Source organism: Salmo salar, chromosome 03 (assembly GCF_965601325.2).
Source record: "Salmo salar chromosome 03, fSalSal1, whole genome shotgun sequence".
Classification (NCBI taxonomy): domain Eukaryota; kingdom Metazoa; phylum Chordata; class Actinopteri; order Salmoniformes; family Salmonidae; genus Salmo; species Salmo salar.
Genome location: NC_138293.1, coordinates 66,667,963 through 66,794,953, shown reverse-complemented (window position 1 = coordinate 66,794,953; position 126,991 = coordinate 66,667,963). Strand labels below are relative to the sequence as shown.

Here is a 126,991-nt window from a genome sequence, read left to right as displayed (position 1 = left end):
CATCCCTAGGTGGGTGTTGAACAATGTACTGCAGTTGACCTCCAGTGGATCCCCGTGTCTCACCACCGCCACAGGAGGCTCCAGAGTCAGGTGGTTGATGTCAGGTAGACATGCTTCATCTGCAGCTGGTGATAAAGTCAGAGTGGGTGGTGCCTTTAGTCTTTGTTTGGATTTCACAATGACCTTTCCTGGAAACTGCAGTACGGGTGAACTCTGAGCCACATTACATGAAATGGCTGATCATTGGTTGCCCAAACATTTAAATTTCTCATGAAAATATTACATTAGGTTGTTGATGATCTCATCCCTTCTGAAACATGCTGAAAGGGGAATCACCTTGCCCAAAATATTCAGACGCATTTCCTATTGTGGAAGTACAGTATATCATGGAACAACAATTGCTTAATAGTGCACTGTAAAGCACATAGTCCATCCCTATGTGTTACAAACGTGACAATGGTGCTTCTGTCAAATATGGAGTTTATATAGGTGTAATCGGCCTGTGTGTAGCTGGTGTGGAGGAGTCAGGTGCAGGACAGCAGATATGAGTAAGAAACGTAATTTACTCAAGGAATCAATAAATACAACACAATAAACTAGCCCACAATAACGGACTGTATACATACAAACAATTACTCACAAACAAACATGGGGAACAGAGGGTTAAATAATGAACAAGTAATTGGGGGATTGAAACCAGGTGTGTAAAACAAAGACAAAACAAATGGAAAATGAAAAGTGGGTCGGCGATGGCTAAAAGGCCGGTGACGTCGACCGCCAAACGCCGCCCGAACAAGGAGAGGGACCGACTTCGGCGGAAGTCGTGACAATAGGTTAGCACATACTAGCCAAACTACCATACTAACAACCAAGCACCACACCCACCATCAGCAGTCATATATGTTGCCCTCAGTGTTACACCACATGGAAATTCACACCCACCCCACCCATTTAGACACTGACATATCACTCAATAACATCAACAGTGTCTGTGTTGTACCTGAGTGAGTGTGTGTTTCTTGTGATTTCATGTCATTATATAATTGTATCCTTTAATTAGGGTCCTGAGGTGTTTCTATCCATGTGACCTGATCAGGAAAAACTCAGGGCCGTGTCTACTGATGACTGTTACCTTATTGCATTATTGCAACATATCAATCTAACTTTTTTATTGCTCATTGAATACTTGAATTTCTTGACTTTAATTGCTCTCAAATATTAGTCTTCAAATTGGCCATTGTGGGGTTAAAACTAATTTCCTTTGTCAACAATCAACTTCCGTTAAAATGTTGTTAGCAGGAGGAAAGCACATGTTTAAGTACCACCCTGGGAGACAGCAAACAGTTACTATATCACCAGAGTAGATAATAACTATATGATAAACTACAGTCAACAAAAACATCATAATCCACACAGCGATCACAACAATAGACATTAATAGATAAGTATGGAACAAATTAACCACTCACCTCCATGTAACAGTATGAGCATGAGGAGGCCCAACATCCTCTGGAGTGAGATCATGGTAGTTCTCTGGTACCCCATGCTGAGCAAGGTGAGGGTGATGGGGGATGTTGTAAGACAGGATGCCCTGACTGATGGTCCACCCGTTGGTCCAGGCTCGGTCCTAACGCTATGCTAGTGCCAGTTAATGTATCTCAGGCAGAGAGCTTACTGTGTGAAGCAAGTGTTTCAAAGAGGTAATTCAAACCCTACCCTGATGCTGTGCAAAGAGGAAGTTGTTAAACTGAAACATGACATCAAACCAGTGATGGAAAAAGTACCCAATTGTCATACTTGAGTCAAAGTAAATATACCTTAATAGAAAATGACTCAAGTAAAAGTGAAAGTCACCCAGTAAAATCCTACTTGAGTGTAAGTAAAAAAGTATTTGGTTTTAAACAAACATAAGTATCAAAAGTAAATGCAATAGCTCAAATATACTTAAGTATCAAAAGTAAAAGTATAATAATTTCAAATTCCTTATATTAAGCAAACCTTTTTCCTTATATTAAGCACATTATTTTATTTACCGATAGCCAGTGTCACGTCCTGACCAGTAAAGGGGTTATTTGTTGTTGCAGTTTGGTCAGGACGTGGCAGGGGGTGTTTGTTTTATGTGGTTCGGGGTTTGTTGGGATATGTTCTTATGTAAGAGGGGTGTTTGTTTTATGTGTTTTGGGGTTTTTGGGTATTGTTCTGGTTTTGTATTTCTATGATTTTCAAGGTTGTGTATATCTTTGTTGGCCTGTTATGGCTCTCAATCAGGAACAGCTGTACATCGTTGTTGCTGATTGGGAGTCATACTTAGGTAGCCCTTTTCACCTGTGGTTTGTGGGAAGCTGTTTTTTTTTTTTTGCATAGCTGTGTGTAGCCTGCATTACTGTTCGTTTTTCCAGTGTTCAAATAAAAGTTAAAATGAGCACTCAACCCGCTGCGCCTTGGTCCACTTCATACGACGACCGTTACAGCCAGGGAAACACTCCAACACTTACACATAATTTATAAACAAAGCATTTGTGTTTAGTGAGTCTGCCAGATCAGAGGCAGTAGGGATGACAAGGGATTTTCTATTTATGTGTGTGAATTAGACCATTTTCCTGTCCTGGTAGGCATTAAAAATGTAACAAGTACTTTTGGGTGCCAGGGAAAATGTACGGAGTAAAAAGTATATTATTTTCTTCTAGAATGTAATAAAGTAAAAGTAATCAAAAATGTAAAGTAGATACCCCCAAAAATGACTTACGTAGTAAGTATTTTTTACTTGAGTACTTTACACCACTGCATCAAACCACAACGTCAGTTCTCATAAGCAAAAGAAACGGACTCCTACTTCACCTTGTGGTGTAATCTTCAAACATTGTTTTGCAATTTTTTATAAAATAAATACATTGCAGTTAGAAAACAATTCCACATGTTGTGTTGGCATGTCAGTCTAACGCTGTCTTATTAACATACCTGTTTAACATATAAGAACTTTAACATCCTTCCTTATCCATGAAGGAACCATAATATTGCCGTGATGCATGATTGACATGTGTGTATAACACAGGAGGCTGCTGAGGGGAGGACGGCTCATAATAATAGCTGGAACGGAGTGAATGGAATGGCATCAAATACATTTGAAACTATTCCACTCCAGCCATTACCACGAGCCCGTCCTCCCCAATTAAGGTGCCACCAACCTCCTGTGGTGTATATCTAATGGGAAGAGGGTTAGGTGGGTTTGATCATCATGGTGACTGTCTTGAGGGAGTAGGAGCCCCCGTGGAACTCTGCCCAGTAAACCCCATCCTGGTAGCGGCTGCGGTAGTGACCCCCTCGATACCACACGCCGTTTAAGTTGGAGTGGGCACACATGTGGTACCACCAGCCCCCCTTCTGGAAGTGGGCACAGTTCCCTAATGAGGAAATGGAGAGAGAAACTCTCATGAGAAACTATCTCATTAAACTCATTAAGCCAAACCTGGGTGTTCAAACAGGCAGCCATGAAAAGAGGCAGAAATGAAAAAAGAGAGGGTAGTAGAGGTGAGAGTGGATTCACCTGAATAAGCATCCTTATCCTTGTCCAAAGTTGTAAAGGCTTTGTTATTGTGCCAGGACATTGAGTCTCCGGCGTTGCCTTGGTATTCCCCCAGCCTCAGACGGTACCAGTCGTTCTCAGGCTCCAGGCGGAAGCTGTCGTACTCTGCAAACACCTGGCGGCCCTGCCAGTCCTCCATGGCCACCCGAAGCTTGTAGTGGGCCTGCTTGGTCAGCCAGTAGAGGTGCTCCAGACCCAGCCAGTACTCTCCATCCAGGTTCCCAAAGCCTTGCTGGGGTGGAGGGGTACAACAGATAGTTTAGGGTTATGTTCACTGTAGCAATAGTTTTCATGACTTCTGTGGTGTTAAACCGTCCTCAACTGAAGGATACTCTTGAGTCTCTGAGCTGTAATACCAGCTGTTTTTCTGGTTTTATAGCCCGCTGTGATGGTTGTCAATTACAGTAACTATACAGCTCATGTTTCATCACATATAATCAGCTGAAATAAAAGGCAAATGGAGGAGGGGAAAGGATTATGGGTCTCCAGTGCACACACTCACTGTGTGTTTTGTATTGTAATGGTAATAGCACACTGGCTGATGTCATAACAAGCTCTTGAGCGCTTCACTTTTAGTGGCTCACTGCACACTGGAGGTGAGAGCACCTTGTACTGCTCCCAGGTCCTGAAGAAGTTGACTGATCCGTCCTGTCTCCTCTGGATCACGGTCCAGCCTCCCTGGGACTTGGTCTGTTCACACCAGGCCTGCAGAAGCCGGTTGGCGCTCTGTGGACGCAGCAGGTAGATCCCATTGGTGGTCTCGCCCGAGTCCAGCACATGCTGGCAGTCCCTCCAGGGTCCTGAGGGACAGAGATGGTGTAGGTATGTGATTCACAAAGACAGTTAGGATTTCGGAACATTCCTGGGTTCAAATAGTCATAATTGTGCTCGATTGAGCATGCCTGGTGCAATGGAACTAATGGAAGTCCAGAACGTCCAAACTCCGCCCACCTGCCACTAGGCAGGCTCAACCAACTGCTGGGAATGGGAGTGAGTGAGACACGTAATGGAGAGAGGGGTCTGGAATTCTGTTTGTTTTAGAGCCAACAGGGTCACAGATACATGTTTTCTCGCTTTGCTTCAGCTTATCTCTTTACTGCCGAAGACATTCTTTCACAACACATGTTGTATGTCTTATGTCACACTGGAAACGAAAAGCATACACCGCATGAACGGACACAGAAAGGCTAAGCATCACCTCTCTCTCACACAGTCCAGACCGAGGGTAATTCATACTGTAACCGTATACTCATTCTATAGACAAGTATCTCCTTGTCACTCATCACACAAGCTCTGAGTCATGGTCCCTTTATTCGACACTGTAACTGGTGTGAAGTCCCCATGCTGCTGCTCAGCTCCACTGTGGGAGGAGCCTGTCCATACAAGGTGGTGTCACACATCTGAATGCTCTGCCTTGTAATCTCACACATTCCATTTGCACACACAACGTGCATTGTATGGGGGTATCGCCTTGTAATTCAAGGTTACATAGCAATGTCCTAAAGAGGGCTGTGATTAGGGTGTGTGTGTGTGTGTGTGTGTGTGTGTGTGTGTGTGTGTGTGTGTGTGTGTGTGTGTGAGAGAGAGAGAGAAAGAGTGTTTGTTGTGTGTACTGCTGGTAAATTAGATTTTTTTAGATTCTAATATATTTTTATTTGGAATTCATCCTATTCGCTCTTTCTAAAGAGGAGGTGCTGACAAATCTGATTATTGGTACCAAATTGTGGATTAGCTACTTTTGAGGTTTATTTCCTAAAAGAGAATTATATTTTGGCCCATTTGATTGTTATTTATAACAAATATTATTGATGAATTTGCAAATGTTATATCAAAGTCAAACTTTGTGTGTGTGTGTGTTACTCATTAACAAAGCCCCTTCTCTACTCTGATAAGAAAAGCTGGCAGTTATTAGACATTGTTTAGGCATTCCCAGAGAGATAACAAAGTCCTATCAGCGGGTCAGTGACTCCCCGAGCTTCTGCAGTGTCTTCTGGAGTGTAAATAACACTGACAAAATACTGACACTGTTTCATACACAAACTCAAGGTCCCAACAGCAAACAATTAAGCATTTGAAGGGCCGAAAGAAAACAGTTTTCTTGTTCTGATTGTTGTCAGAGGTGACAGAAAAACAATATCGAAAAACAATATCGAAACAAAGCAGGAACCAATGAGATGTGCTATGTATTGACTGAAATAGAAACAAGGCGTTATAATGTGTGATAACGCTGCCGGGGGAAGATAGATACATAGTGTTACTCTTTCACACTGTCTTACAAAGACAGACCTTCATTCCTACATAGACAGTGTTGGTTAAGCTGAAAGCGCCGTTGGCAGTTGTAAGCTCTGAGGGTGCAGTGATTTACCTGGGGTCTTTGTGACAGGGAAGCTTATGAAGGGGACGTCAGTAGGGGTGTCAGCCATGGTGGTGGGGAGCACCTTTGTCCCCTGCAGGGGTTCTCTCTCCTCCTGTGGCTGTAGTGGAGGGGCACCCTGGTCTCTCTGAACATCATTAGCCATCTCCTTGGACTCTGAGCTGTCATTCAGACGCCCACTGGACTGGATACTCAGGGGTTCAGAGGTCATCTGTCCAATACAACACAAATATATAAAGACTTTTGTACAGACCATTGTGGGTACTGTAGTATGTTATAGTACAACTTTAGCTTCATGGGTAAGGGTCAGTGCTTGAGAAAGGCCCATGATAACAATGCCTGTGGTTTGATAAATACAGAGCTCCCCCTACCTGTGGAGGTGGGGTAGTGTTCTTGGTGGCCTGGCACAGCTTCTCCAGCCGGGAGATGAGCTGACTCTGGTTGCTCATCATGGAGGCGAGGGCTCCATACTTCTTCTCCAGCTCCCTGTAACTAGTGGAGATCTGCAGCATCTGGGATGTTGGTCCACCATGACCGAGCAACAGACAACGGGACAATCAGGGATGTATCAAGGTGCTACATGCCTATCATCGATAGGTAAAGGATACTAAGACAGTAGAGAGATAGTAGGAGAAGGTATACAGTTATATGATTCTAACTTCCCCCTTATGAACACAGCTGTTCCCACAATGTTCTCTGTCTGATTACCTGTGCGGTGGCATTGAGCAGTAGGTTCTCGACCCGCCTCTGTTCAACCACCTGGTCCTTCCTGTACATAACCTCGTGCAGCAGCTGGGCGTAGAGCTGGGCGATGCGGGAGTTCATGCTGCCGCTCTCTTTCCGTAGCGCCCGTACCTCCGTAACCAGGGCCCCCTCCTGCTCCAGCTGGCCCCTCAGCTTCTCCAGCTGTTCCTGCTGACGGCTCAACTCACCCCGCAGAGCCATTACCTCTGAGCGGTTGGCGGCGCCGGTGGTGGACTCGGTGCTCACGCACAGCGCCCCCTTCAGTTTCTGCTGGGGAACAATAAAGGTGTAGGAGCAGCGGCCTGCTTTTAGCTCTGAGGAGCGGGACGGGCGCTTCTGGGACTCTTCCTTCCGCCCCCCCACCTCAGGCATGACTAGGAGGAGCCCCAGCAACAGAGACAGGCCAATAGTCAGCTGCTTCTCCATCTACCTGTTCAACTGCTCTTCTGCCCATGGAAATAAGCAGTGATAGAGATTCATTAGCAGATTCCCCCAATAAAATATGATACTCTATATCTATAACATGTAGAGATGTATTCATTCAGTAAAACTAGCTTTTGCCCATTTCAAAGAACTATAATTGTACACCAACAAGTACATTACAGTCAGACACTGGCCACAAAGATGAAATATTCCATACAGGCATTTTCAGTGGAAAGCAGAACATGTAAAAGTGCTACTGCAATATCTAAGATGCAGCTCAGACTGTCTTTTAAGCCTTGAAAGCCAATCAGATGTTCCCCTGGAAGGTGAAAGTACACTTAACCCTGTCTGCCTGGCTGGAATTTATTAGCAAGTCAACACTGGTGTGACGATGGTCAACAAAACCCAGTCAGAGTCAACTCACACTTCCATCCCATTGGTCAACACAATCCTTTCAGGGTCAACTCTGGCTACCACCATTGTCAACACCATAATCACCACAACATTGACACAAAACACTATATTGCAGGGGTCACTACTCCTCAACCTCAGTGAGACACATTATTGGTACCAACAAGTTTCTGTAAGTAAACTGGAATACCAAAGAAAAAGAATACATCACATGATTGCCAAATGGTAGTGTCAGAAGCCCTGTACCATATCGCCAAATATTAACCATTGATAATCTGTCATTATAATAGCAGCACTATTCTTATTAAATCTGAAAGGTGATCCTATCTTTGTAACTTTTAAAGTGAAGGAGCATGACTTACCTCAGTCCTGTTCGGAGGTATAGAGTCAGTTGGCAAACTCTGTCAGCTGTGTTCCTGTGTGTATCCCAGAATCCTGAGCTCCAATGGGTACAGAATGTACTTCTTTAAAGCATCCTCATCTAGAATCCAGATGACAGGACTAATGGACCTTTCCTTAGCATTGCCCCAGAATGGTCTACTGCCTCAGAATTGCCTCCCAATGAGAAAGTCCACCGATGTGGCTGTAGCATGCAGCCCGGCGACCCTTTTTCCTAGTGTGTCTGAGCCTCACAGAGACAGGCAGACCAGAGAGACTGAGCTACAGTAAGAAAGACTCAAGGGAGAAAGAGAACTACACACCAAACTGGCACACAATGTTTTTTCAGCAGCAAGACCTCCCCCTCACTTCATCCCTGTCACGGGCCCTCTATACAAAGAGAGACAAAATTACAAACGACCATAATGACACCCCCTCTCTCTCCTCCCATCCTCTCAGCTCAGCTGCCTCTGGCCCTCAGTGCAGGAGGCAGGAGCCCTCTGTCTCTGCTCGTTGCCTCCCTTCAGCCTGTGTAAGGGTCCTGTGTGTAGCTGGTGTAGAGAGTCAGGCACAGGACAGCAGATATGAGTAATCAACATACTTTACTCAAAAAGACACATTTACAAAGTAACATCACAAGCCCACAAAGACGGACCGAATTACAATAAACAATCACTCACAAACACAACATGGGGTACAGAGGGTTAAATAATAAACAAGTAATTGGTTGAGTGAAGCTAGATGTGTAAGACAAAGACAGAACAAATGGAAAATGAAAAGTGGATCGGCGGTGGCTCGAAAGTCGTTGATGTCGAACGCCGCCCGAACAAGGAGAGCGACCGACTTCGGCGGAAGTCGTGACAGTACCCCCCACTTGACGCGCGGCTCCAGCAGCTCGCCGACACCGACCTCGGGGATGACCCGGAGGACGAGGTGCAGGGCGATCCGGATGGAGACGGTGGAAATACCGCAGCAACGAAGGGTCCAGAACGTCCTCCACCGGCACCCAGCATCTCTCCTCCGGACTGTACCCCTCCCACTCCACGAGGTACTGAAGGCCCCTCGCCCGACGCCTCGAGTCCAGGATGGCTCGAACAGCATACGCCGGGGCCACCTCGATGTCCAGAGGGGCGGAGGAACCTCCGCACCTCAGCTTCCTGGAGTGGACCAGCCACCACTGGCCTGAGGAGAGACATGGGACGAGGGATTAATACGATAATCTGGGGGAAGCTGTAACCTGTAGCATACCTCGTTCAGTCTCCTCAGGACTTTAAATGGCCCCACAAACCGCGGACCAAGCTTCCGGCAGGGCAGGCGGAGGGGCAGGTTTCGGGTCGAGAGCCAGACCCGGTCCCCCGGTGCGAACACTGGGGCCTTACTGTGGTGGCAGTCGGCGCTCGCTTTCTGCCGCCTCACGGCCCGTTGTAGGTGCACATGGGCGGCCTCCCAGGTCTCCTCCGAGCGCTTTAACCATTCGTCCACTGAAGGAGCTTTGATCTGGCTCTGATGCCAAAGTGCCAGAACCGGCTGATACCCCAGTACGCACTGGAAAGGAGAGAGGTTAGTGGAGGAGTGGCTGAGTGAGTTTTGGGCCATCTCTGCACAGGGGATGAACGCCGCCCACTCCCCTGGCCGGTCCTGGCAATATGACCCAGAAACCTACCCACATACTGGTCATCAAATCAAATCAAATCACATGTATTTATATAGCCCTTCTTACATCAGCTGATATCTCAAAGTGCTGTACAGAAACCCAGCCTAAAACCCCAAACAGCAAGCAATGCAGGTGTAGAAGCACGGTGGCTAGGAAAAACTCCCTAGAAAGGCCAAAACCTAGGAAGAAACCTAGAGAGGAACCAGGCTATGAGGGGTGGCCAGTCCTCTTCTGGCTGTGCCGGGTAGAGATTATAACAGCACATGGCCTAGATGTTCAAATGTTCATAAATGACCAGCATTGTCAAATAATAATAATCATAGTAGTTGTCGAGGGTGCAACAAGTCAGTAACACGAGAGTAAGTGTCAGTTGGCTTTTTCATAGCCGATCTTTGAGAGTATCTCTACCGCTCCTGCTGTCTCTAGAGAGTTGAAAACAGCAGGTCTGGGACAGGTAGCACGTCCGGTGAATAGGTCAGGGTTCCAGCAGGTCTGGGACAACAGGTCTGGGACAGGTAGAACGTCCGGTGAACAGGTCAGGGTTCCATAGCTGCAGGCAGAACAGTTGGAACTGGAGCAGCAGCACGGCCAGGTGAACTGGGGACAGCAAGGAGTCATCAAGCCAGGTAGTCCTGAGGCATGGGCCTAGCGCTCAGGTCCTCCGAGAGAGAGAAAGAAAGAAAGAGAAAGAGAGAATTAGAGAGAGCATATTTAAATTCACACAGGACACCGGAAAAGACAAGAGAAATACTCCAGATGTGACAGACTGACCCTAGCCCCCGACACATAAACTACTGCAGCATAAATACTGGAGGCTGAGACAGGAGGGGTCAGGAGACACTGTGGCCCCATCCGATGAAACCCCCGGACAGGGCCAAACAGGTAGGATATAACCCCACCCACTTTGCCAAAGCACAGCCTCCACACCACTGGAGGGATATCTCCAACCACCAACATACCATCCCGGGACAAGGCCGAGTATAGCCCACAAAGATCTCCGCCACGGCACAGCCCAAGGGGTGGCGCCAACCCAGACAGGAAGACCACGTCAGTGACTCAACCCACTCAAGTGAAGCACCCCTCCCAGGGACGGCATGGAAGAACACCAGTAAGCCAGTGACTCAGCCCCCGTAATAGGGGTAGAGGCAGAGAATCCCAGTGGAAAGAGGGGAAACCGGCCAGGCAAAGACAGCAAGGGCGGTTCGTTGCTCCAGCCTTTCCGTTCACCTTCACACCCCTGGGCCAGACTACACTTAATCATAGGACCTACTGAAGAGATGTGTCTTCAGTAAAGACTTAAAGGTTGAGACTGAGTCTGCGTCTCTCACATGGGTAGGCAGACTATTCCATAAAAATGGAGCTCTATAGGAGAAAGCCCTGCCTCCAGCTGTTTGCTTAGAAATTCTAGGAACAATTAGGAGGACCGCGTCTTGTGACCGTAGCGTACGTGTAGGTAAGTACGGCAGGACCAAATCGGAAAGATAGGTAGGAGCATGCCCATGTAATGCTTTGTAGGTTAGCAGTAAAACCTTGAAATCAGCCCTTGCCTTAACAGGAAGCCAGTGTAGGGAGGCTAGCACTGGAGTAATATGATCACATTTTTTGGTTCTCGTCAGGATTCTAGCAGCCGTATTTAGCACTTTATTTAGTGCTTTATCCGGGTAGCCGGAAAGTAGAGCATTGCAGTAGTCCAACCTAGAAGTAACAAAGGCATGGATTAATATTTCTGCGTCATTTTTGTACAGAAAGTTTTAGATTTTTGCAACGTTACGTAGATGGAAAAAAGCTGTCCTTGAAACAGTCTTGATATGTTCTTCAAAAGAGAGATCAGGGTCCAGAGTAACGCCGAGGTCCTTCACAGTTTTATTTGAGACGACTGTACAACCATCCAGATTAATTGTCAGATTCAACAGAAGATCTCTTTGTTTCTTGGGACCTAGAACAAGCATCTCTGTTTTGTCCGAGTTTAAGAGTAGAAAGCTTGCAGCCATCCACTTCCTTATGTCTGAGACACAGGCTTCTAGCGAGGGCAATTTTGGGGCTTCACCATGTTTCATTGAAATGTACAGCTGTGTGTCATCCGCATAGCAGTGAAATTTAACATTATGTTTTCGAATGACATCCCCAAGAGGTAAAATATATAGTGAAAACAATAGTGGTCCTAAAACGGAACCTTGAGGAACACCGAACTTTACAGTTGATTTGTCAGAGGACAAACCATTCACAGAGACAAACTGATATCTTTCCCACAGATAAGACCTAAACCAGGCCAGAACTTGTCCATGTAGACCAATTTGGGTTTCCAATCTCTCCAAAAGAATGTGGTGATCGATGGTATCAAAAGCAGCACTAAGATCTAGGAGCACGAGGACAGACGCAGAACCTCGGTCTGACGTCATTAAAAGGTAATTTACCACCTTCACAAGTGCAGTCTCAGTGCTATGATGGGGTCTAAAACCAGACTGAAGCGTTTTGTGTACATTGTTTGTCTTCAGGAAGGCAGTGAGTTGCTGCGCAACAGCATTTTCTAAAATTTTTGAGAGGAATGGAAGATTCGATATAGGCCGATAGTTTTTTATAATTTCTGGGTCAAGATTTCGCTTTTTCAAGAGAGGCTTTATTACTGCCACTTTTCATGAGTTTGGTACACATCCGGTGGATAGAGAGACATTTATTATGTTCAACATAGGAGGGCCAAGCACAGAAAGCAGCCCTTTCAGTAGTTTAGTTGGAATAGGGTCCAGTATGCAGCTTGAAGGTTTAGAGGCCATGATTACTTTCATCATTGTGTCAAGAGATATAGTACTAAAGCACTTTAGTGTCTCCCTTGATCCTAGGTCCTGGCAGGGTTGTGCAGACTCAGGACAATGGAGCTTTGGAGGAATACGCAGATTTAAAGAGGAGTCCGTAATTTGCTTTCTAATGATCATGATCTTTTCCTCAAAGAAGTTCATTAATTCATCACTGCTGAAGTGAGAGCCATCCTCTCTTGGGGAATGATGCTTTTTAGTTAACTTTGCGACAGTATCAAAAATAAATTTCGGATTGTTCTTACGGCATGATGAGGTACTCATAGTGCCCTGAGGTGGTACTAAATTCCGTCTTCCACTCGTCCCCCCTCCCGGATACGCACCAGGTTGTAAGCAATCCTGAGATCCAATTTTGTGAAGAAGCGCGCCCTGTGCATTGACTCGATCACACTGGCGATGAGAGGCAGCGGGTAGCTGTACCTCACAGTGATCTGATTGATACCTCAATAGTCAATACATGGGTGCAGACCCCCATCCTTCTTCACAAAAAAGAAACTCGAGGAGGCAGGTGAAGTGGAGGGCCGAATGTACCCCTGCCCCAGGGATTCGGAGACATATGTTTCCATAGCCGCCGTCTCCTCCTGTGACAGGGGATACACGTGACTCCTGGGAAGCGCTGCGTCTACCAGGAGATTTATCGCACAATCCCCCCGTCGATGAGGTGGTAATTTAGTCGCCCTCTTCTTACAGAAGGCGAGAGCCAAATCGGTATATTCTGAGGGGATGCACACGGTGGAGACCTGGTCTGGACTTTCCACCATAGTCGCACTGATGGAAACCCCCACACACCTCCCTGAGCACTCTCGTGACCACCCCTTGAGAGCCCTCTGTTGCCACGAAATAGTGGGGTCATGATAGGCCAACCAGGGTAAGCCCAGCACCATGGGAAACACAGGAGAATCAATAAGGAAGAGACTGATTCTCTCCTTTTGACCCTCCTGCGTAACCATGTCTAGTGGAGCGGTGGCCTCCCTAATCAGCCCTGACCCTAATGGTCGACTATCTAGGGCGTGCACAGGGAAGGGCATATCCACAGGAACAAGGGGGATCCCTAAACTATGGGCAAATGAACGGTCAATAAAATTCCCAGCTGCGCCTGAATCTACTAGTGCCTTATGCTGGGAATGCGGGGAAAACTCAGGAAATGAAATAAACACATACATGTGAGCAACGGGGGCTCTGGGTGAGCCTGGTGCCGACTCACCTGGGGTGACACGATAGTGCCCTGCCTGCTGCCTCGACTCCCTGAGGAACCCCCCCAGCACCGACCAGCAGTGTGCCCTCTGCGGCCACAGATGGTGCAGGGAATGGCCCCTCCTCCGGTTGTCCTAAGTGTAGCACCTCCCAGCTCCATGGGCGTCGGAGCGGAGGTGCTGGGGGATGGAACTGACAGGCCCCGACCCGGACGTCCGCGGGCAGTCAGCAGGTTGTCCAGCCGGATGGACAGGTTCGCCAGTGTCTCGGCAGGCCAACTCCCGACGGACGTCCTCGTGCAGACTGCACCGTAAGTGATCGATCAGGGCCCTGTCATTCCATCCCGCGCTGGCGGCCAGGGTCCGGAAGTCTAAGGCGAAATCCTGCGCGCTCCTCGTCCCCTGCCTCAGGTGGAACAGACGTTCACCCTCGGCTGGTGGTCGAACACTGCCCGAAAACAGTGGGTGAACACTGCGTAATGGTCCAATGCCGCGTCTCTGATAAGGGAATTTATATGTTTAAGGTAATGACCAAAGAATTCCACCCTGAAGAGTAACTGATGGATTGTGTAACATATATAATTAATCATTAGAATGATAAACTTCAGTCCAATAAGGTTAGTTGAGACAAGTAGAAATGTGTGTGCGTGTCTTAAGAAAACACAGAGAACAATTAAACTATTCATGACCTGACCTGGTTAAACTCTGAGAAACTTATGGCAGGAAAGGGAGTCCCGTCAATGTCCCTCTAATCTCGGGGGATGGACCTGCCAGCTTTGTAGTGATAAACGAGTGGTGAGAACTATGGGGAAAGATACATCCCACCTACTGTTTGTGTGTATGTATGTGCGTGTAGTAGGTAGGGAGGGAGTGAGTTATAAAATGGCATGTCTTTGTATTATGGACTTTAGAACCTTCTCGTGAATAAACTTTACGGACCTTTTGCATAAGCTGAGTCTTTGCCTAATTATTACTAAACCCAGGGTCTTACAAACCTAGGGGATTAGTCAAAGCTTAAATAATTGTTAGTTATTATCATTGGGATTGAAAATTCTCATGACAGCTTGGTCCTTCGAAGCCAGATCTCAATATCTTTTTCTGTCGTTCCATGGAGACACCGAAACCGTGCACGGGCGGATGAAATATCCGTAGATTAAAGACCTGGCCCCATTCAGAGGGTTCTTTACAGGCCGGTGGCAAACTGGTATGCGACAGAAACGGTGACGAGATCCAACCAACATTGAAACCTCAGCTGCAAAAATAAGGTCAGTGCTTTTATTCACGGATACAGGGGATAATATCTGTATGATTGCATTAAAGGATGTAGAGGATTTTAATGTACTCTGGGTGTTAGACACTGAAATAGCCAAAGGGGTTTATGTCTGGTGACCTTTCTTTAGAATTTTGTGTGGAGAAAAATGTTTTAAAGGGAACCAAGTATTCTGTGCAAATGGAAGACAGGAATTGGACATAGATCCAAATCGAACGTAAGAGTTCTGGGAGGGGGGTCCGTAATGACCCTAGGCATCTGTGGCCACTGCTGATATAAACTAGGTAATATTGAGACCTAAGAGGAAACCTGGTCAAAATAGATATTAGGCTGCGAACGTAAGAGTTCTGGTGAACGTAAGAGTTCTGGTGAAAGTAAGAGTTCTGGTGAAAGTAAGAGTTCTGGTGAAAGTAAGAGTTCTGGTGAGGATAGTCGAGATCTACCGAAGGGGCGCAAAAGAGGTCTGATTATTCCATGAAAGGAGGTACACACACATAGAGAGAATACACATTGGGAAATAACTATAGTAATTGAGTGAGAAAATAAAAAGCACACACATAGAAAGTTTTCAACGAGGATAAGAAGATAATTACTTGCGTCTAAGATAGATATATTAACCAGTCGATAGTAATTATTCCTAAATTCTGAGAAGGAGATAGAGAGAGTGACAAAAGTTAGAAAAGAAAGAGACAACGAGAGCGAGAGTAATGAGAATCATCGCCAGAGTAACGCTTGGATCTGTAAATTAGGGCTATTTTCTGGGAATTGTCTCGGTAGTACGTGCCTGATTTTACGACCACAGACAATTTTAAATATGGTTATTTGTGGGGAGTCTTCATCAATTCAATAGCTTTGTTGGTTCAGTGGTAGAATTTTTGCCTGCCACGCGGGAGCCTCGGGTTCATTTCCCAGCCTATGCACCAATGGACTAAAATCTGTGTTTCTGATTGTAATTCAACTATTGGTATGTTTTGCCTGGAAAGATACGGTCGTTAGTGTTTGTTTAAGATATAAACTGAACATTTTAGTAACTTGTTTAGTTTAAATTGAAAGACTAATTCATTCAAAATAATAGCGAGGTCATTTCGATGTAATACGTTGTCTGTTGCCTAAATGGTCTGCTGAAATAACATATTGAGAATGGAGTCGGATTTAAATCACTGAATCAAAGAAGAGACAGTTACCTAAATCTAATGAATTCTAATAATAAGCGGATAGGTAATTGCAATAGAGTTGTGCCCACCAAAATGTGTTTTTATTTCTAAAAAAGTTGACTGATGCTTTTTATAAATTTGCCGATTTACATGTTATTTTTAAAGTCTTGGAAGGAAAAGTTAAGTTTCTGATGATTGCTGCTTGGTGAATTTGAGCAGGAAGTTTAATGTATTCTAACATTATAATCTGTTTCCATTACGTGGAACCAGGGGCGAAAATCTGATATCAACTTTGGAGGGGACAATTACAATACATTTTCTCAAGAGCAATTCCTGAGGGGGACACCAAAAGTAGTACTGTAACACATAGCCTACATTGTAATATGGTAAATGTATATTGAGGAACCAAAGAAATAAGGTGTTTGCCATACTCCTAACTACCGGTACCCAAAACTACACAACTAATCACAACAGCAATACCATTGCCTTTAACAAATCTTAGTTCAGTCACCAGTTTAAGTTGAGAGTGGGGGTATCCATGGCATTTTCCAATTATGTTCCTATTTTACAAGTCAAAAAAATTGAGAACCTTTCATAATGTTGCCAAACAAAGACTCAACAAACTTACCTGAGACTCCCTGTCTCTGCCAGTCTGTCCCTGCATATCTGTCCCCAACTCTGCTGTCTGTGTGCCATCTGTTGCCTGCTCTGCCTAATGACATCATTGTGAAACATTTCCATTAGAATTTCATTTCTTTCTTATGAACATTTGACCAACTAGTCTTTGAGATATTAGGCTACTAGGGTTCTTACTATGCGTTTTGGTGTATTGAAAAATACTCTGATGTCCGTCTTTTATTTTTCTGCCATTTTTCTACCTGGCTGACTGGCTACACACACACACACACAGTGTGTAGGTTATTTACAGTAGGAGATGGGCTTCTATCATCTTATCTTTTATCATTCTATTTGGGCTTCGATCTAAAAGGTAGCTAGCAAATGTGAAACGGATTAAAATGACAAGAGTTGACAGCTGTATGAGTTCACCATTTACACAACATATGCTGCAACCTTTTGTAATTTTAATAGTTTGTTTCATATTGGCTGGCTTCCAACAATAGCTGAATTTGCAAAGCTAGCGAGCACCAATTCAGTTTCAGTGGTGTTTGCTATAATCTTTGCTACCCGGGTTAAATAAAGGTGAAATAAAATAAATAAATAAAAGTTCCCTTGTGACAATTTAGCTTTTGCAACGAGACCATTAAATATATTTAAGACAATGGTAGAAGAGAGTGTAGTTCTGTTCAGTTTGGACTTCAGTTTATCGCTAACCTTATCACAGGGACTTTGAAGCACTAACTTACATCATCTGCATGCTGATCTTGGAATAAATTGACGATAGCGAAGATTCCATCTTTGACGATGCCACATAAATGGAATAGGTACTAGCTAGCTTAATAGTTAATAATGGAGCGCGAGCTCTGCATATTCAGCTAGTGTGTGTGCGCGATTGACTAGATTAACCTCACGTCAGTTACTTTCATTGAGTGCCTTTCAGACAGTAGATACGACCCCACTGTTACCTTGCCAACTAAGGAACTGGCAGTGGATCAAACCATTGTGAGGCAAAGGGTGGGGGGGTCGCAAATCTTTTGAAACTTAAAAACGCGCTATTAAGTGTCTATAATCAGCACAATTGCTTTCATTGCGTATTATTAATATTATTTAAATTACATACTTATGTTTCAGTGATATATTGGGGGGGACAAATCATATTTTTCCCAGGATGGGGGGGTCGTGTGTCCCCCGTCCCCCCGGGATTTCCGCCCCTGCGTGGAACAATGTCCAGTCATTACTGAGTGGAGGGGGAGCCTGGACATTTAGAATCTTGAATACAAGACACGCGTCAGTGTATTGCAAAATAAAAAAAATTCAACTCACGAGCTCATGCTTACTGAGAATGTAACAGTGATTCTAGCCATTGGGGTTCCTATCAAGCACTTTGAGAGCCTGTCTGCAGACAGACTGAATGGGTTTTAATGTTGTAAAGCAAGCTTGGGCCAAACTAGTCAGGTAGTATGTTAAGTGGGGGAGTATCATAGATTTGAAGTACAGTTTGTTACCTCTGTAGTCAAACAATTTCATATGTTTTGGAAATTAGCTAGGTTGAATTTGTTTCTTTGAGTTACCTTTTTCATTTGCTTTTTAAAAAGAGAGGTTGGAATCAAGTATGATGCCGTGGTACTTAAAATCGGATACCACCTGGAGTTCTTCCCCTGATACATAGACATCTGTCTCAGGGGCATCAGTTGTTATCTTTGTAGTGATTTCTTGTGTAGCTTGTTGTTTACTGTTTGCATGCATTTATCACTGTATCATCTGCATACATTGGAACTTCAGACTCTGTACAGATAGAAGGAAGATCATTAATGTACTAGCTGAAAAGTATTGACCTTTGGGGCATGCAAACATTGTAGCTATGACCAATTTTTTTTTTTTTAAATACAGCTTTTGGGTTTCTGAATCGGTGTAGTACAATGAATGCTGACCAACTGTTTGTGTTTTTTCTCTGGGAAAATGAGTGTTTCATTGTCTCTCTTTGGAATGTTTCCTGGGGCTATAATCCTGGAGAGAGTGAATGAGATAGAGGCCGTGAACTACCAGGTTGAAAGGGCCTGGCAATGTTTTGTTTGTTTTTAACCTAGGGTTTGCAATACCCACACATATTTTTAAAATACTATGTTTAGATTGGTGTGTTCTATTTCCTTTGGGTTTGGTGAGATTTCCATTTGCCTTAGTGCTACGATATCCTAAAGGGGCACGCACACACCTGGAATTTTAGAAGTTTTATTGTCTGAGTTTTAATTAAACAAGTGAATTCTTTTGATAAAGGAATGTTCTGGGAACCTGGGATACAACATGTAGAAAATGTTAGACAAATTAAAGAAAAAACGTCAAATCCAGTAAGAAACACTTCTTTGAAGGGGTGGTATGACTTATGACCCATGTCATGACTTTCCATTGTGGTTTGAACAGCCTCATTGGAAAGCCATTAGAATAATGAATTTAAGGTCATTTGTAATACTGATTTTAAGGTAATTTGAGTAATTGATAATTAAGATGGAGTTTAAAGTTCTTAGACATATTTGTAATTTGAACCAATGAGAAGAAAGGGCATAGTCTTTGACTAAGGGTAGGCTTCCTTAAGTCTATCTTCCTATGACCATAAGGGTACAATAATTTTTCTTTGAGGAGTGTTTCAGAGTAGTGATTTTGATCTGATTATGTTATTTGAAAGTTTGTTTTATCTTTTGACCAGTAGTAGTATTTTATACATTACCTAGCTAAGATTTATTTTCCCTTAGGTAGTCAGCTGTTGTTGTATGCAGTGTAAAAGATTTAACACAACAAGGCTGTGAAAGTGATATAATATTATTATTATATTTTGTTGTTGAATAAGGTTATAGAGTTAGCAAGAATAAGTTTAATAATGGTAGACTTATGTTAAGTATTTAGGACATATTCTAAGCCAACAGGACAGGTATATATGACATCTTTGGTGATCCAGGATCATTGAGAGTATCGAGAAACTTCATCAACTATGTAATAATCTTAGAGATTACTACCATAGACATGTTGATTTTTCTAAAATCCATGAGTGCAAACAGGGAGACAGTGAGACAGTTAGTCAATAGGTGGAAACAGAACCAATATTTGACACTGACTGTTATGAGAAATAGCGACAGACAGATTGAAGGGCAGACGGAGACCTTGATGGTTTGGGAGTAGTAGGAAGAGAGGAGGGGGGCCAGAAGGAGGAGAAGATAGAAGTGACACAGAATGGTTAGATAACAGTTACAGTGAGGGAAAAAAGTATTTGATCCCCTGCTGATTTTGTACGTTTGCCCACTGACAAAGAAATGATCAGTCTATAATTTTAATGGTAGGTTTATTTGAACAGTGAGAGACAGGATAACAACAAAAAAATCCAGAAAAACGCAAGTCAAAAATGTTATAAAATGATTTGCATTTTAATGAAGGAAATAAGTATTTGACTCCTCTGCAAAACATGACTTAGTACTTGGTGGCAAAACCCTTGTTTGCAATCACAGAGGTCAGAAGATTCTTGTAGTTGGCCACCAGGTTTGCACACATCTCAGGAGGGATTTTGTCCCACTCCTCTTTGCAGATCTTCTCCAAGTCATTAAGGTTTCGAGGCTGTCGTTTGGCAACTCAAACCTTCAGCTCCCTCCACAGATTTTCTATGGGATTAAGGTCTGGAGACTGGCTAGGCCACTCCAGGACCTTAATGTGCTTCTTCTTGAGCCACTCCTTTGTTGCCTTGGCCGTGTGTTTTGGGTCATTGTCATGCTGGAATACCCATCCACGACCCATTTTCAATGCCCTGGCTGAGGGAAGGAGGTTCTCACCCAAGATTTGACGGTACATGGCCCCGTCCATCGTCGCTTTGATGCGGTGAATTTGTCCTGTCCCCTTAGCAGAAAAACACCCCCAAAGCATAATGTTGCCACTTCCATGTTTGACGGTGGGGATGGGGTTCTTGGGGTCATAGGCAGCATTCCTCCACCTCCAAACACGGCGAGTTGAGTTGATGCCAAAGAGATCCATTTTGGTCTCATCTGACCACAACACTTTCACCCAGTTGTCCTCTGAATCATTCAGATGTTCATTGGCAAACTTCAGACGGGCATGTATATGTGCTTTCTTGAGCAGGGGGACCTTGCGGGCGCTGCAGGATTTCAGTCCTTCACGGCGGAGTGTGTTACCAATTGTTTTCTTGGTGACTATGGTCCCAGCTGCCTTGAGATCATTGACAAGATCCTCCTGTGTAGTTCTGGGCTGATTCCTCACCGTTCTCATGATCATTGCAACTCCACGAGGTGAGATCTTGTATGGAGCCCCAGGCCAAGGGAGATTGACAGTTCTTTTGTGTTTCTTCCATTTGCGAATAATCGCACCAACTGTTGTCACCATCTCACCAAGCAGCTTGGCGATGGTCTTGTAGCCCATTCCAGCCTTCTGTAGGTCTACAATCTTGTCCCTGACATCCTTGGAGAGCTCTTTGGTCTTGGCCATGGTGGAGAGTTTGGAATCTGATTGATTGATTGCTTCTGTGGACAGGTGTCTTTTATACAGGTAACAAACTGAGATTAGGAGCACTCCCTTTAAGAGTGTGCTCTAATCTCAGCTCGTTACCTGTATAAAAGACACCTGGGAGCCAGAAATCTTTCTGATTGAGAGGGGGTCAAATACTTATTTCCCTCATTAAAATGCAAATCAATTTATAACGTTTTTTCGGGATTTTTTGTTGTTATTCTGTCTCTCACTGTTCAAATAAACCTACCATTAAAACTATAGACTGATCATTTCTTTGTCAGTGGGCAAACGTACTGTGTCGATCGTCAAAATGAGTAGACCAAGGTGCAGCGTGGAAAGTGCTCATGTTCAAAATGTATTTTAACTTCTTTGGGATAGGGGGCAGTATTATCACGGCCGGATAAAAAACGTACCCGATTTAATCTGGTTACTACTCCTGCCCAGAAACTACAATATGCATATAATTAGTAGATTTGGATGGAAAACACTCTAAAGTTTCTAAAACTGTTTGAATGGTGTCTGTGAGTATAACAGAACTCATATGGCAGGCCAAAACCTGAGAAGATTCCATGCAGGAAGTGCCCTGTCTGACAATTTGTTGTCCTTCTGTTGCATCTCTATCGAAATTACAGCATCTGTGCTGTAACGTGACACTTTCTAAGGCTTCCATTGGCTCTCTAAAGCCGCCAGAAAGTGGAATGGGGTGTCTGCTGTCTCTGGGCAAAGTATAGGAGCAGAGTTTGTAAGTGGTCAGCCTGGGGACAGTGAGACTGGAGATGCGCGTTCACGAGACTTCTCCATTTTTTTCTTTCAGTCTTTGAATGAATACAACGTTGCCCGGTTGGAATGTTATCGCTATTTTACGAGAAAAATAGCATAAAAATTGATTTTAAACAGCGTTTGACATGCTTCTAAGTAATGGAATCATTTTAATTTTTTTGGCACGAAATGCGCTCGCGCGTTACCCTTCGGATAGTGACCTGAACGCATGAAACAAAACGGAGGTATTTGGATATAACTATGGATTATTTGGAACCAAAACATCAATTTGTTGTTGAAGTAGAAGTCCTGGGAGTGCATTCTGACGAAGAACAGCAAAGGTAATCCAATTTTTCTAATAGTAATTCTGAGTTTAGGTGACCCCGAAGTTGGCGGATGTCAAAATAGCTAGCCGTGATGGCCGAGCTATGTACTCAGAATATTGCAAAATGTGCTTTCGCCAAAAAGCTATTTTAAAATCGGACATAGCGATTGCATAAAGGAGTTCTGTATCTATAATTCTTAAAATAATTGTTATGCATTTTGTCAACGTTTGTATCATGAGTAATTTTGTAAATTCACCGGAAGTTTTCGGTGGGTAAGCTAGTTCTGAACATCACATGCTAATGTAAAAAGCTGTTTTTTGATATAAATATGAACTTGATTGAACAAAACATGCATGTATTGTATAACATAATGTCCTAGGAGTGTCATCTGATGAAGATCATCAAAGGTTAGTGCTGCATTTAGCTGTGGTTTGGGTTTATGTGACATATATGCTTGCTTGGAAAATGGCTGTGTGATTATTTGTATCTATGTACTCTCCTAACATAATCTAATGTTTTGCTTTCGCTGTAAAGCCTTTTGGAAATCGGACAACGTGGTTCGATTCAGGAGAAGTGTATCTATAAAATGGTGTAAAATAGTCCTATGTTTGAGAACTTTGAATTATGACATTTTGTGGTTTTAAATTTGGCGCTCTGATTTTTCACTGGCTGTTGAATAGTGTGGGACGATTTCGTCCCACCTCCCCAGAGAGGTTAACTCGGAACACAAAATAACAAACCAAGGAAAAACGAACGTCACGTTCTGCAGGCTAACTGAGCTGTACAAAAACAAGATCCCACACCGAAGGAGGGAAAAAGGGCTGCCTAAGTATGATTCCTAATCAGAGACAACGATAGACAGCTGCCTCTGATTAGGAACCATACTAGGCTCAACACATAGAAATAGAAAACATAGAATGGCATAGAATGCCCACACCACATCATACCCTGACCTAACCCAAAAAAAGAGAAAATTAACGGCAACCTAAGGTCAGGGCGTGACAGTACCCCCCCAAAGGTGCGGACTCCCGGCCGCAAACCTGAACCTATAGGGGAGGGTCCGGGTGGGCATCTACTCTTGGCGGCGGCTCTGGTTCGGGGCGTAGCCCCCACTCCGCCCGCTGATCCCTCCGCTTTCGTGTCTCCGGAGGAACCAAACCGTGGATCCTCGCCGGAGGGTCAGAACTGGAAACGCCCACTGGAGGTTCTGGACTGCCGACCGCCGCTGGATACTCTGGACTGCGGACCGCCGCTGAAGACTCTGGACTGCGGACCGCCGCTGAAGACTCTGGACTGCGGACCGCCGCTGAAGACTCTGGACTGCGGACCGCCGCTGAAGACTCTGGACTGCGGACCGCCGCTGAAGACTCTGGACTGTGGACCAGAGGGTTACGGGTAGGCAGAGTGTGCTAAAGCAGTGAGTAAAACAAACTTAGGGAGTAGGCTTCTAATGTTAACATGCATGAAACCAAGGCTTTTACGGTTACAGAAGTCAACCAATGAGAGCACCTGGGGAGTGGGAGTGGAGCTAGGCACTGCAGGACCTGGATTAACCTCCACATCACCAGAGGAACAGAGGAGAAGTAGTAAGGCTAAAGGCTATACGAACTGGCTGTCTAGCACGTTTGGAACAGAGTAAAAGGAGTAGGTTTCTGGGCACGATAGCATAGATTCAAGGCATAGTGTACAGACAAAGTTAAGGTAGGATGTGAGTACATTGGAGGTAAACCTAGGCATTGAGTAATGATGAGAGAGATATAGTCTCTAGAGACGTTTAAACCAGGTGATGTCATCGCATATGTAGGAGGTGGAACAACATGGTTGGTTAAGGCATATTGAGCACAGCTAGAGGCTCTACAGTGAAATAAGACAGTAATCACTAACCAGGACAGTAATGGACATGGCATATTGATATTAGAGAGAGGCATGCGTAGCCAAGTGAACATATGGGTTCAGTGAGTGGTTGGGCTGACTGGGGACACGGCGATTCAGACAGTGAGCAGGCCGATGCTAACAAGCTAACAGGTAGTAGGCCAGGGCTAAACAAGCTAGCAGTTAGCAGACCGGGGCTGGCAAGCTAGCAGTTAGCAGACCGGGTTAGCAAGCAAGTAGTTGGCAGACCGGGGCTAGCAGTTAGCAGACCGGGGCAGGCAAGCTAGCAGTTAGCAGACCGGGGCAAGCAAGCTAGCAGTTAACAGACCGGGGCTAGCAAGTTAGCCTTTGGGGGACGTCGCCATGGGTGTAAGTCTGTTTTTGGCTCTTCATGCGGTGACGTCGATAGACCAGTCGTGGAATTAGTGGGGTTCCAAGTAGCTCTAGGTAGCTAGTAGGCCGCGGTTAGCAGAATGGGCCTTCAGCGGACATCGCACCTGAGGGGCCTGTTGGAATCCTCGGGCAGATTATGTCGGTATTCCAGTTGTAGAGGATCGGCGGGGTTCCATGCCCCGTACTGGCAGTAGAAGGGGTTCGGATATTGTAGCCCAGGAGTGGGCTTCGGTGGTAGCACAGGAGCCCTGGCCCGGGCTAGCTTCAGGCTAATTGGTGCTTGCTCCGGGATGGAAACGCTAGCCAGGAGTAGTCACCTGGGATTGCGGTTAGCTAGTTGCGACGATCCAGATGAAAATGTTCAGAGTTTGAGGTAGGAATCCGGGGATATGGGGGGAGGGGGGGCGGGGGGGAATAATAATAGGTCCGTTATGCTCTGGTTTGAGTCACGTTGTTCGAACTGGCGAGAGCTTTCCGAGCTAAAGGTAAGCTGATGACCGCTAGCAATGGTTTGCTGACTGATAGCTGGTAGGTAGTTAGCTGGCTAGCTTCAGTTGAGGGATTCCAGATCCGAAGTAAGTAGAAATACTTTTGAAAAAAAAACTGATCCACGCCACATTGGGTGAGGCGGGTTGCAGGAGAGTATTTACAAGTTGAGGTTTAGGAAAATATTTTTAAAAGATATGCGAAGAAAAAGATGTAAAAATATATATACAAGGGACACGACAGGACAAAGACAAAGACGTCTGACTGCTACGCCACCTTGGATTCGACCCCTATGTACAGTACATACAGTTGAAGTTGGAAGTTTACACACACCTTAGCCAAATACATTTAAACTCCGTTTTTCACAATTGCTGACATTTTATCCTAGTAAAAATTCCCTGTCTTAGGTCAGTTAGATCACCACTTTATTTTAAGAATGTGAAATGTCAGAATAATAGTAGAGAGAATGATTTATTTCAGCTTTTATTTCTTTCATCACATTCCCAGTGGGTCAGAAGTTTACATACACTCAATTAGTATTTGGTAGCATTGCCTTTAAATTGTTTAACTTGGGTCAAACGTTTTGGGTAGCCTTCCACAAGTTTCTCACAATAAGTTGGGTGAATTTTTGCCCATTCCTCCTGACAGAGCTGGTGTAACTGAGTCAGGTTTGTAGGCCTCCTTGCTCGCACACACTTTTTCAGTTCTGCCCACAAATGTTCTATAGGATTGAGGTCAGGGCTTTGTGATGGCCACTCCAATACACTGACTTCATTGTCCTTAAGGCATTTTGCCACAACTTTGGAAGTATGCTTGGAGTCATTGTCCATTTAGAAGACCCCTTTGCGACCAAGCTTTAACTTACTGACTGATGTCTTGAGATGTTGCTTCACTATATCCACAGAATTTCCTCCCTCATGATGCCATCTATTTTGTGAAGTGCACCAGTCCCTCCTGCAGCAAAGCACCCGCACAACATGATGCTGCCACCCCCGTGCTTTACGATTGGGATGGTGTTCTTCGGGCTTGCAAGCCTCCCCCTTTTTCCTCCAAATATAAGGATGGTAATTATGGCCAAACAATTCTATTTTTGTTTCATCAGACCAGAGGACATTTCTCCAAAAAGTACGACATTTGTCCCCATGTGCAGTTGCAAACTGTAGTCTGGCTTTTTTATGGCGGTTTTGGAGCAGTGGCTTCTTCCTTGCTGAGCGGCTTTTCTGGTTATGTCGATATAGGACTCGTTTTACTGTGGATATAGATACTTTTGTACCTGTTTCCTCCAGGATCTTCACAAGATCCTTTTTCTGTTGTTCTGGAATTGATTTGCACCTTTCGCACCAAAGTACGTTCATCTCTAGGAGACAGAACGCGTCTCCTTCCTGAGCTGTATGACGGCTCTGTGGTCCCATGGTGTTTATACTTGCGTACTATTGTTTGTACAGATGAACGTGGTACCTTCAGGTGTTTGGAAATTGCTCCCAAGGATGAACCAGATTTGTGGAGGTCTACAAAAAAAATTCTGAGGTCTTGGCTGATTTCTTTTGATTTTCCCATGATGTCAAGCAAAGAAGCACTCAGTTTGAAGGTAGGCCTGGAAATACATCCACAGGTACACCTCCTATTGACTCAAATTATGTCAATTTGCCTATCAGAAGCTTCTAAAGCCATGACATAATTTTCTGGAATTTTCCAAGCTGTTTAAAGGCACAGTCACCTTAGTGTATGTAAACTTCTGACCCACTGGAATTGTGATACAGTGAATTATAAGTGAAATAATTGTAAACAAAAGAAAATTAACAAAAGACAAAAAAAAATGTAAAAGATAAATAACTTTTGTCATGCACAAGTATATGTCCTAACCGACTTGCCAAAACTATAGTTTGTTAACAAGAAATTTATGGAGTGGTTGAAAAATGGGTTTTAATGACTCCAACCTAAGTGTATGTAAACTTCTGACTTCAACTGTATATTCTGTAATCTAGTCAAGGCCTATCCTATTTAATTATTGCTGTACATATACTATACTATGTATTCTTCAGATATACAAAATATTCTATCCATATACTGTCCATAATGTCTATACATCCCAGTATATATACACTGCTCAAAAAAATAAAGGGAACACTAAAATAACCCATCCTAGATCTGAATGAAAGAAATCATCTTATTAAATACTTTTTTCTTTACATAGTTGAATGTGCTGACAACAAAATCACACAAAAATAATCAATGGAAATCCAATTTATCAACCCATGGAGGTCTGGATTTGGAGTCACACTCAAAATTAAAGTGGAAAACCACACTACAGGCTGATCCAACTTTGATGTAATGTCCTTAAAACAAGTCAAAATGAGGCTCAGTAGTGTGTGTGGCCTCCACGTGCCTGTATGACCTCCCTACAACGCCTGGGCATGCTCCTGATGAGGTGGTGGATGGTCTCCTGAGGGATCTCCTCCCAGACCTGGACTAAAGCATCCGCCAACTCCTGGACAGTCTGTGGTGCAACGTGGCGTTGGTGGATGGAGCGAGACATGATGTCCCAGATGTGCTCAATTGGATTCAGGTCTGGGGAACGGGCGGGCCAGTCCATAGCATCAATGCCTTCCTCTTGCAGGAACTGCTGACACACTCCAGCCACATGAGGTCTAGCATTGTCTTGCATTGGGAGGAACCCAGGGCCAACCGCACCAGCATATGGTCTCACAAGGGGTCTGAGGATCTCATCTCGGTACATAATGGCAGTCAGGCTACCTCTGGCGAGCACATGGAGGGCTGTGCGGCCCCCCAAAGAAATGCCACCCCACACCATGACTAACCCACCGCCAAACCGGTCATGCTAGAGGATGTTGCAGGCAGCAGAACGTTCTCCACAGCATCTCCAGACTCTGTCACGTCTGTCACGTGCTCAGTGTGAACCTGCTTTCATTTGTGAAGAGCACAGGGCACCAGTGGCGAATTTGCCAATCTTGGTGTTCTCTGGCAAATGCCAAACGTCCTGCACGGTGTTGGGCTGTAAGCACAACCCCCACCTGTGGACGTCGGGCCCTCATACCACCCTCATGGAGTCTGTTTCTGACCGTTTGAGCAGACACATGCACATTTGTGGCCTGCTGGAGGTCATTTTGCAGGGCTCTGGCAGTGCTCCTCCTGCTCCTCCTTGCACAAAGGCGGAGGTAGCGGTCCTGCTGCTGGGTTGTTGCCCTCCTACGGCCTCCTCCACGTCTCCTGATGTACTGGCCTGTCTCCTGGTAGCGCCTCCATGCTCTGGACACTACGCTGACAGACACAGCAAACCTTCTTGCCACAGCTCGCATTGATGTGCCATCCTGGATGAGCTGCACTACCTGAGCCACTTGTGTGGGTTGTAGACTCCGTCTCATGCTACCACTAGAGTGAAAGCACCGCCAGCATTCAAAAGTGACCAAAACATCAGCCAGGAAGCGTAGGAACTGAGAAGTGGTCTGTGGTCACCACCTGCAGAACCACTCTTTTATTGGGGGTGTCTTGCTAATTGCCTATAATTTCCACCTGTTGTCTATTCCATTTGCACAACAGCATGTGAAATTTATTGTCAATCAGTGTTGCTTCCTAAGTGGACAGTTTGATTTCACAGAAGTGTGATTGACTTGGAGTTACATTGTGTTGTTTAAGTGTTCCCTTTATTTTTTTGAGCAGTGTATATATACCGTACCAGTCAAAAGTTTTGACACACCTACTCATTGAAGGGTTTTTCTTTATTTTAACTATTTTCTACATTGTAGAATAGTAGTGAATACATCAACGCTGTGAAATAACACATATGGAATCATGTAGTAACCAGAAAAGGTGTTAAACAAATAAAAATATATTTTAGATTTTAGATTCTTCAAAGTAGCCACCCTTTGCCTTGATGACAGCTTTGCACACTCTTGGCATTCTCTCAACCAGCTTCATGAGGTAGTCACCTGGAATGCATTTCAATTAACAGGTGTGCCTTGTTAAAAGTTAGATTGTGGAATTTCTTTCCTTAATGCATTTGAGCCAATCAGTTGTGTTGTGACAAGGTAGGGGTGGTATACAGAAGATAGCCCTATTTGGTAAAAGCCCAAGTCTATATTATGGCAAGAACAGCTCAAATGAGCAAAGAGAAACGATAGTCCATCATTACTTTAAGACACGAAGGTCAGTCAATACCAATATTAAGAAGAGACTTGCTTGGGTCAAGAAACACAGTGGAAATCTGTCCTTTGGTCTGATGAGTCCAAATTGGAGATTTTTGGTTCCAACCGCCGTATCTTTGTGAGACACAGAGTAGGTGAACGGATGATCTCCGCATGTGTGGTTCGCAAGCATGGAGGAGGAGGTGTGATGGTGTGGGGGTGCTTTGATGGTGACACTGTCTGGGATTTATTTAGAATTCAAGGCACACTTAACCACCATGGCTACCGCAGCAATACCCCATCTCATCTGGTTTGCGCTTAGTGGGACTATCATTTGTTTTTCAACAGGACAATACCCAAAACACACCTCCAGGCTGTGTAAGGGCTATTTGACCAAGGAAAGTGATAAAGTGCTGCATCAGATGACCTGGCCTCCACAATCACCCGACCTCAACCCAATTGAGATGGTTTGGGATGAGTTGGACTGCAGAGTGAAGGAAAAGCAGCCAACCAGTGCTCAGCATATGTGGGAACTCCTTCAAGACTGTTGGAAAAGCATTCCTCATGAAGCTGGTTGAGAGAATGCCAAGAGTGTGAAAAGCTGCCATTAGGGCAAAGGATGGAGAATCTAAAATATTTTTTGATTTATTTAAATTTGTTTTGGCTACTACACGATTCCATATATGTTATTTCATAGTTTATGTCTTCACTATTATTCTACAATGTAGGAAATAGTAAAAATAAATAAAAAAAACGCTTTAATGTGTAGCTGTGTCCAAACTTTTGACTGGTACTGTGTATATATATATATATGTGTGTATTGTTGTGTATTGTTAGATATTACTGCACTGTTGGAGCTAAGAACACAAGCATTTCGCTACACCCACAATAACATCTGCTAAATACACTACATGACCAAAAGTATGTGAACACCTGCTCGTTGAACATATCATTCCAAAATCATGGTTATTAATATGGAGTTGGTCCCCCCCTTTGCTGCTATAACAGCCTCCACTCTTTTGGGAAGGCTTTCCACTAGAAGTTGGAACTTTGCTGTGGGGACTTGCTTCCATTCAGCCACGAGCATCAGTGAGGTTGGGCACTGATGTTGGGTGAATAGGCCTGGAAAAGACCTTCCCCAAAATGTTTCCACTAAGTTGGAAGCACAGAATCATCTAGAATGTAATTGTATGCTGTAGCGTTAAGATTTCCCCTCACTGGAACTAAGGGGCCGGGCTCGAACCATGAAAAACAGCCCCAGACCATTATTCCTCCTTAACCAAACTTTACAGATGGCACTATGCATTGGGGCAGGTAGCGTTCTCCTGGCATCCGCCAAACCTAGATTAATCCGTCGGACTGCCAGATGGTGAAGCGTGATTGATCACTCCAGAGAATGTGTTTCCACTGCTCCAGAGTCCAATGGTAGAGAGCTCCAGCCCAAGTTTTTTTGGGTATCTGTACTTTACTTTACTATTTAAATGTTGGACAACTTTTACTTCAGTACATTCCTAAAGAAAATAATGTACTTTTTTACTGCATACATTTTCTCTGACACCCAAAAAGTACTCGTTACTCCTTTCCCTTTACATTTTGAATACTTAGCAGTACAGGAAACTGGTCCAATTCACACTTACCAAGAGAAAATCCCTGGTCATCTTATCTGGCAGATTCACTAAACACAAATGCTTCGTTTGTAAATTATGTCTGAGTGTTGGAGTGTGCCCCTGGCTATCTGTAAATACAAAAAAAACAAGAAAATCATGCTGTCTCATTTGCCACTAACCACTAATTTGAAGAGGTGTCCACATACTTTTGTATATATAGTGTATGTGTATGCGACCAATAAAATTTGACTTGATTTGAGTCAACAGTAGAATTGTCATTTTTATGTTATTGAGTAGGCCTATATCTTTGTTTAATATAATTAAGCAAATTATGAATCTAACAATAGAAATCCTCATTATTTTGTAAGAAATGTAAGATCTTTTTACATGCTGCAATAAAGTTGACTAAAGTAGAAGCTCATCTTTGTTTGTAGGTATTTTCACTTGGTAATGAGTTATATGTAATATCGAAATTGCTCATAGGTAACTATAAAGTTACACATCACTTTAAATAGCTACATCCTGTGTAACAATTAGTGACAACCTTGTACTTATGCTGATATTACAGATGGTGTGGTGTATTAGTGTGTTTATTTTCTCACTTGGATGACGATTAGATTGTCAGAATGGGTAACGTACTTTGTAGGTACACAATAATTAAAAGTAAGTACACCTCAAGATACACTTAATTTTAACTGGCTAAATCCTGTGTAACACCTAGTAATTACATTACACTTATACAGATATTACATGTACTCTGTGGCGTAATAGTGTGTAATTTTTTCACTTGGATGGTGCTTCCATAAGCTTTAAAATTAGGGCCAGGTTATCAGGGTGGATGACGTACTACATAAGTACACATTAATTACATAATGTTCCCCTCAAAATCAGTTGTGGAAAAAGTACCCAATTGTTATACTTGAGAAAAAGTAACGATACCTTAACAGAAAATGACTAAAGTAAAAGTGATGTTGAACATAATAAACGGCTCTCTATCCATCGGATGTGTACCAAACTCACTAAAAGTGGCAGTAATAAAGCCTCTCTTGAAAAAGCCACATTTTGACCCAGAAAATGTAAAAAACCAGCGGCCTATATCGAATCTTCCATTCCTCTCAAAAAAAATGGAAAAAGCTGTTGCGCAGCAACTCACTGCCTTCCTAAAGACAAACAATGAATATGAAACGCTTCAGTCTGGTTTTAGACCCCATCATAGCACTGAGACTGCACTTGTGAAGGTGGTAAATGACCTTTTAATGGCATCAGACTGAGGCTCTGCATCTGTCCTCGTGCTCCTAGATCTTAGTGCTGCTTTTGATACCATCGATCACCACATACTTTTGGAGAGATTGGAAACCCAAATTGGTCTACACAGACAAGTTCTGGCCTGGTTTAGATCTTATCTGTGGGAAAGATATCAGTTTGTCTCTGTGAATGGTTTGCATCTGACAAATCAACTGTAAATTTCGGTGTTCCTCAAGGTTCCGTTTTAGGACCACTATTGTTTTCACTATATATTTTACCTCTTGGGGATATCATTCGAAAACATAATGTTAAATTTCACTGCTATGCGGATGACACACAGCTGTACATTTCAATGAAACATGGTGAAGCCCCAAAATTGCCCTCGCTAGAAGCCTGTGTTTCAGACATTAAACTCGGACAAAACAGAGATGCTTGTTCTAGGTCCCAAGAAACAAAGAGATCTTCTGTTGAATCTGACAATTCATCTTGATGGTTGTACAGTCGTCTCAAATAAAACTGTGAAGGACCTCGGCGTTACTCTGGACCCTGATCTCTCTTTTGAAGAACATATCAAGACTGTTTCAAGGACAGCTTTTTTCCATCTACGTAACATTGCAAAAATCAGAAACTTTCTGTCCAAAAATGATGCAGAAAAAGTTAGCCATGCTTTTGTTACTTCTAGGTTGGACTACTGCAATGCTCTACTTTCCGGCTACCCGGATAAAGCACTAAATCAACTTCAGTTAGTGCTAAATACGGCTGCTAGAATCCTGACTAGAACCCAAAAATTTGATCATATTACTGCAGTGCTAGCCTCTCTACACTGGCTTCCTGTTAAGGCAAGGGCTGATTTCAAGGTTTTACTGCTAACCTACAAAGCATTACATGGGCTTGCTCCTACCTAACTTTCCGATTTGGTCTTGCCGTACATACCTACACGTATGCTACGGTCACAAGACGCGGTCCTCCTAATTGTCCCTAGAATTTCTAAGCAAACAGCTGGAGGCAGGGCTTTCTACTATAGAGCTCCATTTTTATGGAATGGTCTGCCTACCCATGTGAAAGACGCAGACTCGGTCTCAACCTTTAAGTCTTTACTGAAGACTCATCTCTTCAGTAGGTCCTATGATTGAGTGTAGTCTGGCTCAGGAGTGTGAAGGTGAACTGTCTCTGCCTGGCCGGTTCCCCTCTCTCCACTGGGATTCTCTGCCTCTAACCCTATTACAGGGGCTGAGTCACTGGCTTACTGGTGTTCTTCCATGCTGTCCCTAGGAGGGGTGCATCACTTGAGTGGGTTGAGTCACTGACGTGGTCTTCCTGTCTGGGTTGGCGCCCCCCCTTGGGTTGTGCCGTGGCGGAGATCTTTGTGGGCTATACTCGGCCTTGTCTCAGAATGGTAAGATATCCCTGTTGTGGTGTGGGGGCTGTGCTTTGGCAAGGTGGGTGGGGTTATATCCTGCCTGTTTGGCCCTGTCCGGGGGTATCATCGGATGGGGCCACAGTGTCTCCTGACCCCTCCTGTCTCAGCCTCCAGTATTTATGCTGCAGAAGTTTATGTGTTGGGGGGCTAGGGTCAGTCTGTTATATCTGGAGTATTTCTCCTGTCTTATCCGGTGTCCTGTGTGAATTTAAGTATGCTCTCTCTAATTATCTCTTTCTCTCTCTCAGAGGACCTGAGCCCTAGGACCATGCCTCAGGACTACCTGGCATGATGACTCCTTGCTGTCCCCAGTCCACCTGGCCGTGCTGCTGCTCCAGTTTCAACTGTTCTGCCTGCGGCTATGGAACCCTGACCTGTTCACCGGACGTGCTACCTGTCCCAGACCTGCTGTTTTCAACTCTCTAGAGAAAGCAGGAGCAGTAGAGATACTCTCAATGATTGGCTATGAAAAGCCAACTGACATTTACTCTTGAGGTGCTGACTTGTTGCACCCTCGACAACTACTGTGATTATTATTATTTGACCATGCTGGTCATTTATGAACATTTGAACATCTTGGCCATGTTCTGTTATAATATAATAACAGAACATGGCCAAGATCTCTGGTTCCTCTCTAGGTTTCTTCCTAGGTTTTGGCCTTTCTAGGGAGTTTTTCCTAGCCACCGTGCTTCTACACCTGCATTACTTGCTGTTTGGGGTTTTAGGCTGGGTTTCTGTACAGCACGTTGAGATATCAGCTGATGTAAGAATGGCTATATGTAACGACGGTCATCAGGAATGGACCAAGGCGCAGCGGGTTGAGTGCTCATAATTAACTTTAATGAAAACACTTATGCAAACAAAACAAAACGATGGACTACGAATACAGACTTGAAGGCAAAACGACAGCAATTCAAGTGACAACCTTCCACAAATTACAAACACAAACACACCCTAATATATAGGACTCTCAATCAAAGGCAACTAGACAACACCTGCCTTCAATTGAGAGTCCACACCCCAATTAACTAAACATAGAAAACAGACTAACTAGAAAGAACATAGACTAACAGAGCAGTGACCAAAAAACCCCGGAATACATAAATCCACTACCCTCTACATAATACACACACCCCGAACCACATAAACCAAATATCCTCTGCCACGTTCTGACCAGCCTACACTAACAAAATAACCCTCATACTGGTCAGAACGTGACATTTACCCCCCCCCCAAAGGTGCAGACCCCGGATGCACCTCACACACAAAAAATAAAAAATAAATAACCCCCAAAACACTAATAAATCCCCAAAAGTACATGGGAGGGAAGGGAGGGTGGCCACCGTCACCGACGGTGCTCCTGCAACACCCCCCCCCCCCCCAACCCCAATACTCCCCCCTCAGGAGGTGGCTCAGGAGCCGGACGCAGACTCCACTCCACCCCTGGCTCACTCCCCTCATAAACTGTCTCTACAGTGATGTCCCTCTCTGTCGACCCCGGACTGTAGGGTGACTCTAGGAGCTCTGGACTGTAGGGCGACTCTAGGAGCTCTGGACATAAACCAAATACCCTCTGCTACGTCCTGACCAGCCTACACTAACAAAATAACCCTCATACTGGTCAGAACGTGACACTGTATAAATACATTTGATTTGATTTGATTTAAGTCAGCCAGTAAAATACTACTTGAGTAAAAGTCCAGAAGTATTTGGTTTTAAATATACTTAAGTATCAAAAGTAAGTGTAATTGATAAAATATACTTAAGTATCAAAAGTAAAAGTTTAAATCATTTCAAATTTCTTATATTAAGCAAACCACACAACAACATTTTCTTGTTATTTTAATTTACAGATAGCCAGGGACACACTCCAACACTCAGACATCTTTACAATTGAAGAATTTGTGTGTAGTGAGTCCGCCTGATCAGAGGGATGGCCAGGGATGTTCTCTTTACAAGTGTGTGAATTGGACCATTTTCCTGTCCTGCTAAGCATTCAAAATGTAATTAGTACATTTTGGTGTCTATGAAAATGTATGGAGTAAAAATTATATTATTTTCTTTAGGAATGTAGTGAAGTAAAAGTAAAAGTTGTAAAAAATTAAATGGTAAAGTAAAGTACAGATACCCCCAAAAACTACTTAAGTAGTACTTGAAAGTATTTTTACTTAAGTACTTTACACCACTGCTAAAGATACACTTCATTTCAACTAGCTAAATCCTGTCTAACACCTAGTCATTGCATTGTGTTATTCTGTGGTGTACTTGTGGGTTTAAATCAAATCAAAATGTATTTGTCACGTGTGCCGAATACAACAGGTGTAGTAGACCTTACAGTGAAATGCTTACTTACAGGCGCTAACCAACAGTGCAAAAAAGGTATTAGGTGAACAATAGGTAAGTAAAGAAATAAAAACAACAGTAAAAAGACAGTGAAAAAAACAGTAGCGAGGCTATATACAAAAGAGAGGCTATATACAGGCACCGGTTAGTCGGGCTGATTGAGGTAGTATGTACATGTAGATATGGTTAAAGTGACTATGCATATATGATAAACAGAGAGCAGCAGTAGCGTAAAAGAGGGGTTGGCGGGTGGTGGGTGGCGGGACACAATGCAGATAGCCCGGTTAGCCAATGTGCAGGGGCACTGGTTGGTCGGGCCAATTGATGTAGTATGTACATGAATGTATAGTTAACTTCTATGGGCTATGGGCACCTGCGGGACACAGCCAGTGAAATATCAGGCTGGAAAATTCTAAAACAACAAAATATCATAATTCAACTTTCTCAAACATAGACTATTTTACACCATTTTAAAGATACACTTCTCGTTAATCTAACCACATTGTCCGATTTCAAAAAGGCTTTACAGCGAAAACAAAACATTAGATTATGTTAGGAGAGTACATAGACAAAAATAATGACACAGCCATTTTCCAAGCAAGGACATGTGTCAATAAAACCCAAAACACAGTGAAATGAAGCACTAACCTTTGACGATCTTCATCAGATGACACTCCTAGGACATTATGTTACACAATACATGTATGTTTTGTTCGATAAAGTTCATATTTATAGTTCCATTACCGTACTTAGAAGCATGTCAAACGCTGTTTAAAATCAATATTTATGGTATTTTTAACGTAAAATTGCGATAATATTCCAACCGGACAATAGCATATTCATTCAAGAAGAAAAAGAAGGAGGGGCGCGCTCGCGGGACCGAGCATATCCAATCCCTTTGTTGCCAGGCAGACCACTCAGTAACTGAGCTCCTATACTCTGCCCAGTGACAGGAAAATGCTCAAACCACTTTCTGAAGGCTTTAGACAGCCAATGGAAGCCTTAGGAAGTGCAACGTTACCCCACAGAAACTGGAGCTTCGATAGAGAATCAAAAGAAGAACTACAATTCCCAGACTTTTCACTTCCTGCTTAGATTTTTCTCAGGTATTTGCCTGCCATATGAGTTCTGTTATACTCACAGACACCATTCAAACAGTTTTAGAAACTGCAGAGTGTTTCCTATCCAAATCTACTAATAATATGCATATTCTAGTTTCTGGGCCAGAGTAGAAACCTGTTTAAATTGGGTACGTTTTTCATCCGGCCGTGAAAATACTGCCCCCTAGCCCAGACAGGTTAAAGTGACTATGCATATATGATAAACAGAGAGTAGCAGCAGCGTAAAAGAGGGGTTGGGGGGGGGGGGGGGGGGGGCACACAATGCAAATAGTCCAGGTAGCCATTTGATTACCTGTTCAGGAGTCTTATGGCTTGGGTGTAAAAACTGTTGAGGAGCCTTTTTGTCCTAGACTTGGGACTCCGGTACCACTTGCCATGCGGTAGTAGAGAGAACAGTCTATGACTGAGGTGGCTGGGGTCTTTGACAATTTTTAGGGCCTTCCTCTGACACCGCCTGATGTAGAGGTCCTGGATGGCAGGCAGCTTAGCCCCAGTGATGTACTGGGCCGCACGCACTACCCTCTGTAGTGCCTTGCGGTCGGAGGACGAGCAATTGCCTTACCAGGCAGTGATGCAAACAGTCAGGATGCTCTTATCTTCTTACTTGGATGGCAAGGAGATTCAGGTTTTCATAATGGGTAGCGTAAACATTAATTATACATTATTTTTGTATTATAATCTGGAATGTCACCCATATGGTAGACCCCAGTCAGTGAGGTTGATTTATATATAACTGTCACACCCTGATCTGTTTCACCTGTCTTGTGCTTGTCTCCACCCTCCACCAGGTGTCTCCCATTTGTCCCCATTATCTCTGTGTATTTATACCTGCGTTTTCTGTTTGTCTGTTGCCAGTTTGTCTTGTCCCGTCAAATCCTACCCGCATATTTCCGTGCGTTAGTGTTTTGTTTTTCCTAGTCTTCCCAGTTCTGCCTGTCCTGATCCTGCCTGCAGTCCTGTACCTGCCTGACTCTGATTTGGATTACGACCCTTTGCCTGCCTTGACCTACCGATTGCCTGCCCCTTGTACTATAATAAACTCTGAGACTCGTACTATCTGCCTCCTGTGTCTGCATCTGGGTCTTAGCCTGAGCCATGATATAACATGTTTTTATAAACTCAACCAAGTTAACCCAGATGGTACACTTTGGGGGCAAGTGCAAGAAACAACATTGAGTGGAGCAGCTTCTATCTCAAAGCCATCAGACTGTTAAATAGCCATCACTTTGCTGCTTCCACCTGGTTACATAACCTTGCTCCTTAGAGGCTGCTGCCCTATATACATAGACTTGAAATCACTGGCCACTTTAATAATGGAACACTAGTCACTTTAATAATGTTTACATATTTTTAGTTTACTCATCTCATATGTATATACTGTATTCTATTCTACTGTATTTTAGTCTATGCCACTCCGACATTGCTCGTCCTAATATTTATATATTCCTTAATTCCATTCTTTTACTTTTAGGTTTGTGTGTATTGTTATGAATTGTTAGATATTACTGCACTGTTGGAGCTAGAAACAAGCATTTCGTACACCCGCAATAACATCTGCTAAACATGTGTATGTGACCAATAACATTTGATTTCATTTGGAGATTCCGAAGGGTGCGGATTGACGGGTTGGTAATTAGAGACTATTGAGCATTCAATTTATGTAATCTCGGACACCCAGCGCATCTGTCCACAAGAGATTACAACCTTGTGACAGTTATTACTGGATCGGATGCAGCTGAGAAGAAACTAAATACTAAATTGCTGAATTGAAACACTAAATTGTTGAATTTAGTGGAAACTTGCCCCTTTGTAACAAACATGGTAACAAGCATTTGTTGTTACGCCTCTGTAATTACAGAATGCAATTACCACCAGTTACATGTTATTACAGTGTAACTATGAGTTATTACAATTAACTACACTACACTGTAATTACACTGTAATAAGGACCCCTTAAAATGAAGTTTTACCTTTTGGACTTCATATTGCAAATGTTCTTTAAATTCCTCTATCAACACCAGTTCGGTTGCCAAATACACACGCTGGAAGCTGAGAACAAAAGTTTGGTTAGGCATTTGAATAAGACGAACGTTTTTCAATGTGACACACAACGCGCCGGCGCAGTGAGATCCACGTGGTTGAAGAGCAGTAACTGATTGAAATGGAGGACACAGAGAGGCATAACCGAGCTTGCTCGCTTTTTACATTTAGATAGTTAGGTTCATTAGCGACGTTTTATATTATTGACTCTATTATATTGTTTTGTTAAACTGCCATTATGGGAAAGTCAAAGGTAAGCTGTTAAGTAGTTTTTGGCTAACGTTAACTAGCTATCTAATTATTAACACGATTCAGATTATTGTAAACTGAATAAAGTGACTGGTAACTATATTGAATATTGTCTCATCAGCATGTGGATGTGTAGTTAGGTGGATGAAAATGATGTTTTTATGAGAATATCTGAACAATGATTAAAATATTTGTAACTGATTACATCCACAACTGCGTTAGCTCGTAACATAGCGAAGTATCTTGGTTATTTAAACGAACGTGTTAATTCAATTTCAGACCAAAAACCAGAAGAAGTCACGTTTGAGTGCGAACCATGTGGCGGAAGAGGTGTTCGGTGCGGTCCCTCACTCCTTCGTGTTTCACCGTGGCCAAGTCGGCAAGAATGTCGGTCAGCTAGTGGAGGACATGCGGCGCGTCATGGAGCCCTACACTGCAGAATCCCTTAAGGTCCGCTTGTTTATGTCATGAAACTCAAAACTGGTATTTATAACTGACTTGAATCAAAGTGACGTTACTGCATGCCACATTTGTTACTTACTATATTTGTTAATTTTAATAAAAGTATCATAATACTTCTGTGATCTTGCACTTTCAACCACTGCTCTGAGTTTATACATAGAAGTGCGTCTTGGCTCATAATGGATTGCATTTGAGGTCTTGCCTGCTTGTGATTGACAGGTGAGGAGGAAGAATGTGCTGAAGGACTTTGTGGCTGTAGCAGGGCCACTGGGAGTGACACACTTCATGATCTTCACCAAGACGCCCAGCAGTGTCAACATGGTAAATAAATCTGCAAACACCAGGGGTGTATTCATTACTGAAACCGTTTTACTGTTTAAGAACCAAACTGAAGCAAATTAAACAGGGAGGGACATACTTGAATTTGTCCAGTAGAAACTCTTATTTTTCTTGTCAAAAAAGTATATTTTATTTTTACCCTTAAAAGGTTTTGTTTGGAGTAAACCATTTATTTTGCAACAGAATTGGCGTAATGTTACTGTACCACGAGGGGCTTTAACAGTAGACACTGCAGCTGCTCTAAACCCTTGGTCTTTTCAAAGGCAGGCAAAGGGAATAGCTTTATGATTTATCGCTGTTGATCAATGAACTAACTATATGCTGTGTCAGCCACCTCCTTGGTTATTCCAATTGCTGATGCAGATGATGAGTTATGAGAATATCTGAATTCATGATTAAGATGTTTTATCACTGATGCATCAATATCTACAGTTGGGCTGTTTACTACATCCTAATGGAAAATTAGCAAGTGTATGAGTAATTTTTTTCTCTTTCCAGAGGCTTGCTCGGCTGCCCAAAGGCCCTATGCTCCATTTCCGGGTGACCAAAGTGAGTACACAAACCCATATGACTTACTGGAAGAAATGGGCTCAAAGGAAGACAGATTTTGACGTGACTGTTCGGTGATATATGTTCAAAGTAAACGCACTGATGAGCCCCAATACTAGAAACACTCAAATATGGGGTTTTGGGCTTCAATTGCTTTTCCTGAATATGTTCTTAATCGTTTTCAGTACTCCCTTATTAAAGATGTGGTCTCGTCACTGAAGAGGCACAGAATGCATGAACAGCAGTTCACACATCATCCACTGCTGGTCCTCAATAACTTTGGCTCGGAGGGCATGCATGTCAAACTTATGGCCACCATGTTCCAAAACATGTTCCCTTCCATCAATGTGCACAAGGTATGTCAAAGGCACCAGTTCCTGGATTTTTGCTGGTTTGAGGATTTGTGAAATATGATGATAGTATAGTCTTCTGATTATCTGTGACGATCACTCAAAAGTAAACGCTTTCTGATCTCCCACAATCCTTTTATCCTCTTATTATATTGACGAGAATCGGGTTAGTATGCATTTTAACAAGTTTGCTTCTTGTAGGTAGCCCTCAACGCCATAAAGAGATGTGTTTTGCTGAACTACGATCCAGTGTCTCAAGAAATTGAATTTCGCCATTAGTACGTATACAAGATATTTTGTGCACTCATTTTAATTCAAGGTGGCTTGGTTACTCTATAGGAAGACTGCTTGGGCTCAGAGGATGACAGATTGTGAATTGACTGTTTAGTGATGTATATTCAAAGTAAACGCACTGATGCGCCCATAATGCAGAATCCCCCCCGTAGCTGACGAAATGGTTCAGTTCACACTCGTCCTTCTCCCTGTCCCCCTCTGCAGCAGCCTGAAAGTAGTCCCTGTGGGCATGAGTAGAGGAGTGAAGAAGCTGATGCAGGAAAAGTTCCCCAACATGAGCAAGTTTGAGGACATCAGTGAGCTGCTGATGAAGTAAGAGCCCTGTCTGTTATAGTCCTTGCAGACTGCAGAGTATCTCCTGTTGTACTTGATCTATCTGTTCTATCTGCATGTGTTTGGGTTGTCGATATTGCTTTGATGAATTTGAGCTGTTTCATAATGTTATTTGGGTGATACTACCTTGTCTGCTGGCTGTGAAGTGATCTACCTACAAAGTAATTCTGATGCACCCTACTGTGTAGTGCATGGTTGTTTACATTTGGCCAGCTGTTATGTGTTCTCTTACCCTGCTAACTTACTTTCAGAGGGGCTAATCTTTCAGAAAGTGAAGCAGAGCAAGATGGAGATCACAACATAACGGAACTGCCACAGATCTACTCCGGGCGTGGTAACATGGCGTCTCAACAGAGCGCTGTGAGACTGACTGAGGTGATTACCATGGTGACTTAGTGGCTGATCTTACTGATATTACATTGTAACCAGTGTTTCAATAGATTTGTCTACGCCTGTGTTGGGAGTGACTATAAATGCTAGGTTTATAGCATCAGTTTGTCTTGTAATTTTCTGTCCATGGGATGTACATGATGAAAAGATATCTATGATTACCTGTGATATTTCACAAAAGTAAACGCTTACTGACACATCCTGACATTTATCACCATGGTGCCTTCAGCAGTTGATCCTAGTGATGTGACATTTTAAGCAGTTTCTGGTAGGGTTTAACAGCATCAGTTTGTTTTCTCTTCAGATTGGCCCACGCATCACCATGCAGCTGGTGAAGATCGAGGAGGGAATGGGAGAGGGGAACATACTCTACCATGCAGTCAGTAAGTACACCTGTCAGCTTCCTGATGATTTAGCTGTCCATGGGATGTACATGATGAAAAGATAACAATGATTACCTGTGATATTTCAACAACAAAAAAGTAAACGCTTACTGACATATCCACCGAGAATGGGTGTCTCTGTTGATTGGTCATGGTGAAATGCTGATACAGGCACTCTGAATGTCTTTTTTGAAGTTGCCAAGACTGAGGAAGAGCTTCAGGAGATCCTGATCCGAAAAGAGGCGCAGATGAAAGAAAAGCAGGAACGGAAGAAAAAACAAGAGCAGGATGTTGCTCAAAAGAAAGCGTTACGGGAGGAGAACAAGTGAGTGTTATAGCGCATTGTAACTGCTATTCATTCCACCTGAGTTGGAGTGGAACAGTGATGTTTGTTTCTGTAATGTCAGGAAAAGAAGCATGGCAGGCATCAAGAGGAAGCGCCAGGAGGAGGAAGAGCATGACCCTGAAGTGGAGGATCCTGGGAACCAGGATAACAGGCCTCCGGTTGTTGAATCTGACGACGAGGCAGAGTACTACAGACAGGCTGTAGGGGAGGAGCCAGATGAAGGTATGTACTCTTTCAGTACTGAACCAAGTCTCTATAGTTTGTGTTTTGTTGTACTATATTTTTGTACTATTTTGGCAGACAAAATCACCTTCTATATTTATTTTTCTCCCTCCCCATCTAGATATGTTCCCTGCAGCCAAGAGGAGGCAAAGACCTGAAAGGCCCTCAGGAGGACCCTTCAAGAAGAGGAAACCGTTCTCTGGCGACGACAGGAAAAACAAATATGGTTCCAAGTCACCTCATAGGTCTGGTCCAGGAGGGAAACCCAGAGACCGAATGGGGGGTGACGTGGACAGGAAAGAGGGAAAGAAATTTGGGGATGGGGGCAAATCTTTTGGAAAGATGTCACCGGGGGGCAAGAGGTTGGGAGGAAAGAAATTTGGGGATGGGGGCAAACGGTTTGGAGGGAACAAATTTGGTGACAGGGATAAAAGATTTGGAGGGAAGTTTGAGGGGGGCAGTAAATTTGGGGGAAAGAAATTTGGGGGTGATGGGGGTTCTAAGTTTAAGGGCAAACCTCGTCCTGGTGGTTTCAAGAAGGGTTCTGGGGGGGCGAAGGGGGGCTTCAAACAGAAGAAGGGGAAGAGCTGAGCTTCATACCCCTTTGAAAGCCTGGACTGATGCACGCTGAGCGCTCTACCCTGGTAAAACACCAGGTGGCAGTATGGACTCACTATTGTGGTCACTGCGGTTTCTGATCAACATGAACAGAGGAATGCATTCCTTCATGATAGGACATTGGTATAGCAACAAGTCAGCTGGAGGACTAGATGAAAATGAATTGATGTCATTTTGTACCTTGTGAACATGTTTATAAAAAATGTTTTAGCATTGGCAAATAAATTGCTGAATACAAAGTGCAGCTCAATTGTGTGTAGCCTTTTTCTCTTGGGGCTGACTCATGTAGCCTCTGCCACAAGCTTTCACCTCAAAGTGTGAGTGCAAACTGTAGCCGAGGCTGGTGCGCTTGAGACTTGAGTATGGAACGCCGTTTGGGTCTTTGCGTGTCAAAAAGATTTGCATAAAGGTCATTTGGACTCCGCCCACCTCCCAGGTACTGATGACAGACGTTCACTCAACTTCTGTTTTTCCGAGGTAAAATGAGCTGTCCAAACGGCGTTCCATAGAGTTGTCACATTTTCATTTGGTACTGTGCTACAAATAGAACAAGGGGCAGGCAGTGTTTATCACATTTCTTGAAAATGCCTACAAAGGGGTTGATTTGGGGGGGCGGAAGTTCAGAAAGGGAAGTAACTGCTTTAAATCTTTGTACATGTAACTAATCTATCATGGGAAGTTCTACTGGTCTCTGTGTGAACGTCTACACCAGGAACTGTAGCTTTATCCTTCTGTCAATGAGTAAGTACAAATCTGGCTTTATTCTGAGGTCATTGCATTATACATTTAAATATCTGTAAAGTGTAAGGACAGAAATTGAGTAAATGTGGACCGTTTATAATTGTCCACCTGTTTTTGAATACTGGTGCATACTTCTGGTGTTTGTGTTTGTTGAATAGACTGGAGAAGTAACATCAGAAACGGTCTTGTGTCTTTTCTTAGAGAGAGAGATTATATTTAAGTTGTTTTAGGCTCCATGGGGTGTTTTGGACAGACATTCTGTTGGTTTAAGATTTACACAACCTTGGTCCATGGTATTTTAGATTATTATTTGCTATCCATTGCACAACATTCGTATGGAGAACTGCAGTGTGTTTATATTTATTTTTGACCACAGATGTATATTTCTGATAAGACAACAGCTCAGAAGGTATCTTAAACCACTACTAATACTAGCAATTTATTACATGTACTGTGACAGAATGATACTGATTGATGTTATGAACCATTGTGACTGATGTATTGGCTGGCACAGAGCAAAGTTCCCCTTAGGGGATCAGGATGAACTGCATAAAAGAATGGTTCTCCACTTCAGAACAGAATATAATAAGTATCTTTATCCTTTTTCTTCCACAGAGATGAACAAATACCACTTTTGGGAGCCAGTTTGCACAGCCTTTTCCCCTCCTATTTGCTAATCTCCCACAGAAATCAATACACAAACATGATGGATGTCTTCTTGTCATGGTGACAAGTTCCAAGTGCAGTTATTGCCTTCAATGTACGGTGTTGAGTTCTGTGTGGCGTTGGCTGGTAACCTGTTTGCCCTGAGACTCTTGGTGACCAGGGAGAGGAACAACTGGCACACTGGTGTGGTGCTGTCCTGTAACCTGGCCATCAGTGACCTGCTCTATGTCCTCACCCTGCCCCTGCTCATTGTCTACTACATGCAGGAGAACTGGTTGTTTGGGATGGCGGTCTGTAAGATAGAACGCTTCCTCTTCACCTGCAACCTATATGTCAGCATCTACTTCATCATGTGTATCAGTGTGAACCGCTATGTGGCCATTGTGTACCCCTTCTTCAGCCGGAACCATGTGAACCCCGCCAAAGCCAAGGCTGCCAGTGTCGTCATCTGGATCTTTGTGACAGCCATCTCCTCTCCTGTGCTGAAGTTTGCCTCCACATGTCCAGAGGGAAGCAACAAAACCCGTTGTGTATCCTACTCCTATTGCACCAACAGTGATGCAGTTGCAGTTGCATACACTCACTTGTATTACAAAGTCTTTCTGTCTGTGGCTAGGTGTTTTATTCCCTTCCTGGTCACATTTGCATCATACTGCGCAGTGTTGAGGGGGGTGTGGAGGAATGTAAATATTACCTCCCTGGAGAAATGGAAGGTGGCCCTGATGGTGTTTGCGGTGGTTGTGCTGTATGCCATTTCCTTTGTGCCTTATCACCTCCTCCAGAGCTACTATTTCTTCCGCAAGGTTGACGAACTTGGCTCTGTCTGTGACTGGGTGTACAAGGCCTACCAGGTGTCCAAGGGACTGGCTACACTGAACATGTGCATCCATCCACTGCTCTACATGGCTGTGTTTGATAACATCAGAGTGGCCTGCTGTGGAAGGAGATCAGCAGATATGGCAATGAATAATACATTAACAAAATCATGCTCTCTCTGCTCTTTGGATGCCTGCACTTATGGTGTTTCTGATAAGCAAGTGTTACCCCGTAATGGGTCTGCGGTCAAATGCTCCCTAAAACACTTCAGCGAGCAGGCCTTTCTAATCGACCTGGCCCGGGTATCCTGGAAGGATATTGACATCATCCCGTCAGTAGAGGATGCCTTGTTATTCTTTAAAAGTGCCTTCCTCACCATCTTAAATAAGCATGCCCCATTCAAAAAATGTTGAACCAGGAACAGATATAGCCCTTGGTTCACTCCAGACCTGACTGCCCTTGACCAGCACAAAAACATCCTGTGGCGTTCTGCATTAGCATCGAATAGCCCCCGTGATATGCAACTTTTCAGGGAGGTTAGGAACAAATATACACAGGCAGTTAGAAAAGCTAAGGCTAGCTTTTTCAAACAGAAATGTGCATCCTGTAGCACAAACTCAAAAAAGTTCTGGGACACTGTAAAGTCCATGGAGAATAAGAGCACCTCCTCCCAGGTGCCCACTGCACTGAGGCTAGGAAACAATGTCACCACCGATACATCCACTATAATTGATTATTTCAACAAGCATTTTTCTACGGCTGGCCATGCCTTCCACCTGGCTACCCCTACCCCGGTCAACAGCCCTGCACCCCCCAAAGCAACTCACCCAAGCCTCCCCCATTTCTCCTTCACCCAAATCCAGATAGCTGATGTTCTGAAAGAGCTGCAAAATCTGGACCCCTACAAATCAGCCGGGCTTGACAATCTGGACCCTCTCTTTCTAAAATTATCTGCCGAAATTGTTTCAATGTCACGTCCTGGCCCGTATAAAGGTTAATTGTCATTGTAGTTTGGTCAGGACGTGGCAGAGGGTATTCGTTTTATGTGGTTCGGGGTGGTGTGTTTGTTGAAGGGGCATTTGATTGAAGTATTCCGGGGTTTTTGGGCACTGTTTGATTTTCATGTATTCTATGTTTAGTCTAGTGTGTCTGTTTCTATGTTTGGTTAATTGAGAGTCCCATATATTAGGGTGTGTTTGTGTTTGTCATTTGTGGGAGATTGTTCTGTGTTTAGCCTTGTGCCTTGCCAGACTGTTTTGTTGATCGTTCGTTCTTTTGTTATTTTGGTGTTCATTTTGAATTTATTAAACGTCAAGATGAGCATACACATACCTGCTGCGTTTTGGTCTCATCACTACGACAACTGTGACATTCAACCCCTATTACTAGCCTGTTCAACCTCTCTTTCATATCGTCTGAGATTCCCAGAGAATGGAAAGCTGCCGCAGCCATCCCCCTCTTCAAAGGGGGAAACACTCTAGACCCAAACTGCTACAGACCTATATCTATCCTTTCTAAGGTCTTCGAAAGCCAAGTTAACAACAGATAACCAACCATTTCGAATCCCACCGTACCTTCTCTGCTATGCAATCTGGTTTCAGAACTGGTCATGGGTGCACCTCAGCCACGCTCAAGGTCCTAAACGATATCATAACCGCCATCGATAAGAGACAATACTGTGCAGCTGTATTCATCAACCTGGCCAAGGCTTTCGACTCTGTCAATCACCACATTCTTATCGGCAGACTCAAAAGCCTTGGTTTCTCAAATGACTGCCTCGCCTGGTTCACCAACTAATTCCTGATAGAGTTCAGTGTTTTAAATCGGAGGGCCTGTTGTCCGGACCTCTGGCAGTCTCTATGGGGGTGCCACAGGGTTCAATTCTCGGGCTGACTCTCTTCTCTGTATACATCAATGATGTTGCTCTTGCTGCTGGTGATTCTCTGAGCCACCTCTACACAGATGACACCATTCTGTATACTTCTTGCCCTTCTTTGGACACTGTGTTAACTAACCTCCAGTCGAGCTTCAATGCCATACAACTCTCCTTCTGTGACCTCCAACTGCTCTTAAATGCAAGTAAAACTAAATGCATGGTTTTCAACCGATCGCTGCCCGCACCTGCCCGCCCGTCCAGCATCACTACTCTGGACGGTTCTGACTTAGAATATGTGGACAACTACAAATACCTAGGTTTCTGGTTAGACTGTAAACTCTCCTTCCAGACTCACATTAAGCATCTCCAATCCAAAATGAAATCTAGAATTGGCTTCCTATTTCACAACAAAGCATCCTTCACTCATGCTGCCAAACATACCCTCATAAAACTGACCATCCTACCGATCCTCGATTTCATCGATGTCATTTACAAAATAGCCTCCAACACTCTACTCAACAAACTGGATGCAGTCTATCACAGCGCAATCCGTTTTGTCACCAAAGCACCATATACTACCTACCACTGCGACCTGTACGCTCTCGTTGGCTGGACCTTGCTTCATACTCGTCGCCAAACCCACTGGCTCCAGGCCATCTACAAGTCTTTGCTAGGTAAAGCCCCGCCTTATCTCAGCTCACTGATCACCATAGCAACACCCACCCATAGCACGCGCTCCAGCAGGTATATTTCACTGGTCAGCCCCAATCCAATTCCTCCTTTGGCCGCCTTTCCTTCCAGTTCTCTGCTGCCAATGACTGGAACGAACTGCAAAAATCACTAAAGCTGGAGACTCATATCTCCCTCACTAACTTTAAGCACCAGCTGTCAGAGCAGCTCACAGATCACTGCACCTGTACATAGCCCATCTGTAAATAGCCCATCCAAATATCTCATCCCCATACTGTATTTATTTATTTATCTTGCTCCTTTGCACCCCAGTATCTCCACTTGCACATTCATCTTTTGCACATCTATCACTCCAGTATTTAATTGCTAAATTGTAATTACTTCGCCACCATGGCCTGTTTATTGCCTTACCTCCCTTATCTTACCTCATTTGCACTCTCTGCATATAGACTTTCCTACTGTATTATTGATTGTATGTCTGTTTATTCCATGTGTAACTCTGTGTTGTTGTATGTGTCTAACTGCTTTGCTTTATCTTGGCCAGGTCACAGTTGTAAATTAGAACTTGTTCTCAACTAGCCTACCTGGTTAAATAAAGGTGAAATAAAATAAATAAATAAAAAACACACAGTTGATGACTTATCTGTAAATAACTGCAGCTATATGCACTTCCTTCCAATGTTCTGATGTAAGATGTTTTTGATAGTCATGTTTCTTTTCATGAAGTCTAAACTATGCCCTCTTCTATATTCATTATTTCAGCATCAGATAATAGAAATTGAACATATTCAAAATAACTATTTGAAATGTAGCTACATTACAACATAATAACTTACAGTTTTCACATGATGAGAAATATATGAACACCAAAAGCACTGGATAAAAAGTTATTATAACCACTATTTTCTGCCCTAGGAGACAGTGGATGGAAAAGCGTGCTAGTTTGAAATTGAAAAGAGTCGCTGTAGCTATTGATAAAGAAGAACATTAAGACGATGTAGCTGCTTTAGAAGTGGGATGCACTGTTGAGCGCTACATCCTCATGGGTTCGTGCTGATTGAACAGAGATTGTGACAGCCGGTTAAATGGCGTCCCTTGAGAGGGCAAGAACAAGATGCATGTCAGGAGAAGTGCAGTATTATCATAAGGTGATGTAAACTTGGAATACGGAGGAAGAACGGAGAGAAAAAGAGAGGCAGAGGATGTCTAATATAGAGGGAGGAATAGGGTGGGCTTGAGTAGATTAAAAATGGCGGGGAAAAGGGAGATGGTTTGTTAAAGAAGAATGGTAAAAAGTAATAGCTTGTGTAAACTAGCACAAGGTAAATTGCCGCGTCAGGGTGGCTCACTTGTTATTCTTAAGACATGCCAAAATTGCACATAACCAAAACAACTAGTCACAAATTAAATACTGGGGATGGGCTCTTATCAATCAAAACATGTATTAATGCCTTTATAGATCCATATATCACCCTTTCATTTGAAAGAGTAAATAAATATTGATGCTACCAGCACTTCCACAAGTGCATCAATATTTCGTAAATAGTTTAATCCATTTTCCGTTTCATGAATTTGTTCACAGGTAAATGGTAATGCGCTAAAACGCTCTGGTGACAAACAAACTTTGCTGCCCTGTTTCCAATCGTCCACATGGCTGAGATAACCTATTGAAGTAAGTAAATACTGTTACATTTTGAAAATGTAAAAAAAAAAGATCATATGTATTATTAGCTAACTAGCTACCGTGCAGGCTACGGTGGATGTACATGATGAAAATATATCTATGATTACCTGTGATATTTCACAAAAGTAAACACTGACACATCCTGACATTTATCACCATGGTGCCTTCAGCAGTTGATCCTAGTGATGTGACATTTTAAGCAGTTTCTGGTAGGGTTTAACAGCATCAGTTTGTTTTCTCTTCAGATTGGCCCACGCATCACCATGCAGCTGGTGAAGACCGAGGAGGGAATGGGAGAGGGGAACATACTCTACCATGCAGTCAGTAAGTACACCTGTCAGCTTCCTGATGATTTAGCTGTCCATGGGATGTACATGATGAAAAGATAACAATGATTACCTGTGATATTTCAACAACAAAAAAGTAAACGCTTACTGACATATCCACCGAGAATGGGTGTCTCTGTTGATTGGTCATGGTGAAATGCTGATACAGGCACTCTGAATGTCTTTTCTGAAGTTGCCAAGACTGAGGAAGAGCTTCAGGAGATCCTGATCCGAAAAGAGGCGCAGATGAAAGAAAAGCAGGAACGGAAGAAAAAACAAGAGCAGGATGTTGCTCAAAAGAAAGCGTTACGGGAGAAGAACAAGTGAGTGTTAAAGCACATTGTAACTGCTATTCATTCCACCTGAGTTGGAGTGGAACAGTGATGTTTGTTTCTGTAATGTCAGGAAAAGAAGCATGGCAGGCATCAAGAGGAAGCGCCAGGAGGAGGAAGAGCATGACCCTGAAGTGGAGGATCCTGGGAACCAGGATAACAGGCCTCTGGTTGTTGAATCTGACGACGAGGCAGAGTACTACAGACAGGCTGTAGGGGAGAAGCCAGATGAAGGTATGTACTCTTTCAGTACTGAACCAAGTCTCTATAGTTTGTGTTTTGTTGTACTATATTTTTGTGCTATTTTGGCAGACAAAATCACCTTGTATATGTATTTTTCTCCCTCCCCATCTAGATATGTTCCCTGCAGCCAAGAGGAGGCAAAGACCTGTAAGGCCCTTAGGAGGACCCTTCAAGAAGAGGAAACCGTTCTCTGGCAACAACGGGGAAAACAAACATGGTTCCACGTCACCTCATAGGTCTGGTCCAGGAGGGAAACCCAGAGACCGAATGGGGGGTGACGGGGACAAGAAAGAGGGAAAGAAATTTGGGGATGGGGGCAAATCCTTTGGAAAGATGTCACCGGGGGGCAAGAGGTTTGGAGGAAAGACATTTGGGGATGGGGCAAACGGTTTGGAGGACAGAGGAATGTATTCCTTCATGATAGGACATTGGTATAGCAACAAGTCAGCTGGAGGACTGGATGAAAATGCAATGATGTAATTTTGTACCTTGTGAACATGTTTATAAAAATGTTATAAGCATTGGCAAATAAATTGCTGAATACAAAGTACAGCTCAATTGTGTGTAGCTTTTTTATCTTGGGGCTGACTCATGTAGCCTCTGCCACAAGCTTTCACCTCAAAGTGTGAGTGAAAACTGTAGCCGAGGCTGGTGCGCTTGAGACTTGAGTTGTGACATTTTAATTTGGTACTGTGCTACAAATAGAGCAAGGGGCATGCAGTGTTTATCACATTTCTTGAAAATGCCTACAAAGGGTTTGATTTGGGGGGGCGGAAGTTCAGAAAGGGAAGTAACTGCTTTAAATCTTTGTACATGTAACTAACCTATCATGGGAAGTTCTACTGGTCTCTGTGTGAACGTCTACACCAGGAACTGTAGCTTTATCCTTCTGTCAATGAGTAAGTACTAATCTGGCTTTATTCTGAGGTCATTGCATTATACATTTAAATATCTGTAAAGTGTAAGGACAGAAATTGAGTAAATGTGGACCGTTTATAATTGTCCACCTGTTTTTAAATACTGGTGCATACTTCTGGTGTTTGTGTTTGTTGAATAGACTGGAGAAGTAACATCAGAAACGGTCTTGTGTCTTTTCTTAGAGAGAGAGATTATATTTAAGTTGTTTTAGGCTCCATGGGGTGTTTTGGACAGACATTCTGTTGGTTTAAGATTTACACAACCTTGGTCCATGGTATTTTAGATTATTATTTGCTATCCATTGCACAACATTAGTATGGAGAACTGCAGGGTGTTTATATTTATTTTTGACCACAGATGTATATTTCTGATAAGACAACAGCTCTGAAGGTATCTTAAACCACTACTAATACTAGCAATTTATTACATGTACTGTGACAGAATGATACTGATAGATGTTATGAACCATTGTGACTGATGTATTGGCTGGCACAGAGCAAAGTTCCCCTTAGGGGATCAGGATGAACTGCATAAAATAATGGTTCTCCACTTCAGAACAGAATATAATGAATATCTTTATCCTTTTTCTTCCACAGAGATGAACAAATACCACTTCTGGGAGCCAGTTTGCACAGCCTTTTCCCCTCCTATTTGCTAATCTCCCACAGAAATCAATACACAAACATGATGGATTACAACTCTTCTTGTCATGGTGACAAGTTCCAAGTGCAGTTATTGCCTTCAATGTACGGTGTTGAGTTCTGTGTGGCGTTGGCTGGTAACCTGTTTGCCCTGAGACTCTTGGTGACCAGGGAGAGGAACAACTGGCACACTGGTGTGGTGCTGTCCTGTAACCTGGCCATCAGTGACCTGCTCTATGTCCTCACCCTGCCCCTGCTCATTGTCTACTACATGCAGGACAAGAACTGGTTGTTTGGGATGGCGGTCTGTAAGATAGAACGCTTCCTCTTCACATGCAACCTGTATGTCAGCATCTACTTCATCATGTGTATCAGTGTGAACCGCTATGTGGCCATTGTGTACCCCTTCTTCAGCCGGAACAATGTGAACCCCGCCAAAGCCAAGGCTGCCAGTGTCGTCATCTGGATCTTTGTGACAGCCATCTCCTCTCCTGTGCTGAAGTTTGCCTCCACATGTCCAGAGGGAAGCAACAAAACCCGTTGTGTATCCTACTCCTATTGCACCAACAGTGATGCAGTTGCATACACTCACTTGTATTACAAAGTCTTTCTGTCTGTGGCTGGGTGTTTTATTCCCTTCCTGGTCACATTTGCATCATACTGCGCAGTGTTGAGGGTGGTGTGGAGGAATGTAAATATTACCTCCCTGGAGAAATGGAAGGTGGCCCTGATGGTGTTTGCGGTGGTTGTGCTGTATGCCATTTCCTTTGTGCCTTATCACCTCCTCCAGAGCTACTATTTCTTCCGCAAGGTTGACGAACTTGGCTCTGTCTGTGACTGGGTGTACAAGGCCTACCAGGTGTCCAAGGGACTGGCTACACTGAACATGTGCATCCATCCACTGCTCTACATGGCTGTGTTTGATAACATCAGAGTGGCCTGCTGTGGAAGGAGATCAGCAGATATGGCAATGAATAATACATGAACAAAATCATGCTCTCTGCTCCTTGCACTTACGGTGTTTCTGATAAGCAAGTGTTACACACAGTTGATGACTTATCTGTAAATAACTGCAGCTATATGCACTTCCTTCCAATGTTCTGATGTAAGATGTTTTTGATAGTCATGTTTCTTTTCATGAAGTCTAAACTATGCCCTCTTCTATATTCATTATTTCAGCATCAGATAATAGAAATTGAACATATTCAAAATAACTATTTGAAATGTAGCTACATTACAACATAATAACTTACAGTTTTCACATGATGAGAAATATATGAACACCAAAAGCACTGGATAAAAAGTTATTATAACCACTATTTTCTGCCCTAGGAGACAGTGGATGGAAAAGCGTGCTAGTTTGAAATTGAAAAGAGTCGCTGTAGCTATTGATAAAGAAGAACATTAAGACGATGTAGCTGCTTTAGAAGTGGGATGCACTGTTGAGCGCTACATCCTCATGGGTTCGTGCTGATTGAACAGAGATTGTGACAGCCGGTTAAATGGCGTCCCTTGAGAGGGCAAGAACAAGATGCATGTCAGGAGAAGTGCAGTATTATCATAAGGTGATGTAAACTTGGAATACGGAGGAAGAACGGAGAGAAAAAGAGAGGCAGAGGATGTCTAATATAGAGGGAGGAATAGGGTGAGCTTGAGTCAGTTAAAAATGGCGGGGAAAAGGGAGATGGTTTGTTAAAGAAGAATGGTAGAAAGTGTAAGCAGAGTGAGTTGTACGCAGGATCAAAGACAGGAGGGGAAATGGAAGTGAATCAGGGCGAAGTATAGGAGGCGCAGTGGCGACCTGTCATTCAGGCAGGTAGCCCCACCTGTTTTGAGCCCTCCTGTTGAGTAATAAAAATATATATACATACAGTGAGGGAAAAAAGTATTTGATCCCTTTTTCTGGATTTTTTGTTGTTGTTATTCTGTCTCTCACTGTTCAAATAAACCTACCATTAAAATTATAGACTGATAATTTCTTTGTCAGTGGGTGTAACGATTGTCGTAGGGTTTAGACCAAGACGCAACAGGGAAGTGTATACTCATCTTCTTTTTTTAATATTGAAGAAGGAGAAACAAAATGAAACACGTATACAATTACGAAAACGACACTAACAGTTCTGTCATGTGACCAACACAAAACAGAATACAACTACCCACAATCGACAATACAAACACACCCCTAATTATAGGACCTTCAATCAGAGGCAACGATAAACAGCTGCCTCCAATTGAAGGCCCCAACACCAATTAACTAAACATAGAAATACAAATGACTAGACAGAACATAGAAATAAACTAACATAGAACAATAACCAAAACCCTGGACTAATAAATCAAATACCCCTCTCTACATGGACACATACACACAACCACCATGAACCACATAAAACAAATACCCCCTGCCACGTCCTGACCAAACTAAACACTAACAAATAACACCTTTACAGGTCAGAACGTGGCAGTGGGCAAACGTACAAAATCAGCAGGGGATCAAATACTTTTTTCCCTCACTATATATATACACGTTTTGCATGTTATTTAAACAAACATTTGTTAGTAAAGTTTATAATTGTAAATTGGGTGGTTCGAGACCTGAATGTTGATTGGCTCCCGAGTGGCGCAGCAGTCGAAGGCACTGCATCTTATTAGTGCTAGAGGCGTCAATACAGACACCCTGGTTCAAATCCAGGTTGTATCACAACCGGCCATGATTGGGTGTCCCATAGGGCGGCGTACAATTGTCCCAGCGTCGTCAGGGTTTGGCTGGTGTAGGGTGTCATTGTAAATAAGAATTTGTTCTTAACTGACTTGCCTAGTTAAATTAAAAAATATACAGTTGAAGTTGGAAGTTTACATACACCTTAGCCAAATATATTTAAACTCCGGTTTTCAGAATTCCTGACATTTAATCCAAGTAAAAATTCCCTGTCTTAGGTCAGTTAGGATCACCACTTTATTTTAAGAATGTGAAATGTCAGAAAAATAGTAGAGAGAATGATTTATTTCAGCTTTTATTTCTTTCATCACATTCCCAGTGGGTCAGAAGTTTAGGTACCCTCAATTAGTATTCGGTAGCATTGCCTTTAAATTGTTTAACTTGGGTCGAACATTTCGGGTAGCCTTCCACAAGCTTCCCATAATAAGTTGGGTGAATTTTGCCCCATTCTTCCTGACAGAGCTGGTGTAACTGAGTTAGGTTTGTAGGCCTCCTTGCTCACACACGCTTTTTCAGTTCTGCCCACAAAGTTTCAATAGGATTGAGGTCAGGGCTTTGTGATGGCCACTCCAATACCTTGACTTTGTTGTCCTTAAGCCATTTTGCCACAACTTTGGAAGTATGCTTGGGGTCATTGTCCATTTGGAAGACCCATTTGCGACCAAGCTTTAACTTCCTGACTGATGTCTTGAGATGTTGCTTCACTATATCCACATAATGTTCCTTCCTCATGGTGCCATCTATTTTGTGAAGTGCACCAGTCCCTCCTGCAGCAAAGCACCCCCACAACATGATGCTGCCACCCCCGTGCTTCACAGTTGGAATGGTGTTCTTCGGCTTGCAAGCCTCCCCCTTTTTCCTCCAAACACAACGATGGTCATTATGGCCAAACAGTTCTATTTTCGTTTCATCAGACCAGAGGACATTTCTCCAAAAAGTATGATCTTTGTCCCCATGTGCAGTTGCAAACTGTAGTCTGGCTTTTATATGGCGGTTTTGGAGCAGTGGCTTCTTCCTTGCTGAGTGGCCTTTCAGGTTATGTCGATATAGGACTTGTTTTACTGTGGATATAGATACTTTTGTACCCGTTTCCTCCAGCATCTTCACAAGATCCTTTGCTGTTGTTCTGGGATTGATTTGCACTTTTCGCACCAAAGTACGTTCATCTCTAGGAGACAGAACGCGTCTCCTCCTGAGCGATGTGACGGCTGCGTGGTCCCATGGTGCTTATACTTGCGTACTATTGTTTGTACAGATGAACATGGTACCTTCAAGCGTTTGGAAATTTCTCCCAAGGGTGAACCAGACTTGTGGAGGTCTACGATTGTTTTTCTGAGGTCTTGGCTGATTTCTTTTGATTTTCTCATGATGTCGAGCAAAGAGCCACTGAGTTTGAAGGTAGGCCTTGAAATACATCCACATGTACACCTCCAATTGACTCAAATTATGTCAATTAGCCTATCAGAAGCTTCTAAAGCCATGACATCATTTTCAGGAATTTTCTAAGCTGTTTAAAGGCACAGTTAACTTAGTGTATGTAAACTTCTGACCCACTGGAATTGTGATACAGTGAATTATAAGTGAAATAATCTGTCTGTAAACAATTGTTGGAAAAATGACTTGTGTCATGCACAAAGTAGATGTCCTAACCGACTTGCCAAAACTATAGTTTGTTAACAAGAAATTTGTGGAATGGTTGAAAAACGAGTTTTAATGACCCCAACCTAAGTATATGTAGACTTCCGACTTCCACTGTACAGTCGTGGCCAAAAGTTTTGAGAACGACACAAATATTAATTTCCACAAAGTTTGCTGCTTCAGTGTCTTTAGATATTTTTGTCAGATGTTACTATGGAATACTGAAGTATAATTACAAGCATTTCATAAGTGGCAAAGGCTTTTATTGACAATTACATGAAGTTGATGCAAAGAGTCAATATTTGCAGTGTTGACCCTTCTTTTTCAAGACCTCTGCAATCCGCCCTGGCATGCTGTCAATTAACTTCTGGGCCACATCCTTACTGATGGCAGCCCATTCTTGCATAATCAATGCTTGGAGTTTGTCAGAATTTGTGGGTTTTTGTTTGTCCACCCACCTCTTGAGGATTGACCACAAGTTCTCAATGGGATTAAGGTCTGGGGAGTTTCCTGGCCATGGACCCAAAATATCGATGTTTTGTTCCCCGAGCCACTTAGTTATCACTTTTGCCTTTGTGCAATGTGCTCCATCATGCTGGAAAAGGCATTGTACGTCACATAACTGTTCCTGGATGGTTGGGAGAGGTTGCTCTCAGAGGATGTGCTGGTACCATTCTTTATTCATGGCTGTGTTCTTAGGCAAAATTGTGAGTGAGCCCACTCCCTTGGCTGAGAAGCAACCCCACACATGAATTGTCTCAGGATGCTTTACTTTTGGCATGACACAGGACTGATGGTAGCGCTCACCTTGTCTTCTCCGGACAAGCTTTTTTCCGGATGCCCCAAACAATCAGAAAGGGGATTCATCAGAGAAAATGACTTAACCCAGTCCTCAGCAGTCCAATCCCTGTACCTTTTGCAGAATATCAGTCTGTCCCTGATGTTTTTCCTGGAGAGAAGTGGCTTCTTTGCTGCCCTTCTTGACACCAGGCCATCCTCCAAAAGTCTTTGCCTCACTGTGCGTGCAGATGCACTCACACATGCCTGCTGCCATTCCTGTGCAAGCTCTGTACTGGTGGTGCCCCGATCCCGCAGCTGAATCAACTTTAGGAGACAGTCCTGGCGTTTTCGGGACTTTCTTGGGCGCCCTGAAGCCTTCTTCACAACAATTGAACCACCCTCCTTGAAGTTCTTGATAATCTGATAAATGGTTGATTCAGGTGCAATCTTACTGGAGGCAATATCCTTGCCTGTGTCAAATGGTAGGTTACAGTAACCTAGAATGGCATAGAAATTAACAGCCTACTTGATTGCCAACATATGCAAATGTGGCCTATCATTCTCCACATTTATTGTCAGTTTCATAGTGGACTTTTTCTCTATAAGTTCCATTTTAAATGTCCACTCTAGAGCGCTGCGCGAGTGGACATTTGAAACGGAATTTATGGGGGAAAAGTCCACTATGAAACTGACAATAAATGTGGAGAATGATAGGCCACATTTGCATATGTTGGCCATCAAGTAGGCTATTAATTTCTATGCCATTCTAGGCTACTCTAGAACTGAGCATGAGTAAAACCCTTCGCTTGATACGGTTATCCATAAGAAAAGTCGACATTTGAATGCAGTTTACTTTAATCCACCTCTGGGCGAATTTATCTAAAGAGCTCTAGAACACATAAAGTCATTTTTTATATCAGTTCTAGTGCATTAATATGTTTTATGGAAAACATATTAAATAGCCTACCTACAACTGGTAAAAAGTTGTCACGATGTGCACGCATGCTGCACTGTCTCATTGACTCACCAGTATGGGATCAATATCATGCCAAACGTATTCGTGTATCATGATCTGTACAAATAAATACCAATCCACAATTGTAAATCACCAATCCACAAATGTAAATCACTTTCCACAAATGAAAATCACTATCCACAAATGAAATTCATTATCCACAAACAAAAACCTTTTGATTTGTATTTGTAAATCAATATATTGCGTTAGAATTGTGACAGATATGGAAAACCTGCAACGCCATATTTGGAAGCGCTAAGGTCACCTGACTTTTGGCAGGGATTTGACAACAAGAAAAAGACTAAAAGTTCTCACATGTAGAAAGCGATGGTTGTTACCGTATTATAATTTCTGCAGGCTTGTAAGGCAGGCATCAACATGGCCGAATGAGAGGCTGCCAAGCGATTTATAGAAATCGTTTCCTACGGGTACAAACCTTTTTTCTAATAATACAAATCGCTTTTTGGGGGGGTCATTGTCCTGTTGAAAAACTAATGATAGTCCCACTAAGCGCAAACCAGATGGGATGGAGTATCGCTGCAGAATGCTGTGGTAGCCATGCTGGTTAAGTGTGCCTTGAATTCTAAATAAATCACTGACAGTGTCACCAGCAATGCACCCCACACCATCACATCTCCTCAGTAGTGGTTTCTTGGCAGTAATTCGACCATGAAGACCTGATTCACACTGTCTCTGAATAGTTGATGTTGAGATGTGTCTGTTAGTTGAACTCTGTGAAGCATTTATTTTGGCTGCAATTTCTGAGGCTGATAACTCTAATGAATTTATCCTCTGCAGCAGAGGTAACTCTGGGTCTTCCTTCCTGTGGCGGTCCTCATGAGAGCCATTTTCATCATAGCGCGTGATGGTTTTTGCGACTACAGTTGAAGAAAGTTTAAAAGTTCTTGACAGTTTCCGGATTGACTGACCTTTATGTATTAAAGTAATGACGGACTGTTATTTCTCTTTTCTTATTTGAGCTGTTCTTGCCATAATATGGACTTGGTCTTTTACCAAATAGGGCTCTCTTCTATATACCACCTCTATTTTACGGTCAATTTGCAATCTACAAATTATTTGTAATTATGTTCTGGCCCCCCGACCTAGCTCTAAAGAAAAAATTGGCCCGCGGCTGAATCTAGTTGATAATCCCTGTTTACGGGCATGTGTAGGAGTGTGTAGGAGGGAGATTCCTTGGTGTAAGACAAAGGAATTTGTAGCATTTGGGAAAGTAGTGGTATGTGTTAATTGTAGAGGTGCCCATGGGGCTGGGGATCAGAAATGTCCGGTGCAAGAGAGGCAGGTTGAGGTTTCCAGGGTTAGAGTAGTTGTTATATGCTGAGTTAGGGAAGGAATTAGAGGAAGATGGGTCAAGGGGGAGGGATCCTGAGAGGAGTGGTGTAAGTAGTAGATCTGTACCAGTACAGAGGGATAGGCCAACAAGTGATATATGTTTCAGTAAGATTAGATTTTTAGCAATTATAGCAATGGTTATCAACTGAACTGCAGGGATGTAATGTAAATCACAGAAAATTGAGGTTGTGGTGGCAGCTGCAGAGAGGTTTTTTTGTTGTGTGAGACTTGATGTCAGAAGAGTTCAAGTGTGTTAAGTGGTGGTGTCTCATCCTTTCAGGCTGTTGGCCTGAGGTAGGACTAAATATATTTAAAAAGTGGAGCAGGGTGGTGGTTAATTTTTATATTGTTTATTATTATTATATCATTTTTTGTGAAGTGTAGGTTTAGATGGTAGGGTATTTGTTGATTAAAAACAAATTCAAGCAAAGTAAAAGGTAGTTATACTCCAGTCTAGTAACGTTAGGTGGCGGTAATTCAACATTAATTGGTTGCCAACCGCCGTTAAACCTCATCGAATAAGATTTTGTGTCTTATCGTTTAAGTTGCATTAAGTAGCCTCCATACCCGTTGGTGGCGCTCTAGCTATCCTATTTGGTAAGTTTTTCAGTTTGTGTCGTTCGTGTATCTCTCCTTGTTCTCTGGCCGCTGCGAGCACAGACAGAATGCCGTCGATTGAATACGACGAGTGAGTTCTTCAATACAAATATGATGATTATCGTATATATCATGTGTTTGAATTCTCAAATACTGTGTGTTAATCCTTCTTTCTAGTTCCAAGCCCAGTTGGGCCGATCAGGTTGAAGAGGAGGGAGACGAAGGTAAGAAGCTGGCTAACATTAGCTTACTAGCATTGACATTAACTTGCTAGCTAAACCAGGCGATTTCCACGTGTATTTTTTCTTCGTTATAGTCGTTAGTTTCTCTGTCACACTTCGTAGTCAGTAAGACCATTTTTGTGATTTGTAAGGGAGAAGGCTAGTTGGCTAGCTGGTAAGTAACCTTGGTAGCTAACTAACGTTAGTCTGTCAGGAAAACAAAGTCTACTCGTCATGCTATAGTTTGCTTGCCTTAGTGGATTGTTAGCTGCCTATCACCAACTAACAGACGATATTATTGTTAACTATCAGGACCTCATTTGTGTGTTGTCATCCCCACCATCAGGTACCCTACCCCCTCCAAAAGAAACCGTCAAAGGAAATATCAAAACCATCACGGAATACAAGATCGATGAGGATGGAAAGAAGCTCAAGGTACTTTTTGTTTTAATGTTCATCCAAATATGAGAGTGGGTTTCTTGATTCCTTCCCACAAAGTCTACTGCCTCTGATGTCTGAATCAGATGTAACTAACCAAGAAATGAACATTTTGTCATTTATGTTATAGATTATTCGCACCTTCAAGATTGAGACTAGGAAGGCCTCCAAAGCTGTTGCCAGGAGAAAGGTCAGTGTTTTCTTTGGGAATTTAGCACAATCTTAACCTTTGTTGCACAACACCTCAGTATTGAGTTTGATAGGATTGTACATTAACCCTTTACACTCGTACCTGTATATGGATGGGAAATGGCGGATTTGGAGGCAGTGGCTGTATAATAACATAGTATGCACGACGTCAGAGCTCAGGGCCGTCTCCTCACAGCTTTGTATGGGTTTTGACTGACCGCTGTTCTGAACTTGAGCACTGCGTGTGACAAGAAGTTGCTGCCATCCATCCCGCTAATTGGGTAACTTTAGAATTGTTTTGTCTGAGTGAGGGAAATGCCGTAAATTACGAGGCTCTATGTGTTTTGTAAAAGCTGAGACATTACGGATTATAGTAAATCAAATGTATTTATATAGCCCTTCGTACATCAGCTGATATCTCAAAGTGCTGTACAGAAACCCAGCCTAAAACCCCAAACAGCAAGCAATGCATTTGAAAGAAACACGGTGGCTAGGAAAAACTCCCTAGAAAGGCCAAAAACCTAGGAAGAAACCTAGAGAGGAACCAGGCTATGAGGGGTGGCCAGTCCTCTTCTAGCTGGCACAATCTAGTAAATACCACGGATGTCATACAAGCAAGCCAAACACACGTTACTCCAAATGGGCACTTCACATTTCCATATCCTAAGACTCATGTAATATACACTGTCAACATCTATGATCACTATGCTTGATATACAGTTACAAGATGACATGGTGTTAAACCCCCCAATCTAATTTTATTTATACAACAGGTGTAGACCTTACAATGAAATGCTTATTTACAAGCCCTTAACCAACAATGCAGTTTTAAGAAAAAATAAGAAAAAAAGAAATATAACAAATAATTAAGGAGCAACAATAAAACAACAGTAGCGATGCTATATACAGGGGGTTCTGGTACAGAGTCAATGTACAGGGGCACCGGTTAGTCGAGGTAATATGTAGGTAGAGGTAAAGTGACTATGCATGGATAATAAACAGAGTAGCAGCAGTGTAAAAATGGGGGGTGGGGTAGGGATAATGCAAATAGTCCAGGTAGCCATTTGATTAACTGTTCAAGAGTCTTATGGCTTTGGGGGTAGAAGCTCTTAAGCATTTTTGATCTAGACTTGGCGCTCCGGTACCGCTTGCTGTGCGGTAGCAGAGAGAACAGTCTATGACTAGGGTGGCTGGAGTCTCTGACAATTTTTAGGGCCTTCCTCTGACACGTCCATAAAATTGCCAAGGACTCCAACCACCCATATCATAGACTGTCTAGGTCAAAAAGGCTTCTTAACAGCTTTACCTGAGTTTGTTTGTTGGGTATTGTGATGATTTGCCGCTGAATACGCATCTGAATGCACTCGTGACACAAATTACGATTGGCTTCTCTGAATTGCCTTGTGAAAGCCTAACATTAAGATCATATTTTATAATTTAGCTAGTCATGTTGGCAATAGAACAAGCTTTCAAATGATGCCCACCTGACCCAGATTGTGATTTATAATGGACTGTTTTTGTATTGCATAAACACCAACAGTAATTGGGTAAAGGCAGGGATGCAGGGTGGTGTTCCAAACAAAGTAACTACAAGTGTGCTTCCTCTAGTTCCTCAACGGCACAGCTAGGAGAGCTCAAAAAAGCACCTTATAGTTGAAGAATCTTCTTTGAGTCATAAAAGTGCATTAAAATTGCTTAGGAACTGTTCACACTTTGGAGAGGTGTGGCCACTTGAAAACACCAGTTAGACCTCACTTAAACCCTCAGCATTTTTTTGTTCTTTGTTGCACCTACCCCAAATTATCCACACACATTCTTTGTTACTGAATCTATCCAGAATATTTTCAGATTTCGTTATCAACAAATGCGTCAAAAAGAACAGTACATTTAAAATGCACATAAAATCAACAGTGTAATGTTTGGATTCAGTCGTGTGTCAGGTGAACATGTCATCGCCTTTAGTCTGATAACACTTTGGAGATTATGGGGAAATTATCTTTCAGTTGCTGCCATGGTCATGCATATCCTTATTCACATTTTAATTTAGCCCTATCCATATAGACCAATTCCCACGAGTGTAAGGGGTTAAAAAATTTAAGGTATTTTGATTTGACTTAACATTGCTTTTCTCTCCCCGCCAATCAGAACTGGAAGAAGTTTGGCAACTCAGAGTATGACCCACCAGGTCCCAATGTTGCTGATACCACAGTCAGTGATGATGTCTTTATGGTGTTCATCTCTAGCAAAGAGGTGAGGAGCCACTGAGAGAAGCTGATCTAGTATTGTTCTCTTTGAGCCATCAGAGATCTCCTCTTCAGTCGAAACAATCCACCAGTTCATTTGTTTTTATATGATGTAGTTATATGATCCTAGTTCATTGTCACCTTTTAGTTCTGGTATAAATCAGTGATGATATGTAATTACCTGAATCCTTCTCTCAGGACCTGAATGCCCAAGATGTGGAAGAGGACCCCATGAACAAGCTGAAGGGACAGAAGATAGTGTCCTGTCGAATCTGTAAAGGAGACCATTGGACCACCCGCTGCCCCTACAAGGACACTCTGGGCCCCATGCAGAAGGAGCTGGCCGAGCAGCTGGGCCTGTCCACTGGAGACCCGACGAAGACTGCAGGAGGTATTGTCATAATTGCCCATAGCTTAGAAGTCATATTGTGCTGTAAATGTACAGTCATGATTGTGGTTAATGATTTTGTTAAATTGACATCACTGATGTATATATGTTTTTAAACTTTGTTTCAGACGAGCCTGAGCCTGCCGCACCAGCTGCAGGGAGCAAAACAGGGAAGTATGTGCCCCCCAGCCTGAGGGACGGCAGCACACGTAGAGGAGAGTCCATGCAACCCAATCGCCGTGGTGCATGTACGTATGATTCAACTCTTCCACTCTGTTTTCTAGAACAAGGAGCATACTAGTCTATGAAGTCATCAGACCTTAACACCGTAGTCTCGTTTGAGAAGTGTCTGGACAACACTCATGGTCCTGCTTCAGCATGGAACAGTCCAATCAGAGTTTAAGCAGAGAGATTTAAAACATTTCTCCTCTTGATTTCATTTGGGGAATTCCAACAAAGCCAGGCATTTTGGTAAGATGCCTAAATGGCTGGGGGTGGGATAACACAAACCCAGAGCTAAACTGTGTCTATCCTTCCACAGCTGATGACAACGCCACCATCCGTGTGACCAACCTGTCTGAGGACACCCGTGAGACGGATCTGCAGGAGCTCTTCAGGCCATTCGGCTCAATTTCCAGGATCTACCTGGCCAAGGACAAAAACACAGGCCAATCCAAGGTGAGAGCAGCAGAAGTTCAAATGGTTACTAGTTTAGAAGTAGTGTATACATAACCATTAACTTGCTTGTGCAGGGTAAAAAATGAGTAATTAAATTGCTGGAGCATTTACAGGTCTTTCAGAAGTTCAACTGGTTGGTTTGGTTTATTCTGAAATTGTTTGTCTTCTAATGGCCTCTTTGGTTGTCCTTCAGGGCTTTGCCTTCATCAGTTTCCACCGCAGGGAGGATGCAGCCAGAGCCATCGCAGGAGTGTCAGGATTTGGATACGATCATCTTATCCTCAATGTGGAATGGGCCAAGTGAGTATTTGACTTGTGATGAGCGATTCATGTCAGATGGAGCACTCATCAGGAACTACACTGCTCAAAAAAATAAAGGGAACACTTAAACAACACATCCTAGATCTGAATGAAAGAAATAATCTTATTAACCTCTATGGGCTAGGTGGGACGCTAGCGTGCCACCCGTGGTGCACTCCATCAACAGCAGGTGCATTTCAAGAGCGGCAAATTTGAATCCAAATAAATGTCAAAATTCAAATTTTTCAAAAATACAACTATTTTACACCATTTGAAAGATAAACATCTCCTTAATCTAACCACGTTTTACGATTTCAAAAAGGTTTTACGGCGAAAGCATAAATTTAGAGTATGTTAGGACAGTACATTTACAAGAGTTGTGTGTAATGTTTTGTCAAGTCAAAGACAGGGTCACCAAAACCATAAAACCAGCTAAAATGATGCACTAACCTTTTACAATCTCCATCAGATGACACTCCTAGGACATTATGTTAGACAATGCATGCATTTTTAGTTCTATCAAGTTCATATTTATATCCAAAAACAGCGTTTTACTATGGCATTGATGTTGAGGAAATCGTTTCCCTCCAATAACCGGCAGTCAAGTCAGCGTCACAAATTAAATAATTAAAATTAGAAAACATTGGTAAAATATTATATTGTCATTTAAAGAATTATAGATTTACATCTCTTGAACGCAATCAACTTGCCAGATTTAAAAATAACCTTACTGGGAAATCACACTTTGCAATAATCTGAGCACTGCGCCCAGAAAAATACGCGTTGCGATACAGACTAGACGTCATGTTGGGGAGATCTAAAATCGAAAATACTATGTAAATAATCCATTACCTTTGATTCTCTTCATCAGATGTCACTTCCAGGTATCACAGGTCCATAACGAATGTAGTTTTGTTCAAAAAAGCTCATCATTTATGTCCAAAAATCTCCGTCTTGTTAGCACATGATCTAAGCCAGCCGGACTTCTCGTCATGAACGAGGGGGAAAAATATATTTACGTTCGTTCAAACATGTCAAACGTTGTATAGCATAAATCATTAGGGCCTTTTTTAACCAGAACATGAATAATATTCAAGGTGGACGAATGCATACTCTTTTATAACGTATTGGAACGAGGGTACCCAACATGAACTCGCGCGCCAGGTGTCTAATGGGACATCATCGTTCCATGGCTCTTGTTCGGTCAGATCTCCCTCCAGAAGACTCAAAACACTTTGTAAAGGCTGGTGACATCTAGTGGAAGCAATAGGAAGTGCCAAAATATTCCTCAGCCCCTGTGTTTTTCAATGGGATAGGTTTAAAGTCAATACAACACATCAGGTATCCACTTCCTGTCAGAAAATGTCTCAGGGTTTTGCCTGCCAAATGAGTTCTGTTATACTCACAGACACCATTCAAACAGTTTTAGAAACTTTAGAGTGTTTTCTATCCATATATAATAAGTATATGCATATTCTAGTTACTGGGTAGGATTAGTAACCAGATTAAATTGGGTACATTTTTTTATCCAGACGTGCAAATGCTGCCCCCTAGCCCTAACAGGTTAAATACTTTTTTCTTTACATAGTTGAATGTGCTGACAACAAAATCACACAAAAATAATCAATGGAAATCCAATTTATCAACCCATGGAGGTCTGGATTTGGAGTCACACTCAAAATTAAAGTGGAAAACCACACTACAGGCTGATCCAACTTTGATGTAATGTCCTTAAAACAAGTCAAAATGAGGCTCAGTAGTGTGTGTGTGGCCTCCACGTGCCTGTATGACCTCCCTACAACGCCTGGGCATGCTCCTGATGAGGTGGCGGATGGTCTCCTGAGGGATCTCCTCCCAGACCTGGACTAAAGCATCCGCCAACTCCTGGACAGTCTGTGGTGCAACGTGGCGTTGGTGGATGGAGCGAGACATGATGTCCCAGATGTGCTCAATTGGATTCAGGTCTGGGGAACAGGCAGGCCAGTCCATAGCATCAATGCCTTCCTCTTGCAGGAACTGCTGACACACTCCAGCCACATGAGGTCTAGCATTGTCTTGCATTGGGAGGAACCCAGGGCCAACCGCACCAGCATATGGTCTCACAAGGGGTCTGAGGATCTCATCTCGGTACCTAATGGCAGTCAGGCTACCTCTGGCGAGCACATGGAGGGCTGTGCGGCCCCCCCAAAGAAATGCCACCCCACACCATGACTGACCCACCGCCAAACCGGTCATGCTGGAGGATGTTGCAGGCAGCAGAACATTCTCCACCGCGTCTCCAGACTCTGTCACGTGCTCAGTGTGAACCTGCTTTCATCTGTGAAGAGCACAGGGCGCCAGTGGCGAATTTGCCAATCTTGGTGTTCTCTGGCAAATGCCAACCGTCCTGCACAGTGTTGGGCTGTAAGCACAACCCCCACCTGTGGACGTCAGGCCCTCATACCACCCTCATGGAGTCTGTTTCTGACCGTTTGAGCAGACACATGCACATTTGTGGCCTGCTGGAGGTCATTTTGCAGTGCTCCTCCAGCTCCTCCTTGCACAAAGGCGGAGGTAGCGGTCCTGCTGGCCTCCTCCACGTCTCCTGGTAGCGCCTCCATGCTCTGGACACTACGCTGACAGACACAGCAAACCTTCTTGCCACAGCTCGCATTGATGAGCTGCACTACCTGAGCCACTTGTGTGGGTTGTAGACTCTGTCTCATGCTACCACTAGAGTGAAAGCACCGCCAGCATTCAAAAGTGACCAAAACATCAGCCAGGAAGCGGTCTGTGGTCACCACCTGCAGAACCACTCCTTTATTGGGGGTGTCTTGCTATTTGCCTATAATTTCCGTGTTGCTTCCTAAGTGGACAGTTTGATTTAGAGTTACATTGTGTTTAAGTGTTCCCTTTAGTTTTTTTGAGCAGTGTATAATAGATTCCATATGCATTGAAAGCCTAATCAGTGGCTGTTTAGAATCTAGACCCTTCACTAAATTGCATCGGATTCATTTACTGATTTTATTCAACCATCTTTTCTCCCCTCCCAGACCATCAAACAACTGAGATGGCATCTCAGGAGGAATGCCAGATTTCATTGATGTAGTGAAATGTGGCTCTGAATAAAGACTTCATACCACTTGTTTGTAGGTGAATTACTCATGTCTTCAATTTGGGGGGTGGGAGCAGATCAGGCTAGAGGTAATTGCTGCCTTCATAACATTGTAAATATGAGCGTTGGGGGGGGAACCACTTCAATGCACCTCCCAATAATCTATCCCTGAGCTCATACTTCAAGGAAACTACCTAACAGCATTGGAACTCATGGTTTCTATTAGCGTTCAAGTTGTGAATGATACGTTTGGACTGGTGGTCAAATGTTATCCCATTGACTAGAATGTTAAATCTGATCGTAGGTCACTAGTTAATTGCTTGTGTTAGTTACTGATTTTTGCTGCCGTTTTAAAAATCAGACAAATTGATGTAAGGCCAAGAAGATTCCATTAAAATGTTACAAGAAGGAACTGCCATTCAATAAGAGCTTTATTTGAAATATTACAACATATAAAAACTACATACGAGTCACGTTCCAAGCAGATATTTGCAAATAGTTAAAATCACATTTAGAAAATCATAAACATGGAATGGTACTGCAGACTGGCCAGCTCATTTAAAAAATATGAGGATCTCCTGTGGCTTGGTGGGCTTCAGGATTTCGATGATTCTCAGTGGAAAGGGGGTTGGAATAGGGCCAGGCACTAGTCCGACACCATCTTCTCCTGCTTGAGGTTCTCTTCCTGCTTCCCGTTCTCTGAGGGAGGAAAATGACATTCATAATATGGATACTGACGACATGCTTCCCATCCACATTAAAACCACTATCAGTAATTTATCAAAATGCGCAAATGAGCAGCGGTAACTACTACAGGATGCACTTTGAGCAGGCCTTACCTTTCTCATTGTCTTTTGTATCGTCATTCTCCTTGATCCGCTCTAGGACACACTTCTTGATCTCTAGTCCAATGGCTCTGGAGAGTGGTGGAGGAACAGCATTGCCAACCTGAGGGGGGGGGGGGGTGGAAACAGTGTCACTCAAAGGCATTTTCTGGGAGGGGATTGAATTCCTGATGGAGAACAGAGACCAAGTCCAGTACCTGTCTGTGTTTGTCCAGAACATTTCCGAAGAAGCGGTAGGTATCAGGGAAGCCCTGAGAGCGCGCACACTCCCTCACACTGACCACTCGGTGCTGCTCTGGATGCAGGACACGACCCTGAAACATGACAGGACATTTAGTGCCCAAAGCATCTAACGTTACAGCTCTGCAGGAAAGGGACCCCAATACACTTCTGTAGACTAGTATTTACAACCACTGTACATGTTATTACATGGCTGTGTCCTGAGGTGAAATGGTCCTAGCCATTCATCAATTCCGCTAGAACTGGTACAGTATTAGATTTTACCTGCTTGCCCATGGGCTCAGGGTTGGTAACGGTGGTGCTGAAGAAGCCGTCCCACTCCAGCCTGCCGTAGAGGCCGGCCCAATGGTTGTGGCGGTTCCCCGTGTGGGGCAAACACCAGGGGATCAGTGTGTTGAACTGCCTGTCAGCAGGGTCACAGGGCACCCCTAGAGGACAGTATAGCAATCAGAACATGTCTACAGACAGCATTACAACAACCCCTTGGATTTGCTATCCAAATTACATTGACCTGAAAAAGTGCTATAAAAATGAACAGGTTAAAGACTATTTGTCATAGTCACGAAAACTCCAGGCACCCACTGTTATAGCCAAGAAGCTAAACTGATTAGGTTGCTAGGGTTTGAAGGTTGCTATTGTATTTAAAAAGAAATCCATTAAGCATTTCATAACATTTGTATGGCCTAAATATCCATAAAAGTGAGTACCTCCTGAACAAGTACAAACGCCCCTCAGTGCTCCAGAGCTGCTGCGGCCATTCTTCTTGTCTGGGTGGGTGTAGCGGAGCTTCTTGGATGAGGTCCCGTCTCTCAGCCGGACCTCGATGTTGGGCAGGTCCCTCCAGTCAGAGCCAGGCGCCAGGGGGATGTGCCTCATACGGGCCGCTACAAGGGCACTCAAGTCCTGAGAACCAAAGAGGGACTTAGTTTGTTTCAGGGAAAGCCATCATCCACCCATCCTTGACAGTTCTCATTGCATCTATGTGGCATTGCATAATTCCATTGAGAAGCAATGATTTTTACTCCCTAGTTCTACTTCAGAGATGATCCATTCCCGTTTTGATACACCAATGTACAATCGCCACAAACTTAACCAACGTCGCAAGCATTAGAGGTACGACAAATCTGCTCTCCAAGTGTGGTGCTCTCTGCTTCTGTAAAAACCAAAACAGTTTTTCACTAAGCTGCACTGAAGTCTAATAGCTGACTAAATTATCCAAGAGACTCCAAAGACCGAGCCACACCTTTGGCTGTTCTAACAAGTTACTGCTGAGCCACCAGGTGATTGCAGCTGTACCTTGCAGATGTGGTCTTTGAGGATGGGCTGGTACTGTGTGCCTCTGATCTGCCTCTGGAACCAGGACTGGGGCTCTCCGTTGTAGGAGATCTCCAGAGCAGACGCTCCGTTGCGGATCTCTGGCAGGTCAGACATGGTGTCCCTGACTGTGATGGTCCTGTACACACCGCCATTACCTCTGAAACCGGAAGGAACAATCAGAAACTAGACAACCCTCAGTCACATCACAAGCTATACAACCACACGCTTTTACATTGACTGGTGGCTGGTTACCGTGTGACGTTGCTGAAATATTTCTTGTCGTCCACCACCACGTTGAGAGAACATGCCCGGGGAGCGAACACATGCAGGGGCTCTGGGTAGCGAGGAAGCTTCTCCCCAGGCGCGGCCGCCAGGATGATGGCCCTACGCCGCGTCTGAGCCACGCCGTACTGCCCAGCCTGGGAAGAGTGGACAGCAGAGGTCAGGCTTAAGCATATCCCATGAATTACTTTCACAACATGTAGCACCATAACTAAAACTAACATTGCAGACTATTGGATTCGTCAATCAGAAAGAAACATACCAGCTTAAGTTAACTCACCTGAAGTACTCCGAATGTGCACTGATAGCCCATGCGGACAAGACAGCGCAGAGTCAGTTTCAGGACCATGGAGCTTTTGAAGGAGACAAAGTTCCTCACGTTCTCAAGCAGGAAGAACTTGGGTCTGTAGTAGTCGCAGTAACTATAAGAGAATACACGTTAGGGGAAAGTATATAACTACACAGCAACCACAGACCGGAGCTTCTGTACTTGCACAGAGCAATATATGGAAATGGGAAAATCTGTTTAACCCTACCTGAGATAAGACACCACCAGAGAGTTTTTGAATTTGGAGTAGGTTCTGGAGTTGAAGCGGTTCATGCCGCTGAAGCCTTGACAGGGAGGGCCTCCACACAGCATCTCCACGTCTCCCTTCTGGGGCAGCCGCTGGCCCAGGGAGTTCGTCTTCTCTCCAGACATCACCAGCTTTAGCAGCACATTGCAGTCCTCTGTAAACACTGTGGTGCCCGGGTTGTTCAGTCTGAAGGCCTGAGCTGCCGGGTCCCACATCTCGATGGCCCACAGAGTCTCAGCGATACCTGACAGGTAGGAGCAACAACAAATTGCAGTCACCATGTGGCCTGACAAACACAACTTTACTCTTGTAAGAAATTCTACCTGTATATTCAAAGAAGTTCCCTCGTGGTCACCCACAACTTAGACATTTTCCAAGCTATTGAAGTGAAGAAACTACTAACCAGCTTGGTGGAAGCCTTCAGAGAGCCCACCGCAGCCAGAGAACACGTCCAGGGTACGCAGCTTGGGCACCTTGGGGTCCTGAGGCTCCTGGTCTGGAGGCTCCTGAGCAGAAGACGACTTCCCTTTGCCTTTACCTGGAGGGCAGGTGGTTTGGAGCCACAGTTACAACAGTATTCAGAGAAGCCTCATGACAGGCCTAAACCTCAAATAGGAATGAGGACATTTCAAAAGGAGAGAACTATGTGACTGCCAATAAGTACCACAGAGGAGAGTAGTTACCTTTGCCCTTCCCTTTCCCCTTGCCCTTGTTCACAGCAGAGCGGGCATGGTTGGGTGGATCCTCAAAGCTCTTGGACTTGGCATTATAAGCCTTTGGGTTAGAAGGAGACCGTTATTACCATCTTGAGCAAACTTCCTCAAACAAGCATCTAAGCTACTTAGCATGCAAGATTAATATGGGAAATTAAAGTTGCTCAATTGCTTCTCATCTAGTCCAGCCTCACCTCAAGGAAGTAGAATCGGTCAGGTCCACCTGAGGAGAAGTCCTGAACGGTCTCATTCAGGTCCTCTCCATACTCCACACGACACCGGCCCAGCACCTCTGACATGTTGACTGTCACTTCCTCGTCACTCCAGTACAGCTGGTTTATGTCTTTGTGGTAACCTGCCTTCGCCCCCTTGTGAGTGTTCTCAGGCCTGACAGAGGGTGAACATTAAGAGTACAGACATGCACATATTGGCACCAGTTCACCTCCCTTACAGTGAAGAGATGCATTTTAGGCTGAAAATCTCATTGTACAAAAGTTACTAAATTTGGCATGGATCCAAGGGGTCCTTCTTTGCAGTTCTACCATGACATTTGACTTGAGTGCTCACCTGTAGAACTTGTACAAGCGCAGTTTGACTTCAGACACGTCAGCCTTCCCGTTGCTGCGTCTGTGGCAGAAGATCTCCTTGATGCGTCCCACTCTAAAGGGCTCAGGGGCATCCAGGTTGGAGCCCTTGATGTAGTCTGAATGCTTCCTGTAGTACTCTGGGTACAACTCCTCATCCACGTCCTCCTTCCTATGAGGACGCTTCACTGGACTGGCTGCCTTCACACTGAGCACACAAGAAAATAATGTTAATGTAAAGGGGAGATAAAATATTTTAAAAAGCTGATGTTGAATTTGCTAACACTAGGATTTGCCTAGTTGTCCCCAATGGAGACCATGCCTATGTAAGGCAGTGGTATTGAAACTGTCAGCAGGGACCCCATTTTTGCACCAGAATCTCTTGGGACCCACCCCTCCAAATCAATACAATTAGATTCACATCAAATGAGCTTCAATTCATTAGATTTATCCCTTAACAGATCTTTCCCAAAAATATTTGTCTACTGTCCCATACAATAACCTGTGCTCTTAATGTGTTGTCACGACCCCACCGCAATTACCCCACGACACCGACTTTGAATACCACTGATGCAAGAGAATCAACGAGGGGCTTTGCATCGTATGAAAATCATGAATGTGGAATGTGTTCCACGATGTGCTAGCGGAGCCAAACTAAAATGCCATGGAGTTGCATTATTTTCCAGAGAATGCACAGAGTCCAGAGTTGATCATGCCTTTTATACCAAGGCTATAATTGAACACATTTGCCACTAGAAATGTTTTCAACATCCATTGAAGTAGATAGCAAGTTTACGAGATCAAGGCAACTAATGTAGTGGTGACCAAAACAGACTTGCTAGTTTAGCAAACCAAACCTAGCTTACCAATCAGAAACAAGTATTCAACAATGCCATGTATAAGCATCAGTATTCCTGGATGTTCCACTCACCTGAAGTTGTATGCGTCGGGGGGCAGGTAGCAACTGTCTCCCACCCTGAACTGCTCTCCCTTCAGGCAGGCCAGAGCATATAAGGCCTTGGAGTCGTGGTCCTCGTCCTTTATGGGTTCAAACACCCGAGGAGTCTCCTGCTCTTCCCTCTCCTCAGCCCTACTACAGCTGGCACAGAAGCTGAAATACAGGGGACACGGTAACCCAAGACCAACTTATTAATCCTCCTATCAAAATGTCAAACACTTAAGGTTCATAGACATTGCCAAGTAAAATTCAATGACTTTCAAGCACTGAATTGTAATTTGAAGACCTCAATTTGCATTGAATTGCAGTATAGAAGAAAAACAGTATTACCACTTGACAAGCCTTTCCAAAGGCACTATGCATTGGAATTCAACATTTTGCCATTTGAGATGTAGGGTATTGTATCATGTTTCTCAAACAAAACAAAAAAAAACACCCAAAATGTCCCTTTGTGTGGCAAGCCAAGTTCAAGACAACATTTGACGTCATAATAACCGTACATGGTTTTACCGCAACACCAGTCAATTGAAACTGTAGGAAAGAAATGAAAGTCTACGTCACAAACTGATCAGAAATGAAATCATTGGAGCAGAAGAGATTAAAAAACCTTGGCTACAACAAATTTCAAGATGACTTCAAGAACCACACTGAGGAAATGTCAGCTTTTCAAGGTATTCCAGTACTAGATTTTCAGAGCTCCAAATGCAAGTACTTAAAGCAGTGATAGGGCTGTCAAATGTCAATTATGACTCACTTGTACTTGCAGTCCTCTTGGGGTGTGAAGGTGGGCGGGGTCTCAAAGCGGGCACAGTCTCCTTCATACCACAGCTGGTAGAAGAAATTCTTCCCATTGTCATCGTCAATCACCTTGATGTCCTCTACCATGCCACCCTGAAAACACAGTGGTACAAAATACATCAGTGATGAGGTGCATTGAGTAGTAGCTGTATAGACAATTAGCATGACAATGACTGTAGGAGTTGGAAAGACAGCGCGCACAGATCTGGGACCAGGCTAGCGACTCCGCTTAAAGAGCGATAAAGCCAATGAATTCTTACCTCCATGAACCAGTTGTCTGAAGGGGCCTTGTACATGACGTTGACCTTGCCCTCTACGTAGCTCAGCTGCATGTCTTCACAGTCCTCAACCAGGAACAGCTCGAGAGGGTCAGAGGACTCCCCCAGCACAGTATCTGTACCGCGGCAGAACCAGTGGGCATGGAACCACTTCCCATTGTTATCCTCCCACAGGGATGTGATCCTGGAGACCCAAGACAAGACGGTCAACCCCTGACCCAGACAGAAACCAATAGAAAAAGCTAAGTCAAGATTCTTAAACTGTTATAGGACCTACCTGGCCAGGTAGAGCAGGATTGATGGGTCATCAGAGCTGACAGAAACACAGTCTCCCACCTCCAGCACCTCATTGTCCATACACACCTTCATGTAGTACTGCTTCTTCCCCTCAGTCTGAACACAGGAGGGAGAGGAGAGAACCATTATCCCAAGAGCTGTTTGCATTGCAGCAAGTCAGTGAAATTACATACATTTTTGATATTACAAGTCTGGTGTACTAAGGGCTATTTTAATCAGTTTGAGGTTAAGAACTTCCTACAACACTAAGGAGTACATACTTTGATAGAGTCTCCAACCCAGGTCAGCTTGCCATTGCTCTGCTTCTTAGTCTTGGCCTTGGACACCTTCTTTGAAGGGGCCTTTACAGGCAACAACTCTTCCTCCTCTATGTTCTCATCATCCTCAGCCTCCTTTACTGCCAGGTTGGGGCATCTGGTGGGGAAATTACATTGTTAAGGGAGCAGATCACATTAGCCAATGAGTTCAAGCCACCATACCTACAACATAAGCTCCCAATTTGAAATAAAGGGCTCTGAAGATGTTAATCAGCTGGCTAGCATAGCCCCATCCCCAGTTCCACCCCATGGCCCAGTTCACACTTAGTGGCAGTTTTTTTTATTTAAGAGAGTCTGGAGTTAATTTTAACAGAGTCTCAGAACTGTTTAGCGTTTTTCCAGAATGAGCTCATGGGAAGGAAGTGTTCTGGAACAAAATGGTATGAGTGTTCAGTTACAGCCATGGCAGGAACCATTTATCTAGGCAGCTAAGGGGGAGAGAGGCACTAAAGATCAGCTAACTTACCTCCTCTTCTGGCAAGCCTGCTTGCTGCGACCACTACCCCCGAACTTGATCATGTCCTTGCAGGCTGAACATTTGCCACAGTCTGGAACTAGGCAAACCTGGAGACAGAAGAATTAGAACATGAGTGTTTTAAACTAGGGCATTTCATACTAAAGCTGCAGCCTAAAGTTACATCTAGACTTTGTTTCTTCTATCATAGTCGCCACCTCTTTCACCCCAGCTGCCAAACTAACCCAGACGACCATCTTACCCATGCTAGAATACGGAGATGTAATTTATAGAGCGGCAGGTAAAGGTGCTTTTGAGCAGCTAGATGTTCTTTACCATTCTACCATCAGATTTGCCACCAATGCTCCTTATAGGACACATCACTGCACTCTATACTGGTCCATCTCTGTATACCAGTCATAATGCTTATTTATAAAACCTTATGCCTCACTCCCCCCTATCTGAGATATCTACTGCAGCCCTCGTCCTCAACATACAACACCCGTTCCCAATAATGTTTGTACCATGTGTTGCTGCGTTGTCTTAAGTCTCTTTATGTAGTGTTGTCTCTTGTCGTGATGTGTGTGTGTGTGTCCTATATTTTTTATCCCAGGCCCCGTCTCCGCAGGAGGTCTTTTGGTAGGCCGTCATTGTAAGTAAGAATGTTGTTCTTAATTGACTTGCCTAGTTAACTTCTTTGGGCTCAAATCACATTAACAGGATAGATTTGACAGCATCCTGTGAAATAGCAGAGCGCCAAATTCTTATTTTTCTTATATTTAACTTTCATACATTCACAAGTGCAACACACCAAATTAAACTTGAACTTCTCGTTAATCTAGCCACCGTGTCAGATTTCAAAAAGGCTTTACGGCAAAAGCCAACCACGCGATTATCTTAGGACACCGCCCAGCATTCCAACACATGAAAATCAGATTTCAACCCGCCAGGCGCAACACAAAAGTCAGAAATAACGATTTAATTCATGCCTTACCTTTGAAGAACTTCTGTTGGCACTCCAATATGTCCCATAAACATCACAAATGGTCCTTTTGTTCGATTAATTCCGTCGTTAGGTCTCCAAAACGTCCATTTATTTGGCATGTTTGATTCAGAAAAAAACTGGTTCCAAATCACCCAGCATGACTATAAAATATCTCATAAGTTACCTGTAAACTCTGTCCAAACATTTGAAACAACTTTCCTAATACAACTTTAGGTATTTAACGTAAATAATTGATAAAAATTTAAGACGGGATAAACGGTGTTCAATACCGGATAAAAACAACGTGAAGCGCGTGACCTGAAGCGCGTGACCTGGAGCGCACATCAAAACATTAGAGCACCCGGCTGGACCCTCGTTCTGAACTGCCGTACTTCTTCATTTCTCTAAAGAAAAACAAACCAATTTCTAAAGACTGGTGACATCCAGTGGAAGCGATAGGAACTGCAAGCAAGTGCCTTATCCTGTTGAGGGTAGGATAAAAAAACGTACCCGATTTAATCTGGTTATTACTACTGCCCAGAAACTAGAATATGCATATAATTATTGGCTTTGGATAGAAAACACCCTAAAGTTTCTAAAACTGTTTGAATGGTGTCTGTGAGTATAACAGAACTCATATGGCATGCAAAAACCTGAGAAGATTCTGTACAGGAAGTGCCCTCTGACCATTCCTTGGGCTTCTTGACTCTTTTTATTGAAAATTTAGGATCTTTGCTGTAACGTGACACTTCCTACGGCTCCCATAGGCTCTCAGAACCCGGGAAAAAGCTGAATGACGTCTTTGCAGCCCCTGGCTGAAAAACATTAGCGCCTTTGGTAAGTGGTCTATCAGAGGACAATGAGACTGAGGCGCGTGCACGAGGCGACCCCATGTTTTTATTTTCTCTCTCTTTGTACTAAAACACAGTTTCCCAGTCGGAATATTATCGCTTTTTTTAACGAGAAAAATTGCATAAAAATGTATTTTAAACAGCGGTTGACATGCTTCGAAGTACGGTAATGGAATATTTAGAATTTTTTTGTCACGAAACGCGTCGGGCGCGTAACCCTTCTTTACCCTTTCGGATAGTGTCTTGAACGCACGAACAAAACGCCGCTATTTGGATATAACTATGGATTATTTTGAACCAAACCAACATTTGTTATTGAAGTAGAAGTCCTGGGAGTGCATTCTGACGAAGAACAGCAAAGGTAATAACATTTTTCTTATAGTAAATCTGACTTTGGTGAGGGCTAAACTTGGTGGGTGTCAAAATAGCTAGCCCTGTGATGCCGGGCTATCTACTCAGAATATTGCAAAATGTGCTCGCCGAAAAGCTATTTTAAAATCGGACATAGCGAGTGCATAAAGGAGTTATGTATCTATAATTCTTAAAATAATTATGTTTTTTGTGAACGTTTATCGTGAGTAATTTAGTAAATTCACTGGAAGTTTGCAGGGGGTATGCTAGTTCTGCACATGCTAATGTAAAAATCTGGTTTTTGATATAAATATGAACTTGATTGAACAAAACATGCATGTATTGTATAACATAATGTCCTAGGATTGTCATCTGATGAAGATCAAAGGTTAGTGCTGCATTTAGCTGTGGTTTGGGTTTATGTGACATTATATGCTAGCTTGAAAAATGGGTGTCTGATTATTTCTGGCTGGGTACTCTGCTGACAATCTAAAGTTTTGCTTTCGTTGTAAAGCCTTTTTGAAATCGTACAGTGTGGTTAGATTAACGAGAGTCTTGTCTTTAAAATGGTGTAAAATAGTCATATGTTTGAGAAATTGAAGTAATAGCATTTCTAAGGTATTTGAATATCGCGCCACGGGATTACACTGGCTGTTGCGTAGCCCAGAGAGGTTAAATCTAGATACACATAGAAAACCCATTGAAAACACTGTCACCTCAACAACAAAAAAATTCTGGATGGTTTGTCCTCTGTGTTTCACCTGCCAAATAAGTTCTGTTATACACAGACAATTTTAACAGTTTAAGAAACTTTAGTGTTTTCTATCAAAATCTACCAATTATATGCATATCCTAGCTTCTGGGCCTGAGTAGCAGGCAGTTTACTTTAGGCACGTTTTTCATCCGGACGTCAAAATACTGCCCCCTAGCCCAAAGAAGTTAAATAAAAAATGTATTCTCGAGTGCTACATGCTTCAATTATGAACAGAAGACTGTTCCAATTAGTTGCATAAGGGTTTAGCTAGTTCGCTTGGCAGAAGGTTTGCACTTATTCAAAGTGCAATTAAATAAGGCTCCTCCAAGCCTTGGCTCAACCTCATTCAGATTGGCACTTAGTAAGTTACCTCACAGACACCACAGCGCTGGCGTTTGATTCCGCCATCCTTCTCATTCTGATCAATCTGGTCAGAGAAGAAAGTATCAAAGATCTTGTAGACCAGCTTGGTGGTAGTCGCTCTAGTGGGCCCTCCTTTGCTGTCCTTCTCAATCTTGGTGGGATGGCGGATGGCCTGTCTTCTAGCAGCTCTCCTATGAAGAGAAAGAAGCAGGTGGTTGGGTGTTGTGCCAATGCAATCAATTATTATAATAAATATTAGTACAAATGTAGTAATGCTGTGTTCAAGCTCGACAGCCAAAGCAGCCATGCTTTTAGTACGCATGCAGCAGATTTTTCTATTGACAAACAGCACAAATTGGGATGAGCTATACAGTTCACCAAATTGCTCTATGACAACATGTTGCAATGCACACCAAACAAGCCAAGGATATATTCAGACCGAAGGGCTGTAGAATACCTACCAGTACAACAGCATGCTGCATTAGGGAATGTCAAGAGGAGTGTTAAACACCAGGGATCAGAGGGAACAGACAGCAGGGAGACAAACATGACCCCCTTATTGTCCCACAACACAAATTAGCATGTGACCATACACAGCTCTGGTGGCTGGACCTTTAGCTTTACGGTTTCAACATAAAATGAACCACAGCCAAATTAGACTGAATTGCATCTTCAATCCAGCTACTGACCGACAAGTCCGCCATTTTAACTTCATACTAAGAGTTAGGATTCTCTTCCAGCCACAGCCTAGTGAAAAGCAGACAGCACTACAGGGGAAGGGGGGGGGGGGGGGGGGGGGTGTGGTGGTGTGTGTGCTTATAATGGCAAGTCTGTTGCAACATCAGACAATACCAGGTCCTATCATTACCTCTTTCCCAGGGTGACCCCAGCCAGCTTGATCAGGTCCCTCATGCAGGGGGTGACGATGATGGGCTGCTCGTCAGAGTCCCCGGCCTCGTCGTAGCTCTCCACCTGCTCCACCACGAACTGGGCGTGGCGCAGCAGCGTGTCCTCTGTGAAGCGGTTGAAGTTCAGCCCAGCAGGAGGCACTGTGGTCTTAGGGGCAAAGAGGAGAGCTGGCAAGTCAAGTCAGTGCTAAAGCTGATGTTGCCATGTGTGAAGATTTGGGCCATGTTCATTAGACAACACAAAAAACTACCTGCATTTATCCAATAAACTTGAGTTGCATAATTGAAACATTTTGCACTAATGAACACGACCCTGGTCAGTGTCTACAACAAACATTATTAGTATTTCACCTCGATCTTGTTGAGGAGGTCCTCATAGCTGACGTCAGGGTTCTTCTGCAGGAACTCCACCACCATCTTGCTCATGTAGATCTTCTCCTGCATCACGGCGAAGATGGAGGCGTACTCCTCCCTGGGATCCATCAGGATGTAGTCAGCAAAGGCTGGAGATAGAGAAGACGTCATGGGTTAGAGGTCAGAGTCACTACACACACACACACACACACACACACACACACACACACACACACACGAATATAGGCATTAGGCTAATGTTTTAACATTCAATCCACTTAAACCTAAAGGAAGCTCTTGGTGAGATTACCTGTAGTGAATCCAATTAAGGCCTTCTCTCCTCCGTCAAAACCAGTGATCCACCAGGCATTGATAGGACCAAGCTTTTTGGCAGGAACCCCACCTAAAAGAATAGCAGTACAGTAGTTAGCCAGAGGTACTCCACTCAAGTATACCTCACATAAAATGGCTTAGTAAAGATAGTTCATTTAGAATGGTTGGAGGAAAACAAGTATATAAACAGTTAGTGTGAAAAAGGTCAGGGCCATACCATCCATGCAGGGGTTGTCATCATAGATGGGCTTGACGGCACAGCTGAAGTACAACTCAACGTTCTTCTCAATGAGCCCAGAGTCAAATGGACACAGGTGGCCACGCTTGTCATAAACACTGCAACAAAGAACAGTTCACTTTTACCAAGGTGACAGCAAAAAAAACATGCACTAAAAGGCTGTATACTGTATACAATTCCGAAGGGACAGCATGAAGGGACCACTCACCAGAAGTTGGTAATCTTGTGCTGGGGTAGTTCTTCGTAGTTCTCAAAGCCATCTTCGTTTGAGTCAAACAGAGAGAGGCGCTCGTCTGTTAACATTTCTGGCTCATCCAGCTTTAAGTATACAAACATAAGCAAGAAAAGTCACATCGTTTCATTGATTGTTCTACCAGAATGACAACTAGAATAGATCCACATTGTTTTACTCTATAAAATCCTATTTAGTGCAAGTCATCATTCAACATATATCCAGTTGGCCCCAATGACATGTTAAAATGGTACCTTATCACATTTTCTGTAGTATTACACTCTTGAGTTTCTCACCGCATTATCAGGATCTCCCTGAAATAACTTGAGGTCCGAGTCATCCAGATACTGCCTGCAGTCTGGACATTTAGGGGGTGGAGTCTGAAACCAGAGATGAGCATCAGTGACACTGACATGGCAACTCTGCACCAAAATTATAACAGCTTGAGTGCAGGAATGGGCCTCACCTTAGCTGCAGCCACTGGCTTCATTTTCTCACTAGTGGCGTCCTCTGCAACTGGCCTGAGAAGAGAGGATGGAGAAAGTCAATGCAAATTGGAGGAAGGGTGTGGCCAATTGAAGGAAGGGGCTTAAAAGGTGGAAGGTCTTACTTATTGTCTGGCTCCACTTTAAAACGCTTCTCTTCCTGTGTCTACAACAGAAAGAACTGATTAGGAGGTGCATTGATTAATAAGAGTAAATCACATGGTCTGAGTGACAGGTGCCAAACAATAAGATCACCTCACCTCTTCCTTCGTGTCCCGCTCTACTTCCCCCTTCTCTTCCACTTTTCCATTTGTAACCTCTCCATTCACCTCATCAGACTTGCGCTTCTGACTGCAAGGGAGCAAGAGGAACGTTTACTCATGAGCAGAATGCATAAGACCTTGAAAGGTTAAGGGAAACAGATGAGTTCCTACTCACACTTTGGAGAACATTGATAAGATGGTCGGTTGTTTCCCGGAGACAGAGTTTCTTGTGACCCTGGAACCAGGAGATTCTGGACAAAAGTAAAGAAACATTGTTTAATTATTTAAGGATTTGGAATCAATTGCACATGCATCCATGTGCCTCAACACTTGGTCATTTCCTAAAATATACAGTTCTCTAAAATGTGTTCGGTGTTTTACAAGTTGCTTGGTCAAACAATTAGATGGACATCAGAACCAATCTTTCAGAGCATGAGACGTCACAGAAAAGTAAGGGATACTGTATAGATTAGAAATTGATGTTCCCAGCCACTCCTACTCACTCTTGGGCTCAAAGTCTGACTTGCTCTTCCGTCCTCCCTTGCCTTTGGGGGCAGAAGGAGACTTCATGGCATCAGCCTCTTTGGTGTCCATGATTCCATCTTCATCCTCTTCCTTGTGAGAGTCACCATTTGCTGCAGAGCCATTTGTTTTGCCATTCTTGCAGTTCTGCTCCACAACATCCCCGTGTGAGCCATTCTCCACACACAGCTCACGTCCCAATAGGGACTTCACCTTAGAGAGGTAGCCATCCTGAGGGGAACATGCAGGCCCTGGTCAAAAGCACTGCACTATATAGGAAATAAGGTGCTTTTTTGGACAAACCCAAAGATACTATTTCTTTGGAGTGAGTGGATTCCTTAGATTGACAGGATGCAGCCACAACTCACCATTGAGATCTCTGAACTCTTCATCTTGGCTTTCAGGCTGCTGAGCTGGTCCTGGGCATCCGCATGCAGGAAGTCCTGCACCAACTTCACCTTTTCTTTGACAAGGTCCTATGAGTTAAATAAACTGGTGTAAGACCTGCTTTGGAAGGTGCTACCCATCTAAGTTATTTGAAGTGCTTAGCCACAAGCGGTTCACTCGCTTACTGTGAGGAAGACTATTGGAGTATGAGGTCTGATACCAACAGGCTCAGAGATGGCTACAAGCCATCAGAATGTTGAACACTATGTAGCTCTCAAATATATGCACTCATATTTATCTTGCTCCTTTGCACCCCAGTATCTCTACTTGCACAGTTGTGTGTGTGTGTATATATATATAACACATTCCAGTGTTTTATTGTAATTACTTCGCCACCATGGCCTATTTATTGCCTTACCTCCCTTATCCTACCTCATTTCCACATACTGTATATATACTTTTTCTACTGCATTATTGACTGTTTGTTTATTCCATGTGTAACTCTGTTGTTGTATGTGTCGAACTGCTTTGCTTTATCTTGGCCAGGTCGTAGTTGCAAATGAGAACTTGTTCTCAACTAGCCTACCTGGTTAAATAAAGGTGAAATAAGAAGATCCACACGATTCCATGCCACACACACAAAATAATGCAATGTAAACACTTGCCCTGCAATCCCCAAAACAGGTGTAAATATAAGACTACAGATTGTGCATTCTTGTATTATACTTATGCTAAAATGTTTATTCTAGTCTGAGCCATTTACTTTCTCTTGTATTATTTCTTATTGCCAAGTGACCTGCAAGTAAGCATTTCGTTGGACGATGTCTACCATGTGTATCTTGTACATACGACTAATACAACCTCACAAAGGGATAGTCATTATCGGCTTTCTGGACATTAGTCAACGATGAAATAACATAGAAATCGTAAATAAGTCTTTAGCAACCGAAACCAAATGTCCAACTTGGTAGTTCAGGTCACTCACCTCATCTGAGATCCCATCTTCATCTTTTTCCAACACCGCCAGTCTGTAAACAAAAAACAAAGTGTTACCCACTTGCTACCATGACCGAAACATGAACATAGTAAAAACCAATATGGCACGATTCCTATCCTAGTTACTGTACCAAGCATCGAATAAAATAAGCCAGCTAGAGTAATGTTATCATGCTGTAAACAGACAATGTAGATAGTTAGCCGTTTTGAGTTGTTAACATTTCACAAATAGTCGATGATAGCTAGCAAGCTAACAATTAGAGCGATAACGCGAACGTTAACATTAGTTAGCCAACTAGGAAATAAAAACATGCATGTATCCAATATTGAAGTGAGAGGCAACAGCTGACATGAGCCAAAATGTATTATTTGGCGCCAAATCTATTCCAAATCACAACGCATCTTTGGTACAGTTAAATAGTTAGACATAGCATAGGTAAACTGTGTTGAAGATGCTAGCTAGCTATCCAGTTAGCTGAGCAGTTTCAGCGTGGCAAAATTAATTCGCAGTATTGTGCATGGAATGGTGGATCGTATGATGCGGTGAGAATAAGAATACCCCATGCAACGCGTGTGCTTATTTGACAGGACAAAGGGTGAACTGAATGCAGTGTGCTGCAAGCTAGCTAGCCGAACATGACAGCACTGCAACATTACATTTGCGCTAGCTAGCTTGTAACGTTACCTTTTCCTGACATCCACCGGCAGAGACAAGGAGGTATTGGCTGGCATTTCAAGTGTGAGCGTGATAGACTAAAATATAAAATTCGATAAGATCAACAACAACAAAAAAGACAACAAAGAATCGTTAAAACGATGTGATAAAAACCAGAGCTCTCTGAACAACAACGAGTGTAGCATCTGTTGTAGGCTAGCTATATGCAGTTCAGGCGCGCGGGCCGTCTTTTCGCGCGGAAACCCGGGCATTTTGGGCTTTACCATTACGTTGATGTATAGGTAAAATTCATGGAGAATATGGGATCACATTTCATTAATAAATGTATCGATTCAGGTTTTGAATAACTTTTACATTGATAGTTACATTAAATGATACATCCATAGCATTGGCTGTTTGTTTCATAGTATGTTTTCACCTCTCTATGGAATATTGTAAATTGTTGACACCCCCATTGATTTGCCTACTACGAAACTACGTTCACCACAATGTACATGATTTTTAGAGGGAATTCAAGGAACTATACAAATGCAATCGGATTGCTAGTGATAATGGTAGATTTTTATTTTTTTTTACTTATCAGAGATATACATAGCTGGCTTTATAAATGTATTTGTTATGGTGACCTGCTGTACAACTAACGCTTCATGTCCACGAGATGCCGCAAACTCTTTGCGTTCCGTCGGTTGTCATTCAATGTCAAAGGAGCAGTACGAACGCTACGTTAGGGATGCCGCACTAGGTGGTGGTGCGTTCTGTGTACCATGCGTTCAATATTTTCAAAACGCATATGCATCTGGTGGACATGGGGCAACTTGGCATACGCACACGTGGGGTTGGCGGGGGTGTGGTTTATTTATGGGTCATTTCCGTGGCAACAGAAATTGTATTTCAATCCCATTATTTTTTATTTTGAAATTGAATTTAAAAAATAATTTGTAACGCACAAATTTAATTCAGAAATTGAACTTGTATTTAATGATTTGAAACTGAATTGAATGCATATTGCATTCAGTTTTAAAATAAAATGTAATTGAATATTAAAATTGAATATTTATATATTCCGTTTCAATGTTGTAGATATTGCATTCACTGTCTGTGTACCAAGTTTACAAACTATAATTTCAAGATGATATAAGTTAATATATTAAACTTCTCAGATGCATTCAGATTTCAAATTCAGTTCTATAAATTCAAATTGAAAACCAGAGACAACATCCTGGTGCTTTACAGTGCCTGACTTGGTCTGAAATAGGTGCCGGTACTCAATTTGGGTATCGGTACTGTTTATATTTAGGTCCAGAAGCTCCACAATACTTTTGAGCTAATATTTTCTAAAAGTAACAGGTGCTCAAGCAGTAGAACATTTGAAATGATGGTACTCAGCTCTGGTGAGCTCCTGCCCAAGTCAAGCGCTGCTACTTTGCCAGCCAGGAAAGGTAGAGGAGAACAGATTAAAGACTGTGTTAACACACTTAGCTAAAGCCTATAGAGACCCACATTGGAAGTGTCAAAATACCCATAAAACCTAGCGGTCAAACAAGGAAACGGTTCAAATTGTTTTTCCACCCTTCATTTTTTTCATAGGGGATTTTAGAAACACTTAAAATAGGGGCTGTGTTTTGTGTAGGCTTACCCTGGCGTGACGTTTTGATAACCATTTAAATCTCTCTCAGAGAAGGTGACTTATCAATATATTTGTCTATTTACTCAGATTCGAAAAACGAATTAGCATAATAGTAGACGTCATGCAAGACTACAAATCCCTGCAAGCTCCTGCACATCATCTCTGACACCTTTGTTAACAGGTATTATATCAATTTAAAACTTGCACAAGACAGTTCACAGAATTGTCCATTTAAAGACATTTTGCCAATTTATTCATTACTACATGGTAGTTAATCTAGAGATTCTTAGCTTTGCCTCGATTAGGCAGTCTCATCCAGATCATCATGGCATTTGTAGTTCTTTATAATAGCCACATGAGCAGTTTTATTTTATTAGGCAAGTCAGTTAAGAACAAACTCTTATTTTCAATGACAGCTTAGGAACAGTGGGTTAACTGCCTTGCTCAAGGGCAGAACAACAAAATGTTACCATGTCAGCTCCAGGATTTGATCTAGCAACCTTTACGGTTACTAGTTCAACGCTCTAACCACTAGGCTACCTGCCGCCTCAGGTAGGTAGTTAATTAGCATTTCATTTTGGGGGATTAAATACAGGATCATTTATTGATAAGTCACCTTGTCCTATGGAGATTTACACGGTTATCAAAACGTCACACAAGGGTAAGTCTACACGAAACACAGCCCTTATTTTAAGTGTTTCTAAAATCCTCTATGGGGAAAATGAATGGTGTTTGACCGCTAGATTTTTATGGGTATTATGACTCATATTGTGGTACTCCATTTGGATAAATTCAGGAAGTTCATGTAAAGGACTGCAACCTGCTTGCTTATCAAGTACCGTTTAAAGTGCCAGGGCCCTCATGTAGAAAAGCTTCTAAATGAACTGTACGAAGAAAATTTTGAATGTTAGCAAGTACAAAAAAGTTGGTATTTATCAATTGCTCGTACGCTTGATTTACACACACCTGTATGTATTTTGCCTTGATAAATCAGACACGTTCTAAAACACTGCTAGTGCACGTGAAGTCTCATTTACATAAAGAACCGCCCTAAATGACCATTTATGGGTCATAAACCTTCCCTTTAAAGCTGCAAGAAATGTCACTAATTTCTGTCCGCCAACATGGAGAAATCAAAGAAAAAAAACTTTTCGGACGCTGAAATAGAACTTTTGATCACCGAAGTGGAAGCAAAACAAGACATACTTTTTAGAGCCCTCATCAACGGCTTGACAAATAAGAGAAAAAATATTGCTTGGGAGCAGGTTAGAGCTGTGGTAAATTCTGCCTCATCTGAGTGCAGAACAGTTAATGAAATTAAATATAAATGGTTTGATTTGAAAACATATGCCAAAAAAAAAGATTATCCACAAAAGGGATAGAAGTGCAACAAGAAGAGTGTGGAGTGACTCTTCACTGTCTGCTATGGACCAGCGCATTGGCAACATAATTGGAGAGACCTGTGTCTGGCATCATTTGATGGTGATACTGAGGACCCTCTCCCAGACCCTGAAGGAATACCAGACACACCAACTGATGGTAAGCCAAACTTTATTTTCGCAACCATATTCAGACATGGACCACATCTAAATATTTTTTCTTCACAATAAATATATAACAAAACATGAAATCTTCACAGATGTGGGTGATTTGCCTGACCCCCTCATCCATCCCCAGGCCTACAAGAAGGGTGTCTGCTTTGGCAGCTGCGCGGCATGTTTTGACTGACGCAGTCCTGAAACAACAAGAGATCAACACATCAATTATTGGACTCAAACAGCAGCTGGAGGATGTATGCAACAGCCTGAGAGAGAGAAATCAATCATTGAAATAACTTGTTGATTGTGTCAAGCATGTGAGACAAATTCTGGCGCAATGTAAATGTGTTTTCCTTGTCGATTTGATTTCAATATTTGGAAGAACAGATACCTAAAACCGTTTAATGATATTAACTCTTGTCTTCAGTTCCAGAGCTATGGGTGGTGGGAAAAACTCCGTCAGGCATGGGCTCATCCGGTCTGGGTGGATCATTCAGTGGAATGCCATTTTTGATTGTAATGTTGTGGAGCACACTGCAAGCCTTGACAATGTAGCAAACCTAAAAAGGAATTTGCACATTGTATTACATTCACGTAATGGCATTTGAAGATGTAATTTCATAGGCAAGCCTTGCTAGGTTGGTATTGCAGTATGCCTTCTGTCCCAGACAAGCACAGCCAACGCCATTTCAGCAGGCCTATGGTGCGCGCCACTGTTGTTCTTGTGCGTGCATGGCTTTGGTTGTACCTTGCATCTTGTTGGTTTGAGGGGTTTGTGAGGGGAGTCATCAGCCATGGTTTTTAATGGGTAGCCCCGGTCTCCTGCAGTTATGAACACAACATTCAGTTTCCCATTAGAGGTCTAACATGGCAATTAAAACACAAGTCACTTACCAATATCCTCAACAGCTCCCTTCTGGAGGTTAAGGTCGACTGACCTGTTCTGCGCAATGAATGACTCATGTGTCCCACCTGGCCATTTGGCCACTACATTCAACAAAGCCAAATGTGAATCACAGATGACCTGCACATTGACAGAATAGAAACCTTTTCTGTTGACGAAGTTGATTTCGTTCACTGATGGTGCTTTTATTGCGATGTGGGTGCAGTCAATTGCTCCAATGACATTGGGAAATCCAGCTATGGTATGGAAATCCCCTTTCAGTCTGTCCGTTGCACAGCAGTGTACGGAAACGATGTATTGTGGGGTCAATGAAATAATGCCATGAAGGACTGCAGGCAATATTCGGCTCATGGTTGGTTGTGAAATGCCAGACAGATCCGCAATCTCCCGTTGGAATGTTCCAGTGGCCAAAAATTCCAAGGTGGAGAGGACTTGGGTATGCACTGGGATGGCATTGGTGCGTTACGTCTCACTTTCTAATACTGGAGAGAGTTGGTTGCAGAGATACAATAAAATATTCCTTGGAAAACTAAATCTACTAATAAGCCAAGCGTCGCTCTCAACAAAAAATTATGCACGCTCATTGAAAACAGCTGCATAATGCAGCTTGTGCCAGATTGACTTTTCTACCACAAGGTGCTGTGGGTACGCATGGTCAGAGGTGTGCTTAAATTTACGCACATTCTCAAGTATAAGTACAAATTGATAAATCCCACACTTTGCTTAGAAATGATCGCACACATGCTTTATGAACATTTCTGTTCGCACGCAACATTGATAAATGAGGGCCCAGGATGATGTCTCTGGTTTTGAATCTGAATTTAGAAAACTGAATCTGAATGCATCTGAGAAGTTGAATAGAGTGCATTCAGAAAGTATTCAGAGCTCTAGAGTGCCTCTGTGGCGATGGGAGAAACTTCCAGAAGGACAACCATCTCTGCAGCACTCCACCAATCAGGGCTTTGTGGTAGAGTGGCCAGATGGAAGCCACTCCTCAGTAAAAGGAACATGATATGCTGCTTGGAGTTTGCCTAAAGACTCTCAGACCATGAGAAACCAGATCCTCTGGTCTGATGAAACCAATATTGAACTCTTTGGTCTGAATGCCAAGTGTCATGTTTGGAGGAAACCTGGCACCCTCTCTACGGTGAAGCATGGTGGTGGCAGCATTATGCTGTAGGGATGTTTTTCAGCAGTAGGGGCTGGGAGACTAGTCAGGCTTGAGGGAAAGATGAATGAAGCAAAGTACAGACAGATCCTTGATGAAAACCTGCTCCATAGCACTCAGGACTTCAGACTGGGGTGAAGGATAACCTTCCAACAGGACAACGACCCGAAGCACACAGCCAAGACAACGCAGGAGTGGCTTCGGGACAAGTCTCTGAATCTCCTTGAGTGACCCTGCCAGAGCCTGGACTTGAACCTGATCGAACATCTCTGAAGAAACCTGAAAATAGCTGTGCAGCGACGCTCCCCAACCAACCTGACAGAGCTTGAGAGGATCCCCAAATACAGGTGTGCCAAGAAGACTCACGACTGTAATCACTGCCAAAGGTGCTTCAATAAAGTACTGAGTAAAGGGTCTGAATACTTATGTAAATATGATATTTCAGTTTTGTATTTGCAGAAAAATCTAAACCTGTTTTTGCTTTGTCATAATGGGGTATTGTGTGTAGATTGATGAGGGGGGGAAAAAACGATTCAATCTATTTTAGAATACGGATGTAGCATCACAAAATGTGGAAAAAGTTAAGGGGTCTGAATACTTTCTGAATGATCAATGTTTCTTTAGAAAAATTATTTAAATAGGAATAGTTTCACCATATTAAAATGAGAGTCCAGTTCACATAACATAGTTGACCTTAGAATGAGGGTCATGTTTATTTTTTTTTACCTTAAAATTAATAACTAATCATATGAAATACGTAAACTCCAGAAATAACTTTGTCAAAGCATTGTAAAGGGCTTAACAACGATGGTGAAAACTTTTGGGATTATGTGGGTTAAAATATTCCTAGAAGTCACAGAGGGTGCATAGAGTGTCTTTATTGATATAGAAACGTGTTCTATATTAAAGGCAACTTCGTTTAATATAACGGACTTTTAAAATGTAATATTGGTGCACAATTTCTACTTAAAATATCAAAGGGATGCAAAAGGGACTCATTTCGTCGAACGACCAGTACACAATAGCAACATTTGTGTCTATTGTCGAAAAACAAACCTTCATAATTGCAAGTGTGTGCAGTAAAATGTAATTAAAATCATGACAGAACCATTGAGCACATAACAACCCAGCATGTCTTCATATTGATTTTGGGTTGGACAAATGGAACGAATAGATAGATATAGATCTATATTATTTGCATTATGCAACCGAAAACAAAAATTAATAATGAATGTGTAGAAATACAAAGTATCCATGAATAAAAAGAAAATAATTATATTAAAACTCACACACATCATACTCAACATATTATGAAAGAAATTAGTGTACCCGTAATATTAAAGTCTGTTTCACCACAAGGTGGCACTAGTTCATTACTGTTGATGTGCAGTGAATTTCTTGAGGCTGAGAGTGTAATCCGTCCCTCTCACCTCTACCTGGGCTCGAACCAGGGACCCTCTGCACACATCAACAACTGACACCCGTTACCCATCGCTCCACAAAAGCCGCGGCCCTTGTCTGCAAGGGGAACAACTAATTCAAGGTCTCAGAGCGAGTCACGTCACCGCTTGAAACGCTATTAGCGCACCATTTTTATTTTACCTTTATTGAACTAGGCAGGTCAGTTAATTAAGAACAAATTCTTATATATTTTTTTGGCGGCCTAGGAACAGTGGGTTATCTGCCTTGTTCAGGGGTAGAACGACAGATTTGTAACTTGTCAGCTTGGGGATTTGAACTTGCAACGATTGCTAGTCCAACTCGGTAACCACTAGGCTACCCTGACGCCCCATTTCACATTGGTTACAAGAGCATATGAGCTCCTTTGTGTGTTTTTTTGCTGTGATATATCTATAACAGGAATGTGCAGCTGACTCCAAGTGCCTGTATGTTTTAAACTCGCAAGTGTGCAGTCTTGTTTTTCCCAATGTGGATGCCTGTTTGTGGGTGTGCCTGTGTGGCGTGAGTGTGTTCATGTCTTTTTAAGCATATGCAGCTGTTTCAGTTGAGCTTTATGCACACAGCGTAAACCTTTATGCCTTTTGTGTTCTTCACCTACAGATTTCTAGACTCTGTCATATCCTGCTGCTGAACTCTGGAAATTATTGGCCACGTTCCCAGCAGCGCAGGGTCTTGGCTAGAAGGGATCCAGCTTTTGTCAAATTAACTTTTAAAGTATTTTTTAAAGCATTTTACCTAACCCTTTTCCTAACCTTAGCCTAATTCTCCTAACCTGCTATGTTAATTATATTAACCTGCTGCGTAAGTTCTAACCTGCTACGAAAAGTCAAATCGGACTTTAATTTGACAAAAGCTGGATCCCTTTTAGCCATGACCGCAGCGCAGCCTCCTGGGGCTGATTCAGCCAATGCTCCCACCCAGGAATCCTGGACGTCTGACAGCAACCAGTCCAGACTCTCTTTCAAGGCCACACTCCGTCAGCCTCTCCCGGGCCGTGGCCCAGAGTCCGCCCTCCCTCCCAAGGCTGTCTCCCATCTTTATGGAGCGCCCAGAAAAACAGCCACTCTCTCTCCTAAATAACAATTTCTCAAAACTGCCTGCCACACCCCATTTTCTTTCTCTCCCCCCTGACCTCTCCCGCCCCTTATGGTCATCCCTAACATTTCACACAACAGAACTCTTTCTCATGTTAGTCTGGAAGCAGTTAAAACCATCCTGTTAGATGTGAAGGCCAAGGTTAAATGGGAAAAGTTTAATGGCAACATTTGCATAGAGCTTTTTCATGTTGAAACAAGTATTTTTTAGACTTTGTTAGAGCATGTTTGTATTAAATATCAGTTTTCAATTACACCTCGTGCAGCCATGTGTGATTTTGAAAGATGGCAATAGGCCTGGAAAGTGAAACGTATCAGGACATGTTTTTCCACATACAATACATGCACAAATATGAACTTTTGTGTCCACACATCCACTTGGTTAAAAACACACACACAAAACGCATTGGATTCTTTTGATATTTCATTTATTTTATAAAAAGGAATGCATTTAAGAAAAACAAATGATGTACCACTATTAGTGTTTAATATGTACCGTTCTGACACATGCATAGTGCTACTGGACACACAAGACATTCCATACATGAACACAGTTCATACATACATACATACTGTACATACATACTGTACATACATACTGTACATACTTACATACATAGTTATTCATATATTTATACAAATCATACAGGGTTAGGCAACACGAATGAAGTGATAGGTATGTTTGCGTTGTCTTTTAAGAAACCCGGGAGAGAGCAGGCAGTCAGGCAATATGGAAGCTGCCATAGTGCTTTCACTATTCCTATTGGTCTGGCCTAGCCTGGAATCTACATTTATAGGCTCAGTTTATTGTGAAGTGAAACAATTGGAACAGAGCATATCAGTTTGGATTCCAGGCTAGGGCTCGCTGTCTAACTAGCAGGCTGTAAAAACCTGCATGGAAATATGAGGACCAGAAGCGTGGCCAAGTGAGAGTGAGTGTGTCTGGACAAAGGCAGATGAGGTTCTTCCTGAACAACAGGAACCGCTTTATGAAACACAGGACTTCCCTGTCGTTAGAGGATGTAGAGTTTATTTAGGTGTCTTGAGAGAATAAAGAGGGCGACCTCTCGTGAGAAGGGAATGGAGACCCCCGCTCCCCTTGAAACTGGATCTTCTCTCGTTTATGGAGGGGGATTATTGGGATTGGGGAAGATGAGACGTGTTTACTCTGGACTAATCCCATGTCTTCCTGTGTTGAACAGGACTGTGCTATTTTTCAACCATTCTACCTGGACTGGCTTGGTGGTGATATTGCTGTTATTTGTTGTGGTCTGTTTTTAAGACTTCACAGTGAGATTGACCTACCCTGTTTAATCCCACTCTCTGCACGTCACTGACAAGTCAATGATCAATAATACTGTAAAAAATAGAGCGGTCTCGCTCCAAACACTTCAGACTTACATTCAGGCCCATTCCCCTGGAGCAAGGCCCAATAATAACAGAAAGCACACTCTGCCACTGCGTTGCTACAACTTTGTTAAAACAACAATCATGTTGGTTATCGGCTGCTGGGTAGCTGTCATTGAATGAAATGTATCAGTGCCAACTCACTTCAGGAAATGTGTTTTCTGATTGGGCCTTCCTCTTAGGAAACATTAGTTACAAAAGACAACAGTAAAAGTGAGAGAGACAGATTTAAAAGTGGGCGGAGAGCGAGAGAGAGAGAGAGAGATTGTTAATGAACAAGCTGAACTTACTGGAGTACACCAATACACATTAGTTCTTACAAAGGAGTTAAATGTCATGCAATATACGTAAGCAGAGTACTTTTGTTTTTGCAGTTAATCAAAGGGATCTATGCATGTTTATATATGAAGATATAAAGCCCTGGTTTAGAGGGGTACTTGTAAGGGTTTTGGCCTGCATGGAGTGCAGTACTGAGTGAGGACAAGTCACTGCCTGGGTGCCTCACGTCTCTCTATATGAGCAAAGGACTATGAGTATTGTATGTATGGATACATATATAATTCACTCAGGGAAACTTCTGTGGTTTAACCTTTCAAGAGGGTGACAGCCATAAACAATCACACAACGCCTAAATGTCTACAAAGTGCAATATTTGAAAGCTTTCCATTATCGGGGTGCAGTAAAACACACCAAAAACTCAGCACCACGATTATGTATATGGTGTCTGTGGATTTGGCTTTCAATAAGAGAGTCTGCATACATGTAAAACAAGCGGACATGCAGAACATTAATTAATGTATCGTTATATTCAAGACTCCCTCAACAAAGATTGTGACTCCACTCTGTGAAAGTCTCTAAGAAAATGTTTAAAACATTGTTTAAAAAAAAGACAAAAAAAAGGCTCAGCTACGATTGTGAATTCATTGAATAATAGTGAATTCACTCGAGGATGATTGTGTTATCACGCTCTTGTGGTGAATCGGTTGAATGCTGATTGTGAATTCACACAGGTATGATTGTAATGAGAGTCAACGATGTTGTGACATCTCTCCAGACAAACAGACAGACGGTCGTCTGTGTGGCAGGTCTGGAGTGGGGATGGGGGGTTCACAGGTGTGCTTTCCTCTTTAAGTCTCTTCACCTGCACACAGCCCCATCACACACACTATCCCTCTCACACACCCAGTCGAAACAGACACGCACGCACACACATTCACATTCAGAAACACACACTGTGTGATTATAGCATCGAGTCAGACACAGGTGGTGCACTCTGCCTGCATGATGGGCGTGGTCTGGTGTTCGTGTTTGTTGGTGCAGTGCTCCATAGAGCTGGAGCTCTTGAGGGGCACCAGGCATCGGTCAGCGGGACGCCCGCTGGTCAGCAGTCCCCAGCAGCACAGCACGCGCAGGAACTCTTTTCTCATGTCCTTACTGCGTAGCGTGTAGATCAGCGGGTTGAGTGCCGAGTTGAGCGTGGCGATGCCGAAGAAGATGTCTGCCTTGGAGAGGACGGGGCAGTCCACCCTGCGGCAGGAGGTGTCCAGGAGGAGGACGGTGAAGGCGGGCAGCCAGCACACGATGAAGACGCCCAGCACAATGGTGACCGTCTTCAGCAAGGCGTAAGCCGGAGAGTTGGTGGCCTCCTGGTGGCTGGAGCGCACGATCAGATAGATCCGCACGTAAAGGATACCGATAGATAGCAGGATGATGCTGAAGATGGTGACCACGAACAGGATGTACTTCTTGGAATAGAGGGGCAGCAAGACCGAGCACTCAGGCAGGTTGTTGATGCAGTTCCAGCCGATGATGGGTAGGCCCCCCAGGAGGATGGAGGTGACCCAGCACGTCCCGATCAGCAGGAACATACGACACGTCCTGTTGGAGCCGTACACCCTGACCTTGGTGATGGCGATGTAGCGCTCGATGGCGATGGCCAGCAGGCTGAAGACGGAGGCGGCCAGCGCTATAAAGGCTGTGCCCTCCCGGATGAACCACTGCACCGGCACCAACTCAAAGGTCCTTGGCCCTGATAGGAAGATGTTGGCGATGTAGGCTGAGCCGGCCAGCAGGTCAGAGAAGGCTAAGTTCCCGATGAAGAAGAACATGGCGGAGTGGAACTTCTTGTTGCGGAACACGGCAATGAGCACCAGCAAGTTCTCCAGAATGATGATGCTGCAGATGATGACAAAGACGATGTTGAGGGAGCTGAGCTGGGCCTTCCCGTTGGTGCGCTCCTCCAGCTCCTCCGAGGTCATGTCCTTGGCAAACACATAGTAGGCATGGATCAGGGTCCGGTTGTAGTACTGGGAATACTTGCTCTTCATGGCAACAACGGGGTGGCAGAGCACGGTGGCTTTTCGGCAAAGAGTCATTCACACAGTGGTATGGTGGCGGTAGAGCTGGTCTGGGCCGATGGTCATTCTCTCAAGAGGAGACGTCTGGGAGAAAGGGGGAGGACGCAGGGCAGGCAGGCTGAGGGGAGGGACTGTGCCCGTCCCAGAATCACGTCTCTGTGGCCCAGGAAGCCTGGTTGGGTCACCTGCAGAGAAACAGAGAGACATGGTCAGGATTACCAACAGGGCATATAATAGTGTGCATCGTGTGATTTTAACCAATTATGAGTAGGCATTGCCTACTAATTGTCTACTAATTGGTTGATGATATCATTGGAAACACTTTTTTACTACAAAACATATAAAAAGCACAATTTTTACACGTTGATGTTGGGGTGGTGCTGGAGATAACAATGAAGTAGATTTTTCCCTTTAAATAGACATTTTAAAAGGGGGAAAACGGTTGATTCAAGTGTCAACTCATCTAGGGGAGACAAAGTAATGAGTTGGTCTGTGTTACAGTGAAATAGTTTATTAAGGTCAGACTTGCTTATGACACAAATCAGAGCAGTTGTGTGTGATGTGTGTGTGACTGATTCTTACTGCCATAGGGCCTGCTTTGGCCTGTGGACCTGGGGTGATCAGACATTTCTTAGGGTTCAAAAATAGATCCAATCCGGACAGATCTGGCATCTGCCTTTAGCCACAACTCTCCCCTGAGCATTACACAGAGAGGACTGTGTGTTACAACATGTGCTACTGCTGCAAATACACTGTGTACTGTGTCCTTTTGCTACATCTCCAGCTAAACACCCACACAGGCAGACAGTTGCTGCTTTTGTCTGTGCAACAGGATTGGAATGGCAGTAAGGAGATAGTGTATTAGTGTTGAGCTTTGAGAGACTCCAGGACAAAGTTTACGTCATCATAATAACCTATCATGAAGAGTTACACTCTTTGACCAATCTGGAACTGTAATTCCTAGGAAAATCAGTACGAGGAAAAATAGGAAACAAGACATTTTTCTTCCAGAACAGTAGCCTAGATATTTCTGCAGACAGAGATCACCTATAGGCTGTAACCTCAGAACCTAACGGTCCGTCAGGATAGAACAGACAGCAGCCAGGTCTGTCTGTCTACCGAGGATATTCCGCTCACCATTTCTAAGCACTTTGCTGTCAACACTCTGCTCCGTCACACCATCGTTGTCCAGACTGAGCAACATTTAACTCCATTGAACTCACTCTAACACCAGCATTGCAGCATAGATCGTGGATCAGCCAGACTAGGGCCAGGGGCAGGACTCAACGTGATGACCCCCAAACACTGGAGGGCATATCACAAGATGGGGACTTTCCAGACGTGTGGGAATCATATTATTAACCAATCTAAAGTGAAATGAAAAATCTATTCTCATGGTCATTGGTTAAGATAGTTGTAAAAGCCACAGTTGGGTCATAACATTTTAATTAGCAGATGTGTGTTACTGGTTTTCAGATCCACTCTACCCTTAAACATTTACATTCAACAATTAATTCAAATTGAGCCATTTGTTCATTTGAATGATACAGTTTAAAATAATAGCTTTCAATCAAATGTATGCAAATAACACACTTGTCCATAAAGAAAGCTTGCAATCAGTACCCAAAAGTCAAAACAGTGTTGAAAGCAAAAGGAGGGTCTGTTAAAACAAAAATAAAAGCTGTCCAACAGTAAAGAGGTTCTGGAAAATTGATTAGAGTCTGAGCTGGTCTCTTAAATACGTCGACGGTAACGAGATGCGTCTGGAGAACAGCTCATAGTAACCTGATCCTGATGCTTTCACTGCACGCCTCCTCTCTACAGCCTGAACTGCTGCTGCCTGCTTCATTTCCCTAATCTAAACGGTTTTACTGCTGGTTTGGGTAGCTCGCTAGGTAGTCTAACTGCCGTCCTGTCTACTGGGCTGTGACAAACCTCAGTGAGGGTGAGAGAGGGGCTGGGCTGGGGAGAGTGGAAAGAGCGGCGTGCCCATGTGGAATGGCATCTGGACACAAAGGCAGGAATCTGAGACATCTCTGTGACGCACACAAAACCCTCACGCACTCGTGCACACATACTCACAAAAACACACACTGATACCAGCACACACCAGACCCCCACATATAAGCTTCAACGTCATGTGCCTGTCCATGCACCGTACACAGGAATGGAATGTACTGAACATAGCCCTATACACTCTCACACACACACCTAAGAGTATATACTTAACACACAGAGAGCTGAGGAGAGCAGCACACCAGTCCAGCTGCACACACACACACACACACACACAGGTTGAACACACACACAGCTGCTCTTGGCTACTAATAATAACCAGAATGCTCTGCTGTTTCCTCAAGCAGGAACAAAAGAACAATAGTCTCCTTCAGAGGAGCTCTGCCTTTCAGCCTGAATAACACAGCCACACCAAGCCATGCTGGAGTCACTCCCTCCCTGGTCAGACTACTCCCAATAGGGCTGCTGCAACTGTATTAGCCGTTGGACGTGTGCTGATGTATGCCCATTTTATGCTGGGGTCAAATCCAATGTCCCCTCTGTGGAACAATAAAGTTGATTCAATTCAATTAATATATTCCTATTTCCTTATCGGAATCACAGCATCAGGTCTCCGCCCGTCCCCTGGTTTCCTGTGTCCATAAGTAGAGAGAAATCAGGGCTTGAGGCTGAGTGGCTCTGCCAGCCGCACCAGTGTAATTACATCAAGTTACATTACTACTGCAGACGATAATGATGTTGTTATTGGAGGACTCAATATAAACCAGCTCTCTAAAAACTGCTGAGATGGAACAGAGCAAGAGGAGATTATGTGATGTTTTGGAAGCAGCTTCTTCCTTCCTCTCAGCTCATCTTTCAGTTAGTTCTCTTCAGTCAGATTTCTAAGGAGAGTTTCCCGACTGTTTCCCGACTTTGCTCGTAGACGGCAGCTCAAGGTCCCCTGTCAGACTGTGCGTCACCGTGGAGACCTTGGCGTGCCACATGACATCTCTGTGATCAGGGGATTTGACAGCGTGTGAAACCTGATGGGCTGGTTTACCTGCAGTGCTGTTGTCTCGCCCTTGATCTGCCCTGCCCTGTGCCACACAGGCCCAGACGTCTCCACGGCAACTAGCTGACAGACAGGACATGAGAGCAGCAGACTTCCTGTTCCACTGCTCTGTAGTCCCGAACCTCATACGGCACGAGACAAAGCTGTGCACTGTCTTGACACCTCATACATCACACATCACTGTCATATCCCTGCTGCTATAGCCATAACAGATAAACACATGCTCAGCACCAAGACCAAAACACACCTGCCACGATTCCTTCCCTCCCTACCTACCTTCAACAACAGGATGTGATAAGAGTGACTGAGATGATCGATTACACTGAGGGGTAGGCCTAGATCCAATGAGAGAACAAGTCTGTGTACTATGTGAGGTTCATGTGGTTCCACTGGCAGGTTTTTCACTGGTGCAAGAACCTAAAGCCTCAGGCATCTGTATTTCCATGGCTGAAGGCCCTACTCTAACCCACATTAGTGTTCAATGGTCTACTGCGAGACCAGGGGTCTCGGCCATACAGTACAGGCTGGAGAATGGTGTCTCCATTGTGAGTGTGTAAAAAAAAAGATAGAGAGAGAGAGAGAGAGAGAGAGAGAGAGAGAGAGAGAGAGAGAGGGAGGGATGGATGGAAAGAGAGTGAGAGGAAATAAGAGGTAAAAGGCAGCAGCGAGAGACAGGAAGACAAGCACCAGAAATACGTTTCTCAGGTGTCATTCGGAGAGACAGGAAATCATAAAATGCTTCAGGGAGCACATTTGCATCAAGAGAGGATCCGAAGACGCATCACCAAACATGTATGCTCATGCTGCATAGCCTAGATATGGGGTCATTATCAAAGCTATGTAAACTCAGCAAAAAAAGAAACGTCCCTTTTTCGTAAACATCCAAATAACTTCACAGATCTTCAATGTAAAGGCTTTAAATTTCCCATGCTTGTTCAATCAACCATAAACAATGAATGAACATGCACCTGTGGAACGGTCATTAAGACACTAACAGTTTACAGACAGTAGGCAATTAAGGTCACAGTTATGTAAACTTAGGACACTAAAAAGAGGCCTTTCTACTGGCTCTGAAAAACACCAAACGAAAGATGCCCAGGGTCCCTGCTCATCTGCGTGAACGTGCCTTAGGCATGCTGCAAGGAGGAATGAGGACTGCAGATGTGGCCAGGGCAATAAATTGCAATGTCCGTACTGTGAAACGCCTAAGACAGCGCTACAGGGAGACAGGACGGACAGCTGATCGTCCTCGCAGTGGCAGACCACGTGTAGCAACACCTGCACAGAATCAGTACATCCGAACATCACACCTGCAGGACAGGTACAGGATGGCAACAAGTTACACCAGGAATGCACAATCCCTCCTTCAGTGCTCAGACTGTCCACAATAGGCTGAGAGAGGCTAGACTGAGGGCTTGTAGGCCTGTTGTAAGGCAGCTCCTCACCAGAAATCACCAGCAACAACGTTGCCTATGGGCACAAACCTACCGTCGCTGGACCAGACAGGACTGGCAAAAAGTGCTCTTCACTGACGAGTCGTGGTTTTGTCTCACCAGGGGTGATGATCGGATTCGCATTTATCGTCGAAGGAATGAGCGTTACACCAAGGCCTGTACTCTGGAGCGGGATCGATTTGGAGGTGGAGGGTCCGTCATGATCTGGGGCGGTGTGTCACAGCATCATCGGACTGAGCTTGTTGTCATTGCAGGCAATCTCAACGCTGTGCGTTACAGGGAAGACATCATCCTCCCTCATGTGGTATCCTTCCTGCAGGCTCATCCTGACATGACCCTCCAGTATGACAATGCCACCAGCCATACTGCTCGTTCTGTGCGTGATTTCCTGCAAGACAGGAATGTCAGTGTTCTGCCATGGCCAGCGAAGAGCCCGGATCTCAATCCCATTGAGCACATCTGGGACCTGTTGGATCGGAGGGTGAGGGCTAGGGCTAGGGCCATTCCCACCTGAAATGTCCGGGAACTTGCAGGTGCCTTGGTGGGAGAGTAGGGTAACATCCCACAGCAAGAACTGGCAAATCTGTTGCAGTCCAAGAGGAGGAGATGCACTGCAGTACTTAATGCAGCTGGTGGCCACACCAGATACTGACTGTTACATTTGATTTTGACCCCCCCCTTTGTTCAGGGACACATTATTCAATTTCTGTTAGTCACATGTCTGTGGAACTTGTTCAGTTTATGTCTCAGTTGTTGAATCTTATGTCCATACAAATATTTACACATTGTCACGTCCTGACCATAGTAAGTTGTTATTTTCTATGGTAGAGGGGTCAGGACGTGACAGGGGGTGTTTATCTGTTTTTGTATGTCTATGTTCAGTTCTAGTTTTTGTATTTCTATGTTGGTTGTTGTTTGGCATGACCTCCAATTAGAGGCAGCTGGTTGTTGTTGTCTCTAATTGGAGGCCATATTTAAGTTGATGTTTGTCCCACCTGTCCTTGTGGGTGATTATATTTTGAGTAGTGTGTTTCTTCCCTCTCTGCGTCACGGTTTGTTGTTTTCTGGTTAGTTTGTTGTTTTCTGATTAGTTTAAGTATTTATGTATTGCATCACGTTTCACTATATATTAAATATGTGGAACACAAACGCTGCATCTTGGTTGGTCCGCTCCTTATCACAGCCGTGACACACGTTAAGTTTGCTGAAAATAAACGCAGTTGACAGTGAGAGGACGTTTCTTTTTTTGCTGAGTTTAGTTTGTGACCATGTAGCCCATCTAGTGTGTCTCCAACACCAAGGTTGTTTTACATCCACAAATGATCAGAACTAAAACAACCAGATAATACTATCCGTCTTACATAATCTAAGCTGCTCAAAGTTTATCATGCAATGTGTATTTAGTACGATATTCAAATGAACCATGCTGAATATTCAGGAGTCCGAATAGTAAAGATCTTCTGAAACCTTATCCTCTGGTTTCCACGGGCTCGACTGGTGCAGAGCCTGTCAACACTGTGCAACAAAGTGGGACTTGAAAGGGAAGTGTAGTAGATGGGACTTGTGAAAATTTGTGAAAATCGGCAATCAAAATAAATGTTCTCTCTCATTAGCCCAATTGATTCTATTTCTAAGATGCGTACTTTCAGATTTTCCAAACTCACCTGCGTTGCTCGCACTTTGAAGTCCACAATGTAGGGGGGAGGTTCTAAGGGTTAAGCTTGATGGTGATGGACAGAGATCAGCCAATTATTACTGAGAGATCAGCCAATTAAAACCAGCGGTTGTTTCGTACGCTCCTACCATAGACTTCCAGTCAAGACCCGTTCTGAGGCGCTGTAAAACCAGGCGGTTGGACAGAGAGAGCCGGCTGGTGGACAAAATGATCTGGTTCCTAACCCCACACTGAGACAAAGCCCCCCCCCCCCCCCCCGCATAGTGGTCATGTGACCCACTGATAGCTCCCTGCTCTGCTCTCACAAAAGCCCCAGGTGGTGTTTTCCCTTTCCCAGCAACACCTGATAAGCCCAAATTAGCAGTGTGTCTGTGTGCCTGCTGCTCCCCTCCCAGATAGCTGTTCCATTACCCACCTGCTGTCACTGCAGCACTCACAGCTTCCCAGCTCCACTTTCTCCTGCTGCAGGGGAAACCAGTGAACCTAGACATCAGTGTTTGAGATACCTTAGACACAACATCGTCTTGTATAACTGCACTCAGTCACATGGACACATGGAGACGCACATACATATACAGTACCCTGAGTGTTCAAAACATTAGGAACACCAATATTGAGTTGCACCCCCTTTTGTCCCCAGAACTACCTCAGTTCGTCGGGTCATGGACTACAAGGTGTCGAAAGCGTTCCACAGGGATACTGACCCATGTTGACTAACTTGTTTTAACTGGGCCCTCACTGTTTCCCACGCCAATGGGTTTGGAACAGACACAGCTGTATTTGCGCTACGGACAACTGTTCACGTATTGACATTTCTCTGACATATTTTGGGTCGGATCTGGTCCACCTCGGAAACCCGAATCGGATGGGGTATTGATTTTGCAAAAAATTTTGTGGGAATTTCACAAATCCAATTCGATTTGGATCTAAATTTCCGGATCTGAGATGACCTCTACTTCACACTACCCCTCTATCACATTAAAGTTGTTGTATTAGCATCAAAGCACCAGACAGACACAATCTTACCTCTGTGGTAGGAATCTCTCTCCTCCTCCTAGCTAATCTCTCTCAGGTTTTAGAGCAGCCAGAGGGTTATGGGTTATCATTGTCCATCATAGTCCCACGCTGGGTAGGACCCATCTCTGCTGTGATCGGATGCCTTGTCGGGTTCCATTTTTGGCCTGTCTAATGGTGTTGTGAGTATACTCGTTGAGAGCTCTGCTAGCTGTCAGGAGGATTGTTCCATTCTGCACTCCCTCCCCTTAACGCCTCCTCCCCCACCCCGGTCCCTGACCACAGGTTATCACCCTTGACGCCAAGCGCCAATAGTGTCTCTGCGGATACTGACCCATGTTGACTAACTTGTTTCAACTGGGCCCTCACTGTTTCCTGCGCCAATGAGCTTGGAACAGACACAGCTGTATTTGCGCAACGGAGAAGTGTTCAGGTAGCCTATTTCATGGGATCAGCCAGTGGCGGTTCTAGCTTGTATGGCTCCCAGGGCAAACCCCCCTTCAGCAAAAAAACCAAAAAACCAATTCTCCATTAACTGTAATTTTTATTCAGACATTTAGAACAACACAAATAAATAATCATAACATTTCAAACTATATAAATATAAAAATATATACAAAAATAAGAGACTCAAATATCAAAAAGAAGTAACAAAGACAAATTGTCACGTCCTGACCAGTAAAAGGGGTTATTTGTTATTGTAGTTTGGTCAGGACGTGGCAGGGGTGTGTTTGTTTAGTGTGTTTCGGGGTTTTTGGTTTATGTTCTATGTGGGTTTTCTAGTTTGTCTATTTCTATGTTAGTTTTGGGAACGACCTCAAATTAGAAGCAGCTGGTTATCGTTGCTTCTAATTGGAGGCCATATTTAAGTGGGTTTATTTTCTCTTGTGTTTGTGGGTGGTTGTTCCATGTATAGTCTATGTACCTTACAGGACTGTTTTCCGTCGTGCTTTTGTTCAGTGTTCATTTCTTTAATAAATCAAGAAGATGATTCACATCCCCGCTGCAGTTTGGTCCGATCATTACGACGCTTATGACACAAATAGAAACAAATGTGTTGATTTGGCCATCTAGCATCAATACATTACCCATCCCCCAACACTGTCAACCAAGAGTCAAGACTAAACAAATTCACCTTGGTGGTGTGCAGACTGCTTTTATATTATTCTTAATGATTTTGCAAAAATGCAACAATGTCTGAAACTATATATCCAGAGTTATGAATGAATTGTTGTTTATTTTGTAGCATTTTGTGGTGTGACTGATTTGACTAATTGCATTAGTACAGTACAAAGTTAGAGGTGCGCTATTTGATAGATTCTCCTGCTCCCCCTACCTCAGGCTTCCAGTGGGGAGACCGGAGGTCAACCTACCCCCGCCCCATCTCGTACTTCTGAGTGGGAGACCTTCTTAGGCAGTAGCCGGCCTAGCTCACAAACTAGAATCAGGGCGCCCACTCCGACAAGGTTAATTGACCCACAGTCCGACACGGTGACATGATATCATTGACGTGACGTGCAAATGAGCGATAGAAAACCGATTGCACAAATGTCACCATTCCTAATTTTTATGTGCGGGCGCCCCATGCCTTCCTCGGCAAGATGCCGCCCCTGGCGGCTGCCCATGTTGCCTATACCTAAATCCGCCACTGGGATAAGCAATATGTTGCTATTTCACACCGAGGTTACTTAACCTCAAGAAGGAGAGTGTTGGAAAGATTTTTCAAATTTAGTGAGGAACTATGGTCATTCCCAATTCATGTACAACACTCTGTTGGCTTTCTGTGTGAGGTGACGAAAAAAAATACTTTGAGAAGCTCCGCAGCTCATAACTTGTGGTGAGTTAAAACTTCTTATGGCTTGGGGGCAGTATTTCGACGTCTGGATGAGAAGCGTGCCCAAAGTAAACTGCCTGTTACTCAGGCCCAGAAGCTAGGATATGCATATAATTGGTAGATTTGGATAGAAAACACTAACGTTTCCAAAACTGTTACAATAATGTCTGTGAGTATAACAGATATCATATTTAACAGTAGAATAGCCAGGCCTTGAGGAGTACCAATAGCCACCAGTCTAATAAATCCATTTAACTAAAAAAGCCTGGCCTCATAGAACCCCCCTTCGTGCCAATGTCATTTGGTTGTGTTAATGAAGGTGTTCGGTAACAGAATACAAAATGTAAATATTTGAAAGAACATAACATTTTCATTAGTGTATGTTCCTGTAGGCTATTTGGTAAGCTCCTTGTTTCTTTGTTAATGCAAATACTCATCCCCATGCTGCGAAATGCATCTTGCTGTGTCGCATTATTATTATTATTATAGGTGTAGTTTCAATATAGTTTAGGTTTAGTTTGGACAGGCCTGGTGGACATACAATCTATGCGCTTCTGGATCAAGCAATACATTTTCTGACTGATTATAATTTGCATTTGGCATCCGATGTTTCTTATGACGTATTTTAACATAATAATGCATTCATTTAGCAATTAATTATTTATTATGGAATATTTATACAATTGAAATATCAAATGGTCAGAATGACCGTCATGGACATTCTAGTAGTTATGGAATTCCGGCACGCTGAGTGTTAACGTTCACTGCCTGCCTGTGAAGTCAGACATTCTGCTGGCATGCGCAGTAATAAAGCTGCATTTAAAAAAAAAAAAATTCAGATCCATTTGGGTCTGATACAGACCTGACCCAAATTGGATCTGATTCTCTGACATATTTTGGGTCGGATCTGGTCCACCTCGGATCCGTATCGGATGGGGTATTGATTTTGCAAAAAATGTCAGATGGGAATTTCACAAATTCAATTTGATTTGGATGTAAATTTCCAGATCTGAGATGACCTCTACTTCACACTACCCCTCTATCACATTAAAGTTATTGTATTAGCATCAAAGCACCAGACAGACACAATCTTACCTCTGTGGTAGTAATCTCTCTCCTCCTCCTAGCTAATCTCTCTCAGGTTTTTAGAGCAGCCAGAGGCTTATGGGTTATCATTATCCATCATAGTCCCACGCAGGGTAGGACCCATCTTTGCTGTGATTGGGTGCTTTGTCGGGTTCCATTTTTGGCCTGTCGAATGGTGTTGTGAGTATACTCGTTGAGAGCTCTGCTAGCTGTCAGGAGGATTGTTCCATTTTGCACTCCCTCCCCTTAACGCCTCCTCCCCCACAGCGGTCCCTGACCACAGGTTATCACCCTTGACGCCAAGTGCCAATAGTGTCTCTGCGGTATCAACACAAATGCAGTGAGATGGAACATTAAAAAGATGTCTGTGCAGGAAGGAAGACAGATTTATATCTCAGCAGGACCATTAGACACAATGCAGTGTATAAAGTCAGGAAGCAATGGGGCTTGCAACATACATGATAACAGGCGTACAACATACAGTGCCTTTGGAAAGTATTCAGACTCCTTAACATTTTGTTACGCTACAGCCTTATTCTGAAATGGATTAAATAAAAACAATTCCTCAGCAAAAACAGAAATACCTTACTAACATAAGTATTCAGATCCTTTGCTATGAGACTCGAAACTGAGCTCAGGTGTTTGCAATTCCATTGATCATCCTTGAGATGTTAATACAACTTGATTGGAGTCCACCTGTGGTAAATTACATTGATTGGACATGATTTGGAAAGGCACACACCTGTCTATATAAGGTCCCACAGTTGACAGTGTATGTCAGAGCAAAAACCAAGCCATGAGGTCGAAGGAATTGTCCGTAGATCTCCAAGACAGGATTGTGCCGAGGCATCTGGGGAAGGGTACCAAAAAATGTATTCAGCATTGAAGGTCCCCAAGAACACAGTGGCCTCCATCATACTTAAATGGAAGAAGTTTGGAACCTTCCTGAGCAATCGGGGGAGAAAGGCCTTGGTCAGGGAGATGACCAAGAATCAAATCAAATGTATTTATAAAGCCCTTCTTACATCAGCTGATATCTCAAAGTGCTGTACAGAAACCCAGCCTAAAACCCCAAACAGCAAGCAATGCAGGTGTAGAAGCACGAAGAACCTGATTGGAGCTCTTTCAGAGTGACAGAGTTCCTCTGTGGATATGGGAGAACCTTCCAGAAGGACAACCATCTCTGCAGCACTCCACCAATCAGGCCTTTATGGTAGAGTAACCAGATGGAAGCTTCTCCTCACATGACAGCCCGCTTGGAGTTTGACAAAAGGCACCTAAAGACTCTCAGACCATGAGAAACAAGATTCTCTGGTCTGATGAAACCAAGATTAAACTATTTGGCCTGAATGCCAAGCGTCATGTCTGGTGGAAACCTGGCACTATCCCTACAGTGAAGCATGGTGGTGGCAGAATCATGCTGTGGGGATGTTTTTCAGCGGCAGGGACTGGGAGACTAGTCAGGATCAAGGAAAAGATGAATGGAGCAAAGTACAGAGAGATCCTTGATGATAACCTGCTCCAGAGCACTCAGGACCTCAGACTAGGGCGAAGATTCACCTTCCAACAGGAAAACGACTCTAAGCACACAGCCAAGACAACGCAGGAGTGGCTTCGGGACAAGTCTCTGAATGTCCTTGAGTGAACCAGCCAGAGCCCGGACATGAACCTGATCGAACATCTCTGGAGAGACCAGAAAATAGCTGTGCAGCGACGCTCCCCATCCAACCTGACAGAGCTTGAGAGGATCTGCAGAGAAGAATGGGAGAAACTCCCCAAATACTGGTGTGCCAAGCTTGTAGCATCATACCCAAAACAAATCGAGGCTGTAATCACTCCCAAAGGTGCTTCAACAGTACTGAGTAAAGGGTCTGAATACTTATATAAATGTGACTTTTCTGTTTTTTATTTTTAATAAATTAGCAAAAATGTCTAAAAACCTGTTTTTGCTTTGTCATTACGGGATATTGTATGTAGATAAAATAAAAAATGTTTTTCCTCAAATCAATTTTAGCTGTAACCTAACAACAGTTGGAAGCTACTGTACATCCTACATAGTATCTACAGCAAGTATTGCCATGACGTAGTTACTGTTGACTCATTATAGAGCTATAATAGATGCACACACAAACACACTATGGTATGGATCTATAAAACAAAGTCTACAGCCGCAGAAACTAAACACAACTCACTCAAAACCTCTTCCTGTCAGACAGACAAACATTTGACTGGATAAGACAGAGCTACGCTGAGGTCGGTTTAGTTTCAGTTAGAAAATAAAATAAATCACAGTTTAAAAAACAACATTAAATGCACTAAGCATTATGTGGGTTGAATGCTGTAACAGAGAATAAAACTAACAAAAGTCCAATGATGGTAGTGACTGCCCATTACTGCTTATCACTTACTAACCATCATTTTATTCACATTACTTTATTACAATATTTCAGTTGTTGTGTATATTACAATTTGTTTTAGGCCTATTTGATGACTACATTATTTCACTGTAAGTCATTATCTCATCTCTATAGAGCTGACAGTCATATTTTAGTTGTTCTTCAATGTAAATAAGGCACATTTTATGACTGCTGAATACCAACTAACACACTTAGATCATGTACACTACATGATCAGAATTATGTGGACACCTGCTTGTCAAACATCTCATTCCAAAATAATGGGCATTCATATGCATACGAACTATTTGCATACAAATCTGTAGATGCTCTACAGACGATCAGTAACACTTGTATATCACCCTTTCCCAGACAGCTTTTTCCAAATCAAATGAATGACAACCCCCCCAGTCTCTACTGTACCTCAGTCACAGCTCATCCAGCATTACACACAGACACCAGCTACACTCTCTTCTATAGCTACAAGTCATTACATAGTGGAAACGGGCAGGGAAGGACAAGCCCTCCACAGCACACTGACTAAACAGCCCCAGCCAGCCAGTTAGCCACACGCTGAGCGTAGCTTCACAGTCAGGCTGCAGTGGGACTGAATTCACTGGTGATAGCAGGTGGCAGCAGTGTGTCTCTGTTCTCTCTCCACATCCCTGAGCCCCAGGGCTCCATCCATGACATGAAGTGATTTCACAGCCATCACTGCAGCATTGATTGCCCTCAGTCAGTTCCCAGGGCAAGGCAGAAGCAGAGCATTCAAGTTCACAAAAGGACCAGGGGCAGAAACACTATTTGGATCTGTAGATGCTCTACAGACTATCAGCAACATTTCAACTATCTACTAACCCTAGCTTTAACCCTAACCTTAACACATATCCTAGCTAACCCTTATTCTAAACCTAACCCTAGCAAGCAGTTGCTTATCAACAGATAGTTTGTTGATAGTATGATCCTCTGTAGAGCATGTACAGATGGACCAAATAAAGTGTGACTTTAAAAACTCAGCTAGGTGAGTGGTCACAGAGCAGAAGACACGAGCAGGACTCATCCTAAACCCTAACTGCTGTCACTGCATAGATAGGGCTTTGAGTTCCATCTGCAGTCACAAACAGAAGGGGGTTTTCCCCATAGGGAAAATACATACAACATTAACAACCCAATTGTGAGGTGTAAATGAAATAACACTAACTGCTACATTAACCCAGGGTCGAAGAGAAGAGAAGAGAAGAGGAGAGGAGAGGAGAGGAGAGGAGAGAGAGAGAGAGAGAGAGAGAATCCTCCCCTGGCCTTCTTCCTGTCTGGTGTTATCTCCTCTAGATGGCTCAGTGTTGACAGGCAGGCTGATAACACCCACAACCACACAGCCATGCAGCCAGGGCTGAAACCCACACCAAGAGAAAAAAACACAAATAGCAAGACTGAATCGCCACACATTAACATGTGTGCTAGTGGACCAGACACAGATACACACAGACACCTAAAAAATGCCAAAAGAACAATACTATCACTCACACAGACACACCAGCATAATCGTATCTATATGCATACCACTTTGTGGAGCTGGCTACAGCGTGGGCTGACTGATTGTGGGGGAGTGAAACTCAGGCTCAAGAGAGAAGAGGCTCCATCGTTGAGAGACTTGCACTGTTCATATGACCGCCAGGCAGCTAAATGAAGAAAAAAAACAGAGAGGAGAGAGGAGAGAAAGAGGCGGTGGTTTTGGGGGAGGGTGAGAGGCAGAGAGGCTGTTTCTGTGTCGCTCTGTGACTTGTACTGTAGAGAGGCCGGACGGACCAGTGATATGAGATGGAAGCCTGCAACATCTCAGTTTTAAGCTTTAAGAGGAATTCCACAGGGGAACTTAGTGCACATTTGGAGAAAGATGAAAAAAAAGATTGTGGAAAAATGTCTTTGTTGCTTGTTATGTGTAAACTTACCAAACCATGTCCGAGACATACACATTCACATTCCTCTGGCTCTTCACTGGGACGTATTGTTTAGATTAGTTATAGTGAAATAGTAGTCCAGTAATGTTCATTGAATATTTACATGCGTTAACACTGCATATCTATAGTAGTAGAGTCAGATTGTCACAGCTGTCGTGGAAGAGAGAATGGGACCAAAACGCAGCGGGTTGCGTGCTCAACATATTTATTATAAAAAATGCGAACACCACGGAAAAACAATAAACAAACTAACGACAGGAACAGAGAAGCAGGCTCAACAAAAGCAGTGCTCTCAAACAACTACCCACAAGTGACAAACAAAACACACACCTATTTATAGGACTCCCAATCAGAGGCAACTAGAAACACCTGCCTCCAATTGAGAGTTCAGCACCCAACCTACACATAGAAAAACTACCCTAGAACATACACATAGAAATATAAACATAGACCAGTGACCAAAAAAACCCCGTAATACATAAATAAACTACCCTCTGCCACGTCCTGACCAAACTACAATAACAAAATATCCTCTATACTGGTCAGGACGTGACACAGATAGGCACTAGCGTAGCCTAGTGGTTTTAGCGTTGGTCTAGTAACCGAAAGGTTGCAAGATTGAATCCCCGAGCTGACAAGGTACAAATCTGTCATTCTGCCCCTAAACAAGGCAGTTAACCCACTGTTCCTAGGCCGTCATTGAAAATAAGAATTTGTTCTTAACTGACTTGCCTAGTAAAATAAAGGTTAAAAAAATAAAATACTGATGCAGAAAAAATAACAGAAATATATTTTGTTACATACTGTGACTAGACATCAACTTCTGTTTTTTTGTTACAGAACTCCCTGGAAAGGCACACTGTTTTTAGCTTCAAAGACAGAATATCTTCCTCTCCCCCTTGTCATATGGTGTGGGGATTTGTTAAAATCTTGCTGAAGCTGGCAGATTATTGAGGAAGTGTAAAAAAAAATAAACACTGAATGATGGGTAATCTTGTAATTAGGGATTAACCTTCCCCTCATCAGCAGATGACAGTTTGAGCACAGCCTCTTTTGGGGGTCTAGTTTCTGTCTGCACAGTTCGGTCAAGAAGCAATGTTTACTTTCAATGGATGGATATGTGCTCTGTCTCCCTCTCCCTCCCTCTCAAGGGACAAGTGAAGAGGGGCATCGTGCAGCAGAGCCACCCACATGATCGACAGCCCCCCCATCTACCCAATGGGAGGGGCAATGCATCAGAGGGGGTGGCGCCTTTGAGGCAATTACTGTAATACATTTACCCTCAGACCATTCCTGTCAACCCGTCCCATGGGGCACAGTGCCAAATTATTCATATTCTTACGTCACACTATTCTGCATATTTCTCTTTCATCCGGCGTCCTGATTTAAAGGGACCACATTTCCCTCTACATGTTCCCCCTCCTCCTCTAGTATACTTACCACTTACCACAAAGATCAAAGCACAAGGGCACAAAGAGCTGATTTAGAACACATCTGGAGCAGACATGTTCTTATAGCTCCGTATTAAGGCCTCATTACGCCATATTCTATATAAAGGAACCACTCTCTGGTTTGAGGCTGTTCATGACACCCTGAGCTGTCTTAACACCACATCTTATCAACACTCAACGTTCACAACAACCTGAGCAGTTATACGTCGCTCAAGAGATCACAGTAACTAGGTTTCCATCCAATTGGCGACAGATTGTTATGTGAATAGACTAACATCAGTACAAAGTAAATATGTGAATTTCCCCACCAGTAGTGTGTTTCAACCAAACAGACTTGTTGTGGATAAAAATCAGTGCGATGACATTGTTTTTTTGCTCGTACCAAATAAAATTCTAAAAAGTTGAATGGGTTTCCATTACATTTTTCTCTCCCGATAGTGTTGTCACAAAATGTTTTGTTAAATAGCAAATGTTCCTTCTCTAGTCTTGGCACGTGCACTCTAGCCAACCGCTCACAGACACAGTGAGGTTAGGCTAGTCTACATGATGAGATTATTATGGATAAGAGCGAGAATATTTGTATTTGTCAAATGGCGGTCAAGCATCGATCATCATGTCACCAGAATAAGACCCTCAACATTTATTGGAAAGGAGTATCAAGCTCATCACCGTGCACTTTCACCCCCCTGTGAAGTTCATCAAAACTTATTTCATCTGTAGCCTAATAAACTGCATGGTTTCCTGAGTCGTTGTGGGAGGAGCTCACGCCATATCATTGCATGACTCCAAGATTACTTTGATATGATGGCTATTATATCCATATTTGCGCATAAAAGGTGTTTCCACCTCCATTTCTCGCATAATACATTTTACAGTCACAAAATTATCTGTCTGCATTTAAAAAATGTACCGAAACCTAGATTCCATCAAAGCTGTCATGATTTATTTTTTATAAAAGTTATGACTTTACTTGCATAAAAACTGTGGACGGAAATGTGGTTAGTGTCACAAAGGAAGTGTGGTGGTAAAAGATAACAGTAGGCTGATGTTCTCACGACACTAAGACACGTACACACTACTGGTAAACCACAGAGGCAAGGCTCTGAATATTTACACTCAGCCGGGAGGTCTGGGAGGGGGGACGACGACAAGGAGCTCTGTTCTGCTGTTGGACCTGAACATAACCGGTTGGTCTGGATCAGAACCCTTTAGTTTGGAACAATGTGTTCCATTATGGGTCACATATGGAACTAACAGCTGAGCTCAAGGGAGGATGAGCTGTGCTAGTTTCAGCAGTACTGCTATTCTCACACATCTCTGTGTTGTTGTTTAACACAGTCAGGTACTCCTAAATGAATAGGCTTTGACTGCACATTCACCTTTTCTTTGTCCCGGCTCCTATTCTGACCTGATGCTAGGACTTGGACTCCAACCCTACTCCGGTTCTGTTCTATTGCCTGGCTAGGATACTGTGTGTAATGAGGGTTTGGGATAGCGCACAGAATCAGCATGCATGTGATCTTGCATGTGTGTGTATGCATCATATTAATGAATGTAAGCACTATAGAAGCGGATTCCAAATGCTTTGACACATCTCTGTATGTGTGTGCAATATTAGTTGTGTTTGTGTGTGTGTACACAAATTGGTGGTGAGAGTGCAGGCAGTGACTGTGACACTACAAACTGCATGCTTGTTCCTCTAATGTTCCTGTGGTCTTTCTATGCATCAATAACAGCAGACTGTCACAGGACAGAGAGCTGGGAGGCCACAATAGAGGAGAGGGGGATGGTGCCAATGAAAGAGACGAGAAGTGTATAAAAAAACATGATATCATCTATAGGGGTGAACAGAGGGGGACAACGCAGTTCTGATTGCTTTTAGATTCTATTTAGATGCTGCATTGAAGCCTTCCGTATTTTATTAATACGGACCTGTATTCAGAGCTTTGACGTCAGAAAAATACATGGTTGCCTAGTGAGAGAACACGCTCTACAAACATTCAACAAAGTTTTAAACAGGATTACATTTTCTTAAAAATACTAACAAGAGCTAGCCAATGTGTCTCCTGAAAAACAACAAGGATATTTCAACATCCAGAGACCTCCCGAGCACTGACATATAAGAGCGCCAATCCCCCCTGAGACTGGACACAAACTGAAGTACTCATGTAACATACAGTTACAGTACATGGTAAAAGCAGACCACATACAGAGGCAGAGTGAGCTGTACGGAAACAACCCAAGAGGTTGAGTTTCAAGTCACATGCACAAGTACAGTGAAATGCCTTTCTTGCTAACTCAAAGCCCAACAATGCAATAATCCACAACAATTTATTACTAGAAGAATAATATATATGAAATACACAATAACATAAGTAAGTAAGCATACTATATACAGCAAATATTTAAAAAGTCAGTTCCAATACCATATTTACATGTGCAGGGATACTGGAGTGATGGAGGTAGATATGTATAGGGATAAAGTGACTGGACAACAGGATATAAGATAAACAGAGTAGCAGCAGCTTGTATGTGAGTGGGTGTGCAGAGTTAGTATAAATGTATGTGCATATTATGTGTGAGTGAGCGAATGATGGAGCGAGTGTTTGTGTGTGTGTTGGAGTGACAGTGGGTGTGAGGGTGTAGGGCCCTGTGAGTGTGCATAGACAGTGCAAATACTGAAATCAAAGTTAAATAAAGATACAAGTTAAAGTCCGTGTAGCTATTTGTCAGTCGTATTGCTTGGGCATGGAAGTTGTTCAAGAGCCTGTTGGTATCAGACTTGATACACTGGTACCTCTTGCCGTGCGGCAGCTGAGAGAATTGTCTATGGCGTCGGTGGTTGGGGTCTTTGATGATTTTCCGGGCCTTCTTTTCACACTGCCTAATATAGAGGTCCCGGATGGCAGGGAGCTCGGACCCAGTGATGTACTGGGCTGTCCGCACAACCCTCTGTAGCGCCATGCGATCGAGGATGGTGCTATTGCCATACCAAGCAGTGATGCAGCCATTCAATATGCTCTCTCTCTCTACATCTGTAGAACGTTTTTAGGATGAGGGCCCGTGCCAAACTTTTTCAACCTCCTGAGGGGGAAGAGGCGATGTTGCGCCTTTTTCACAACTGTGCGTTTGGACCATTTTAAGTCTTTAGTGATTTGGACAACGAGGAACTGTTTACCTGCTCCACTGACGTCCCATCGATGTGGATGGGGGCGTGGTCAACCCCCCCCCCCCCCCCCCCCCATTTCCTGTAGTCCACGATGAGCTCCTTGGTCTTGCTGACATTGAGGGAGAGGTTGTTGCTCAAGCACCACAATGTCAAGTCACTGACCGTCTCCCTGTAGGCTGACTCATCGTCGCCGGTCATCAGACCTACCACCATCGTTTCATCAGCTAACTAATAATGGTGTTGGAGTCGTGCGTGACCACACAGTTGTGGCTAAACTGGGAATACAGGAGGGGACTAAGCACACACCCCTGTGGGGCCCCTGCGTGAAGGGTCAGCGTGATGGAGGTTATGTTGCCTACCCTCACCACCTGGGGTTGGCCCATCAGAAAGTCCAGGATCCAGTTGCAGAGGGAGGTGTTCAGACCCAGAGTCCTAAGCTTGGTGACGAGTTTGTAGAGGATAATAGTGTTGAACGCTGAGCTGTAGTCAATTAACCGCATTCTCACATAGGTATTCCTCTTATCTAGGTGGGTGAGGGCAGTGTGGAGAGCAATTGAGATTGTGTCATCTATGGATCTGTTGGGGCAGTATGCCAATTGGAGTGGGTCTAGGGTGGCTGGGATGGTGGAGTTAGTGTGTGCCATAACCAGCCTCTCAAATGATTACAGAAGTGATTGCTACAGGGCGGTAGTCATTGTGGCATGAAGAATTAGAGTTCTTAGGAACAGGGATGATTGTGGTCATCTTAAAACATGTGGGGAATTACAGACTGGGACAAGGAGAGGTTGAAAAATACTGTGAATATGCCTGCCAGCTCTTCTGCGCATGCTCTGAGAATGAACCCTGGAATACCGTTGGGGCCCGCTGACTTTCAGGTGTTGACCTGATTAAAAGCCCTTCTCACGTCGGCCTCAGAGAGTGAGATCACCCAGTCCTCTGGGTCGGTGACAGCCCTCACACCCGGCTCAATGTTGTTGTTGTCAAAGCGTGCATAACATGCATTGAGTTTATCTGGTAGAGAGGCATCATTGAGCAGATCACGGTTGGGTCTTCCTTTGTAATCCGTATTAGCTGTAGCTCCTGCTCATGCAGCGGGTGTCGGAGCCTGTGTAATATGATTCCACCTTATTCCTATATTGTCCTTTTGCTCATTTGATGATTCTGCGGAGGTCAAAGCGGGCCTTCTTGTACTTATTCCTGTCTTCCGCCGTAGCATCAGGGTTGCCTGTCTTCCGCCGTAGCATCAGGGTTGCCTGTCTTCCGCCGTAGCATCAGGGTTGCCTGTCTTCCGCCGTAGCATCAGGGTTGCCTGTCTTCCGCCGTAGCATCAGGGTTGCCTGTCTTCGGCCGTAGCATCAGGGTTGCCTGTCTTCGACCGTAGCATCAGGGTTGCCTGTCTTCCGCCGTAGCATCAGGGTTGCCTGTCTTCCGCCGTAGCATCAGGGTTGCCTGTCTTCGGCCGTAGCATCAGGGTTGCCTGTCTTCGGCCGTAGCATCAGGGTTGCCTGTCTTCGGCCGTAGCATCAGGGTTGCCTGTCTTCCGCCGTAGCATCAGGGTTGCCTGTCTTCGGCCGTAGCATCAGGGTTGCCCGTCTTCCGCCGTAGCATCAGGGTTGCCCGTCTTCCGCCGTAGCATCAGGGTTGCCCGTCTTCCGCCGTAGCATCAGGGTTGCCTGTCTTCGGCCGTAGCATCAGGGTTGCCTGTCTTCCGCCGTAGCATCAGGGTTGCCTGTCTTCGGCCGTAGCATCAGGGTTGCCTGTCTTCGGCCGTAGCATCAGGGTTGCCTGTCTTCGGCCGTAGCATCAGGGTTGCCTGTCTTCCGCCGTAGCATCAGGGTTGCCTGTCTTCGGCCGTAGCATCAGGGTTGCCTGTCTTCGGCCGTAGCATCAGGGTTGCCTGTCTTCCGCCGTAGCATCAGGGTTGCCTGTCTTCCGCCGTAGCATCAGGGTTGCCTGTCTTCCGCCGTAGCATCAGGGTTGCCTGTCTTCGGCCGTAGCATCAAGGTTGTCTGCGATGGAGCTATGTGCGGTAGCCCTGCTCTTTAGTTTAGCGCCAACCTCAGTGTTAATCCAGGGCTTTTGATTGAGGAAGCAGCGAACCCTGACCGTGGGGACAACGTTGCCGATGCATTTTCTAATGAAGCCATTGACGGAGGTGGTAAGCTCGTCGATGTTAATCGGTGGAGTCTCAGAACATATTCCAATCAGTGCTAGCAAAGCAGTCCTGAAGCATACCCTCTGATTCTGGTGACCATTTCGGATTCTGGTGACCATTGCAAATCTCGGGTACTTCTGTCACGGCTGTCGAAAGGAGAAGAGGACCAAAGTGCAGCATGTGTCGTTCCACATTTTATTTATACTGTGAAACTATGCAATATATAAATACACTGAATTAAAAAATAAAAAATAAAAAACGTGATGCAAAGATGAACACATACACAACTCAAAATTAATCACCCACAAAACCCAGGTGGAAAAACCCCTACTTAAGTATGATCTCCAATTAGAGACAACGAGGACCAACTGTCTCTAATTGGAGATCACCCCAAACAAAACCCCAACATAGAAATACAAAACTAGAACCTAAACATAGAAATAGAAAACATAGAGAGAGAAAAAACCTGTCACGCCCTGACCTACTCTACCATAGAAAATAACATCTTTCTATGGTCAGGACGTGACAACTTCCTGTTTCAGCTTCTGCTTGTAAACAGGAAGCAAGAGTACGGAGTCATGATCTGATTTCCCGAATGGCGGGGGGGACATTGGGAGGACATTGTATGCTTGCTTATGGGTAGAATAGCAGTGGTCTAGGACTTCCTCCCCTTGTGGCATTGGAGACGTGTTGATGGAAGTGGGGCATCGTGTGTCTTAGCGATGCTGAATTAAAATTGCCGGAAACCAGAAAGGCGGCCGCTGGGTGTAGGGTTTCCTGCTTGTTTATAGCCTTGTACAGTTCGTTAAGCGGCAGTTTATTATTTTGATTGGCCTGAGGTGGAATGAATACAGTAGTCAAAATAACAGCTGAAAAGATTTGGGAGTTTGGGCCATGCGACGACTATTTCACTGCCTTGCAACCTCTCTAGAAGTACATTGAGGGAACAGTATATGTGTGTATGTATGGTATAATATTGTGAGCAGGTCTGAAAGTACTCTGTCATGCTGTGGGGGTATGGTTTCGAGGGCAGTGAGAGAACGGCTACTTGACTTTGACCGGGAGCAGAGAGATGATCTCACAAGGGTTACAACATTTGACCTGTTGTCACGTTTGGTTGAGACAAACATCGTCCATTTCAAATTGATCTGCCAACTCCTATAAAGCATTCTGAACTGTTGCATGACCTCACTCCAGTTCAGTTACTTGTGGTGTATGTTTTTCTTTGTGCAGTTCCCTTAAAATCCAATTTCAGTATGTCAGTCAGTTAATGAGAGGAAGTAAGCCAGCCAATACAGAGTCTGTCAGTCTGCCACATCCATCTTTATTCATAATCACACATTAGAGATGTATCTCCAATATGTTGTTAATGGAACAGACCTTTCAGAGTTCTAAATCTCAGTAAGCGGGTCCAACACTGCTCTAAGAACTTTAATCTGAGCTTCTCCCACTTGAACAATCCTGAAAGGCCTGACTCCAACTCCTTGTCTCCCTCCTTCTCCCTGTGGGGGGTTGAAGAAGCACAGCTTTTCTTCCAGCTGCACAAACAAAGCCAGCTCAGAGTAACAATGGCTGCCAGAATAGAGGGATGAGGAGGGTGGGTGTCGAGGGGGGTTCCAAACCACACATCTCCATGTGTACCTGCTCCAACATCACTGAAACATGACCACTGACTGGGATTGACCAGACACCAGGAAACCACAATCTGACCACATTGATTAACCATACAGCTGTAGCAGGAGCTCTGAGCTCATTCCACTCCCTCCCTACCGTAAATCACAGTAGAATAGTGTTCGTACACTGTACAGTTTCTTTCTTCGAAAGCCACAAAACCAAAATGAAAATGTTGAGGTGGTTTGTTATTGTTTCATGTGCCATGGATGAAAGATCCAATATTGCAATCCAATAACCTTTCTTAGCCTAATTACGTGGACTGGCAGAAAGTTTCTCTAAGTATATGGGTGGTCCACAGTGAAGTTAACAATACTGTATGATACAGACATGCCTTTATCACAACTGTGCAGGATGATTTGAACCAAATCCCTTTAATGATATGTCAGGCATGCTGGTATGTTGGTGAGGGTATTAGGGTGCGTAGCCATGGATACGTTTATGGTTAAGTGACTAGAGAAGACGACAGATGTAACAGGACCTTTTAAAGCTGTTGGATTTGGGTAAGGAATTTAAACATCATCCTGGACTGAAATATCCCAAACCTTTTCCCTCCTCCAAATGTCTGCTCAACTAAATATTTATAAAGTATTCCTGAGATCACATCTGACAGTGAGTCCGGGTGTGTTAGACAGATTACGTTTTGAAATAGTTTCATGTGTGTGTGTGTGTGTGTGTGTGTGTGTGTGTGTGTGTGTGTGTGTGTGTGTGTGTAAAATGTTGGGAATGGGAAAAAAGCAGAGCAGGCCATATATTTCCTGATCGGAGACACTCCCAGTTCTTGGCTGTGTATCAGAAAGCTACATGTTGTCAGCTGTTTGTTGCAGCATGTACTTCTGTAACCTGCGAACAGAAGGCACTTATTTTTCTACAGCTGCCACACCCAGGAAAAGTGTTTTAGGGAGATTCTCATTTGGGCAAAAGACCGTCCTCTCATTGACTTCTCCTTCCTCTCTCCTCTGTGACCCAGTAAAACCGATAAGTGGTCGAGTGTTAATTCGTTAGTAGGCGAACGAAGGAGGCTGCTCCCCTCCTCGATTACCAACTTCGACAGAGGATGCACAAGAGTATCCACACCACAGGAGGTTGGTGGCACCTTAATTGGGATAGACGGAATTGTGGTAATGGCTGGAGGGGAATGGTCTCAAATACATGGTTTCCATGTGTTTGATGCCATTCCATTCACTCCGGTAGCAGACATTATTATGAGCCGTCCTCCCCTCAGCAGCCTCCACTGATCCTCACGGCAGGTAGTGCAGGAGTGTTTTAATACCCACCACACCCCCTTTGAGTGAGCAAATGTTTTCCCGAAGGAGAAGAGCATGCACACATTTAAAAATGATATGCTACTTATCCTTTTATCTAGAAAATGTATTGCACTAACTACATTTGTTTTGATCACTTTATACATTTATTTGGGGATCCACCCCTGTAAAGGCATTACACACATTGACTGTATGATACATTTTTAGTCAGTGCTGCAGCTCTTATCTGTAAGTAGAGGATTGACATGTGACGGTTTCCTTTTAACCCAGCCTGTACAAGCCAGAACGTTGTTGGCTATTTGGCATGCACCCGTTGTTCCCTTCTCTGATCTTTCTGATGTTTGTACTCCTTTCCAAATGGCTGACTAAAGTAAAGTGGTTGTGTGTAGTAGACAACAAGAGCCTTCAGCGTCCCTAATGAAAAAGACTTCTCACTGCTCGTATTAGCGGCCTCGCTCTCCCAGGATTGGAGCTGAAACATGAGCATCCTTTAGGGACGACCCCACCCACATCACCCTCCGACTTCAACCCCCCATGTGACCCGGCTTCCGACCTGGCCAAGAAATAATCCCACACATCCAGTTCCCACCACTGAATTATCATGAATTTATTTATCCATCCGTTTACTTTCTACATTGGTTTATTTATTTGCCCATTGATTTGTCTTGCATTTCTCACGCGCTACTTCTCCTCGCAGTCTTCCTCCATTCAGTAGGCTTTGGTGACCCTGGGGCTCATGGGGGATGTTCAGTTCATGAGGGATAAACTAGTGACTGAGCAGGGAAGAGGCCAGGGTGGGTAACAGGACCCAGAGACCTCCTGACCCCAACATGATGATGTCATGATCAGCTGGATTTAACCAGAGAGCAGTCTGACATCATGGAGTTTAGATTCACTCTATATGGACTGCTAAACCCCAAAACATGTATCAGAGCCAGAGCATGAGATCCAATGAATCCCTTTAAATCCTTTTTTTGTCTTTAACAGTAAGTCTGCCTGGTTACACTGTGTGGATGGTTGACTGTTGGTGTGTTGGAGCTGTTAACAGCAGCACTCCAGGACTCTGTCACTTGGGCCAGAGATGAGAGTGTGTGAAGTGAACGTATGTGAAGAGGGTTGGCAGAGGTCAGTTGTGGCGGCGGCGTGGCGGGTTTTGTTCTAGTGTAATGAGCCGTGAGGTCACATGGTTCCAAAGCAGACGGCCAGTCGCCTGGATCAGGTTATATCTATCTCCAGCCTGTCGGCCAGCCCCCCCTCCCCCCCGTAGCACACCCCCACAACATCCCCATCTCACACCTGATATTCTTCTCCACCTACATACACTGAGTACACCAAACATTAAGAACACCTCCCCCCTTTACACTCAGTACAGCCTAAATTCGTCAGGCATGGACTCTACAAGGTGTCAAAAGCATTCCATGTTTTTGGCCCATGTTGACTCCAATGCTTCCAATGACTCCAATGCTTAGCGGGATGTCCTTTGGGTGGGGGACCATTCTTGATACACACAGGAAACTGTTCAGCGTGAAAAACCCAGCAGCATTTCAGTTCTTGACAGAAACCAGTGTGCCTGGCACCTACTACCATACCCTGTTCAAAGGCGCTTCAATCTGTTGTCTTGCCCATTCACCCTCTGAATGGCACACATACACAATCCATGTCTCAATTGTCTCAAGGATAAAAAAAATCCTTCTTTAACCTGTCTCCTCCCCTTCATCTACACTGATTGAATTTGATTTAACAGGTGACATCAATAAGGGATCATAGTTTTCACCTGGATTCACCTGGCCAGTCTGTCATGGAAAGAGCAGGTGTTCCTAATGTTCTGTATACTCAGTGTATGTCCTTCTCCCACCCACCACCCCTCTGAAATGATGTTATCATGGAGAAATGTTTGCTTGTCTTTATTTGGTGTTTTTTGTCTGTAGTGGCTCCCATCTGAGCATTCAGTTAGTTTAGCGCTCTGTTGCCATTGGTTAAGCATGAGCTAATGTCATCAGGAGCTTTTAACATTTTAGAGAGGCTTAACGACCAGCACACTGAAGAGAGTGAGCTGAGGAGAGAGAGAATGATGGATGGGTGTTTTTATCAGGGTAATAAAACACTAGTTCCTCCTCCTTATCAGCTTATCTCTGTGTTTCTCTCCATGAATAGATTACCGACACTCTCATTCTGTGTGGGTGCGTCTGTGTAAGGTGTTTTTGCATAATGCTATTCTTTCAAAGAGCAGAAACATGCAGGGTGCGTTTATGCTTTTCATTGTCAACGTGACCCAAAACTGTGCTCCTAACAAACACTATTTCATTCATCTTGGCCAAGGTGCAGAATGGGTCATAACCACACCATAACAGACATCACAGCAGTCACCTACATCCATACAACCCAGATAATCATGACATATCCTGTTCCACACATCTTAATCCACATATTCAACACGCTGAACTGTACTGTCAAGCCGTGTCAGAGGAAGAGTCCAGCCACCCAAGTCATAGACTGTTCCTCTCTGCTACCGCACGGCAAGCGGTACCGATGCACCATGTCCAGAACCAAAACCACCCTGAACAGCTTCTACACCCAAGCCATAGGACTGCTAAATAGTTAACCAAATATCTACATTGAACCTTTTGCACTCTCTTTTGACTCATCATATATGCTGCTGCTACTGTTTATTATCTATCCTGTTGCCTAGTCACTTTACCCCTACGTATATAAACATATCTACCTCAATTACCTCGTACACTGTATAATAACTCTTTTCCCCCCTATTGTGTTATTGACTGTACGTGTGTTTATTCCATGTGTAACTCTGCGTTGTTGTTTGTGTCGCACTGCTTTGCTTTATCTTGGCCAGGTCGCAGTTGTAAATGAGAACTTGTTCTCAACTAGCCTACCTGGTTAAATAAAGGTGAAATATATATATATTTTTTAAGTACCCCTGCACATCGACTACATACTGGTACCCAGTGTATATAGCCAAGTTATCCTTACTCATTGTGTATTTTTTCCTTGTGTTATCATTTTTTTCTATAGATTTTTAACTGTTTCTCTATTCATTGTTGGAAACAACTAAATCTGTTGTTTACAAAGAATGTGACAAATAAACTTTGATTTGATTTTGTAGTCAGTTAAGACCTCAGCATATAATACATGTATAGTATGACAGATAGGTTAGCCTAAAGTATGGTTAGCCTAAAGTAACGGTGTGTAAAAGTGTGCAGCAAGTAGGTCAGGGCTTTTACAATAGAATTATGAACAGTTTCTTTATCTTTTAAGATAAAACTGAACAGTGTTGCTAAAATATATATATATATATATATATTAGCCTTTATTCTTTTTGGAACACTTGGAAACATGTTAGAATGGAAATTTGGTTTAATCCACCAGACACTTGGGACCCCGATCCCGCGGACGCTCACCAAGCAGCTCCGCTCTGGTGAGATGGTATAATGGAGCCTTTTGTTTTATTAAAACATCCTTTCAGGACAATGCGCCCTTTACAGTGACGGATGATCGAACCTCGACAACACCCGAGGGGGGCACAGCGGGTCTTGCAACCGCTACAAGACGTATAGGAGCCCCCTGCGAAGCTAAAGCCAGGGGACCACAGCACACCCCCCTCGACAAACTACAATGCACATAGAGCAGCAGTGAATCCGCCAGCAGCGGGCACCGTGGCATGTTAATATTTAATAGATCATGTTACTCATTAAACACAACGTTCCAAAACATCTGTTATTCTCGGAGAATAAAAACAATATATTTATTGACGGATCATTTTCTGGTTGTTCGATTAACCATATAATGTACAACCTTGAGGAATGACAATCCTGGTTATCATTCATGCTGCCCAATTCTAATATCATTAAGGTTACTTAAACATTCATGTGTGATTAGATGTCAGTGGTTACCGCTAAATACGTGCTATAGGTCTTTGGGTAGGTTAATATAACATAATAGGTTATATCTTCCCAAAGTGGGCGACATTCATAACCGCCCTCCCTCGTGTGTTGCAGACTCGCACATTGTTCATTGATTGATAGTTTCTTTGTTTTTCCAACAACGGCACGTGAAAAGTGTACACTCGCCACAATTGTACAATTTGGCTGGTAGGTCTACACATGAAGCCACTTACCCCATGTGCGAAGTCGGTGGGTGCAGCGAAACCAGTCGGCCGATGTAATTGTCGTTGTTGTAGACAAAGGTGTAGCAAGTGGCTACCTATCTCCAAATCAAATGCATTTTCAAAAGTTCACCTGATTTGTGAGCGCTGTCTTCTTCTGGGTCGAGGGTAAGGATGACAATCAAAAGTTCCGATGACGACTGGACAGTGTTGCTTGTCTAGTCATAGGTAAATCCATAGCTGGAACTACTCTGCCTCAAACAATATATATACTGCGAAGACTGAATGATTCCCAATACAAAAGACTTTAAAGACAATGCCTAAGACTTTTCGTTAGGCTCATACTTTCTCCTTTGTTGCTCTATTCCCAGTGTCCGTGTGGTTGTTCGTTCTCTAACTCTGAGAACAACAGCTCCACCGGCTATGGAACAACAGGGAGGCGCGCGCACATTACGCGCCGGTCACACACATATTACTCCCCTCAAAACCACTGTCGAAACGACCTACTACAGAATAGGAACACCAGTCCCATTGGCGGTTAATGGTTTTCACTTATTATGTTCAGATAAACCCTCTACCTTTATTCATAGTCACTAATTAGACTTACAGGATAACAAATTGCATTTTCATTGTGAGTTTCTCTCTCCAGTGTACACATGAAGCCCAGATGTTTTCGTCCATAATGTTCCACCACCTCACTTCCGGAGCCCTTGCGCTCCCTGGATGAACGTGAGTCCAGTGCTCCTCCAAATCTAAACTAGCCTGAGATCCGAGGAGTCTTCTGACTGACTGACTGACTGACTGACTGACTGACTGACTGACTGACTGACTGACTGACACTACAGTACTACAAATACTGTCTCTGGCATACAGGCTATTCATATACTGAAGAATTTCAGTGTTTCCTGTACATTATTTGTAATTAGATTTTACTATAAGGGAAGGGGAATGTATTTGCATTTCAACTTTGATATGGCTCATAGCAAAACATGTAAATAAGCATTGAGTCAGTTGTTCATGTTGACTTATTCTTGTTTTTGTCTTTAATCAATACATCATGGCAATTGGTCTGTTGTCAGTCAAGAAGGTATAGGGTAGAGGTGAGTATGGTCATGTTCTGTCAGTCATTATCAAGCCAGAATTCCAGCCTAGCTACTGTACCGTACCATTACATAAATGTATTGGTTTTGTATACGGCAGCCAGAGACCACATGACACATTACACACATCTTGGTGGCAAATGAAACTAGGTAATGAAACGCACACAGATGAAACATAAAGTCCATAAACTGTCTGTCTGCTTTCTCCCCCTGTGTTGGTGAGTGAGTTGAGAGTGAATAGAGCTGCATAGTAAGAGGAGACAGGGAGTGATTGGGCAACCCCCCACCCACCAACTGTAGACATCCTTTCCACCTTTCTTCCTTCCACCTCTCCTCCTCCACCAGCTGCGTGGGAGGTGTTCTCTCAGAAGCAGGGTAATTGTGAAATTTCTTGAATAGAAACACACTGTATATTTGGGAGAAATCAAAAAGAGACTCAAAGTAAACGTTCCATTTCTCTGGAAACTGAGAGAGGCTCTTCAACATGTGGGCGTACCTACCCTCTAAGGCACCAATGCTTTTCGTACCTCCATGTCAATGACGTACTCCACTTAAGCGTTGGCAGTTTGAATGGACAGTGAGTAATCTGGATGTCTAGCAAGCACTCATTATGGACTGACTGCACATTGTTAGGGAGTTTATGATGGGACAAGACGTTTGAGAGAGAGTGCACTGCAGAGCCTCACAGAGGAGAGAGGAACCCCCAACCTTGCAGCTCCCACTTAGCTCAGGGGAGGGGTCAAGAGCCCTGACCTCACTTCCTGTTGGGGCTACTCACAAGCATTCCATTGTCTGTGAGAATGTGACTGGGCTCTTGAGACTCCCCACATCTGGCAGCTGTTATTACGGCCCCTGCATGGTGAAACATCTGTCGATGTGCCCTTGAGCAAAGCGCAACCCTAATTTCTCCTGTAAGTCACTTTGGATAAAAATGTCTGCTAAATGACAAAACAAATGTAAATGTGAAATGCCTTTCTTGTAAGTGAACATGGATTGTTGTGACGCAGTCTGTGGTTACCTGACTTGTCTCTAGCCCTATGTAGTTATGTGAAAGTGAGAGAGAGCGAGAGACAGACAGACATTTAGAGAAACAAAACCATTTCTCATAATGTCTAGCAAGCAGACCTGGGCAGAAAAAGTTGTATTTTGTAGTTTATTAGAAAACACCAACTTTTCAAATACTCGAGGTTGTCCAACAGTAGTCAGATATAGAAAATCAACTACGGGCAATTATTTCATTTGATATTCAAATAAAAGTCTCAGAAAAACAAATCACTTTTGAAAGTATTTTGAATACCTCTCAGAAAAACACATAATATTGAAAGGTATTTTTTATGCAAGTTATTAAAATGATATATACTGAACAAAAATATAAATGCAACATCCAACGATTTTACTGAGTTACAGTTTACATAAGGAAATCAGTCAATTGAAATAAATTAATTAGGCCCTAATCTATGGATTTAGCATATTTAAAACTATAGTTATGCCAGGACTGCTAGCAAGCAAAATGTCCCATTGAGTAAGAGCAGATATTGGGACTCCTCAACTCATCTCCATACCTCCTCTCAGACCCAACAAGGCAGAGTGGTATTAGAGGATAAGAGGGTCTGAGTTTCCTTTGTTTCTACTTTTAGATGCTGCCCAGCCTTCACTGGGGAAGTCATCACAACAGTG

The 126,991-nt window shown here is 43.5% G+C and overlaps 7 protein-coding genes, 1 long non-coding RNA gene and 1 other non-coding gene across 15 annotated transcripts; 5 read left to right on the top strand and 4 right to left on the bottom strand.

Annotated features, from left to right (window-relative positions):
- Positions 1-2,742: 2,742 nt before the first annotated feature.
- On the bottom strand, positions 2,743-19,908 carry LOC106601161 (angiopoietin-related protein 2). Its single transcript, XM_014193122.3, has 7 exons — positions 7,898-19,908; positions 6,666-7,147; positions 6,329-6,469; positions 5,949-6,168; positions 4,190-4,383; positions 3,545-3,815; positions 2,743-3,401 (listed from the first exon to the last, which is right to left on the bottom strand). Exons 2-7 carry the CDS (start codon positions 7,125-7,127, stop codon positions 3,217-3,219), a joined length of 1,473 nt encoding a protein of 490 aa, XP_014048597.2. The 5' UTR covers positions 7,128-7,147; positions 7,898-19,908; the 3' UTR covers positions 2,743-3,216.
- A 19,030-nt stretch (positions 19,909-38,938) lies between these two features.
- On the top strand, positions 38,939-43,645 carry ppan (peter pan homolog). The gene is made up of 12 exons (XM_014193374.3): positions 38,939-39,119; positions 39,395-39,565; positions 39,797-39,898; positions 40,415-40,465; positions 40,651-40,821; positions 41,017-41,093; positions 41,314-41,421; positions 41,694-41,817; positions 42,137-42,215; positions 42,411-42,540; positions 42,623-42,783; positions 42,905-43,645. Exons 1-12 carry the CDS (start codon positions 39,105-39,107, stop codon positions 43,372-43,374), a joined length of 1,659 nt encoding a protein of 552 aa, XP_014048849.3. The 5' UTR covers positions 38,939-39,104; the 3' UTR covers positions 43,375-43,645.
- Positions 43,646-43,784: 139 nt separating this feature from the next.
- LOC106601183 (suppressor of SWI4 1 homolog) lies at positions 43,785-51,268 on the top strand. 2 transcript variants are annotated; one of them, XM_014193166.3, is made up of 5 exons: positions 46,033-49,862; positions 50,120-50,198; positions 50,394-50,523; positions 50,606-50,766; positions 50,888-51,268. In XM_014193166.3, the coding sequence occupies exons 2-5, from the start codon at positions 50,138-50,140 to the stop codon at positions 51,253-51,255; spliced, it is 720 nt and encodes a 239-aa protein (XP_014048641.1). In that variant the 5' UTR covers positions 46,033-49,862; positions 50,120-50,137; the 3' UTR covers positions 51,256-51,268. The 2 variants fall into 2 exon arrangements, 1 of the variants encoding a protein (XP_014048641.1); XR_014391941.1 differs by lacking the exons at positions 50,606-50,766; positions 50,888-51,268 and adding an exon at positions 43,785-44,142 and having other exon boundaries at positions 44,758-49,862; positions 50,394-50,524.
- A 1,027-nt stretch (positions 51,269-52,295) lies between these two features.
- Positions 52,296-54,208, top strand: LOC123741898 (P2Y purinoceptor 11-like). The gene has a single exon (XM_045716181.2). The coding sequence runs from the start codon at positions 52,378-52,380 to the stop codon at positions 53,317-53,319; it is 942 nt and encodes a 313-aa protein (XP_045572137.2). The 5' UTR covers positions 52,296-52,377; the 3' UTR covers positions 53,320-54,208.
- A 6,263-nt stretch (positions 54,209-60,471) lies between these two features.
- Positions 60,472-68,014, top strand: LOC100195915 (eukaryotic translation initiation factor 3, subunit G). The gene is given in 10 exon segments (NM_001140944.1): positions 60,472-60,527; positions 60,614-60,660; positions 61,004-61,092; positions 61,226-61,285; positions 63,430-63,534; positions 63,726-63,918; positions 64,044-64,163; positions 64,457-64,593; positions 64,787-64,893; positions 67,926-68,014. Coding segments are annotated over 10 exon segments (897 nt in total). The 5' UTR covers positions 60,472-60,504; the 3' UTR covers positions 67,942-68,014.
- A 386-nt stretch (positions 68,015-68,400) lies between these two features.
- On the bottom strand, positions 68,401-84,609 carry LOC100380772 (DNA (cytosine-5)-methyltransferase 1.S). Of its 5 annotated transcripts, none has more exons than XM_014193378.2 (35): positions 84,353-84,609; positions 83,657-83,699; positions 82,653-82,760; positions 82,266-82,515; positions 81,938-82,013; positions 81,760-81,850; positions 81,625-81,665; positions 81,481-81,535; positions 81,311-81,394; positions 80,991-81,100; positions 80,762-80,880; positions 80,522-80,614; positions 80,209-80,360; positions 79,818-80,005; positions 79,411-79,425; positions 78,957-79,140; positions 75,658-75,755; positions 75,135-75,288; positions 74,855-74,970; positions 74,560-74,761; positions 74,256-74,392; positions 73,475-73,654; positions 72,527-72,751; positions 72,154-72,346; positions 71,930-72,020; positions 71,650-71,784; positions 71,208-71,490; positions 70,952-71,093; positions 70,642-70,808; positions 70,369-70,546; positions 69,780-69,975; positions 69,337-69,500; positions 69,030-69,146; positions 68,827-68,935; positions 68,401-68,686 (listed from the first exon to the last, which is right to left on the bottom strand). In XM_014193378.2, exons 1-35 carry the CDS (start codon positions 84,397-84,399, stop codon positions 68,634-68,636), a joined length of 4,596 nt encoding a protein of 1,531 aa, XP_014048853.2. In that variant the 5' UTR covers positions 84,400-84,609; the 3' UTR covers positions 68,401-68,633. The 5 variants fall into 5 exon arrangements, with proteins under 5 accessions (XP_014048853.2, XP_045571075.1, XP_014048851.2 ...); XM_045715119.2 differs by lacking the exon at positions 84,353-84,609 and adding an exon at positions 84,227-84,254 and having other exon boundaries at positions 68,401-68,668; XM_014193376.3 differs by lacking the exon at positions 84,353-84,609 and adding an exon at positions 84,227-84,253.
- Positions 84,610-87,505: 2,896 nt separating this feature from the next.
- LOC106601285 (uncharacterized) lies at positions 87,506-88,908 on the bottom strand. The gene is made up of 2 exons (XR_014391940.1): positions 87,900-88,908; positions 87,506-87,705 (listed from the first exon to the last, which is right to left on the bottom strand). It is a non-coding gene; the product is annotated as an uncharacterized LOC106601285 (transcript).
- Positions 88,909-90,903: 1,995 nt separating this feature from the next.
- On the top strand, positions 90,904-92,389 carry LOC123741689 (uncharacterized). Its single transcript, XR_006769192.2, has 2 exons — positions 90,904-91,200; positions 91,642-92,389. It is a non-coding gene; the product is annotated as an uncharacterized LOC123741689 (long non-coding RNA).
- A 157-nt stretch (positions 92,390-92,546) lies between these two features.
- Positions 92,547-124,984, bottom strand: LOC123723726 (sphingosine 1-phosphate receptor 2). Of its 2 annotated transcripts, none has more exons than XM_014193381.3 (2): positions 124,348-124,984; positions 92,547-96,084 (listed from the first exon to the last, which is right to left on the bottom strand). In XM_014193381.3, exon 2 carries the CDS (start codon positions 95,915-95,917, stop codon positions 94,796-94,798), a length of 1,122 nt encoding a protein of 373 aa, XP_014048856.1. In that variant the 5' UTR covers positions 95,918-96,084; positions 124,348-124,984; the 3' UTR covers positions 92,547-94,795. The 2 variants fall into 2 exon arrangements, with proteins under 2 accessions (XP_014048856.1, XP_014048855.1); XM_014193380.3 differs by having other exon boundaries at positions 124,227-124,982.
- Positions 124,985-126,991: the final 2,007 nt, after the last annotated feature.

Bases quoted from the DNA above. Each gene is read 5' to 3' on its own strand.
- LOC106601161 (XM_014193122.3), bottom strand. From the start codon at position 7,127: ATGGAGAAGCAGCTGACTATTGGCCTGTCTCTGTTGCTGGGGCTCCTC. The intron at 6,470-6,665 runs GTAATCAGACAG...CCAACATCCCAG, and splicing joins TGCTCAATGCCACCGCACAG to ATGCTGCAGATCTCCACTAG. The intron at 4,384-5,948 runs GTAAATCACTGC...TCTGTCCCTCAG, and splicing joins CCCTGTCACAAAGACCCCAG to GACCCTGGAGGGACTGCCAG.
- ppan (XM_014193374.3), top strand. The intron at 39,566-39,796 runs GTCCGCTTGTTT...TGTGATTGACAG, and splicing joins ACACTGCAGAATCCCTTAAG to GTGAGGAGGAAGAATGTGCT. The intron at 40,466-40,650 runs GTGAGTACACAA...AATCGTTTTCAG, and splicing joins TCCATTTCCGGGTGACCAAA to TACTCCCTTATTAAAGATGT.
- LOC106601183 (XM_014193166.3), top strand. From the start codon at position 50,138: ATGCAGCTGGTGAAGACCGAGGAGGGAATGGGAGAGGGGAACATACTC. The intron at 50,524-50,605 runs GTGAGTGTTAAA...CTGTAATGTCAG, and splicing joins GCGTTACGGGAGAAGAACAA to GAAAAGAAGCATGGCAGGCA. The intron at 50,767-50,887 runs GTATGTACTCTT...CTCCCCATCTAG, and splicing joins AGGGGAGAAGCCAGATGAAG to ATATGTTCCCTGCAGCCAAG.
- LOC123741898 (XM_045716181.2), top strand. From the start codon at position 52,378: ATGATGGATTACAACTCTTCTTGTCATGGTGACAAGTTCCAAGTGCAG.
- LOC100380772 (XM_014193378.2), bottom strand. From the start codon at position 84,399: ATGCCAGCCAATACCTCCTTGTCTCTGCCGGTGGATGTCAGGAAAAG. The intron at 82,014-82,265 runs GTGAGTAGGAGT...ACTTTTGTCCAG, and splicing joins GTCAGACTTTGAGCCCAAGA to AATCTCCTGGTTCCAGGGTC. The intron at 68,687-68,826 runs GTAAGGCCTGCT...TTCCTCCCTCAG, and splicing joins TACAAAAGACAATGAGAAAG to AGAACGGGAAGCAGGAAGAG.
- LOC123723726 (XM_014193381.3), bottom strand. From the start codon at position 95,917: ATGACTCTTTGCCGAAAAGCCACCGTGCTCTGCCACCCCGTTGTTGCC.